Source organism: Uloborus diversus, chromosome 4 (genome assembly GCF_026930045.1).
Source record: "Uloborus diversus isolate 005 chromosome 4, Udiv.v.3.1, whole genome shotgun sequence".
In the NCBI taxonomy this organism is placed as follows: Eukaryota; Metazoa; Arthropoda; class Arachnida; order Araneae; family Uloboridae; genus Uloborus; species Uloborus diversus.
This window is the reverse complement of record NC_072734.1, coordinates 3,859,591-3,981,486: the sequence shown is the minus strand read 5'-3', so window position 1 is coordinate 3,981,486 and position 121,896 is coordinate 3,859,591. Positions and strand designations below refer to the sequence as shown.

The 121,896-nt window shown below is 35.1% G+C and overlaps 2 protein-coding genes across 2 annotated transcripts in view; one reads left to right on the top strand and one right to left on the bottom strand.

Annotated features, from left to right (window-relative positions):
• Nucleotides 1-213: 213 nt before the first annotated feature.
• On the bottom strand, nt 214-84,097 carry LOC129221311 (uncharacterized). Its single transcript, XM_054855772.1, has 6 exons — nt 83,988-84,097; nt 30,642-30,703; nt 10,790-10,948; nt 9,770-9,856; nt 3,663-3,709; nt 214-806 (listed from the first exon to the last, which is right to left on the bottom strand). Exons 1-6 carry the CDS (start codon nt 84,052-84,054, stop codon nt 761-763), a joined length of 468 nt encoding a protein of 155 aa, XP_054711747.1. The 5' UTR covers nt 84,055-84,097; the 3' UTR covers nt 214-760.
• A 35,591-nt stretch (nt 84,098-119,688) lies between these two features.
• Nucleotides 119,689-121,896, top strand: part of LOC129219770 (alanine--tRNA ligase, cytoplasmic-like) — a gene marked incomplete at its 3' end in the record, with an annotated part of 70,439 nt that continues 68,231 nt past the window's right edge. The window contains 3 exon segments of the mRNA XM_054854068.1: nt 119,689-119,856; nt 120,609-120,701; nt 120,703-120,798. Coding sequence (XP_054710043.1) covers nt 119,689-119,856; nt 120,609-120,701; nt 120,703-120,798 — 357 coding nt within the window.

Genomic DNA, 121,896 nt, shown 5'->3' with positions numbered 1-121,896 from the left:
ATTAGGGGGGGGGAGCCTCCACCCCCCTGCAGGAAATTTTTGAATTAGAGAAATAATATATTTGGAAATGTTTTTTGTTGTTTTTCGATCCTTTGTACCCCACCCCCCTCCCAAGAATTTATCGAAAATATCGATATTTGGAGAGCGATATATCGCGGTGTTAAAATTCTGATATCGCCCAGTCCTACTGTTGATGGAAAAGAAAACTTTTCAAATTGAAAATTCCTGCTACAAAACTTCCACTGCCATTTTTGAGATTTGATTGAAATACAGCTTCATCCACATCCGCATGATTGTAACATTCAATTTCTAAACAATCAATTCGTTTGCATTTGTGGATGTGTGGCAGCTACCGTATTATTCCGTCGACTATTTTTATGAAAAAATTAAAATTATTGCCAGATGAAAATTGAAGAGGAAAAATGAATCTCGCCAAACGTCTTCAATCTGAAGGTTTTTCAAAATGAGTAGAGTAAGTTAGGTGATTCCATTCACATCATTGGCAGTCGATTGCGCACTTGGCGATGATTTTTTATTTGGCGAAAAGGGCCAACGGAATATTACGCTAAGTACCGATTGTGAGATGAGGATTTACATTTGAACCGAACATTTTGGAACAGAATGTATTAATTAAATGCAATTCTTGATGAGGATGGAATGAATGACTATATTACACTGCAATTGTCTCACAGGATATCACATTGATAGGTTCCAGCTTTGCATGGAGCTAGTTTTGAACTTTTTTCGGACCAGAAAAGCTTTATTTTTCGTTCTGTTGGAGTGCATTTTCACTTCGGTTCTTTGTACTGAAAGGAAAACAGGGTAAACGTTAGTAATTTGGCAGCAATAACGTATTTTCTGATTTTCTTTTTTTCACTGCTAACAGTAAGGCCGTAACCAAAAGTTCGTTTTTTATTCCTTCAGGGTGTCGAGAGGAAATGTGGGGAGGGGGGGGGGATCATGAGTAAGGTTACCGACTTTCCCTGATTTTCGTTATTAATTATAATGGTTTCTTCTCTTTGCCCTACTTGGAAACAATTGTATGTTTAAATAAAATGCACTATTTAAGATATTTTAAGCTGTTAAGTAAAAATGTATTTTAATGAAGACAAGTAATGAAGTAAAGTTAAAAATTAAAAAAGACCCCGACTGAGTCGCAAGTGTAGAATCAAGAGGGAAAATTGAAAATCCCTTTAAATGCCTTATATTATTAAAAATCAATGTCAAGTATTTTATTTGCTATTAAATAGAAACTGACAACAGATAAAAATTTTAAATCATTGCTTTTAATTTCCTTGTCAGCCAACAATGAATTCGGTTACCAATCGCGTGATTAAAGGCTTAGCCGTTATTAAAATCTTCCTTAAAAAACGTTATAATTTGAATTCTATGAAATAATGAAAGTTCCAAACACATTCGACCAGACGCGGAGAAAAATTCTCTTCATTTTGCTATTTAATTAAAACATTTTTAACTATGTTTCCACTGCAAAAATCGCGAAAAACCTTTTAGAGGTTTTTAATTAATATCTTCGTTAATTAATGTCATCCAAAGATGCAACCAATGCAGCCTAGCTAAAAACACTCTCGATCAACTCTTCTTTCGAACTTTTTTTTTCTTTTTTCAAAATCGGTCCAACCTTTTAGGCACTAGAGTGCCACAGACAGATACATAGACATGTCAAACTTATAACCCCTTCCTTTGTGTGTAGGGGGTTAAAAAGATGCTGCTTTTTTTATTAAAATACTAGTACCCGCACGGCTTTGCCCGTAATAGAAAAATTAAAAGGTCTTTTGGTTCGCCTGTATATTTACAAATAATGTATGGTTAACTTTCTCGCCAATGGGCTTGTGCCCATGTTACTGTTCCACGTTATGATAATTTCGCAATTTACTCGTCCATCTTATGATAATTTTGTTCTTAAAATTGGAATAGAAAACGAACCACATCGAATTTTCGAAAAATTGCTTTGAGGTGCACACCCCCATGATACAAACAAAATTTGTGCTAAATTTCATGAAAATCGGCCGAACGGTATAGGCGCTATGCACGTCACAGAGATCCTGACAGACAGAGAGACTTTCAGCTTTATTATAAGTAAAGATAAAGACTAATTTAAAAGAAGAAAAAACCTATCGCGTGAACAATAAAATAGCATATTAAATTATTTACATGGAAATATTCCCGGAAATTTAAAACAAATCCTCTCTTTTAGCTTCCAATAACCACTTAGCGTAAGGATTCTAAGAAGTTATTTAAATCACTCTTAATGACATGTGTCTAATCATGATAAAGCTAAAAGATTTATAATGAAATAATTTTGAACTAAATTTTCAAGCAGCATAATAATTACTGCAAGAATAATGGAAAGTATTGAAGTAATATAATTATACTGCGTAAATAATAGACATATTTATGTAAAAACAAATTGAACCCTTTTAACATCCATTCATATGGAGCTATTTTCTAATCAAGAACTAAGATTTTAAAGAATGAATACAGTATTTTAACTTTTTTAAAATGTATACTTATGTACTCAAGATAACTCTATTTTAATTGATTTCATTATTTATGGGGTAAAAAATCTTAGATTATGCTGGTAATAAACAACTTTAAAATGGCAAAAACAAAGTTGATTTTGATTTAACATCCAGTGTCAGCAATTAAATTCAAAACATGAGAAAGTAATCATTTTTAAGCTATTATCAAAGTAAAAGTAAAAAATAAAGATTTTTTCTTGAAATCGTAATTATAACATGCTACTTACTTTTATACAATGAGAGGCAAACGTGCCAAGGCAGTAATGACGACTTCTCCTTTGCCTGTAAGGTTGCTTATTTTACGTAGCATAAAACGCGTGAAAGGAACATTTAAGCTATGTAAAATAAACAACCCTACAGACACAGGAGCAGTCTTGAGAAATAGAATCCTAAATTTATAAGTTAGCCAAATACGTTAACATTGAGGAAACAAGATGCACAAATACGCAGTAGCATATAATCCGCACCTCATCAATTATACTTTTTTTTTTTTCAAGCAGATAATAATTAGTGGATAATTCATAGGAAATTACAAAACTTTCTTTTGCAAAGTTTTTTTTTTTTTTTTTCACTTAATCTACTTGCATGAAATTTTTGTGGTTTCTTCGAAATTCCCTGATGTTTCCCTGATCAATAAAATTCTCCGACTTTTCCCTGATTTCCAGGTTCCCCCTGGCCATAGCCTGACTTAAACTGCTGAGGGTTTTTTTTTTTTTTTGTCACTTATGTGAAAAGGGGGGGGGGGGTGTATGTGGCACCATTATTATATATTTTGCGCACTCAACTTAGTTTAGCAAATTAAAGTAGGAAACTTTTTTAATAATTTGTGTGTTACAGTCAACTCACGATAGCTTCAAGCCTTATACAGTAGAACCTCGTTCACTCGGATCAAATTTGTAGCTTTTAAAAAAAATTATGTTCACTTTAATAACGTTGAATTATGCTATAGCAAGAACGTATAAATATGAATACACCTCTAACATTCACTTTTTATTTTGGTTAAATGTGCAGCTTCTGCATAGGTTGCTCGATAAATTTTGAACACGAACCCCTTTCGACCCTCTAAAACCGTCCCTCTTTGATACAAAAGAATTTTTGCTTGCGTTCGTATATAACACTCACCTGCTTTTGTTTAGAGTTGCTGTCGACTGGTAATCCCGGAAACATTTCTAAAAAGAGAAAAAGAAGGTAAGCGCTTTTTTTTCACTATAAGTCTTAACTGTTTCAGAAATTTTTTGCACAAAATTTCTTGAAACTGTTCGTAATTGTGAAGCCTCAAATGCATGATTAAAAAAAAAAAACACTTTAAAATATGTTCTTTGGTTTTGAACTTCTATTCAAATCACGAGAGAAATGCTTTAAAATATCATAATTTAATTTACGGATGGTTTATGGTCAAAAACACACTTTGCAACATCGAACTTTAACTGAAAACAATAATAATAATAATAATAACAATAATAATAATTTACCATCAAATATCCCAAAACACTGATAAAATTTGTATAGAAATGGCTTACTATTTAAGTAGTAGTCAAACTTTATTCGTCATAAAATTAAAAGAAGTAGGTATTTTCAAGCGCACTAAATTTAAAAAAAAAAATGTTCTACATTTGGGAATTCTCAAAAAAAGATATCTATTTTTTCCCCCATCAAATTGGTGCATTACACGTTTAAAATTGATTTAATAGCATCTTCAGTGAGTAATTTCTTGGTTATTGGCATATTGCAACTACCGAGTCTCAGTTTGTTCTTGTAGTATTTTAGAAAACTTAATTGAGTACGTTGCCATGCATTTAAGTGCATAACAACACATGCATTTTATGTAATACTTTTAATATATATAATACATAATTGTACGATGGATTTAAGGGTTAAAGGTAAAAGATAGGAACAGCACTTATAAGAAACTTGAAAAGTGTAACATTGTTTAACATCACCACTAATAGCATTTAACAGTGAGAAATGAAATTTTTGAACTCAAAAGAACAGAGATGGTGGTTTGACGGCATGCGTACGAAATGTCACGAGAAAACCATAAATATAAATAAATAATTAATAAATAATCCAAATGATGTTTAGACGTTTTCATAAAACTCGAGAAATTTGAATTTCTAGACTTTTTATTAATAATTAGTGGAACTCGCACGGCTTTGCCCGTAGTAGAAAATTAAAAGGTCATTTGATTTGCCTGTGTATTTACAAATAATGGATGATGAATTCCTCTCCAATTTGCTATGTTAAATGGCTCGCTCATGTTACGGTTCCACGTTATGATAATTCCGTAATTTACTATTCCACGTTGTGATAATTTGCTCGGTAAATATTTCTTAAAATTGGAATAGAAAAAGAACAAAATCGAATTTTCGAAAAATCGCTTCGAAGTGCACACCCCCATGCTACAAACTAACTTTGTGCCAAATATCATGAAAATTGGCAGAACTGTTTAGGCGCTAGGCGCGTCACAGAGATCCATACAGAAAGACTTTCAGCTTTATTATTAGTGAAGAAAAATTGTAAAAAATATTTTGTTTCAATAATCCTATTCAAGTTTTTTATGTTTGACAGTCTATTCAGCAATTTCATAATGGCTAATTTGAAAGATTCTTTTCAAGGAACAGTAAATAATTTTTTCTTGAAATAAAATAAGCACTTATGAAAATAAATAAAAGTACATTAAAAAACATTTAATGTCCTGTAAAAAAAAAAGGGGTAAAAGAAGCAAATTCAATAAACGTTTAAAAATAAAAAATAACAGATAGGATTATGAGTTAGGAGAAACGTATGTTTGCTTCTTTAACTTTTGAAGGATCATTCATATTTGAGCAAAACTTCGTTCTGTGTTCGAATGAGCTTCACCAGAATACCTCATTATCTCATTGAATTTTTAGACTTGCAAAATTTTGTGGTCAGCTTTTGACAGTTCAAACAAACTTTACATTAGGGCTTACTTTACCCGGAAAGTTTAATCATATGAAAGTTCTGATCTTAAAACAGAGATTTGAATGAATGTTATTGCGAAGATTTCGTTGGGATATGAACAAAATCTAAATTATTTTTATGAGCATTATGGCCAGCTTGGGGCATTCAAACCTTTCGATTCAAGAAACAAAAACACATTTAAAAAAAAAAAAAGAAATTAATTTGAATTTTGACATCTTGAATTCAAATTATGCTTTTCGCAATCACGAGTGTGAGTGTGTAATGTGTATGTAGGCGTGTGTGCTTGTGTGTGGGGGGTATGTGTGTTTGTGTGTATGGGGTATGTGTATGTGTGTAGGCATGTGTGTTTGTGTCTGTGTGCAGGCATGAGTGTGTGGGTAGTTGTGTGTATGAGTGTTTGTGTGCGTGGGGGCGGAGTAGTGTATGTGTGTGTAGGCATTTGTGTCTGTGTGCTGTATGAATGTGTGGGTAGTTGTGTGTAGGTGTGTGTGTGTGTCTTTGTGTGTGTGTAGGTGTCTGTATGTATGCGTGTGTGTATGTGTAGGTGTGTGTACGTGTAGATGTCTGTATATATGCATGTGTGTGTGTGTGTGTGCGTGTGTGTGTGTATGCGCGTGTGTGTAGGATAGAACGCAACCTGGAGACGGTTTTCGCTATAGGAGCAGCATCGTGAGGAGCCGGTCGACGGTGACGCTGCAGAGGGTGCTGACGGAAAAATAAAATGATAGCATATCAAAACAGTCTAGCAATCGTGATTGCTCAAAAAAAAAAAAAAAAAAAATAGTACCAAAAATATTTGAGAAAATTACGAAGATTTTGAATACATTTCGGGTGCTTGATTGATTGATTGAGAAGGATGATTCAGTGTACTTAAAGCACTTGCTTTTTAAAATTAATTTAATTTTGACATTTTCACAAAAATTTCCTTTGCCATATTCGATCTAATATGCTTTAATCAAAGTAAAGGACTTTATTTCGGGCATTTTAAATTTTAATAACAATGTGCTCCTTTTAGTTATTTCTTGTGGTTTTAGAGCAGTAGGTTTTGCGAAATCTTGTGCTCAAGGCCGCCCATATGTGGGTGTGGCAAGTGGGGGCTCAAGCCCCGTTTGAAATTTGAACTTCCTTGCTTTTAGTACTTTTTTCTTTGAAAAGATGTTAAAACATTTAAACTTCCATTGTTTTTTGACTTTCAATCAGGTCAGTCATTTGAAAGATGACTCTCGTGATTAAATTGAAAAACCGACGTAAATAAAGCACAAATTTACACGAAAATACAGCATATAGCTATTTCAAAGCTACAATAATGGAGCCTCTTCATCGGTGTAAAAAACTACGCACATAACCAGAAAGTTGTAGGAGAACTGAACGTCAACCAATTTTGACTTGCGTGTCTCAGGAGGTTAGAGAATTGCCTTCGAAGCGCAATGAGGCAAAGCAAGACCTTCCTCTTTAGCTATACTGGCAATAAATTAAGTCATTGGATATTGATTAACTATAGTTACAAAATTTTTGTTCTTCCTGACTCCAAAAATAGCAGATTAAAACTTTACTAAAAAATAAAAACTAGTACCGAGATATTTTGTGAGATAACTTATAACAAAATAAATTTAAAGCTTCCGTCGAAAAAATTTTAATTGTTCTTTACAAACCTAATTATTCTTAACATTAAAACCATTTAATTATCAGTTCTTGGTAACCAATATGTATTTTATACCGTTCTGAGGAAATTCATGTTCAAGAAACTCGACCCCCCAAACGAAATGCTGAAATGCCGCCCCTGAGTCTGTGTATGTTTGTATTTACGGTTGTTCCATCGTAGCACCTAAACTATTCATCCAATTTTAATAAATAAAGTGTCATTCGTTTCGTAATTGTAACCCGGGTAACATAGGCTACATTGTAGCCCACTTTAGCCTTCGGAAAAGGTCGATGTTACCATAAAAATCCCGATTTTAACCGATTTTATTCCCTTACTCTTTTCGGCACGGGTTTTAAATGAACGTATTAATATTATAACTATAATACGGAAACGAGCTGATATGTGCCTCACATGACTTCCTTTAACTCCAATTTAATGTCATTTTCCCACTATTGGCAATTTTAATGTGATTCAAAAGTTTATTCTCTAAATATCACCAATAGAGGACAAATTAAAACGGATTTTCAAAAAAATCGCCAAATTTGTCGCCAAGTTGGCGAAAAAACTTGGCGACCAAAAGACTGGCGATATATCGGCAAGTGTCCGCCAAATTGTAACAGCACTTGAGTTTACATCGAAATTAAAAATGATTTCACCCCAAAAAAGGGAAAAAGACCCTCTTAGAAACACTCGAATGTCACCAAAAAGGGAGGTGCACAACTACACCCCACTAGGAATCTACGTACCGAATTTCAACTTTCTAGGACATACCGTTCTTGAGTTATGCGACATACATCCGCACATACATACATACGTGCGTACAGACGTCACGAGAAAACTCGTTGTAACTAACTCGGGAATCTTCAAAATGGATATTTCACGTGTCTATACATTCTTAGGCACTGTTCCACGTGTGGTCGATTGGAAAAAAAAAAAAAATTACATTCATTCGGGGTTGAGCAAAATGGAAATTAAGGCCGATTTTTGAGTGAAAATTTTTTCGCGAATACAATACTTCCTCTTTGTAAAAGGAAGTAAAAACACTAGAAGGTAATCAAAAACTTAGATGTTGATTATTATTATTGTCTTATTAATTAAGATCAATCTTTTATAATCTACGTTTTCTACCAGTTTTATATAGTGGCATTATAATTTAATTTACTATTCTTGTCCCGCAAACCGAGATGATTGCTTGGTGCTCACGCTGTTGGTATCACTCGTTTTTTCCTTGTTCCGTCGCAGGTAGAAACGGAAAATAGTTATCTATGAAAACTCAATCCATCGATCCTATCTTAGGTCGCAATGTAGAAGATTTTCGGTAGCGGATTGAGTCTCAACTTAGAGGAAGTTCAATTCAAATGCCGTTGTCGTGAGCGTTCTCGATATCATTTTTTTTTTAAAATCAACTCACGACTACGGTATTTGAATTGAATTACAATGTTATTAATGTGAAAGTGACAGAGAATTTCAATTTAACTATATAAATAGGAATATCTAAACTATCAAGTTACAGGTTTTTACTCAATAGGACGATGATATCAAACAGCATCTACCTTGTTTCTTACCTTTTAGTGTTTTTTGCCATAGTCGGGTTTCAGTTTTTAACCTTTTATTTTTTTTTTGACTATAGAACAAAACTAAAAATGAGCTGATGTGTGTGCATCACATGACTTCCTTTTACTCCAATTTAATATCATTTCTTCATTATTGGCAATTTTAATGTGATTCAAGGTTCAAAAGATCCCCTTTGGAGCATTCGAATGCAACCAAAACGGGAGGTGCACAACTAGACTTCACTAGGTGTCTAGGACATTCCGCTCTTGAGTTATGCGACATACATGTACACACATACGCACATACATACGTACATGCAGACGTCACGAGAAAATTCGTTGTAATTAACTTAGGGGGTCGTCAAAATGGATATTTTGGGTGTCTGTACGTTCCTAGGCATATATCCACGTGTGGTCCGGTCGAAAAAAAAAACTCAACATTCATTCGGGGGTGAGAAAAATGGAAATTAACGCCGTTTTTTGAATGAATTTTTTTTTTTCGCGAATACAATACTTCCTTTTTTGTAAAAGGAAGCAATAACTTTATCACCGGTCGGGAGTTCGGAGATCACCAGTCTCCCGAAATCTTTTCTAGTTACACTGCAGGTGATATCGAGAGTTGAGTACTATATCTAGGTAACTACAAATTCGACAAAATTAAATGTGTCCCCTTTGTTGAACATTTTTGTTCGAAAGGAAACTTTCAAATTACAATTTAAGAATGGAGTTTATTATCGTTTAAATCAAATCGTCACATTCTCCAAAAATTGTGGGGGGGGGGGGGGGGGGGGGGGGGGGGGGAGGGGTAAATGCAATCAGTTGTTGAATTTTCCTCGAAGCAGTGTGAAAAAACTAAACTGTAGTTACCTAATTGTAGTAATTTCTCCACCATGCATCCTAGTATTTAAGAGCACTAGTTTTCATGAATTACCCTGCTGTTTTTCGTAGAATTATGATTGTTTATTATCATTTTGTGAACAAGCATTGTGACGATGTGTCTTCATGAAAATTATTTCTATGAAATAGAGTGCTATTTTTCATGAAATTACACTGATAGATCTTTATGATTTTTAGTTTCCATAACTACTTACTGCGAAAGCTGCTTGCCACATCGGCAATGGCCGTTGTACCTCGCCCAGCACGCAAGCCATTCGGCCCAGAGCTGCCAAACCCATCACCTGTAAAAAAACAAGAGCACATTCTCAGTCATGGTCGCTGAATGGTCACTTACGCTACGGTCATTTAGAGTTACTTAGAGATACAATTTCTGTATTTTAATTTGCCTCACACCTATTTTAAGTGTGTTATTGACATAGATGTAGTTATCCAAATAATTGAAACACTTGGGAAAAAAAATTCGGAATCGCTACTCTGCCGTAAATGTTCTGTTTATAAAGAAGCGCTGCTAACTATAATCACTCACACTGGTGAATCCAGATCGTGATTGAGTTCTGTGGTTATTTTTGCTGCTGTTGTTCACTTTTTAGACACTACAATCCACTTCAACACCCGTCGGTTTCTTTTACTGAGTGTCTCTTTCCTTCCACTGTTTTGCTTTGCCGAGCTTGTCTTACCGCGCTGTGTGCATGCTCTAGCATGACTTTAGATACTGTATCTCTAGAAACGCCAAAAGTTTTGAGATGTTTCAGTTACACGTGCTCCAGCTAGACGCGCTCCAACAAGTTGGCCTCTTTAAAAAATTATGAGGTTCGATATTTCACGCGCTTGAAAAAAATCCAAGACTTCCCGAACTTCCGTTAAACTACCAAATGCTACCATATCATATAGTTGCTATTTATAAAAAAAAAATAGATATCTAGCATTATTCTTTATTACTTACAAAGCCCCCCTCATTGAGATTGACTCGTCTTACATGGATGTTTGCCAATTCCATACAATCCGTGGTTGGAAAGTACAGATATTATAATTACACTTTTGTGTAAAATTTATTCTTGAGACCCTAATCGAGAAAAGAATAGGATACGCGCATAGAAATTTGAGACGGTTTAAGGTAATAGTTATGAAGTCAATTCGAAACAGAGTGCTACCATTTTTTTCTTGAAAACAGCAAGCAAAACTGTAATGAGCTATCGAATTCGTTTATCACTTACTCTGGTCAGCTGGGGAGGCGGGCTGGCGTGCTTAGCCACCCACTCTGGCACGTGGGTCATCTGCTCGCAGAACTCTTTAATGACTGGAGGATTCACCTCCTGATCAGGAGGGATGGTACGACTAGAGTCTAAAAAGCAACGATCCACTATTACCTCTACCTAGAAAAAAGGACAATTGCTTCATTAGCGCATAGATGTTATGAAAATTTTACAACTTTAGGTGCATTAAATAAGCAAAAATTAAGGTTGGAACAAAATAAATAGATTGAAAATGAATGCTGGACTGAAGGGAAGATCAAGTAGTAGGAGATTATTTTTTTGTAAGCTAAATTGGTCCACTAAATTATATATAGTACTAGCTGTACCCGACGCGCGTTGCTACGCCAACAAAAAAATACATCATTATACTGATTTTCATGACAATCGGTTGAACGGGGCAGAAGTTGCTACTCTGCAGTGCCACCTGGTGGCGAGCGGCTTCAATGAGCATATTATGCACCTTCTCCGCGGAAAAATACATATATATAGCAATTTTCATAATAATCGGTCCAGGTATCAAGTGAAGCCGTGACTATACTCAAATTTTGTACTCACGCAGTTTGCAAGATCAATCAATCGCTAAAAATATCAAACAGAAAAAGTTTTAAATCCCCCCGTCGCATGAAAAGCCATAGAACAATAAATAAAGAATTTATTTGTTCAAACTCAAGAAAAATGGCAACAGCTAACTTCTTATCAATGAGATCTTTCACGCGAATTAATTTCTGCAGCCGATCATTTTATTCGTATTTATCCAATGGATTGTGACTTAAATTGGAATAAAAAAGGAACTATCGATCGGATTTTTTTCGAACTGGTCTATAAACATTCCCAGTACCAAAAATAACAAACGGTGAAAGTTTCAGCCAAATCTGCCGGGTAGTTTTTGAGTTCATGGATGACATACAGACAAACATTCATTTATATATATATAGATAGATATATTACTGTAAAACAGCGAAACCTGGTAAATGTATGCATTTGCCGTGAATGTCAATTTTGAAATAGCAAAACATCGGTGAAAAACCGAATGCTTCTGGTTAATCACCGAGATCGGTGAATGTTGACATTTTTCAATTGTGATTTCTTTCACAGAAACAAATATACAGTCAAGCCCGCTTGTTAGAATTTCGGTTAAAAGAATATCTCGCTTAATGTAATACATTTTCAATGTACCAAACCGATGGTGTCTGGCCTCAAAAAGTTAAGATACAACCGGTTTTTTGCGTCTAATTTGCAAATGAATGAATGTAGAAACAAAAAATTTTGGAGGATATACGCATTAAATGGTTTTTTTTATTAAATGCGTCATAGAAATTTGTATAAGTATATTGCAAATACGATTTATAACAAAAAAAAAAAGCAATTTTTGCAGAAAAGTCCATTCTTGAAGAAAACGAACATTACAGCGTTATGTAGTAAAATGTCATAGAAACAATTAAAAAAAGTGAGTTCTAATAAGGAATGTGTCCTCCCTAACTTGAATTCATTGGCGGCATCGATTTTCCATGGTGTTTATTAAGTTTTCGGACACCAGAATAGGAGCGAAGACCAGAGACAGAGTAAGCCTTGTTCCAGCTCATGTAACGATTTTTGAGGAGGATTTAAAGCATCAACCTGTCTGCAAAGATAGTTCCAAAAATGTTCTATCGGATTCAGGTCTGGAGATCGCGCTGGCCATTCCATTCGTTCCAAACTGTGATCCTGAAAATACTCCCAACAGCCGAGTTCGGTGAAGTCGTGCATTATAATCCATTAGAATGAAGTCATTACCAATAGCAACGGTATATTGGCGGATGTATGGATCAAGGATCTCAACACGATATCTCAGCCCAGTCAGAGTTCCTCCATGGAACACATGCAAGTCAGTGTCACCACCGAGCGAGATCTCTGCCCAAACTATGATTCCACCACCTCTATAACTGTGGTCTTTCACCAGTGTTGGGTTGATGGTATCTAGTGAGTTGTTCCCTCCAGATCAGTAGACGCCCTGAATCACTCTCCAATGTGAATCTGGACTCGTCTTTGATCAGCACAGAAGCCCATTGCTGCTGGGTCCATGAAACATGTTCTCTTGCCCAGTATAAGCAAATCCTTCGCTGTGGTCCGTTGATGGGAACACACACATCTGGTCATCTTGCATAGAGAACTGCATTGTGAAGACGATTTTGCACCATAGTAGCAGAGATTCTTTTTCCTGATTCTACAAAGTGGTCTGTAACGGGCTACGGCACAGTATTGCTTCTTCTCTTTCGGACTGAAAGACCTAGAAAAAGGTCTTCTGCAGGTGTTGTAGATTGTGATCGGCATGGAACAGGTCATCTGGGCACAGAATCTTCGGATTGGTATTGATCCCAAAGCCGCTGAACAACAGTTCGAGACACATTGAGACATCTAGCAGCATCAGCCTGCGACAATCCCATTTCCATCCACCCAACTGCCCGCTACCTTAACTAATCGGGTAAACGACGTCTCTGAGACATTATCTAAACTCTAAAGACTATTGTCACCGAAACTGCAACAACAGTTGAAAATCAACGCAACTTACACACAAAAGTACGAAAGCTTGATACTTGCATATTTTTTTCTCACACGTAAAGATATGTTCTTTTCTATAAAATAAAAGTGGTAGCTTATCGTTTTTTTATAAATGGTTTTAAAGTTCGTTATTATCATTCATGCAAACTATGCATTTTATTGTTAATGCCATTTTTTTCATGGTGAGCTTCGAAAAACAAGTTGTACCTTGTCTTTTTGAGGCCAGTGTATTTTAATCTTGTTTAATGGAATATCCCGATTATTAGAATAATGTTTCGTGGAAATTTGGCTATTCCACTAAGCGGGCTCGACTGTGCTTCAAAGTGTGGGAAGCTTCCGAAAAATCAAAACATAAAAATAAGTATTTATTCGCAATTTTCCTGCATGATAGATAAGTGCTATTGAAATTCCAACAATAATGAAAATTGTACCACAACTTTTCAAGAAAAGTTTGATGTTGTAGTACTTTTTTTTAAAAAAAATTTAACACATATTATGAGGCCAAACTACTGGAATTACAATAATCACAAGTCTGTACTTAGTTTTATAATTAGAATGTATACAAATGACAGAAAATAAATTGTATGTACTTTTTCAAATGAGTGCTACTTATACTTAACGCACTGAGAGAATCATTTAATGCATTTGCCAAAATATTTCATAGCATCTTCAGGTTGTGAAACTATTCCAAAGATTCAATAAATGACTTAAGCTGGACGTATTGACGTTTTTTAAACCTCTTATCAGTGTGGAGTCGAACAAAAAGAGCTCTCAAAACTCTCTCAATAGAACATGAAAACAAACAGACAAGAGTTCAAAAATCTTGCATTTTGCTCAGTTTATGCATTTAACTTTAAGGAAATAAAATTGGGTAACATGATCATTTTCTTTGAATCTTTATTCATAGTGAGCTATTCAGGGTTTGTAAGTTTTTTTTTTCTTTTATTTTGAAATTTTACGATGATAAACTCACCAATTTAATTCTACTTATTTTTCTTCCAGGTTTAGTATTTATTTCTGTTAGTATAGTACAGCTTCGTTTATCCGGACTAACTGGGACCAAAGGCAATCCGGATAAACGAAAATCCTGATAATCCGTGTTGCATGGGGGAAAAAAAAAAAAAAAAAAAAAAAAAACAAATTCTAAAGCAAGCCCATGTACCTTTTATTGCCGCAAAAAACAATGCTTTCTAACGAAATTCCTAAAGATCATTGTTTCGTCCAATCCACTCTTTATCATTTATACATTATTCAATCAAACACTTAATCATTTCTAGTTCAACTGCAGTGGATCCAGACTGACGCTCCATGACGTTGGATTTCTATAATTTGATACGCGATTTATGCAGGAGTTGTAAGTTTAAACAAACTTAAAAGCAAATATTTGACTCACTTGTAGTTCAGTCATCATGGTTTAAAATTACTATTTATGTGAAAATGAAACTTTTTTAAACTCTTAAATTTAATCCGGATTAACCGGAGATCCAGATGAACCGGAGCCAGATAAACGAGGTTCTACTGAAAAATCATTTCATACATTTAAGACTTAGCGGGCCTTTTTTTTTTTTTGTAATTTTTCTCAGTGTTTCATATGCTTTTACCAAACAGTTATTTGCTATTGGTCTTCGAAAAGAAAAAGCTGTTTTTTGCGATTCTTTGCAGATAATTTAAATATGTTTCTGCAATATGAATTTACTATTTTTTCGCATAGCTCATTTTCTTGTTCTGTAGAGCAGTGGTACCCAACCTTTTTACCATTGAGGACCCCTTGGTACCCTTCCGAAGCCTAAGCGGACCACTTGGGGTAGAAAAAATATTTCCGCATCAATTATATCAGGTGAAATGAGTTTTCCTAAATTTAATTACAACTATCAAAATGATGTAGATTAAATGTCACTAGCTGTTCGTGGACCACAGGCTTAGAACTACTACTGCAGAGGGATTCCACGTGACATCGAGACACGCGTGATTCACACATTTAAGCGACACCTAAACTCAAACATCATCTAACGTGAAGACAGCGTAATGTGTCTGATTTTGCAGTGCGTGTTTTTTGCATATCAAAAAGGACGCCTTTAGCTACTGCACAAAAAAAAGTATACAGTCGTTTAAGTACTTTTTTAACGCTTCGATGTACCTTAGAAGAGGAAATTGGGTTTCACCACTTTTTTTGGACAAAAGTAAATACTGTTATTGAAAAGTCCATTGCACGCAAAGTGACGTTGTGGGAACAAAAGAGAAATCGCTGTGACATTTCGCAAGTCAAAATTTGATAATATCTATGATCACAAAACTTGTGCCAGCATCCTGTATATTGTATAAAATGTATTAAAAAGTAAGTTGCACGTTTTTTCCGATGAACCTTTTAATAAAAACAATAATAAGGCACAGGAAGATGTCCTTCAAAATGTATCACGTTTATAGTCGAAGCCACTTTCATCATAGTTTTTCCTGCATTTACCTTTCAATTCTTATTACATATTGCATCAATAAATGGCTTATTTTTGTTAAAATTTCTAACTACTAGTAATTATTCAATAAAAGAATTTTTAAAAAGGAAAAGAGAAAGAAGGTTAGTTAAAACTTCCACATCGTTCGTCTCTCTAAAAGCCATTGGAGTTCGCCTCTTTGTTGAGTGCAAAAGATTTACATGCATACCCGTTCAGCGGGTAGTCATTGAAAATTAAACTGTCTAGATTTCGATAACTATTCGATCCCATACTTACAAGCTTCATGGTAAGTCTTTTTTTTTTTTTCAAAATTAGTACATTTATAGCATGCACTAAAAATTTACATTTTATAAGCTCTATTTAAAAAACTGTGCCTTCTTCGGAGGATTTTAAGTGTACTAAATTAAGGTTCGATTTTATAAATACAATTCAAAACTGTATGCTTTGATGCATGGCGTATTGTGTAGTTCACCTATTTGCTATGCTTATTTCAAAAGTATTTTATTTTTCTAACTTTCTTGAAATGAATAAAATACATCTCTATCAAGCTGCATGATTTAAAGCGGAATGCATCAAAACACGTATCCAGATTGAAATTAATTAAACCTCTTATGTCATTTAATTACCAGTAGACCAGTCGCTGGGATGCCGTTATTTTGTGCTGTTTTGTGAAAACCACATAAGGTAGAACGCTGGTATTGGCTTTTAATGAAAATTTTTTTATTGGTTAAGGGTTCCGTTTTACTTACTAGAGCATCTTTTGTACGTTGAAATTTGTATTTTTTTTTAAACCAGTGTGGCAGTGCCGACAACAATCAATTGCTGTTTCGCTGTTCAAATCACTCTTTAATATTCGTGTTTTCAGGGGTTAAACATAACGAATTGTTGTATTGTGAATTCGTGTAATTGTAAACACGAATGTTTCAGGGGTTAAACAGGGGCGGAATTGGAGTCGGGGTGATTTTGGAGCAAAAGAGTCGGAGTTGTTGGTCGAAGGTTTCAAGTTTTAAGAGTCGGAGTCGGTCATTTTCCTTCAAAGTCTGCAATTTAGCCAGTTCCTATGGAGTCGGATTGATTTTGTGGTATCGGGGTCGGAGTCGAAATTTCTAAACTTTCCGGAGTCGGATGGGGAGTCGGTCATTTTCCCTCCGCTTCCACAGTCCTGGTCTTTACGTCCCACAAGAAAGTAAAATAAAATTAATTTGAATTTTGAGATCTGGAATTCAAATTATGGTTTTAGCAAACACGAGTGTGTGTGTGTGTGTATATAGGCATGCGTGTTTGTGTCTGTGTGCAGGCATGAGTGTGTGTATGTGTGTGTGTAGGAGTGTGTGTATATGTGTATGTGTTTGTGTGTGGGTGAGTTTGCAGGTGTGTGTATGTATGCGTGTGTGTGTGGGATATGGACGCAACCTGGAGATGGTTTTCGCTAGAGGAGCAGCATCGTGAGGCCGGTCGACGGTGGTGGTGCAGAGGGAGGCGGGGGAAAATAAAATCAAAGGACGCCAAAAACAGTCAAATGAGAACAATAAGCAATGTGATTGCTCAAAAAAAAAAAAAAAAAAAAACCATGTAAATGAAAGATCTATATAAAACTATGTTAGCTCATTCTGCCATAATATCTTAAAAAGTGTAATTCCATTAGTTAAGAAACTAACCTTTTTTAACCATGCCAGCATAAACTCATATCGTGAAACATTTGTTCTGCTCATCATATAGTAGGAAGCAAATTTTTCCAGATTAGGTAATGAGAAAATAATGTCCAAGCTCACGGAAACGTAAAGCTCACGCAAAAATCAAGTATCCATTAAATAACACATTTAATGCTGGGGATATGAAGTTGGAGAAATAATTACCAGGCAGCGTGTTGTGTTTTGTTGATTGGTGCATGAAGGCTATTGTAAATCACAAGAACGTTTAATACGCATGACGGCGGCGATGATATCCTGGGTACAATATTGATGGGACGATACGTAGACAATTAGTTTTAACATAGAAACTGTCACGCAAGTAGATACATCACTTTCAATTCGATAATGTTCATTTTGGACGAAAATTTGCAGTTTAAAACGCATTTGACATTATTTCATCACTTAAAAACCCCTTCAGACCTGGTTTCCGGTATACCGGACATACAATTTAAACAGCTGCTAATCATTTAATACTTGATTTAATTAGTTGATTTTTTTTCGTAGTTGACTCTTTACATTCTACTTATTATAATCTGTGAAATAATTTTTCGTTTTGGAATTGATAACACTGACATATAAGGATTGAGAGATAGAGAGTGGCTCATTTTTCCAACCATAGATTTTCATCTGGAAAGCGAGTTTTTTTTCCTGATTTTTTTAAAAAATATATCATGTTTAATTAATCGTTTCAAACGCTTATATTATGTTTTATAATTGTTTGTAGAACATTTTATAATGAAGTTTGTTCGGTATGTTATCGTTTTTGTATAAGAAATATTGATTTCAAAAATATAAGTCTGGAATATTGGACGTGCCATAACTCTTTTAATTTTTCTCCTACAAACTCAAAATTTTGTCTATATGATTTCTTTACCATAGTACACTGTGTACCAAATATCAACATTTTTGGTCCAATATTTCATAATTCCAACTGAAGGGGTTAATAAAACATAAAAGTAACTGTATTCCTTAATATTGTTGATTATATTTACTCATTTTTCGCTGATTGAGTAAACTAATTTTGATGTTAAATATAGGTATGAGACTTTTAAACGTTTGAGACTTTAACAGATGAACTAGTGACTACACTATCAAAACTAAAGTTGAGTTAAAGTAAAATATTTAAATATAGCATGAGCGGAGCATTCTCCTACATTTTCTGAGTAAATCACATTAATTGATTAAAATTTAAAAAAAGAAAAGAAAAGAAATCGGCTTAAAGAAAAAAAACAAATAATTTTTATGTCTTTATCATACATTTACATGCACGCACACTCACATTGTAAGACGTGTACTATATGTTGCGACTTAATAAGTGAAAATACTTTTCTTTATTCAAAATGAAGATTATTATTATGTCAATTTAATTCTGGGAATACTTGATCTAAATCAGAAAAAAAAAAAAATATTCCTCTTTCCTCACATAATTTTTCACCTCCCAAAGGTTTACTTTTTGTGTAATATTTAATCAAGTTTTTTATTATAAGAGGTAAATTATTTTAAGGGGTCACAGTACCTCAAAAATGATCAGACGATCAAAAAATATTTCATTCTAATTTCAAAACTACAAATTATTCCAAACGCAGGGAAAAAGTTTCATTGCTTTAGTTCAAATATTTAAAAAGTTATGAGTAGTTTTAGGTCATGCTCGCTATGTGTTCTTATGCAAAAGAACAATTTTAAATCGCTTTTTCTCGGTGATCGTTTTTTTTTTTTTTTTTTGTGTTTTCATGTCATTAGAATCCCTAAGGATTTTTTTTCTATTAAAGATACAGCTTTAAAGTAATACTTTTTGCAGTCAGGATAACATATTTAACAAAACTGTGCATTGGGAAAGCATTTTATAAACTACTCTAATGTTTAGAGCATATTATACCTTTAAAAACAAATTTTTTTAAAAAAAATTACGATTTTTTACATAATTAATCACAGAAAATGTTCCAATACATATATAAACAAATGAATGCACAGATTTTTACAGATGAATATTGTGATTGCTTAACAAAAACCTTTTTTCAAATAAGTGCAAAAACAAAAAAGCCTTAGGGATTTTAAAAAATTAAAATTTTAATGAATTTTTTGAAATTTTAAAAAATGTGGGCAATTTTTTAAGATTTTGAAAGTAAATTATTGGTTGCGAAATGAGTGTGTATGTTATGGTTTCAAGAAAAACACAATATTCATAAATTTAAAAAAAAATTTCAAAAGGTACTGTCACCCCTTAAAAACTGAAAGTTAATAAATATATTATGCTCAAAGTGAAAGCGTTTAAATAAGAATGCAAAACATTCGTAATTGTGTGAATATTTCCAAAAGATGTTCTCTTATTTTAAGGCTGAAAAATGTCAACATGACATTTACAGTTCATTTCTTACGGTTAAGGAATTGGGATCCGAAAAGTAAATCTACGCAATTGTGAAATTATATCCTAAGGGTAAAACTAGATAAATCAATAGAGTATCGCTACTCACCAAAATTGACGGGACCAGCGCGGTAATTAAAACAAATGTAATTGGGGGAACTCATGTTTTTACAAGGTAGATATTATGACTGTCTCATTTTTGGTTGACCAAAAAAGATCACTTTAGTTCATTGAACTCGACTTTTTGACCCACGGCCCGGTAAAATTTTTTCTAAAAAATTTCACTGAAAAGTGTTTTCTTATTTTCCTTTTATCTCTCAAAAAATTTAGAAAAGAAAATTAATTTGATTTTCGATATCTTGAATTCAAATTGTTTTTCGCAATCACGAGTGTGTGTATGTAGGCGTGTGTGTTTGTGTGTGGGGGGTATGTGTGTTTGTGTGTAGGGGGCAATGTATGTGTGTGTAGACATGTGTGTTTGTATCTGTGTGCAGACAGGAGTGTGTGGGTAGTTGTGTGTAGGTGTGTGTATGTATGCGCGCGTGTGTGTATGCTTTTGTGTGTGTGTGTGTGTGTGTGTGTTTAGGTGTATGTATGTGTATGTAGGAGTGTGTGTATGCAGGACATAGACGCCACTGCCTAGGAGGAGGGGATTCCGGTGGACAGTGCTGCTAGTGGAGGCTAGGACCAGAGGAGCAGCTCCGTCCTCCGGTGGACGGCGGTGCAGCAGTGGCCCTGGTCCATTCTGAAAAATGAACCGGACATCAAGGACGGTCAGATGAAAGCAATAAGCAATCGTGATTGCTCAAAAAAAAAAAAAAAAAAAAAACTCTTCAAAATATGAAAGTAATCTCAAAATTAGCGTAAAAATATCGTCGAAAAATGGTTATATTGCGATTTTTGGAGCCAGGAAAGCTTTATGTATGTGTGTGTGTATATGCGTATGTATGTGCGTATGTGTGTATATGTGTATGTGCGTATGTATCTCGCATAACTCAAAAAAGGTATGCCCTAGAAAGTTGAAATTAGGTACTTAGACTCCTAGTGGGGTCTAGTTGTGCACCTTCAATTTTGGTTGCATTCAGATGTACCTAAGGGGGTCTTTTACCCTTTTTTGGGCGGAAATCATTACTAATTTCGATGTAAACTCAAGTGGTGTTATAATTTGTCGGACACTTGGCGATACATCGCCAGTCTTTTGGTCGCCAAGTTTTGTCGCCAATAAAAATTGCCAATAATGAGGAAAATTGGAGTAAATTGGAGTAAAAGGAAGTCATGTGATGCACACATCAGCTCGTTCGTTGAGTAAGAAAAAAGTTTGATTCTAAATGACCATACGTTTTGTAAATGTTTAGACCTCAGCAGATAAACTAACGACTCAGCCATCAAAGTTAACAATGAGTTAAAAGAAGTCACCTGAACATTACCATGTACGAAAGCTCTCTTTTAAAGTGAATTTCATAGAAAAAATAAATCTACATCTATAAAAAAAAAGAATGTATGTGAGTTATGTTCTTCAAATCCACAGTTTGCGCCGGATCTTTGCCAAATTTGGCACAGGTCCTTTGATCCTCAGGAATTCATATGTAAGAAATTTTTCGGGTCCTTGAAACCGAATGTTTATGTTTATCAATAACAATGATTGAACATTTGGAATTTAAAACGAGCTGATGTGTGCATCACATGACTTCCTTTTACTCCAATTTAATGTCATTTCCCCATTATTGGCAATTTTAATGTGATTCAATATTTTACTCTCTAAATATCACCACTAGTGGCCAAATTGAAACCAGATTTAAAAAGAAAAAAAATTAATTTGAATTCTGAAATTTTGAATTCAAATTATGTTTCTCGCAATCACGAACTGAGACAGGACCCTACTCATTGGAGTTATTGTTTCTAGAAACGACTCCTGTCCCCCCAAAGCCTGCCTCTCCTCCTGGGTGGTTACATGTGCATAGTTGTGTGTGTGCGTAGACCTGTGTGTATGCACTTAGGCGTGTGTGAGTGTATGTGTGTGAAGTCGTGTGTGTATGTGTGTGAACGTGAGTGTGTGTAGGACATGGACGCCTCCGACCAGGAGAAGCGGGTAGCTCAAAACCGGAGCAGCCGCGCCGCGCCGCCAGCAGAGGACGGTGGGCGGTGGTGCTGCAACGGCCCCTGATCCAAGTTGAAAAAGGCACGGACACCAAAAACAGTTAAATGAGAACAATAAGCAATCGTGATTGCTCAAAAAAAAAATCGCTAAATTTGTCGCCAAGTTGGCGACAAAACTTGGCGATTAAAAGACTGACGATATATCGCCAAGTGTCCGACAAATTATAACACCACTTGAGTTAACATCGAAATTAGGAATGATTTCCCCCCTAAAAGGAGCAAAATACCCTCTTAGGAACATCCGAGTGCAACCAAAATGGAAGGTGAACAACTAGACCCCACTAGGAGTCCACGTACCAAATTTCAAATTTTTAGGACATACCGTTTTTGAATTATGCGAGATACATACACACATACGCACATACATACGTACATGCAGACGTCACGAGAAAATTAGTTGTAATTAACTCGGGGGTCGTCAAAATGGATATTTCGGATGTCTGTAGGTTCCTAGGCATATATCCACGTGTGGTCGGGTCGAAAAAAAAACTCAACATTTATTCGGAGGTGAGAAAAATGGAAATTAAGGCCGATTTTTTTGAGTGAAAATGTTTTCGCGAATACAAAACTTCCTTTTTTGTAAAAGGAAGTAAAAATCCAAAATGGTCTAAATTTAAATTCTGAGTCATAAAATTACTCTTCTCAACACGTCGGTCGACCGGAAACTTTCCCATATTTATTTTTCTGTTATTCAAGCCTGTTTGTGGAACATGTACCACTTGACACAACTTTTACTGTCGAATTAGACCGTACAACGTCGAGCAACGCAACTAATATACAGATAAACAAATAAGAACAAAATGAAAATGACCCTGAGTTGGGGAAGAGCTGCATTCATCCCTGTTGGCGGATCTACGCAAATTTTCATTCATCCCCGAGTGCTTCTGGACGCGTTCACAAGAACCATCAATTACCACCACAAACTCAATTTAGCGACGTCTCGTGACAGCAACAAGGACTGATTCATACTATCTCCCTGTGTCTGTATCTAAAGGTAATCGCTTGGCTCCCCAGTCCTCCCTCCCACCAAATGAGGATGTGTTTATTAAATGAGTTCTCATCCTGCTTTCACTTTAACTAGGTCTCTGTACATACAGGTCTTTTTTTTTTCTCCTGTAATCACATTTTCGTTGCGCAACATCTTCGATTACACAGGGGAACAAAAAAATATTTTTTCTTTGGTGTCCAGAGTTTGCAAACTGATTCTAGATATGTTTGGGGCTCTCAATCGAAATGTTAAATTAATTTTTCTCTAGCAGCTCTACCTTTTCAGATAAGTACGGCTGTTTTATCCAAAATATGCAGTTTTAACTCCATTTTGCACACTTCTAAAGCTAATATACGCTTCTAAAACAAGGTTTACTTCCAGCATATTTGTCCTATTGTCATTCTGCAGTTCAGTTACGCTCAGGAAAATTCACTACATGAAGTAAATATCTGGCAAGTTAAGTAACAATGCTTTAACGATCTAAGGCCAACTTGTCAGTTCTTGCTTTGCATATATATTCGCTTCGTGTGATGTGTGACGAGTTGGAACTTTGTATGTAGTATTTTCAGGGTTCGATAATTATGGAGGGTAACCCTAATCAAACATTTTTGGGGGGACCTCTGCAGTCAAACCTAAAAAAACAAACAATAATGGAGAATCAAGGGTGGTGGTTTCAGGGATATAGATTTGTCGAACCACTCATTCAAAATAATTGTTGTTGGGGCAGAGCATCATACACTTGTACATATAAAACAATGTAAACAAATCAAGAAGAATAGCTTGATTTTTTTCATTTTCTTAAATAATCGACTATTACAATTTTATTCTTTTTGGGGCCCTTAAAAATCAGGGATCCATGGCCAACAGCCTAATTGGTCTGTTTGGTAATTTAGCTCTGGTTTATTTGTATCATACAATAGGAATAAAAATTCCATGCTTAGTTTTTTATTTGATCTATGGGTGTACCTTAATCCTATGTCACGTATATTTCAAGTTCAATATCTGGGAAATTTGAGCTCCTATGCAAAAACTGACGTGATATTTGAACTCAGTGAACCAAATTCGTACTAAATCAGCTCCAAAGACCCGTGCACCAAAATGACTGTTGCCCTGTGTTATTTGCACTATGGTGCAGTTCGAAAACACGACTAGGACATGGAATCATTTTGAATTTTGTACAACCTTTCTACTTTTAGCTTTTTCTTCAATATCACTTGTAGTAATGTCCCGGTACAGCAGAAAATATAAGCAAAATATGGAATTAATTTTGAATTTTTTTTTGAATTCTTACATTTTGCTTTTCCTACGACATCTTTTGCGGTAAAGTTTCAGACTGCAATCAGAAAATACAATCAGAATATGGAACCATTTAGAATAGTGTCCAATCTTTCTACACTTTGCTTTTATTCCGATACTTTTTAGAGTCCTTGTACATTCAGAAAATACAATTTGAATATGGAATAATTTTGAAGTTTTGTCGAATCTTACTAATTTTTGCTTTTTCTTCGAGATCTCTGACAGTAAAGTCTCAGAGAAGTCAGAAAATACAACTAAAATACGGTATCACGTTAAATTTTATGCAATCTTTTTACATTTTTCTTTTTCTTCGACATATTTCTTAAAGAAATCCCGTTATAGTCAAAAAGTACAGTTAGAATTCAGAATAATTTTGAATTATGTCGAACCTTTTTATAGTTTGAGTTTCCTTTAATATCTTTAGAGTAAAGTCCCAGCTATTTAACGTTAGAAAATGTAACTAACTACGGAATCATATTGAAATTTATAAAAACTTCTTACATTTTACATTTTATTCGTGTTCTTTTATAGTACATATAAATAATAAAATAACAGAACTATCAGAAAATACGACTAGAATATTTGATCATATTGAATTTTACCGAAAGTTTCTATTACATTTTGCTTTTGATTCGACTTCTCTTACAATAAAATACCGGCCATCCTAAAATTAGGAAATATAACTAGAATTTGGAGTCGTTTGGGATTTTATTCAGGTTTCTTCAGTAAAATATTGAAAAGGTATTCAAGAACTGTGACGAATGCAAAAACGTTTGAAAGATAATGACCGTCCAAGAGCGACTGTCGCAAAATTTTCAATGTTTGCAATAACGTATTGTCAAATTATTTTAAAATGTGCAAATTCAAATACAATTTTATTTTCTTAAATTTTAAATGCCAATATATTTTTAGCTCAAATTAACTTCAATTCTCATTTAATCTTAAAAAAAAATGGATCGGGGTTAACCCTGAATTTAAGTTTTAAAAACCCCTCAATCATATTTTAATTGTACTGTTGTATTTGGATCCCTCTGAACCACACAAGAAATGTTACGTAAAATAAATTGTTTTAATAAAAGCAGTATCACTTTGTGACCCAGAAAAAATAATAATAAAAAATTGAAAAGTCCCCATTTTATATCATAGCATAACAGGATTCCTATAATTTATCATATTGCATAGAATTTTACAATGTAGTACGGAGATTTCGACAACTATTCTTCATATCAGCGTTCAAGGGTACACTTACAAAAAATAAAGTAAAAATAATAAAAATAAAAAACACCTGCAGTTCTATTAGACAATCTCTAGGAAACTGTGATTCCATCAACTTTTCTAGTATCCCAGGGTTCATACTCAATTTGGATAAAAAAATTCCATGACTTTTCCAAGACTTTTTCATGACTTCAAAAAAATTTTCATGACCTTATTACACGAAGAGAATAGTACTATTTAATGTCAAACTTGCCTATTTTCGGAAATAGGCTTTAGAAAAACTTTTTAGTGAATGCCACTACCTCATTGGAGCACTTACTTGTGAATGAAAAAAAAAAAATAAGTGCACATAGCAGAAACTAATCAATTATTCTTGTTTGTATTTAGCATATAAATCCAAGTAAAGTAAAAATATAGTGAAATGTAATATACACTGTTTAAGTGTCTAAAACATATTTAATAAACAAGGCAGAGTAGTAATAATGGAAGAAAAATTGAGTGAGTCATTATTACTAAGTTTCCAATAATAAATTCACTTCATAAAAATATTGCCCTTTGGTGTTAATAGTGCACAACTCACCCATGTAACTTGACCGTATATTTGTTCATTAAAGTAAAGCCACGTTTTTCAGTAAATTCATTTCTCTAAACCAGATATTTCAGCTGGCCACACAATAATCAGTTTTGCGAGCTGTATATTGGGCATCACTGTTTTAGAATATTATAATTCCCCTATTTTCATGTCCTATTGCCTGACTAAAGTCTTCAATTTCTAAAGCCTTCAACATATTGAGATAAACTCTGATGAAATTATTAATGAATTTTTACAAGGTGTTGAAATGAACTCGCATGCAATTTAATTGCACTTTTTGAAGGAGCGTGGCAAAATCAAGAACGTGCATTTCTACTACTACAAAATATAAAATATAAGAAGTGCTAAAAATGATGGTGAATTCAAAATTAGTGATGACTCAGTAGTAAAATCACATTATGAAAATAGGCGAGCGGCTGTTACAGAAGCAGATGAAATTGGATTCCAAAAATCGGATTTGTTTTTGAGATCGTTCAATTTACATGCAATATTACTAAATCACTCAATATTTTTAGCGCTTCATTAGCTATTGTTATTTTCTTACTACCCAAGACATTTTTCCATGACTTGAAATAAATTTCCATGACTTTTAATGAAAGTATTAATTTTCCATGACTTTTCCAGGTCTGAAATTCGTTTATTTTTTTTCCATGACTTTCCAGGATTTCCATGACCCGTACGAACCCTGGTATCCGATCCAACTGCCTCTTAATTAACGTTGTAACATTTTTATGAAGAAGCTATTTCAGTAACTAGAAAAGTTTATTCAATACAGTAAAACCTGTAAAGTTGACTACCTTTGTAAATTGACCACCTGTATACGTTGACTGCTTTTGTCAGGAACGGAATTAGTCCTATCATATGTAATGAAGGAAAACTTCTGTAACTTGACCACCTCTTTATCTTGACCACCTGTCTACCTTGACCACAAATATACACCAGCTTTGGTTTGGAGTATTGTAAAAAACCCTTTGTAAGTTGACCACTAGGCAAAAACATTAGAGTGTACTAAAAGTTTCATCAGTTATGCCTCAAATAAGTAACCAGACATTTTAGAAAAACCTATGAATATTTATGTTTCCATCGAAAAACATTGGGCTAATGTTAGGTCCCAGAAAATGAGCCAAACTTCAACAAGGAGTTATTTTGTTGAAAAATAGATTACCATGGTTACAAATGTACAAGAAAAAACCAAATAAAGAATTTGAGTCACTTTTGATTTATGAATTTTTAAGAATTGTTAACATCAAGTAAGTAGTTTTTCATAAGCAATGAGGCATTTTTTATTTTTTTTGGTTGATCAATTCACAGAAATTTTTAATTTGTGTGATACTTTGCGCGTCGTTCTGTTAATGATCTCTAAAAATATTTAAACAACCTTTTTTCTTATTGTTTTAAAGTAATGTTAAATAATGAAAGTGAGTTTAAAGTATTCCAATTAGCTAAAAAAAAAAATGCATGGGACAAGAAATGACAAAAAAAAAAAAAGTTTTCATTACCACCCTCTATAAGTTGACCACCTGTCTAAGTTGACCACCAAAGTAGTGCACCGCAAGTGGTCAACTTACACAGGTTTCAATGTACCAGTTTCTAAGGAATATTCTGGTCGTTACTGAAGTATTCTGCTTTTACGATATATCTTTCAAGCAATGAATTCAGAACCTTTGGACTGTACAATGAGCCGTGTGCAGCTTTGCCAACCTATTTTGAATAGTGAAAAGTTGGAAACTGATATTCTAACCTCGCCCAGGAAGTGTAGCATTGAGTTTTCTATAGTTTCTTTAAAACTCAAACATATTGAAAACGATCTGATGTGTGCCTCACATGACTTCCTTTTACTCCAATTTAATGTCATTTCCCCATTATTGGCAATTTTAATGTGATTCTATTGTTTACTCTCTAAATATCACCAACAGTGGCCAAACTGAAACCAAATTTAAAATTAAAAAAAAATAAAAATCGCCAAATTTATTGCCAAGTTGGCGACAAAACTTGGCGATCAAAAGACTGGCGATACATTGCCAAGTGTCCGACAAATTATTACACCACTTGAGTTTACATCGAAGCTAACAATGATTTCCCCCCAAAATGGTGGCAAAAGATCCTCTTAAGAACATCCGAATGCATCCAAAAGGGAAGGTGCACAACTAGGCCCCACTAGGAGTCTACGTACTAAATTTCAACTTTCTAGGACATATCGTTTTTGAGTTATGCGAGATACATACACACATACGCACATACATACGTAAATACGGGCGTCACAAGATAATTCGTTGTAATTAACTCGGGGGTCGTCAAAATGGATATTTCGGATGTCTGTAGGTTCCTAGGCCACCTACGTGTGGTCGGGTCGGGAAAAAACTCAACATTCATTCGGGGATGAGAAAAATGGAAATTAAGGCCGATTTTTGAGTGAAAATTTTTTCGCCAATACAATACTTCCTTTTTTGTAAAAGGAAGTAAAAACACCTGCAGTTCTATTAGACAATCTCTAGGAAACTGGGATTCCATAAACTTTTCAAGTAACCGATCCAGTTGCTTCTTAATTAATGTTACAGCATTATTTAAGAAAAATCTATATCGGTTATTATAAAAGTTTATTTAATACCAGTTTCAGAAGATATTCTAGTAGCTACCGAAGTCTCCTATTATTACAATACAGCTTTCAAGCAGAGAATTCAGAATCTTTGGACTGTACAATGAGCAATGTACAGCGTTGCCAACTTATTTTGCATAGTGAAAAGTTGAAAACTGATATTCTAACCTTGCCCACTAAGTGTAGCGTTGAGTTGTCTATATTTTCTTTAAAACTCAAACATATTGAACAAAAAAAAATATGAAATGTTACAAAATTAAACCACATGAATTGAAATTACGTTAAATGGCTGCACTAATCATATTTAAATAATTAACTTCTTAGAAACAAGACCCGCGATCCACCTTATGGCTTCTTCCGAACCTTGACTTCAATGTCCGCGTTGTGAAACGGGCATTAGGTCTTCCACCGTCTCGCGTAGGCATTTCATGGCCTCGGCCTTCGAGGATTACTGGAGGTTGCGTGACATGATCTGTGGCAACTGCACAGAGGATTATGTCTCAAAGTCAGACACCGGGTTCGGAGGATACACCTATTACATCTCCCAAATCCGCGAGTCAACCTTCGGATTATCTCGCAACATAACACGTTACTGAAATTAGTTCAAGAACTGGTTATTTTGTCATAATGTTGGATATTTATGGAAACTAGCATTGCTTGAGGTTGGAATTTGATCAATTGTTTTTAGCGTCTTCGCCTCTTTGCATTTTGGGGAGATCCATTAGCATTCATCTTGGAGACATTGCGCAAAGATATATTTTTTGTTTACTTTCAGGCAAAAAAGTAGGTTTTTATTTTCAAAAGAGTAATGCAGTGATATCCCTCCCCATAGGAAGGTTTTCACTATCTAAATCCAGTTTTCGTCGGATCGTTGCCAAATTTGATACAGAGGTTCTTCAACGCTCAGGGATTGTTGTAGGGGGGGGGGGGGTTCGCCTCCCTACTTGGACGGTGCTAAATCTAAACATATTTAACTTGATGCAGGTACGGGACATTTTGATTCAATGTCCTAAATTCTTACTTCATCATAATTTTACTGAATTTAAAGTCGAGAGACAGCACTAGACTTCAACAAAACTATTTATTAAAACAATTTAAAACATGGTTAGTTTAAACTAGCGTGAAGAAAAAGGAAAAAACAAGTCCTGACTACCACAACACCGGCAGTTTTATATATTAGACAACACACTGTTGCCACACCAAAAGTAAAAGTATTAGGAAACTAGAACAAAGTTAATTTGCATAAACATTAATAATTTACAAAGTTAGTAATTAAACATGAACACAAAAGATTGAGAATATTCTATTTAACTTCTCTATTTTCAGTTTCAACAGACGGGGAAAAAACACCCCACTGGGAGATATTCACAAGCAAATCCATAGTTTTAAGTGGGTTTTTGTCATACTTATCACAGAGGTTGGCCCTTTGATGCTCAGCAATTTACATTTTTTTTTCGCCCCAATGGAAGGAGGGGGGGGGGTCTCCCTTTAGGGGATTTTCGCCAGAAAATTTCTCACGCGGAATGTTTATAACAGTGACTGAATTTTTGGAATTTTAAAAACATCCAAAGAGGCAGAAATTTAAATTTTGAGTCATAAAATTGCTTTTTTCTACACAATAAAAGGGGTTTTTATTATTTTTTTTAACTTAAACCTTATTTCTGAACATGCGTCACTTGGCATAACTTTTATTTTCGAGGTAGACCGTGCAACGCTGGGTAATGCAGCTAGTTATATATGAATTTTAAAAGTAGGATTTCTAAAAGTTTCGTAAAAAAAACTGGTCAAGTTAAGGATTTGTTTTCTGTTGATTTGACATGAAACGACCCATTTGAGTTTTATTTTCAAACATTTACATTTAATAAAAACTCAACAAAAAAAGTGGTCTACGAGTTAAGATAAATTTTGCAGAACACAAACATGCTTACCTCTTTTCCCATATGTTCGCTTACGCACGATAAACTTTCATGACGGTGCATTTCATCTGTCGCTGCAAAAGAAAAAGTATAACTTTAAACAGGATAATAATAATATTGAAAAAAAAAAGTATATGGTCAGTAAAAACATCATATAATGAAGAATAATCTCCAGATTTAGCTCTATTGGATTAATCATTAGTTTTTACCCAAACATCACTAAATAATGCAGAGTTCTTTAATAATTTTCACCAGCTGCCAGCTATCGAATAAGAATTCAATGTTTACCATTGACATCTGAAAATATGTGCTCAAAAACTGCTGGTTTTATACACGACTATTCGTAATTCGTTTCGCGGTCTTCGAGTGCTATAGTAAAACGAGCTGATGTGTGCATCACATGACTTCTTTTTACTCCAATTTGATATTATTTCCTTTTTACTGGCAATTTTAATGTGATTCAATAGTTTACTCTCTAAATATCACCTACAGTGGCCAAAATGAAACAGATTAAAAAAGAAAAAAATCGCCAAATTAGTCGCCATGTTGGCGACAAAACTTGACGACCAAAAGACTGGCGATATATTGCCAAGTGTCCGCCAAATTATAACACCACTTAAGTTTACATCGAAATTAACAATGATTTCACCCCAAAAAGGGGCAAAAGCCCCCTTTAGAAGCATCAGAATGCAACCAAAAAGAGAGGTGCACAACTAGACCCCACTAGGAGTCTACGTACCAAATTTCAACTTTCTAGGACTTACCGTTCTTGAGTTATGCAGCATATATACGCACATACGCATATCCGCACATACATACATACGTACATACAGACGTCACGAGAAAATGCGTTGTAATTAATTCGGGAATCGTCATTACGGATATTTCGCTTGTCTATACGTTCTTAGGCACTCATCCACGTGTGGTCAAGTCGAAAAAAAAAACTCAATATTCATTCGGGGGTGAGTAAAATGGAAATTAAGGTCGATTTTTGAGGGCAAATTTTTTCGCGAAAACAATACTTCCTTTTTTGTAAAAAGGAAGTAAAAGTATTCAGTCAAAGGAATGATAGCCAGAAAGAAAATTTGAAACAAACAGAAGTAGTGCAAGTTGGTGTTCTGTATCTGAATCTTTTGGTCTTACAGCCATACATCAATTCGATAGTCCTGTTTCTGCCACACTCTGCTCAACACGGTTCTATAAACGTTACTGGCAATACCTGTAATCCTTGAATCCTTGTGTACTTTTTCTTGTAAGGATATTGTTACAAATCCTGTAAATAGTAATTATTGTAGTAACGTAACCTGTAAATAGTTTCCCGTAATGAATATACAACCCCTTTTCATTCGGCTAAAGTATACGACCCCCTATTTCCTTTTCTTTTCATTGATAAAATTTGATAACGGTCTACGCATTTCGAGAAGCAGCAAGAATGTTGTGGAAACTTCTTCGGTGTTTATAAAAGCGTCCTGCGTGATAAAAAGGAGAGTCGATTGAGAATTTGTACTGAGAGTGTGTATTAGCTCTGTTTATAGCGAGGCATTTCGCTGTGTTGTTTTCATATTTGGAAGTAAATACGTGTGTAACCGTTGAGTTTAAGGTGTTGAGTGATATTTGCTTAATTGCTGATGATTATTTTAGCAGTTGTTAACGATTTCTCCTGTACACAGTGTAAATAAAGCTCCTGTGTTTTTATCAAGAACTGTGTCTTCATTTCAAGAAAGTGGAAGTCGCACCGAATCCGTTACAATTTGGCGCCCAACGTGGGGCTACTTCTGGACTTTCTTGGAGTCAGTGTGACTTTGGACATTTTTTTCATAAAGACTTTTTAAATTTGGACTTTGTTTTTATGGTGATTACTCGCGCAATGGATGAACAATTAAAACAACTTCTTGACGCAATCACCTCTGTAAAAAGTGATTTGACTGCAAATTTTACTGTAAATCAAGAACAATTAAAAAATGACATTGCGGCTAATCAAGAACAATTGAAAAATGAATTAGCGACTAACCAAGAACTGTTAAATAGTGATTTAACTGCTAAAATTACTACAAGTCACGATGAAATGAAAAGTGACCTAACGTCGATGAAAACCATGATGGAGAATCAACTAACCGCCATGGGAGATAAAGTCGATGCTTTGGAAGAAAAATTTGATACTGTGGAAGAGCGCATCGCCAATATGGAAAATAAGTTGGAAGAAGAAGACAAGAAATTGACTTCATTTAAGGAAGAAATAATTAAGGACGTGGAAAGGAGATTGGCGACCGCGGAAAGCAGCTCTGTACAGTTTGGCGCTCCCACATCTGTTGCTCGACCGTCCATTAAACTGGCCACATTTGATGGGAAAAGTTCGTGGCAAGTGTACAAGACCCAATTCATGATAGTGGCGGAAGCGAACGGATGGGACTCTGCTACCAAGGCCTGTCATCTTGCAGCATCCCTGAGAGGTGACGCAGCGGACATTCTCCAGACCCTTCCGGACAGTCAGCGCCTGGATTTCGCCGCCCTCACATCTGCGTTGGAGCTTCGCTTCAGTGAGAAGTGCCAGAAAGATTTCAGCCGACTCCAGTTGAAGTCCCGTTTCCAGAAAACCGGGGAAACCCTGCAAGAGCTTGCGGCGGACATCGAGAGACTGTCTCATCTTGCTTTTTGCGATTGCCCTGCGGATGTTCGAGACAACCTGGCACTCAACTACTACATCGACGGGGTTCGAGATCCGGAAATCCAGAAAGCTCTACGGATGGCGGATGTCAAAGATCTGAGTTCTGCTGTTGTGTATGCGATGAAGTTGGAGGCCGCCCCGCAACAACCCGTGTGGGTCGCCATCCCATCCGAACTCTGGAAGCTGATGAGTCTGATTCCAGGTCGTCCCATCTCGCTGAACTTGAGAGACAACTCGGTGACTTGGCAAGACATCTGAACAGCATAACAGCCCAAAAGAAACAAGAGCAGAAGTGCTGGAAATGCGGTAATGAAGGGCACCTGCGAAGGAGTTGTCCGGCTCGCCAAGCTACGCGAGGGAAGGAAATTACCACCACCAGAGCTCTGCAGATTTCCTCTTCTAGTAGCGGCAGTAATGGACTTTTCATTTACGCACATGTAAAAGGGAACCCCTGCAGACTGATTGTCGACACTGGAGCCAATGTGACAATCGTTAGGACAGTTGTGGCTCGTGAATTTGGATTGAAACTGTTGTGGACATCGCCACGCGTAAGTCTCCAGACTGTGACAGGTGACAAAATTGAGATTGAGGGTAAAGTGGACTTGGAAATAGTGTTTGGGAATGCCACCTACCATCATACGGCATTCGTTGCTGATATCACGGACCCCTTCATTCTCGGATTGGACTTTTTAAAGAAATACGACTTCACCCTTGACTTCAAGACTAATGAACTGCACTCGATGAGAGAAGACATAGCCATCTTCAACGTTGAAAATGATGTAAAATCCGCTCATCAAATAATAGCCCAAACAGATTTATCGATTCCCTCAAGGTCAGAATCAATCATACCTGGCTGCATTGAAGAAAGCAATAGTTTTCGATTTGGACTCATTGAATACCCTAACCTACGCAATAGCCTAAAGGGAGTGTTGGTGGCATCTACGCTTGTGGACCTTTCTAAGGATGTAATTCCTGTGAGAGTCGCCAACGTGAGTGAAAGGCCAAGGAATATCCGAAAAGGTGAAGTGTTGGCAACTTGTACTCCAGTAAACTGCATCATTAGAAGAATCAATTCCCCCGAGACTGTGTCTTCCAAGTCCTTGACATCGAAGTTAATTGGGAGTGCGTCATTATCGAAAGATCAAAGAACTGCTGCGGAACAATTGGTGGACGACTTCAAGCATCTGTTTTCCTCTACATCGGAGGATGTTGGCCGTACGAATTTAACGCAGCATAGGATTTACACTGGAGAACACCCCCCTATTAAACAGCATCCAAGACGACTACCGTTCGCTAAGAAGGAAGAGGTTGAAACCCTCCTGAAAGAGATGAAGGAGAATGATGTAATCGAACCGTCATCCAGTCCTTGGGCCTCTCCCATCGTCTTGGTCCGAAAGAAAGATGGCTCCACCAGATTTTGTGTCGATTACCGACGGCTGAATGAAATCACCAAGAAAGACAGTTACCCTCTTCCACGGATAGACGACACCTTGGACACTCTTTCCGGACACAAGTGGTTTTCGACTTTGGACTTGAAGAGCGGCTACTGGCAGGTTGAGATACACCCTGATGACCGAGAGAAGACAACGTTTACAACTGGACAAGGCTTATGGCAGTTTAAAGTGATGCCCTTCGGCCTCTGCAATGCACCAGCTACGTTCGAGCGTCTTATGGAGACAGTTTTAAGAGGACTTTCCTACGAATCCTGTCTGGTCTACTTAGACGATATCATCATCGTGGGACGCAGTTTCGAAGAACATCTGGCAAATCTTAGGAAGGTGCTGCAAAAGCTTAAGGAAGCCAATCTGAAGTTAAGCCCGTCCAAATGTAATTTGTTCCGCCGGGAAGTGAACTACCTTGGTCACATCATCTCTTCTGAGGGTGTACAAATCGATCCATAAAAGGTATCCGCGGTCAAGAGTTGGAGTCGTCCCAAAAACCTCCATCAGCTGCGAAGTTTCCTGGGGCTCTGCACGTACTACAGGAATTTTTGAAGGGTTTTTCCAACATTGCATGACCTTTGCATAAGCTGATGGAGAGCAAGCAAAAGTTTGAATGGTCCAAAGAATGCGGAGATGCATTTCTACGACTGAAGAAGGCTTTAACATCAACTCTTATTCTCTCATATCCTCAGCCTGGAAAATCCTTCATCCTAGACACTGATGCGAGCCACGATGGCATCGGAGCTGTTTTATCCCAAGAAATTGACGGAAATGAACATGTCATCGCTTACTGGAGCAAATGCTTATCAAAGTCGGAGCGAAATTACTGCGTCACCAGAAAGGAGTTACTGACCATAGTAAAAGCTGTAGAACACTTCCATCATTACCTCTACGGCCGAAAATTTCTGCTTCGGACAGATCATGCCTCGTTAACATGACTTTTGAACTTCAAGAATCCTGAAGGCCAGATAGCCAGGTGGATACAGCGGCTTCAGGAATATGACATGGAGATCAAGCACCGAAAAGGGTTATCTCACGGTAATGCTGACGCTTTATCAAGGAGACCCTGTCCTGAGAACTGCTACTATTGTTCCCGAATCGAGAAACAGTATAGAACGACTAGCCCTACCGCCTATCAGGTGACAGTGACTCCAATATCATCAGAACCTGATCCATGGAGTGACGACCAAGTTCGAAAAGATCAACTTGAAGACCCCGACATAAAACCAATTTTGGAGTTCATGGAAAGTGACAGTCGGCGCCCTAGCTGGCAGGACGTTTCCATCTTCAGTCCTGCAACAAAAAGATACTGGGCTTTATGGAACTCGCTCCATTTACGGAACGGCGTGCTACACCGAAAATGGGAATCTGACGACGGCAAAACATCTAGGTGGCAGTTACTACTTCCCCGATCAAGGATTTCAGATGTTCTGAAAGAAATACATAGTAGTGCGACTGGAGGACATTTTGGTGTCTTGAAAACCCTCAATAAATTTCGGGAGCTCTTCTTCTGGAGAAAGGCGAAGGATGACGTGGAGAAGTGGTGCCATTCTTGTGACGCCTGTGCTGCTCGTAAAGGACCGAAGAAGAGAAGCAGAGGGAAGCTACAACTGTACAACGTTGGAGCTCCTTTCGAACGAATTGGGATCGACATCCTGGGTCCTCTACCAAGAACTGCTGATGGGAACAAATACATTCTTGTTTCCATCGACTACTTCACCAAATGGCCGGAAGCATATCCCATTCCAGATCAAGAGGCTACCACCGTAGCAGAGACTCTAATCCAACATTGGATCTCGAGATACGGAACACCTTTGCAGATTCATTCCGATCAAGGGAGGAATTTCATCTCTGCTGTGTTTAAGGGCCTATGTCAAATTCTCGGAATTGAGAAAACTAGGACAACACCATTACACCCACAATCGGACGGCATGGTGGAGAAATTTAACCGCACAATCCTGAATAAACTCTCACTTATGGTCTCCAGAAATCAACAGGATTGGGACAGGAAGCTACCTTTGTTCCTGCTGGCCTACCGCAGTGCTGTCCACGAGACTACCGGATATGCCCCATCTCAGATGCTCTTCGGACGAGAGCTTCGGCTACCTTGTGATATCGTCTTCGGTCGTCCTACGGATGCGCCTTCATCGCCTGAGGAGTACATCCAGGATCTCCAGGCCCGGTCTGAAGACGTTCATAATTTCGCACGAGAGCGAATCAACATTGCGGCGGAGAAGATGAAGACCCGATACGACACAAGGTCTACTGGACATGAATTCAACGAAGGCGACAAGGTTTGGTTATGGAATCCCATCCGACGGAAAGGTCTTTCACCCAAGTTGCAGTCGCATTGGGATGGACCCTACAAAGTCCTTAACCGACTGAATGACGTCGTAGTGAGGATCCAAAAATCACCTAATGCAAAACTAAGGGTTGTACATTATGATCGGTTAGCCCCATACTATGGCCATAGTTCATGAGTATTACGTAAACAACCATGGTTGATAACATAAAAGTTGTAGATAATTTTTGCTTTTAATGTTTAGTAATATTTCTTGTTATTATTGTGTTTCCTATGCATTATTGGTTATTATTTAATGTGTGTATTTGTGAACATGTGATAGAAGTTTGGCACCCTTTCTGGGGATTGTACTGCCCGGGACGTGCAGTCCTTAGGAAGGGGGCAATGTTACAAATCCTGTAAATAGTAATTATTGTAGTACCGTAACCTGTAAATAGTTTCCCGTAATGAATATACAACCCCTTTTCATTCGGCTAAAGTATACGATCCCCTATTTCCTTTTCTTTTCATTGATAAAATTTGATAACGGTCTACGCATTTCGAGAAGCAGCAAGAATGTTGTGGAAACTTCTTCGATGTTTATAAAAGCGTCCTGCGTGATAAAAAGGAGAGTTTCGATTGAGAATTTGTACTGAGAGTGTGTATTAGCTCTGTTTATAGCGAGGCATTTCGCTGTGTTGTTTTCGTATTTGGAAGTAAATACGTGTGTAACCGTTGAGTTTACGGTGTTGAGTGATATTTGCTTAATTGCTGATGATTATTTTAGCAGTTGTTAACGATTTCTCCTGTACATAGTGTAAATAAAGCTCCTGTTTATTATCAAGAACTGTGTCTTCATTTCAAGAAAGTGGAAGTCGCACCGAATCCGTTACAATATGTAAAAATCCAAGTTCTCGTAACCCTATCACCACGCAATTTAGCTGTGAATGGATTTACGTGCTATCAAAACCTTTCACAGTCCTATGTTGTGCAGAGTGTGGTAGGCACTGGACTATCGCGTTGCTTTGTGCCTTGTCTACCAAAGGTTTAGTTTGGGTAATCAGATTCAGATCATAATGTTATTGTAAAACGGGGAATTGGGAAGGATATGACTTTTTGTACGAGTTTGATCTATGTTTAGTATGCAGATTGTAATTCTTTGCGTAATTGGAACTGGCGAAGTTGAAACAAAACCACTTATTTTATAAAGATGTTGATAGAGAACGTTCCTTCTTCCTTTTAGGATAAATGACTTCAGAAAAGATTAAACACTTTTTCGGAAGCAAGGTCATCAGATAGCTTACGGAGACAAAAATAATTTTTATTTATCTTTTGTGCCGACAATACATTTTCAAAGCTAGTTCTTTTGTTTAAAAATAAAACGTTTTGATCAGACCAACCAGTCATGAATTCTTTTACCTAGGTCAGTATACGGAGAAAGAAACGACTTTAAGTTACAACTTGTCAAATCTTTATCTTTCTTTACTGATAATAAAGCTGAAAGTCTCTCTGTTCGGATGTCCGAAGGATGTCTGGATGTCTGTAGGATGTCTGGATCTCTGTGACGCGTATAGCGCCTAGACCGTTTAGCCGATTTTCATGAAATGTGGTACAAAGTTAATTTGTAGCATGGGGGTGTGCCCCTCGAAGCGATTTTTCGAAAATTCGATTTTATTCCTATTCTATTCCAATTTTAAGAACAAAATTATCATAAGATGGACGAGTAAATTACGAAATTATCATAACGTGGAACTGTAACATGGGTACAAGCCAATTGGCGTGAAAATTCACCATGCACTATTTGTAAATATACTGGCGAACCAAAAGACCTTTTAATTTTTCTATTACGGGCAAAGCCGTGCGGGTACCACTTGTAATATAATAAAAGTATACTATGAAGCATATTTGTTAATGAACATTTTGTTTTGACTCTACAGATTTGGCGATGAAACAGGAATCTCGAATTAAAAAAAATAAAAAATAAATCATGTGCTGCAAAATTTTAAAAAACTTCACACCAGCACACATATTAAACATTTATCAAGTAATTTATTTTAAGTTCAACCCATCATCCCTCTTGGAATAATTGATAATAATAATAATTTCTATCGTTTCGCTTGCCACACCTATCAGACATACGACTACGAAATAACCAGCTGTCAAGTATTAGGATTTCAGTCTTGTCATTGATATCGTGTAGTAAATGGGAGTCCCTCCAATATGAAAAGCTGTCTGTTAAACCACAGATAAACAAGAAAATATATTAGAAACAAGCACGGGAAACTTCACTAACATAACTGTTTGATTAAAAATTAATTGTTACAAAATTCCATAATGCACAAAACTTAAAAGCACAATTAAGAGCAAGTAAAAAAAAATTCAGTGTTAATTAGCGCATTGTTTTAATTGATTCTTACAAAAAAAAAGAACGAGCTGATGTGTGCATCACATGACTTCCTTTTACTCCAATTTAATGTTATTTTTTCATTATTGGCAGTTTTAATATGATTCACTAGTTAACTCTCTAAATATCACCAACAGCGGTCAAATTGAAATGAGATAAAAAAGAAAAAAAAATAAATATAAAAAATCGCCAAATTTGTCGCCAAGTTGGCGACAAAACTTGGTGGCCAAAAGACTGGAGATATATCGGCAAGTGTCCGACATATTATAACACCACTTGAGTTTACATCGAAATTAACAATGATTTCCCCACAAAAAGGGGCAAAAGATCCCCTTTGGAGCATCCGAATGCAACCAAAAAGAGAGGTGCACAACCAAACCCCGCTTGGAGTTTAAGTATCAAATTTCAACATTCTAGGACATTCCGTTCTTGAGTTATGCGACATACATGTACACACATACGCACATACATACGTACATACAGACGTCACGAAAAAAGTCGTTGTAATTAACTCGGGGATCGTCAAAATGGATATTTCGGGTGTCTGTACGGTCCTAGACATTTATCCACGTGTGGTCGGGTTGAAAAATAAACTCAACATTTATTCGGGGGTGAGCAAAATGGAAATTAAGGCCGATTTTTGAGTGAAAATTTTTTTGCGAATACAATACTTCCTTTTTTGTAAAAGGAAGTAAAAAGAAAGAAAACCAATATCTCTATCAAAAATATGAACTTGTATTTTTAAATACCTCTTCACTGAGTTTCCTAGTGACATTTGAAACTTGAGGTGTCTTATATGACTCTCTTTTGGAAATTTTTTCCTTTTAAAAGTTTTTCGTTTTGGTGATTTCTCTTGACCCATGCTGCATAAATGTTTGCTCGTAAAGTATAGATCTGTTGATATAGAAAAACAATTGTTCCATGTTCAATATTTTATGTGATCTTGTGAGTGTAGTCATGAACGACATGTTTGCACACTTCAAGAAATCGCAATTGCAGGCTCTAGAAGTTTTTTTTATTCCTAAAACAAACTCGGGACTCCAACTTCGGCTGCACTTGAAGGACTGAAAACGCCCTAAAAGCACTTAAAACGATTGCAAGAAGTCACTCAAAATCGGAAAAACCGAAATGTTAGACTGTCTGTGTACAGAATAGTTCTTTCGAATTTCGCTTTTCATTGTTTGTAAAAAAAAGGTTACAAAAAGCTATTTTATTCTTCACTAGTGATACCCGCACGGCTTTGCCCGTAATAGAAAATTCAAAAGGTCTTTTGGTTCGCCTATATATTTACAAATAATGTATGGTGAATTTTCTCGCCAGTTGGCTTGTACCCATCTTACGGTTCCACGTTATGATAATTTCGTAATTTACTCGTCCATCTCATGAAATTTTTTTTCTTAAAATTGGAATAAAAAAAGAACCACATCGAATTTTCGAAAAATCGCTTCGAGGTGCACACCCCCATGCTACATACTAACTTTGTGCCAAATTTCCTGAAAATCGGCCGAACGGTTTAGACGCTATGCGCGTCAGACATTCTACAGACATCCTACAGACATCCAGACATCTAGACATCTTCCAGACAGAGAGATTTTCAGCTTTATTATTAATAAAGATAAAGTACGAAAAATCGGGTAACCTGTGGATTTTTCTCGAGTCGCACAATTTTTTGCGCAGGCTAGAAGTGAGCATACTAATTTTTGTACGTATTATTTCCAAAAATGTTAAGAATGCAAGAATACAATGGCCATTGTTTTTTTTTTTTTTTTTTTTTTTTTTTTTTTCAGACGTAAAACTTTTACTTACGTAAATAAAAATTTGAATGACTTGGATGATTTTATGCATACAAGGCTCACATTTCCCAGATAACTAGATAAGTTAGATTTAAAATTTCCAACATCGTAAACGAATACGTACCATCGTAAACGTACCATATTTAGAGTAGATTATCACTAAAAAACTAGATTACGTTATTAACAACTTTTATTCTTCATAATTTTCATTTTATGCATTCACTTTTGTGTTCTTAATTCGCAATAAACAATAGGGGGCGCTGCAGCCACTGTCTAATGGCGGATGAAAAAGGTAAAACAAACAAATACCGTAACTTATAACTTGCTTTCACACTTAGTGAATGAAATTAATATTTCATAGTGTTCGTGGGACGCTTTCTTTTCTATTCTTATGAAATTACATTACACCATAAACTGTCTGAAGCCTGTAATTTACCCCAAAGAAAAACGTGGAATGGAATGTTTTACCTTTTTCGGTAGTATTGTTAAACACCACAAGGTAGCGTATTCGAGCTCTGGAGTTGCGAATTACAATTCCAAACAATACTCTTCCAATCTTTCATAATTTTTAAAGACTATTTCTTAGCTTATACTATCTGTCAAACTCCTGCGTTTAGTTTCAATTTTGACTTGTTGCAAGAAACAATGAAAAATAGTAGTAATTAAAAATTTTTAAGTGTTGCCATAAACAATTCACAACTCCAGAGCTCAAATACGCTACCTTTCAGTGATTAGTAATACTAAAGAATCCATTCCACGTGTTTTCTTTGGGGTAAATTACAAGCTTCAGACAGTTTATCTATATATATATATATATAAATGAATGTTTGTCTGTATGTCATCCATGAACTCAAAAACTACCCGGCAGATTTGGCTGAAACTTTCACCGTTTGTTATTTTTGGTACTGGGAATGTTTATAGACCAGTTCGAAAAAAATCCGATCGATAGTTCCTTTTTATTCCAATTTAAGTCACAATCCATTGGATAAATACGAATAAAATGATCGGCTGCAGAAATTAACTCGCGTGAAAGATCTCATTGATAAGAAGTTAGCTGTTGCCATTTTTCTTGAGTATGAACAAATAAATTCTTTCTTTATTGTCTTCATGCAACGGGGGGATTAAAACCTTTTTCTATTTGATATTTTTAGCGATTGATTGATCTTGCAAACTGCGTGAGTACAAAATTTGAGTATAGTCACGGCTTCACTTGATACCTGGACCGATTATTGTGAAAATTGCTATATATATGTATTTTTCCACGGAAAAGGTGCATAATATGCTCATTGAAGCCACTCGCCACCAGGTGGAACTGCAGAGTAGCAACTTTTGCCCCGTTCAACCGATTGTCATGAAAATCAGTATAATGATGTATTTTTTTGTTGGCGTAGCAACGCGCGTCGGGTACAGCTACTGAGGTAATATAATATCAGAAGAACAGAAAAGAAAGCTTCCCACAAACACAATGAAAAATTACTGTCATTCACTAAGCGTCAAAGCAAGTTATAAGTTACGGCATTTGTTTGTTTTACCTTTTTCATCCACCATTAGACAGTGACTGCAGCTCCCCCCGCCCCCCCCCCCCCCACAGTTTATTAGAGTTGCGAATAAAAAATTGAATTGTCAATTAATTTAACAAATCAGTTTCAAGGCTAAACTTAAGCAATCCTGTATGAGTATACTCGTATGTGGGCGCTTTTCAAAGCTTTCTTTTTTACACTTTGCTTGAACAAAATTGCTTTTAAATTCGAGCATACAAACCAGCAATACTGAAAGAAGACATCGTTTTTTTATACGCAACAAATTTATATTAAAATTGAAGACCCTACCGTTTTTTTTTTTCCTGAAAAGGATAGGTGACAAGAAAATATGCTTAACTTTCAAAACCTTTCACCTCAAATAAATTTTAAAACCAAAAAACCTAAAAATAAATATAAAAAATACATTTTCTTAATTCTAAAGGCTATTTTTATACACTTAGTTCGTGCTAAAAAGTATGGGAAAAAAGTGTATAATTCACTTTAAAAATGCAGTAGATCTTAATATCTTTACATTTAGGGTCATCCTAAAGCAGCCAATAAAATTTAAATTAAAAATTGGGGGAAAAAGAAATAGGTGATATACAGCTTTTACTGTACCGCCTCTATTCCTTCTTCTTCTCAATTTTAATTTAAATTTTATTCGCTGCTTTACAATTGTCATAAATATGAAAATACTAAGATCAACTGCGTTGTTTAAGTGTTTTAATAAAGAAATTGCATACTTATTTTATTTCGTACTTTTTAGCGCGAACTAAGCGTATAAGCGTTAGAATAAAAAACATTTTTTTACTGAGCAATCACGATTGCTTATTGCTTTCATTTGACTGTTTTGGCGTCCTATCATTTTATTTTCCCACCAGCACCCTCTGCTGCACCACCGTCGACCGGCCTTACGATGCTGCTCCTCTAGCGAAAACCGTCTCCAGGTTGCGCCCATATCCTACACTTACACGCATACATACACGCACCTACACAGACACACACACACATGTACATATGTACACTTACACACACAATCACATACATACACCTACACACATACACAAACACACACACACCTACACAATCACATACACACAACTACCCACACACTCATGCCTGCACACAGACACAAACACATATGCCTACACACATACACATCCCCCCCCACACACCTACACACATACACACAACTACCCACACATGCCTGCACACAGATACAAACACACATGCCTACGCACACATACCCCTACACATAAACACACATACCCCCCCCACACACACACACAAACACACACGCCTACATACACACACACTCGTGATTGCGAAAAACATAATTTGAATTCAAGATGACAAAATTCAAAAAATTTTTTTTATTTTTTTTTTATTGTTCGCTTTCGGAATCATAATAATTTCTGCGAAAAGTCTTGCATCATATTCAACAAATTCCGGTGAAGACTACTTGCATAAAAACATGATAACCTTCGTAAAAAAAACATTGCAAAATATTTATTCGGATAGCTAAAAATTACCACTTCCGAGGGAATATCTAGTACGAGGAAAACTTATGCCCCATATGCAGTTCATTTACTTGGTGACCTGAAAAAAGATAGCTTGTCATTTACAGGACGATGAATCATTTTTTTTACGTCGAAGCTTTTCCGCTCCGACACATTGAGGAAATAATTTCATAATACATGAAAATCTGTATGCACTCTGGAAGCCTTTTTTAAAATTCTGAATTCACTTCGACGAACCATTGGCAGAGATTCGGAATATTTTTGAGCAATCACGATTGCTTATTGTTCTCACTTGACTGTTTTTGGCATCCTATCATTTTATTTTCCCACCGCCACCCTCCGCACCATCACCGCCGACCGGGTCCTCACGATGCTGCTCCTCTAGCGAAAACCGTCTCCAGGTTGCGTCCATGTCCTACACACGCGCATACATACACGCACACTCACACACATTCACACACATACACACACACACCTACACACACATACACCTACACACATACACAAACACATACACACACGCATACATACAGACACCTACACATACACACACAAAAACATACACACAACTACCCACACATTCATGCCTGCACACAGACACAAACACATATGCCTTCACACACATACACAAAACTCCCCCCCACACACATTCATACTCACAACTACCCACACACTTATGCCAGCACACAGATACAAACACACATGCCTACACACACATACTCATGCCCCGTACACACACACACAAACACACACGCCTACATACACACACTCGTGATTGCGAAAAACATAATTTGAATTCAAGATGTCAACATTCAAATTAATTTTTTGATTTTTATTCACTTTTATTTGATTACTAGTTGCACCCGCACGGCTTTGCCCATAATAGAAAAATTAAAAGGTCTTTTGGTTCGCATGTATATTTACAAATAATGTATGGTGAATTTTCTCGCCAATTGGCTTGTACCCACGTTACGGTTCCACGTTATGATAATTTCGTATCTCGCCAATTGGCTTGTACCCATGTTACGGTTCCACGTTATGATAATTTCGTAATTTACTCGTCCATCTTATGATAGTTTTGTTCTTAAAATTTGAATAGAAAAAGAGCCACATCGAATTTTCAAAAAATCGCTTCGAGGTGCACACCCCTATGCTATAAACTAACTTTGTGCCAAATTTCATGAAAATCGGCCGAACGGTCTAGGCGCTATGCGCGTCACAGAGATCCTACGGACATCCAGACATCCTCCGGACATCGAGACAGAGAGACTTTCAGCTTTATTATTAGTAAAGATCAACATATATTTTTGCTTCTATTATTAAAGATAAACATATATTTTTGCTTCTTTCAAAGCTTGGAGTTATGTACAGTCTGACCACCAATTAGATGGAAAGACAAACTCCACGTTTACAGGCAGAAATAGGCGTCTCTGGTAGTTTTCCGAGATGTCAGCTTTTGCAGATGTACTCCGTAATAAATTCAGCAGAGTCATTCAAATGAGCGGAACACGCGCATCAATTTTTTTACTTTTCTCTCTCATTCTGATAGACTCGTCTTTATATACAAAGCATAATAAGAAAGAAATTTACTGAACAAAAATCGGAAACTGAAGACGATATTCCATATATAAAAATCTTTACTAATAATAAAGCTCTAAGTCTCTCTGTCTGGATGTCTGTGACGCGCATAGCGCCTAGACCGTTCGGCCGATTTTCATGAATTTCGGCACAAAGTTAAATTGTAGCATGGGAGTGTGCACCTCGAAGCGATTTTTCGGAAATTCGATGTGGTTCTCTTTCTATTCCAATTTTAAGAACAAAATTATCATAAGATGGACGAGTAAATTACGAAATTATCACAACGTGGAACCGTAACATGGGCACAAGCCAATTGACGCGATGCGAAATCATCATAACGTGGAACCGTAACGTGGGTACAAACCAATTGGCGAGAAAATTCACCATACTGTCCAACCACGGATTGTATATAATTTTCAAATGTCCAGATAAGACGAATCTATCTGAATGAAGGAGAAAAGTAAAAATTTGATGCCGTTATTCGGCTTATTTGAATGAGACTCTGCTTCTACAAAAGCTGGCATCGCCAAAAAATAAAATATTCGGTCATTTCCGGCTGTAAAACGGATGTTTGTCTTTCCATACAATCCGTGGTCAGACAGTACATTATTTGTAAATATACAGGCGAACCAAAAGACCTTTTAATTTTTCTATTATGGGCAAAGCCGTGCGGGTACCACTAGTGATAAATAAAACTAGACATGTCTTTCATGGTTTTCATATTCGGAAATATTCTTATTTTAGAGTGTTTATAATAATAATTTGAAGATGAAATATCTCTGCTGCGTAAAAAACGTGCATATGGCGGTTGAGTGGAAAACGAACATTTTACGGTTCAGTGAACAAGCATAAGCAATCAGTTTAGCAGCTGAAAGGGAAACTAAACAGAAATTGAATTATGCTCGTGAGTAAGGGAAGCGTGAGAACGTTTTATTCACCCTTGAATTTGGTAAAATTGTTGCGCTCGGTATAGTTGAAACGTTCAGGTTAGGCATGAAGGAGCATAGAAAAAATTTAGAATGTGTGCCTGGAATGAAACTGAAAAGTTTGACTTGATGAAAATCTGCAAGTAATCGTGACGACAAAAAAAAAAAAAAAATCTTAGAAAAAATTAATTTGAATTTTTGTTATCTTGAATTCAAATTATGTTTTTCGCAATCACGAGCGTTGTGTGTGTATGAATGCGCGTGTGTGTAGACGTTCGTGTGTGTGCAGTGGCGTAGCTAGACCCGACTTTCGGGGGGGGGGGGGTTACTTCTTTTATATATATATATATATATATATATATATATATATATATATATATATATATATATATATATATATATATATATATATATGTATAATCGCTTGGAATTTTTTCCTTTTCTTCTTTTTTTTTTTTCTTTCACTTCTCTCTTTTTTTCTCTTTTTTTTTGAGACTAACTTTTCGGGGGGGGGGGGGGGTTTGTCCCCGAAACCCCCCCCCCCTTAGCTACGCCCCTGTGTGTGTGCGTGTGTGCATGTAGGCATATGTGTTTGGTTCTGTGTGCAGGCATGAGTGTGTGTATGTGTGTGTGTAGGAGTGTGTGTTTGTGTCTGTGCGCAGGCATGAGTGTGGTATGTGTGTATATGCGTGTGTGTGTAGGATATGGACGCAACCTGGAAACGGTTTTCGCAAGAGGAGCAGCATCGTGACGCCGGTCGACGCGACGATGGTGTGGCAGAGGGTGCTGGCGGGAAAATAAAATCATAGGAATTTAAAACAGTCAAATGAGAACAATAAGTAATCGTGATTGCTCAAAGAAAAAAAAAAAAAAGGAAGCGCGAAACTTTTTTTCCTAGGATTTAAATTTTGTGAATTGCTTTGTTGACACTTTTGCAGTAACTTCAAAGGTGGGGGGGGGGGGGGGGGAGGGGGAGGAGACGCAAATTTATGATGATGAGAAGGACGCGGGAAAAAAAGTAGCTGTGACAAACAGTAGAAAAAAATGAAAAAGAATATACAGCAAGCGAAATTTTGCATTTCGAAAAATATCCACTATTTCTTATATCGTCCAAAAAAAAAAAAAAAAACTCAAACTACAGAAAGCAACGTATTTTGTATGCAATAGTAGTGAGTAACAAATGCAAAAACAGATTGAAAAAACCTATGTTTAAAATATTCTCAAAAAGAGTATATGGTATTTATGCGTGACAATATATTATAATCAAATTATAATATGTTATTCATATTATAACCAAAATGTGTGCGTTAATTTTCTAAAACTCCTGTTTTCTAAATGAATTTTTGACAAGAGGCTTTATTTATTTTTCGTTTTTGTCAATGAAGAGCACAGTGCTGTAAACCTGTGGCTTTCAAATTACCTGCGCGATGAATAAGGATGTGAAAAGTAAAGTCTGTTTGCAAAGAGCAATATTGTTGAAAAATAAAAATTAAAACTCATTAAGAAAAAATCAAAATAGACTTATTCAATAGCTATATATTTTTAATTTCTGGTCTGTATATATTAAATTTAATTATATGTTGTAAACATGGTTTGGCAATTTGCTAAAGCTGATATTACTGTTTTTGAGAATATTAGAGATAAAGATTGTGATGGGGGGGGGGGACTTAGTGAAGGTTTCCTCTCCGTTTTGAGGTCATATAAGGAATTAGTGCTAAGGAATTCGAGTTTTTATATTGTGTGCCGTTTTAGTAAAGTTGTGTTTTATTAATTAATTTATTTTTTATTTTATACTAGTGGTACCCGCATGGCTTTGCCCGTAATAGAAAAATTAAAAGGTCTTTTGGTTCGCCTGTATATTTACAAATAATATATGGTGAATTTTCTCGCCAGTTGGCTTGTACCCATGTTACGGTTCCACGTTATGATAATTTTGTATCTCACCAATTGGCTTGTACCCATGTTACGGTTCCACGTTATGATAATTTCGTAATTTACTCGTCCATCTTATGACATTTTTGTTCTTAAAATTGGAATAGAAAAGGAACCACATCGAATTTTCGAAAAATCGGTTCGAGGTGCGCACCCCCATGCTACAAACTAACTTTGTGCCAAATTTCATGACAATCGGCCGAATGGTCTAGGCGCTATGCGCGTCACAGAGATCCAGACATCCAGACATCCTCCGGACAGAGAGACTCTCAGCTTTATTATTTTATTTTATAAAATTCAGTTTCTTCTTGAGAGTTGTTACGAGACATTAACAGAGTTTTTGATTAATGCTTAAAGAAATGTTCTAATAACGACATCAGAAAACTTCCGACAAATAAATGAAAAAAGTGGAAGTGTAATGAAATGAAATCGTTTCCTGCGAAGCTACGAATCGATGCGGAAAAGACAGTTTTACAGAGAACGTCAAGAGGAATTTCGACACTAGTTTTAAATGCAGTTCTACGGAAATCTCGCCAAATATTGCCAATAACTAACACTATTTCAAATCTTATTTTTCGGTATTAATTTACTACTAAATTGTCACCAAATGTTGTAAGTGTGTTGATCGCCTGTTTATGACGTCATTTCCTCTTGCATTCCGCTTCCTCGCTTCCCTTTTAATTTAACCATATCGAAATAAGTGTTAAGTTCAAAAAAAAAAAAAACATATGTTCAAACAGTACGCATGCTTTTAATCTCAATATAAATTGTGAAAGACGCACCCTTTTAACGATTAACAATTAAATTGTTTTGAATAGTACAATAAAAAGGAAATTCTCATTTCCTACTTGGCTGTGATAGTCAGATTGGCACCAAAATCGTGTCTTTATTTTCAAATAAAAAGGAATAGTTTCCACACTGATGTTCGTAGCGTATTAGCGTATTATTTTGCGTAAATCCAAACTTTCAAGGTCACATGTCAATGCGAAATGAAAAAAAAAAGAAAAACATTCCTAAATAAAGTCGTATCTAAATCGAGTAAAAAGATGTAAAATTAAGTCATAATTTCTTATTTTGAACTCATCTACAGATCTGAGCTTAGTACGGCAGTAATAGTGACCCCAGTAGCTAAATTTTTATAGCAGTCCGCGACACAAAAAAACTGAAAAATTGCCTACATAGTAAATCAGCATTAGAACAGTCGTAACGAAGGCTGTGGAGTCGGACGGATTTTAGGGTAAAGGAGTCGAAGTCGTTGGGAAACATTCCGATTCCGGGCTTCTTTTTTTCTCAATTTTTCACTCACTCTCCTAACATTAATGAGAAAAAAAAAAAAAAAAAAAAAAAACGAGCTGATGTGTGCATCACATGACTTCCTTTTGTTCCAATTTAAAGTCATTTTCTCATTATTGGCAATATAATGTGATTCAATACTTTACTCTCTAAATATCACCAACAATGGCCAAATTAAAACCAGATTTTAAAAAAAAAATCACAAAATTTGTCGCCAAGTCGGCGACAAAACTTGGCGACCAAAAGACTGGTTATATATCGCCAAGTGTCCGACAAATTATAACACCACTTGAGTTTACATCGACATTAACGATAATTTCGCCCCAAAACGGGGCAAAAGACCCCCTTATTACCATCCGAATGCTACCTAACTAAAAGGGAAGGTGCACAACTGGACCCCACTAGGAGTCTAAGTACTAAATTTCAACTTTCTAGGACATTCCGTTCTTGAGTTATGCGACATACATACACACATACTCACATACATACGTATATACAGACGTCATGAGAAAACTCGTTGTATCTTCAAAATGGATATATTGTGTGTCTGTATGTTCCTAGGCAAATATCCACATTTGGTCGGGTTGAAAAATAAACTCAACATCCATTCGGGGGTAAGCAAAATAGAAATTAAGGCCGATTTCTGAGTGAAAAGCTTTTCGCGAATACAATACTTCCTTTTTTTGTAAAAGGAAGTAAAAAGGATGTATATGAGCATGGTTTTGTTGCTGGTCTCCTCCGCTTTGTGCAACCTGCCGTTTGACAAGACTCCTCTCAAAAACTTTGCAATTCTAATCGACAAAAATGGGGAAAATCGACCTATCACGACCTTCTTTTTTCAGTTCGGGAGTACAATCGTACCAATCAAGGATACCCTAAAACCAAGACATTTAGTGTAATTAATTTTTAAGCCATGTTTAAATGATAATACTAACGTGTAAATACAGTTTCACCCTTTTGAGAGCATAGTTTTCTTTCTTTTGTTCAGATCTCCCTTATTCTAATGGAAAGTATTTTTTGTAGAAGGAAGTAAAAACGACAACAAACTGGTTCGATTTATATATAAAAACCTACTAATAAGAAAATAACTACCATTGGCAACTAGCAGTCTTCTTTATTTATCGAACTTTCACTTTCTGTAACAGCTACCTCCACCGTCTCGTTTGTTTGTTTTTATAACTTCCTTCAACTACTATTAACAACTGCCAGCAAAGGTTTTGCTCCATTATATTTTTCAAGTAGAAGCAGTTTTTGAATCGGAAGTAATCACTTTCAAATAATAATAACAATATTTTTTACTTTGATCTCAGATATTAAAAAGTAAAAGAAATGTATCCCTGGGGCAAATTACCGCTGAAAAGAATGGAGCGTCAATGCAAAATATGTACAACGTACGAATTTGTGGTATCAAAACAATGGCTCACAAAACACAGTTCGTTTACAAATATTTAATGAAAATGAAAGAAAAGTTTTTAAACGATTCAAGGCAAACGATTTATGCAGACAAAGTATGATCTGAAAATAAATTAACAGTCCCTCAATGGAATGGTTAATTACAATGAGATAAACTGCATCGTAGACTGTGAGTAAATTAATCGCACAAAACTTTCAAGATTGTAATAATAATATTTTCAGGCACGATGTAAAGTGGAATCAATACCAAAAACACTTCGTTTTTAACGATCTCGTCACCCTGAATTTCATGAGTAGCTCCTGTTACAAATAAGGATATTGAGGCTTCAAAATATCCGCGAAATTATTATTATTATTATTATTATTATTATTATTATTATTTTAAGGAACATTTTTATAATAATTATTATTTTTTTATTATCATTATCTTTATTATTGTTATTACTATTATTTTTAATATTTTATTGTTATTATTATCATTACTTAATTATTTTTCATTATTACTTTATTACTATTTTAAATATTTTTATTTACATTATTATAAGGAACATTATTATAATAATAATAATTATTATTATTATTATCATTATTATTACTATTATTTTTAATATTTTATTAGTATCATTGAGCAATCACGATTGCTTATTGTTCTCATTTGACTGTTTTGATGTCCTATCTTTTTATTTTCCTATCGCCACCCTCCGCACTCACGATGCTGCTCCTATAGCGAAAGCCGTCTCCAGGTTGCATCCATATCCTACACACACGCGCATACATACGCAGCTACACACACACACGCACGCACACACACATACACACAACTACCCACACATTCATGCCTGCACACTGACACAAATACATATGCCTACACACACATAAACATACCCCCCCCCACACATACACACATTCATATACACAACTACCCACACACTTATGCCAGCACACAGACAAACACACATGCCTACACACACATACACATACCCCTACACACGAACACACAAACCCCCACACACAAACACACACGCCTACACACACACACTTGTGATTGCGAAAAACATAATTTGAATTCAAGATGTCAAAATTCAAAACAATTTTTTTTCTTTTTACTTATTTTATTTATTTTTATTTATTTATTTATTTCAGGCCTTAAAATGCCACAAAAATCATTCTTAAACGCTGCATCGTATTGACAACCCATTATTTCTAAATGATGAGGCCTTATTTTAAAACTAAATAAAGGGATTTTTATTTCATTGCTAAAAAACTATTCTGCCTTCCACTTCTGAAATGTGTTTTCTTTTGTCTGTCCCAGGAACGAGGAAACTGATAATTCTCTCACCACAACGCTGTCATGTTTAATTACAAGGCTGTTTCACAAGCTATGAAGCAAGGTAGTCGATTCATCTTAGCGATTACTTCCTTTTTCCGTTCCAAAAATAACTGTTTCCGAAATAATCATCAGGTGGAAGTTTCCGAATCACATTCCAAATGGAAGTTCCACTTTTTGTTTGGAACACAGTTATTTACAGATCTGAAAAATAGTTAAGAAAATCACTGCTATTAGGTTGCACAGTTTATTGTATTTACGCGCACATGCGAGTAAATACAATAAACTGTGATTGCTATAGGAACCATTATATATTCGTAATTATGATTGCTATAGGAGCCATTATATATTTGTAATCATGATTGCTATAGGAGCCATTATATATTCGTAATTATGTTGCTATAGGAGCCATTATATATTCGTAATTATGATTGATATAGGAGCCATTATATATTCGTAATTATTGATATAGGAGCCATTATATATTCGTAATTATGATTGCTATAGGAGCCATTTAAAAGAGCAACATAGAAGCAAGGAACCCGAACAGTAGGGTCCTATTGAAATTCGTAATTGCAAAAAACGTAATTTGAACTCTAGACATAAAAACTCAAATTAATGTCAGGGGCGGGATGCTAGATGTTGTGTGTTAGATTTTGTTTTTAAATTAAACATGTCCAATAAAAATGTTTTTTATATCATGTGGACTAAATGCGATAGTTTTTAAAGATATTATAAATTTCTGAAAATGAAAATGTGCATTTATTAGTTAGACTACTCTCTCTTTTTATATTGCTTCTGGTTGCTACGTATTATTGCTATGACGTATAATTCTGAATCTCTTCTTTTTTTGAGCAATCACGATTGCTTATTGCTTTCATTTGACTGTTTTTGGCGTTCCTATGACTTTATTTTCCCGCCTGCATCTTCTGCAGCATCACCGTCGACCGGCTCCTCACGATGCTGCACCTCTAGCGAAAGCTGTCTCCAGGTTCCGTCCATATCCTACACACACACGCACATATATACATACATACACCTACACACACACAAACACATACACACACACGCATACATACAGACACCTACACATACACACACAAACACATGCATGCAGACACACAACCACATACACACACCCACAGATACCCCCCCCACACACACAAACGTACATACACACAACTGCCCATACACTCATGCCTGGACACAAACACACATGCCTACATACACACACACACACACTCCTGATTGCGAAAAACATAATTTGAATTCAAGATGTCAAAATTCAAATTAATACTTTTTTTTTTCATGGTTTTCCAGATCTTTTCATTTATTCACTTAAAGAATATAATACCAACAAAACCTTATCATTTGCGTATAATCCCTCCCAGAGGCTACGCAGCAATCAGGGAGCTTATGTCACCTGCTGAGGTTGAGAGGCGTGCTCACCAAACTCAATTGTTACCTAATGAAACATTAAATTTTTGCTCCATGATTTCAGGCAGTGTCATGCCTTGTTGACCTAGCGAATCACTGCCTACTTAATGTCCTATTTATGAACCTTTTCTCTTTTTTTTTTCCTGCAATGGAAGTCTTTCTGTTGAAATCGTCTTACTTTGCTTCGGAGTTGGAAGCTGCCTGGAGGCAAGCGTTGAAATGATACCCGAGATTAAAGAATCTTGGGCATTTTTTTTCTCCACGCGGTAAGCTCAAATTGGGTTGAATGGAGGCAAAAGTAAACGGCCGTGAACTTTCAGATGGAGAAAGGAGAGGAATTTCTTCTTATTTGAATTTTTCGGCTTGTTTCTTTATGAAGTGTTGCAGTTCTTTGTTTTGGTGCTTTCTGAAAAATGCAATAGCTGCGGTTTTTCTTTCGCGCGGAAGACGGCATTTCCTCACGAGTGAAACTAAGATGTTTTAGGACTCAGTAGGTCAAAGAATGCTTTTTAAGAGATTCTCTGTTAGACCGTTCCACGGTCACGTGCGTGGCAATCAGATCCTATAATTCACCAAAATTTTGTAAAAGATCGTGATATTTCAATTAAACAAGAGTAAACACATTTTTAAAATCTTTACAATTGATCTTTACTAATAATAAAACAGAAAGTCTCACTGTCTGTCAGGATTTCTGTCCGGATCTCTGTCTGTCAGGATCTCTGTGACGCGCATAGCGCCTCGACCGTTCGGCCGATTTTCATGAAATTTGGCAGAAAGTTATTTTGTAGCATGGGGGTGTGCACCTTGAAGCGATTTTTCGAAAATTAGATTTTGTTCTTTTTCTATACCAATTTTAAGAAAAAATTCTGAGCAAATTATCACAAAGTGGAATAGTAAATTACGAAATCATCATAACGTGGAATCGTAACATGGGCGATCCATTTAACATAGCCAATTGGCGAGAACTTCATCATCCATCATTTTTTGATATACGAGAGAACCAAATGACCTTTTAATTTTCTACTACGGGCAAAGCCGTGCGGGTGCCACTAGTACAGAAATAAATCCTGACACAGTTAGTCTTTTTTGTTTAATAATCCTGTTGGTTAAAATTTAATTTACTTGCATGTGTCACGTGCGAGTCATCTGAAGTCAACCTCTTGTTTGCTTTATGAATTAGTTAAGTCTGGCAAGAAGTAGCCCGATCGGTAGAGTGTTGGATTCCGGGCCGGAGGGTCCTGAGTTCGAACCTCGATGGTCGAAGATCCACCGTCGTCTTTAAAGGGGACTGGGCTGCGTTAAATATGCTCGTGGTCTCAATGTCCTCCAAGTGAAACGATACCTCTGGGGGTGGTAGCTATTAGCTCCTGGTCTAGTTCTAAATTCTTATTAACTGTTCGATCCGGTGATGGTGCTGCCATCTATCGGTATAAAAAATAATGGAGGCAGGGCACTTATTAGTATGCAGTCCTCGACATAAATACAGTTGTAGTCAGTTGTAACTCGGAATCGAAAGTCTGGCAAGAAGAGCCGAGATGTTGGGGAATGTGGGACAAAATGAAATAGCTAAGATGACTGTGCTTTTTCAAAATGAACAAATTGGAAATTTGTTTTGAAAATTACATTACATAAAGACAGAACATTGTCATTTTTTATAAAACTTGCATTGAAATAGTATTTTCATTTTTGGCAGTAAATTTGAGTCTCCAAAACAAAAAAGGGAAATTTTCACTTTTTTTTTCATGGGACAAAGTGAAAAATAAAATATTTTTCGAATGAAATAGTTTCTCTTTGCTTGTAAAAAGTATTTTTGATCAAATGAATCAATAAAAAAAGTTTTTTTTTTTTTTTGAATAAATGAAAAGATACTGAAACAATAAATCGACAATTTAATTAAGTAATTAATTAATCTATGATGAAATATTAAGAAGTGAGTAAAAGAGTGAATGAATAAGAAAATAAATGCATGAATGAATAAATATATATATGAATGAATTATATATATACTAAATGAAGGAATGTACATGAATTAATTAATAAATGAATACGTAAGTGTGGCGATATATCGCTAGTCTTTTGGTCGCCAAGTTTGGGCTCCAACTTGGCGACAAATTTGGCGATTTAAAAAAGAAATAAATCTGGTTTCAATTTGGCCATTGTTGTTGATATTTAGAGAGTAAACTATTGAATCACATTAAAACTGCCAATAATGAGAAAATGACATTAAATTGGAGTAAAATGAAGTCATGTGATGCACACATCAGCTCGTTTCCTGACTAGAACAGACTACATCTGCTACTGTATAGTTAAAATGTTACCAGATAGGTGATGCTTAAGGTAGAGTAAATATTTCACCATTTCACTTCGCCCCGCTATTTCAATTTGCCCCACATTCCCCTTTATGTGTCAATTAGTCAACATTCCTTAGAGCTCATGGTTTTAGCACATATAAACAGTTAATGTGATAGCTCATATACAGGTAAAAACTTTTATGAACAGCCCCCTCCTCCCTAAAAATAAGATAAATTCTGGCTGTGATAATCGCTCGCTGTATTACGTTTTTTAAATTCAAACAGCTTCGACAGAAACTACTACAAGAAAATTTTCGGATTTTCAAAGAACATTTCAATGTATAATTAGAAAATGACAAGTGCACTAAGTTAGGATACTGAATAGGGAAGGAACTTCGAAATAATATTAAAACAAAGTGAAGAAAAAACAAAAGTAAAGAATGGTGATTTTTCAGAACGGTAGATGATCTGGTTTGATAACTTAAGTTCTTCATTAATATTTGGTGCAAAAGTACGTCGCAGAAGTTGAAGTGCAATGATCCTGTTTCAAATAATATTGTTCTACGCGGCAAAAATTTTATCAACTTTTGTAAATAAACATGTAAAAATTTCCGTTTCTTCAAAATACCAAATTTTTTGTTTATTCTAGACAAGTATTACAAACATAGGTTTTTTTTTTTTTTACAAACAAGTAAAAAAAATACAACACAGAGCTCACGAAGTTCAGAGTAACCCTAAGTGACAGGATAAACTTTGAACCGGCTTCATAATTAATTTAAAATATTTTACAATTATCTGAACACCCTCGGCAAAATTAAATCCTTAGAGCAGTTTCGCACCGAAGAGAGACCACTGGATGCTATATCGTGGAATCGCAAGTGGTCTGTAAAAGGCCAAAGCATTTAACGCAGCCCCATTTAAAAAAATGCATATTTTTATTTTTGGATAGTTTTACGATACTTCAGGAGTTTTCGTTTAGGTTTGTGCCAATACATGCAACTACACTATTAAGATACAAGTGACACATTAGAGTGTGTCTTATAATGCACTTTTTAAAAAAGTTTTGAATTTCTTATGGGGCACCCCTTTAATTGTTTCCTTTTGATGAAAAAATACACACATAAAAGTTTCATAGAATTTGATCATAATTTAGGGGGTGCTACCAGTGATTAAAATTACATTCATTGTGAAAAAAATGGTGTAAAAATCAACTCCCCAATACATCTGGTCACATTTTTAATCAACATGAAATTAGGTTAGTTGGGTTTAACATAACACAAATACCTTTTTCTGATATATACAAGAAAATAATAAGCATTTCATGGTTGTCATTTTATGTAATAATGTCAAAAAAGCATTTGAAAGTTCGGTAATGCCATTTATATCACAGGTTTACACTTTCGGTCTTTTACATTCAGCAATATTATAATTTTTCTCTTTGTGACAATACAAACTTTTCACTGATTGCTACTTATTATCCAGACTAAATAAATAAATTTAAAAAAAAAATAAAAAAGAGAGAGATTTGACAAATTTTGCAGCAGTGGTAGCACCTTCTAAATATTATTCAATTTTTATTTTTCAGATATGAGAATTTTTTTTCATCCAAAGGAACAAAATGAGAGGGTGCTTCATGAAAAAATAACACCTTTAAAAATAAGACGCACCCTAGGACACATTAATAAATAGAGAAACTGTAGATCAAAGTTACCCCGGAATGGTTGTAATATTTGTAGACTGAGTTAATACGGAAAAGATGCGAGCGATTATTTTATCTGCAATGTTTTAACGCTAGTCTTTCATGATTCAGCATTTCTTCTGTCCCTTATATTTGCGTGCAAATAAGCACGAAACAAATAAAGAGTGACGCTCGAGGACGCAATTTCTAACACACAGTCAATATTCTTACATCATCTACGATGAGTTGCTGAATGCTGTGTAAAAGCAGCTGTGGCTTTTTTTTTTAACTTAGCATTCTTTTCATATATTTTTAAAATACGGATTTTTTTTGGTTTAAATAAACTCTTAAATTCAATTTTCAAGGTAGTTTTGTTTTTGTTGTTTCCATGAAGGAAAAATGTGTCAGACATATGCAAACACGTGGAGTTCTTGCATTCAAATTCTTGGAACTTCTCAAAGAGTTCTTAACGTTACTTAACCAAACGGAATTAATTAAAAATCGTGTCTTGCAGTATTGCGTCTTTCTATTGGGCAAACCGTTGAATCCAGTCCGTGCAGGGAATGAACACTTCCCTGTATGGACAAAATTTCATTTTCAAAAAGCAAAATTTCATTCTCAAAAATTCATTTCATATCACATCGATGTCGACATCTATTACACGTCGAAGCATCGAAGCGTCGATGCTTCTATCAAAACATGTTTTTAACATCGATGTTACAAAACCATCGACCTTTAGGAGTACATTAAACTTTAACAAAATTCAATCGCATCGAAAACGATCAGCTACCAACGGCGCAGCCAGAAATTTCCTTTGGTCAGAAGGAAATTTCTTGCTACGCTACCTGTAGATAGAATCTCATCAAAAACAACCCTGTTGTAAAACTTTCCCCGCCAAGAAAACCTTTAACTTTTCCGCACAAAAAAGAAGGCCTTCAGCCTAAACCCCAAAACTCTCAGCCTTAAAAATTTATGATATCTAATTTTCCCGCCAAGTATCTGCCAAACTATCACCCTCCCTGTTCTCCTCTTTCATCACATCTATACTTCCGTTAGAACCTCCTCCTACCTTCAACTCTTCAGAAATATGGATAAATCCTTTAAATTGTTTATCCTGTTTGGCGAAAAGCTTTTCAAAGTGAAGTGTGCTTGGTGAGCAAACAGCTTCCCGCCAAATAGGAATTGTTGAGAGTAAGTACACAAGAATTTAGGGGAAATTAGTGATTTTCAAACTTTAATTACTCCGGCCCATGATGTCCCTGGGGGTTGAATTTTTGTATGTGTACTCAATGGCCCTCCAAGAATATGTATGCCAAAAATCATTACCATAGCCCCCCGGGGGGGCTGTGACAGTACCCCGGGAAGGTACAATTTGGGGGGTAAAAACGAGGGGTTAGGGGGAGGGGGTCAAATGGCACAAAAGGCACATCAGTAGGGCACAAGGAATGTGTGCGCGAAATTTCAGCTTGATTCCTTTTTGTGTCTGGGCTGTAGCCCTGTCAAAGGAAGCGAAAACTTTTTTGAGCAGCGATTTGCTAACTTGAATTTCTCCTCCCCCTGATTGTCCTGGAGTTGTAGTTTGGTTTATGTCGTCAGGGGCCACTGGAGATTGAGTACATCAAAAATCAACTCCGGGGGTCTTCGTGGGGCTGAGATACAGAGGCGTGAAAAACCCAGAAAAACCCCAACTTGTTCTGTCGTGTAAACTGTTCCTTAGTCGCTTTCTTCTTTCGTCTTTCTTAGCGGTAATGGATACAGGTAACATTATTTTAAGGAGGCTAGTGTATTTAAAAAGCAAATACAGCAATTTGAAACAGCGGATGAAAAGGTAAAACAAACAAATGCCGTAACTTATGACTTGCTTTGACGCTTAGAGAAAGACAGTAATTTTTCATCGTGTTTGTGGGAAGATTTATTTTCTGTTCTTCTGATATTATATTACCTCATTAGCTGTACCCGACGCGCGTTGCTACGCCAACAAAAAAATACATCATTATACTGATTTTCATGACAATCGGTTGAACGGGGCAGAAGTTGCTACTCTGCAGTGCCACCTGGTGGCGAGTGGCTTCAATGAGCATATTATGCACCTTCTCCGTGGAAAAATACATATATATAGCAATTTTCATAATAATTTGTCCAGTTATCAAGTGAAGCCGTGACTATACTCAAATTTTGTACTCACGCAGTTTGCAAGATCAATCAATCGCTAAAAATATCAAATAGAAAAAGTTTTAAATCCCCCCGTTGCATGAAAAGCCATAAAACAATAAAGAAAGAATTTGTTTGTTCAAAGTCAAGAAAAATGGCAACAGCTAACTTCTTATCAATGAGATCTTTCACGCGAATTAATTTCTGCAGCCGATCATTTTATTCGTATTTGGGGCATTCCAAGGTATTTTTGACATTTATGTAGAGTCCGTAACATGACCTTTTTTGCCATAACTTTTTAATTTACTGTTTGATTAGCATATTATTTTATTTTGATCTTTACCAACCAACCTACCAGCTCAAATTAAAATAATTTGCAAATCAAACGGTAAATTAAAAAGTTATGGCAAAAAAAGGTCACGTTACGGACTCTACATAATGTCAAAAATACCTTGGAATGCCCCATTTATCCAATGGATTGTGACTTAAATTGGAATAAAAAAGGAACTATCGATCGGATTTTTTTCGAACTGGTCTATAAACATTCCCAGTACCAAAAATAACAAACGGTGAAAGTTTCAGCCAAATCTGCCGGGTAGTTTTTGAGTTCATGGATGAAATACAAACATTCATTTATATATATATATATATATAGATTTGTGAGATATTATGTTGTTTTTTATGATGTTAGTATGCAAATCCTAATGAACAAGTTCGCTCAAATGTAAGAAATATGCAATATTTTTTATTGAAATATTGTTTAATTAAAAATAGTTTCCTCCATTCAAATATTACTACATTTAGACACTGATTCTAGCTGGGACTGGTAGTTTCTCGATATGCGACGCCAGGGATATCTGATAGCAATCGGGAAGTAGCAATTGAGTCAGTTTCATTGTCATTAGGGAGCACATTAGAGCCTAATGTCTGAGAAACTCCGGAGGTACTAACGTTGCAATAAAATGCCTTCACATGCAATGAAATGAAAAATAACCTAGAGATTTGGGAATGTATTTCAGAAAGGTTAAACGCAAAAATATAAAATAATAGTTTAAAAAACTAAAAAAACACGCTTTCGTAGCAAAATGAACTAAAAAGTGAAAAATAATCTTTGGATGATAGTAGTTGACCAATCACTTAATTTTAATGTAATACAAAACAGCGTGGGGTGCAATCTATTTACATTTTTGCTTGGACAACAAATGGAAGAAATTCAAGACAACTGATAAGAAGCCCCCCACGCTTTTTTGTATTACATTAAAATTAAGTGATTGGTCAACTACCAGCATCCAAAGATTATTTTTCACTTTTTAGTTCATTTTGCTACGAAAGCGTGTTTTTTTAGTTTTTTAAACTATTATTTTATTTTTATGTTTTCTAGTCGTATGTTGCAGAATTATCAGGCAAAGTATTTTTTTTTTTTTTGTGCGGTATATGAAAATTTGAATCAGATTGGGACTTAATTGACGAAATTATTTATAAAAAGAGTGAGAGGTAATATCTTGAAGTTAAGACAAGGGCACCCCGATGGGAAGCTACTGTGAGTCATCGATGTATGTTTGCGGAAATCATATTTTATCTTATACATATAAAATCTGAGTATCTATCTATCTATCTATCTATCTATCTATGTCCAAGCTTCTTCTCCCGAACGACAGTGAACTGACCATCGAACCAGGTATCGATGGATTCGTAATCTTCCCGTCTTCATGTTTGGCTATTTAACATAATCCTCTGATAATAATTAGCGGAGATATCAATTAAAAACTATTAATTATGACTCTTAGATTTCAAAATCAAATCCATATTTTTCGAAGGCTTTCCTCCATTCAAATTATTATTCAGTGCTTCATCTCAACTTTCCGCAACAACGCTTTTATTAAAATGTATAGCGGTGAAGAAAATCATTGAGGTGAAAGATCTGTTGCCATTTTTTTTTTCTCGAATAAGAACAGGTAAAACTCTTGTTTTTGTTTTGAGGCTTTTCCTGTAATCACAGGGGGTTTAAAATGTTTACTTTTTGGGAGTTTTCCGCAATCTGCCGCAAAATTTCGCTGGCCTTTTTTTTTTTTTGGTTCAAGTCTGAGTATTGAACTCGCGTCACTTGACATAACTTATATTTTCGAGGTGGACCGTGCACGTCGTAAAGTAAATGAGTGATTTACAAGTTATTTGAGTTCTTTGAGGGTTTGTACCTGGAAAACGGATTGATGTAATTCTTGTACGACCATGTGGATAGAATCCATCCAAATATTTATCTGAGTGGTATGTTGCATTAATAAACACCCGGGCAACGCCGGGTAGTAGACTATTTTATGTAAAAAGCGGATTGTTATTGTGCATAAATATTTCCGATATAGTCTATCAGATGTAATTCAGTTTAACGTGAGTAAAGATTATAGTTGATAATGCATATATTTTCCCCTTTTGTGCTGACTGAAAATGTACTCATAACTTGTATCATTGATAACGATTATTAACGTTGATGAGGTGTTTTGGCAAAAATATGTTTTACTGGTGTTTTGCAAACCTTGCTTTACGCGCATTTATTTATTCCTTAACGCGTTAGAAACTAGTGTCAGTGTACTACAAAAGCATCAACTGGACTGCTCTTACATTTTTTAGGTAGCCCGTGCAACGCCGGGCACGCAGCTAGTATTACTTTGAAAATGTGACATGCATTTGAATAAATATTTGTTTTGTTCAAGAATGGTCTGATCAGCAATGAATTTCCAATTGAAGGCTCACCTAAATTTTGGCATGAAATTAGTTAAAAACAATTATATTTCATCTTCTAATTACCTTGGAACATTGGAACAAATTTTCTCTGATGCAGAAAAATTAAAGGTTTTTGTAGATATTTTTAAATAATTTTTGCGAGCATTTTTTAATGTATTTTTTAATTTTTTTCCTTTTTCACATTGTTGGATTTATGACAATATATTGATTAAAATTGGAGGAAACTGACAATTAAAAGAGTTAATTAATTAATTTGATTATAGAATATTGCATTGTCATCGGGTCTGCGGTCGCGTGCCAAATTTCAAAAGAATCCGATCGCAGGAAGTGGGCGAAATTTGAGCTGCAAGATTCCGTTACAAGATACATACATACATACATACAGGTAAAGCTAATAAAAGCGTGTTAAAAAAAATGCAAGCATTTAAGTGACTACACAAAATCACTTTTAAACAAAATCACTTTTAGCACTCAACGGACGAGCCAAATCTAATTTTGGCTAACGACAAGGAAAAAAAAAATGTTTTGCAGCAAAGAATTGTTTAAAAATGTCTATATAATTATTCGCATAATTTCTCAACAAAGCATGGAGACACGCTGTCTGGTTCGAACACGTGTGTCATTTCGATAAAGCAAATTCAGTCAAGCTTTATCAGTATAGTTCAGCTGCAGTAGTGTTTATTGAATTACTACAATTTATAGTACAGTCTATGCAGAAGTTATACATTTAACTAGCTGCGTCGCTCGGCTTTGCACGGCGCATCTCGAAAATAATAGTTATGTATAGTGACGCGTGTTCAAATATCAGGCTTGAACAAAAAAAAAAAAAAAAAAAAAAAAAAAGAAAAAAAAAACAGTAAAATTTTGCGGCAGATTGCGGGAAAATAACCAAAAAGTAAACATTTTAAATCCCCTGATTGCAGGAAATGCTTCGAAACCAAAATCAAAATTTTATTTGTTTATATTCGAGAAAAAAAATTGCAACAGATCTTTCATTTAACGATTTTTTTCACGCTACAACTGCATAGAGTAAAGAAATTACATAGAGAGGCCCCGCTATACTAAGAAATTGAAGCCGGAAGTTGCACCGCTGTATCCCAAGATCCTTAGCTTCTTGAGATACAACTTGATTCAAAACACTCCATTACTGAATCTCAATTGGTTGTTAATTTAATCTTAGATATCGCTGCAAGTTTATGAAGCACGTTTTCGAAATTGCATTAAAACATGAACTAAAATGCAAACCAATCCGCCAGCTACTTTATACGGTCCTTTTGCGAGATTGGTAAAAACTATTCTCGCGAAGCGATCATGTTATCATAACCCCGCTCATCATTGCACCGCTGTATCCCATAATTCCGGCTTTAATTTCATCTCCTTTTTACCGTAGACGGGGCCTCTCTATGTATATTTATTTACTCTATGTACAACTATAAATTTCAATAACAGCATTGTTATGGAAAGTTGAGATGGAGCACTGAATTATGATTTGAATGAAGGAAAACCTTCGAAAAATGGGGATTTTATTTTGAAATCTAAGAGTCATAATTGATAGTTTTTAATCGATATCTTCGCTAATTATTATCGCAGGATTATGTTAAATAGCCAAACATGAAGACGGGAAGATGACGAATTTATCGATACCTGGCTCGATGGTCAGTTCACTGTCGTTCAGGAGAAGAAGCTTGGACATACATACATAGATGCCTACGCTCAGTTTTTAATTATATAAGATGGAAATAAAAAAGTAATGTTTTGTGCTTTGGAGGCATGCAAATTCAAAATTATCTAGGTGAGTAATTAACTACTGTTTGACCACGGATTGTATGTAATCTGGCAATCTGCCAAGTAAAGACGATTCCATCTGATTAAATCTAGCAGGGAAGGTGGGAAAATAGCGATGGGATATTGATACACGCGTTTTGTAATGTCACTAGTGCCTTATTCATTTATTGCATTCTCAGAAATAAAGTAAGGGGAAACAAAGATAGTTACTATGGAAACAACAAAAAGAAAGTAAAATGTTTTCATTTCGTTCAGGAACGTAAAAGCAAAATGGTAAGCTCAAAACTTTGTTGGGAATAAATAAATCAAGTAGTTTTTGCTGTGAGAATATAGATCGAATATACTTTAGATTACAAAAATGTTGCTGATTGCAGATTTTCATTTTTACAAAACTAAGGCTAAATAATAGAGAGGCAAAAGTGCACATCTGGAACAAACCAATTAACACCCCTATAAACTAATAGATACGTCCATTTCCGCCTATAAACCGGATATTAGCCTTTCCACGTAATCGATGGTCAAACTGTAAACGTTAAATCCCGGTTATCACAAATTTGCCACTTCAACTGCGCTTGCGCGCGGACTTCACTTTTTGGGCATTAATGAATACGATTAGAATTTTTTCACAGCGATTTCGTGATATATTATTTGAAACTACGGGTAAGAATAACTGATAATCTTTATAATGTAAAGAGAAAAATAACACTTCAATATTTATTGGTTTGGAAATATTTATTTAACATAAACGTAAAACACGTTATGTACTTCAAAAATGATTGGAATATGAGTGCAGATATCCGTCTTATGCTGATAATTTACGTTAGGCGTAAACAGCTTAGCATTATACATTTTTATTTAGGTGGATGGTTCGGCTTTGTGTTAGAAGTGATGCTGCAATTCGAGTACGCTCTTCTGAGGTTAAAAATTTGGCCCTGAAAAGGGTCTTTGTTTGATAGAAAAATCAGACTCCGAATCCATTAATAATTAAGACTCAAAACTGAATCTTTACAGAGGCCTAAAAACTAAATCAGAGAAAGCTTTGCGATTTCTGATTTTTATCTGTTGCCATGTCATATTTATTAACAAATTTAAAATGTTTGTAATTAATTTTAGTAAGATTTTTGAAATCAGTCAAGTCCACGCGCAAGCGCAGTAAAATGGCAAATTTGTGATAACCGGGATTTAACGTCGAGTGAATAATTACTTTAGCTACAAATTTAATCCGGATAAATGAGGTTCTACTGCATATGCATAAAAATATCTCATTTGTGCAAAAGATTGAGCAACATTTCAAACGGAAAAGAGCAGGAAGAAGATTCAGATCATTTCCATTTCTCTCTAAATCAAAAACACCTGCATCACTCAAGAAACGCCATGTTTGTCTGAAATTCATCGCCTTTTACAAAATCTCTTTTTCAAATTTATTTCGCGAAAACATTGCCCACTCGCCTGTCTCATTTTCATTGTGCATTGTATTTGAGGGAAATCGCGGCGATTTCTTTGGGCGATAACCCAGTTTGCTTTCCTGTCGGGGTTTCTGACCCCGAGAAGAAGAAAACACAGATGAAGGGGTTTTTCAATGCGCAGAAGGAAAGTTGAAATGCGAGGGAAAATCTGTATCATGCCAAAAGTAGGCAATCACATGTTGAAGTTTCAACGAAATCGTGACCGGTGTCGCTCAAGGCTCAATACCTTTGAAATACTTAGGCGAGAACCACACATATAGTGTAATAATGAAAAAAGTTGAAATAGGGGGGGGGGGGTACTGTTTGACCATCGATTACATGGAAAGGCTAATATCCGGTTTATAGGCGGAAATGGACGTATCTATTGGTTAATAGAGATGTTAGTTGGTTTGTTACAGATGTGCACTTTTGCATCTCTATTATTTAGCCTTAGTTTTGTAAAAATGAAAATTTGTTCACGGCAACATTTTTTAAATCTAAAGTATATTCGATCTATATTCTCACGGCAAATATTAATTGATTTATTTATTTACAACAAAATTTTGAGCTTACCATTTTGATTTTACGTTCCTGAACGAAATGAAAATATTGTATTTTCTTTTTGTTGTTTCCATAGTAACTATTTTTGTTTCCCCCTTTTTTTTTTTTTGAGAATGCAATAAAAATGAATAAGGCACTAGTGACATTATAAAACGCGTGCATTAAAATCCCATCGTTATTTTTCCTTCTCCCCTGCTAGATTCATTCAGATGGAATCGTCTTTACTTGGCAAATTGCCAAATTACATACAATCCGTGGTCAAACAGTAATCGAAAGATCATGTTGAGACACATTTTTGATTCAAAAATTATTTGCAATTATCCTCCCGTTATCTAGATATAAGGTTCTAAAGTCTCCAGAAATTTTTTAAAAAGTGCCAAATTTAAAGATTTGGCGGGAACTTGATCACACAATTTCACCGCATGTATCCATCTACAAATCGTGGGAAAAAATGTCTTCCTTTACTCACCAAAACTGGCTAAATATGGCGACTTATCTTAAAATTTTGGCAGAATTCAAAACCTTATATTTCGATAACGGAGACACGAGGGCACATAATTTCTGCGCCCATAAACGTGTTTTACAACGCTCTTTCAATTGCTATTTGTTTTTGTTTTTTTTTAGTTATTATACTATAGTATGGTCTCAAGGTTAGAAGAGGGCTTAGTTTGCATGGTAGTTCTCGGGGGTTGAGCTGCTGCGCTTCCTTTTAATTTTACAAGAAAGTTTTTCAAATTTTACGGAGTTCAGGCTTTATTTTATTTCATTTATTTTTATTATATTTATTTATTTTTATTATATTTATTTATTTATTATTATTTATTTATTTATTTTTGAAAATAAGTTTTGAGTGCTGTTATAGGTAGGGTTACCTTTATTTGCGCAGGCCAATTCCAGGCACGAACGTAATCAGAGAGGGGAAAAGAGAAGTGTGAGAAAATTTCGCGTGTCGACATTTGATCGCATTGAGCTAAAAAAACATTTAACCTTTCTTAAATGTTATTAAGCTTTAGAAAATTTTTCAAGTTTCATTTGGGTTTTTCTGAGAATAACATTTTAAAAAACCGAAAACTGGAAATAAATATACGTGCAACTAAAATTTGAAATAAAGCTCTAGTAAAAGCTCTGTAATATGACTGTTTAAGTATTCGTTCCCTTTGTGCGGAAACAAAATTCTTAGAGAAATACGTGTTTATAACCCCGAAGCACATGTGTTTTGCAATATTGTTTACTCTCTTCTAGTTTATAATTATTTTGTTAAAACATTGTTGATGGAGGTTAGCTTAAGTAACCATAGACGTGGTAAGTAAAATAAAATTTATTGACTAAAAGCTTTAAAACTGGAAATTGAAATTATATCGAAGTGGTATGAAAGAAAAAAAAATCCATGCAACGTTTATCCGCAATGCTACGCTGTTTCCAGAGATAAAGCTAGAGTTTTTGGTTTTCTTACAAAGCATAAAAGTATTCCGTGACATTTTTAGAGGAGATAAATTAATTTTGGAGAAATGAAATACTATATATGAAAATATAGCAAAATTACATTTTTTTTTTTTGGTCTAAAAAAAATGAACTGAACTTTGGAGTTGATAAATTACAATTTTTTTTAAGCGCAGTGGAACCTCTCTATAAGGGACACTTAGTGGACCGGACAACGTGTCCCTTAAAAAGAGGTGTCTCTTCTTCGGAGGTTAGATGAATTCATGCATGCTGTGTAAGCTCAGTATAGTTTTATAATAAACGCAAATTAATAACATTTAAGATTAATTATTGAAAATGTTTCATCTATGTATACTTAACAAAATTCAGAACTATTCAAGCAGGATAAACAATTTAAATATTAAAATTCTATAAAATATTTTGTAGTATCAGTTTTGTAACTGATTTTCATTAATTATAATATTGAACTAATGTGCTACATGGATTTGTTGAATGTCATTGAATTTACAATGCAAAAACAGTGCAACAGTGTTATCATATTTCAAGTTTTCCATACAAAACTTGCCATGGGTGCCCAATATCTTCGGGGTGAGCCCATAAGAAAAAAGTATGAATGAGGGAGTAAAGCATGAATGTAGGTCTCAGCAAGTATTTTAGGATACTTATTTGTCTTTTTTGCATGTTAATGTCAAGACCATTGAGAAGGAATAAATGGAGAGAGTGCAACCCTACTATCCCGATACGGCAACCATACCATGTGACCTGGGAAGCAATTTCTAGTTGACCGTAACCGCTGAAGAAGTTTTCATTAGCTGAAGCCATGAATGATAAAAACATTTAACTGTAGAATTGAAAAATTAGATTTATAGCAATAGTGCAGTATTGTAGCATTATAAACTGTGAAGAAAAAGTCATACCAGGAAATCCAGTAACTTTTCTTAGGCATGTACAAATGTTTTTTACTTCAAAATAAAGAAAAAATAACATATATATGCATTCAACGAGTACATTTCCCACAGTTGCCTATAATTTTTAAATTTTTGTACTGATTTTACCTATAAATGTAATAAAACATTGTATATCATGAGTGCAAATAACATTTTAGTTCCATAAAAACACTTTTTACTTAACTAGTAATTATTTTAACGGCTCTCAAGTAATTTGTGTACGTTTGCTTTGTTGGCGAGTAGCTTCTCGCCAAGCTCCTGTGAACAGCAGATGCGTTTAGAACAAGTTTTAGATTTGAAAATAAATATTTGTTACTTTTATGCTTTAATTTAAATACTAGTGTGCCTGCGTATGAAATAATTTCAAAACATTGATTACAAGACACAAGAATCCATAAATTTTCAGTCAATGAGAGAACTCTTAAAACATATATTTGTACATGACCGTCATTACAAGGAATAAACATCAAAATACATGAAAAATGCAGTTACATCATATTTTAAAATCCGGGAAGAAGTGGGGAAGGGGAGTTAGAATGACAGACCTGTATTTGTATCCGTTATTTATTTAAAATTGGCAAAAGGTTCGCAGCTTTGCCTTTGCTAGTAACAATAATCAGTAACGATACCTTTTAGAACTGCTAATCTTTCAACATTACTCAAAACTCTGTTAATCTTCTAACAATTCTAGAGAAAGTTTCAATACTATTTTTCGAAAAGCACACACAGGTCCTCAATTTAACTACACCGATGCACAAAAAACTCATCACAATAATTCAGGCTGAAAACTTTCGCTTACTCACAACACACTAGGTCGATCTTATATTCTCAGAAAAAATAACAACTCTTAATTGTTTCCAAAATAATAAAAATAAATTTACGCAGACGATAAATTAAAAAATAGGGCGGTTGAATTATTCTACTTTGTTTTCTTCTTACTTGGCTTGGCTTTAATCTTCTGTTTTAATAATATTGTTGTTTGAAAGCAGACGATATTTTTTTAGAATACATATTCATTTGAATTGAACAGAGATGGGCAGACTCTGCAGCTCTGATTTGTAGCCCCGACTTCATAATTAGTGCCGTCGTCTGAAAAATATTTAGTGCCAAAAGAGCGATTGCGTGCCAAAACGCGACAACTTCCCAGCCAAACTAGTCACCTGACCTGGGAGAAATGTTTTTGAAGCTTATCTGACTGAGACATTTGCTGTCGCTCCCTCCATTAGTATTCCTTCTCAATGGTCAAGACAAACTTTTTTTGTTAATTTTTGAGCAAAAAAGGGACCTTAAATTCCAATATATTGGATGATTCTAATGAAATTATGCATATTTTTTTTTTGGAATTCTTCTCTGTGACTTCCCTTAAATAGAGTGTCCCTTAATGAGAGGCAAATACATGGAGGTACCTATTCAAAGGGACTGGGATCTGAAAAAATGTCCCTTAATTAGAGGTGTCCCTTATTCAGTGGTGTCCCTTAAAGGAAGTACTACTGTATCAGACAAAAGCGCAAAAACTAGCATTCTTGCTTTTTAGAGGTTTAAAGCAATTCTAACTTGATGGCAAAAGGACGAAAAATTACGAAATAATATCTTTTTAGCATCAAACTATAAGAGCCAGTGCTTTTGTGTGCATAAATGAGACAATTTTGGCAAACATATTCTTCAAGGAGTTGCTCTTAAACACCTGAAAAACATCGAATTCTGCGTATGACATTGTGACGCAAGTTTTCCAAACATTAATCATTACATAAAATATTACTGTCCACCAACAACGGGCAAGAAAAACAAAGACTCACATTCCATCGAACCATTTCAACTATTCTACCTAATTTCTTTTGTCGTTCGCCATTAGAAAAAACAATAGATAGCACCATAGACTAATAATAAGAGTAGACCGAGCTTTCCCAGATTTGCTGATGAAAAAATTGGTTCATGGATACATCATGTGACTGGTGGAAGGCTTGGCGAAAACTTTGACGGCGTGGTTGCTAGATGGCAACATTATCTATAGTTTGGCACTCGACATGTATTTTAAGTAATGTGTTTTCATTATAAATTTTTTTCCAGGTGCAGAGATTGAACTGTTTTTCTTTTAGTTATGAATTATTTTGACATTAGTAATTAGTTTTTGATCACAGTTTTCAGTAACTTTTATTTCATTTGGAACTGCTACGTCAGCGTTGGCGTGAACGTAATGGAGGAAACGTTTTGCGTTAACGCAAATATGTACTAATCGGAATCTTAAATTGAAATTGTAGGTAAAAATCTTACCGTTTGCCGATTCTATTTGGGCGCTTGCATCTTTAATTGCTTAGAGAGTTATTGAAATTGACTAAAGAAAATGCACAATACTATCTAAACAAAAAACTCACTATATTAACAAAATATTTACAACTTCGAATAACAAATTTACAAATCGGACTCCATAAATATTCCGCGTTCCATCAATTCTATTTATTTTATTTCTCGCGGTCGTTGATCGTCTGCTACGATCAACGCCCGCTGTTGCTAGGATATCCACTAGTCACATGGTTTGGTTCATGAGCAGCAAAGGGTTGCCGTAGCTCGGTCTATTCTTATTATTAGTCTATGGATAGCTCAGACGAAAATTAAACTAAATAATGCAAAAAAATATAAAACTACAGACGATAATAAATTGATAAATATTGAATGGAAAACACAACAGACGATAAATTTACAAGAAGGAACAACCTCTTTTTAGCAGCAAATGAAACGAAGAAAGGTGTAGTTGCGTATCTAGAAGAGACAATTTCGAGAAACATATTTTTCAAGGAAGTGGACTAAAACACCTGCAAAGCATCGAATTCTGCGTGTGAAATTATGAAGAAAGTTTTCCAAACATTAATCCTGATTAAATGTGAAAGTTGTGAAGAAATCGACCCTATTTTATCGACAGAGAGGGGAGAAAACTCATAAATTCGCGAATCCCACCGTCATCTTGTGCTCTAAAACATCACTGGACCTTGTCAGGGGTTAGGAGAAAACGCCAGGGATGAGAAAAATATTTTTTGATGCGTTAATCTGTTTTTTTTCCTCCTATGAACAGCGTACAATGACTTGGTTATTATTGAAGTGCCTGGTGCTGATCGAAATCCGAAAGTGATTGTCATAGCTGTTAAGTTGCTGAGTTTGAGAACACAGCCATAGTGCGGTAAACCTTGTGGAAAGGGATGATTTCGTATGTGTTACGCATTAGCGAACACAGATAGCGTTTGTATGATTGCCATTAAGGGGTTACAGTACCTCAAAAATGAGAAAACGATCAAAAAAAAAAAAAAAATCGCTTATTTCAAAACTAAAAACTATTCTGAACACAGGGGAGAAGTTTCATTGCTTTAGTTCAAATATTTAAAAAGTTATGCGTGGTTTTTAGTCCATGCTCGCTATGTGTTCTTATGCAAAAGGAAAACTTCAAACTGCGTTTTCTCGATGATGTTTTTTTTTTTGCGTTTTCATATCATTAGAATCCCTAAAGATTTTTTTCTATTAAAGATACAGCTTTAAAGTAATACTTTTTGCAATTGGGATAACATATTTGACAAAACTGTGCATTGGATAAGCATTTTATAAATTACTCAAATGTTTAGAGCATGTTGAACTTTTAAAACTCATTTTTTTTAAATTTGATTTTTTACATAATTAAACACAGAAAATTTTCTAATAAACTCATAGGCAAATGAATGCACATATTTTTAGAGATGATTATAGTGATCGTTTAGCAAAAAACTTCTTTTTAATTAGTGCAAAAATAAAAAAACCTTAGAGATTTTAAAAATTTGAAATTTTCCTCAATTTTTTGAATTTTTAAAAAAAGTAGGCAATATTTTTAAATTTTGAAAATGAAATATTGATTAAGAAATAAGTATGCATGTTATGTTTTCAAAGAAATATAAAATTTACTTAATTAAAAAAAAAATTTTTGAAAGGTACTGTGACTCCTTAAAAAGCTGATAGAGCTGTTTTCTGATGTTAGGCTATTTTCCAGATTTTACTTCGGAAAGGCTATTGACTATGATTTCTATAACTATGACTATCATTTCAGCGCAAGGAAATGTGGGACAAAGTGAGAGGGTGAAATATTTACTCTGCTTTTAGCACCACCTATCTAGTAATATTTTACACGTGCAGTCTATTCCAGTCAAGAAAAAAATTCCTTTGAAAAACATAGAACATAATAATACAAATAATGTTCAAAAATTTATACTCATCAATATAAATAGAACAGAGAATATATGTGTATATATATGTGTGTTTGTTCATATGTTCCTTATAAAGGGTGTCCCAAAATTAACGCAAGATTTGAATTTGCCACAATTTTTGCTGTGAATTGTTGGCAGCCACGGAAAAAGAACAATTTGACAGCTGGGAGTTTAGGGTTAGTAAAAATGGAGTGTTATGCTATTATACAGCCAGCGAAACAATTCAATCACTGCATAAGGAATTTCCTGTTCGTGTACTCTCTCGTTTCGGTGATATGAATTGTACCCTATATCGTGTGATTTTACATCATTAGACTTCTCCCTATGGGGTTATTTGAAGTCAAACGTCTATGTCAGCAATCCCACAACCACCCGCGCATTACCTAATTGCGATATCGAGCGCCAATAACAGTAAACCGCTTGACCCGCCTAAACTTTCATTATTTTTCAAATAATTGTTCGATAATGAAAACGCATTATAGAATCGAAAACGCTCCATTTGTAATAACCCTAGACCCTCAGCTGCCACATTGTTCTTTTTTCAAGATTGCCCACAATTTATTGCAAAAATGGCGGCAAATTCAAATCTTGCGATAATCTTGGGATACCCTTTACAAATCCACAGTTTACGTCGGATCTCGACAAAATTTGGCAGGGTGGTACTTGGGCACCCGAGAAGATACGTGTTTTTTTTTTTTCGAATGCTAAAAAAGTACCGAACCGTTCAAATTTTGATTATAGGGTCTGAAAATGAGAGAAGATTTAAGTAGATGAATTGTGGTGATGTGATAGGATTTGTGTATAACATTTTTAGATGAAAGAATATGTGTAGAAGGTTTTTGTATGGATAAGATAATTTGTATAAAGGATAATTGTGTAGACGAAGACGTTTGTGGGGGAGATTAGTGCAGATAAGAAGATTTGCATAGAAAATTTGTGTAGACGAGAGAGGATTTGGGTAGATGGAAGAATCTGCGTAAATAACGTTTGTGTAGATGACAGACTTGTGTGAATGGAATTATTTGTGTATGTGGGAGCTTTATGCAGATGAGAGTTTTATCTGGAAGATTATCTGTATTTTTTGTTCCCGAGAGATTTGTGTAGATGCAAAAAAAAAAAAGTGTAGAAGGTATAAATAAGAGGATTTGTGTATAAAATGTGAAAGTGAAAAGATTTGAGTAGAAGATTTGTGTAGATTTATGTAAGTTGCCTCTTTGAAATTAACGTAAGTGGTCTTGAGAAATAACGACTCAAAGTGGATTCACTGTCAGCAATTGAAATTTGTGAATTAGAAAAATAAAATAAATTAAAAAGCGAACGTATTTTCTATGAAAGTGCCTATTATTAAAATAAAAGAATATAGTGAGCTTTAAAATTGGCATTAAATTTATATCGTACTGATGAAAAGATACGTGCTTGTTCTAATTTTCTAAAGAGAATGTAATATTTAAGAAGAGAAAACACATATTCTGAAGTTATTATTCTGTTTGATAATGTTGAAATTTGTCTGTAAATATTATTGTCACGTTTGAAAATCACTTGACATACCTTGCGTATAGAAATAAATATGAAAATTTATCATTATAATTACTATGCTATTTAACGATGCATAATTTACGATTACTCTAACTTCGGTTCATCTTGCAAAATAGTTTTTTTTTTTTTTAATCTGCGTCGCAGACTGCTGAAAGAAATTATTTTACTGCTGGGTTATCGAGTATTTATAATATTGCCATTAAAAAAATAATGTTTATTTATATTTCTGAACTTGATTCCAGAACAATCGAAGATACGAGGAATAAATTTCTTTTATCGTTACCCTTGACATTCCTCTGCAGAAGAATTTCTCGGAATTTTCCGATGCGCTGACAGCCGTTAGTCTCAATATTTATTTTGTAATTCTACGGGACATTTCTTGCTCCTAAAACGTCACGACCAGAGTTCGTGTGCACTCAAGATTTACAACCGATTAAATTCTAAATATATTTCTTCAGATGAAACGATGAAAGACGAACTGTTAATAATGCATGTGCGCATTTATTTATAAGAGAGTAAGATACAGGAAATAGTTTCACGACGATTCTGACAAACGTAAATGATTATTTTTCTGAAACAATCTGGTGTGGACTCCACACTACTTTTTACGTAAATTAAGTTATCATGTTTTTTTTTTTTTAATTCAAAAGAATGGGGTGTGTGTACATATATATACGTGCTTTAGAAGCAATCTATATATATATAAATGAATGTTTGTCTGTATGTCATCCATGAACTCAAAAACTACCCGACAGATTTGGCTGAAACTTTCACCGTTTGTTATTTTTGGTACTGGGAATGTTTATAGACCCGTTCGAAAAAAATCTGATCGATAGTTCCTTTTTTATTCCAATTTAAGTCACAATCCATTGGATAAATACGAATAAAATTATCGGCTGCAGAAATTAATTCGCGTGAAAGATCTCATTGATAAGAAGTTGTCATTTTTCTTGAGTTTGAACAAATAAATTCTTTCTTTATTGTTTTATGGCTTTTCATGCAACGGGGGGATTTAAAACTTTTTCTATTTGATATTTTTAGCGATTGATTGATCTTGCAAACTGCGTGAGTACAAAGTTTGAGTATAGTCACGGCTTCACTTGATACCTGGACCGATTATTATGAAAATTGCTATTTATATGTATTTTTCCACGGAGAAGGTGCATAATATGCTCATTGAAGCCACTCGCCACCAGGTGGCACTGCAGAGTAGCAACTTCAGCCCCGTTCGACCGATTGTCATGAAAATCAGTATAATGATGTTTTTTTTTTTTTTTTTTTTTTTTTTTTTTTTTTTTTTTTTTTTTTTTTTTTTGTTGGCGTAGCAACGCGCATTGGGTACAGCTAGTACTTAAATAAATATCTTTTTGGACATTTTCCTAGACATATAAAAAATATCGTAAACGAAGAGAGTTGTACTTTCAAATGCAAAGAAATGTGATGTTTTTACTAGCGTCTGTAATCAAAAAATTGCATAACAACTCTGTAGAGTGTGTATAAAAAAACAATAGAAGTGTCTTAGAGTAAGCAAGAAAACCCTTTAAATAATTACGGCCCTAGTTTGTCGCGAACCGATTGAAAAGGAGGGTTTTACAGATATTCATTTTTTAAATAATCGACAATTTTAACTTTCTTGAATGGATATTTAGCTCAACCTCGCCATATCCATAATCCCATTCTCGCTAATCCATAATTTACTGTACATCTAACCAGGAGCTGTACATTGAATCAAAATAAAAAGTGAATACTCGGTGTTCTTGTATTTAGATACGTTCTTGCTCTCATAGCTTAAAATTATCTACTTGAACACATATCTTTTTTTAAACAAAGCTACGAATTTGATCCGGAGAAACGGAAAAACGAGGGCCGAATAAACAAGGTTCAACTGTACTTTTTTAAAAAATACGTGCGGAAAATTTGCAGACTCCTGCAAAATTTGAAGTTACCTGCAGAAAATCTACAGAATTACGCAATTATTGAAACTTTTGCTTAGGCTTAGACAACCATATATCGTCGAGCTTACAATGTTTTTATTTACATTTTTAAATTTAAACTTCATTGGAAACTCGAAGAGAGTAGGTCATCCTAAGTTGGAATTTAGTTTATGATATTTCATCCTGTTCAGTAGAGAGCAGCATTGTGTATTCTACACCTTCTTCTAAAGTCAAATGTGCAACAAAATGTAAAGTGGTGTAGAGTTAATCGACATGGTCCAAAATTGCCTCACATAATTTAATATAAATCGCGTCGAGTGATTTCTGATTTTTTTTTTTTTTTCGATTACGTTTTTCACCTGATCAACACTGACAATTAGGTTAAAAGTTACGCAAGCAAATCATCATAAAGGTTATTTTTATAATTTATCGAATGAAAAATTTGATTATTTGTGATTAATCAAATATAACATAATTTCACTTAACCAAAATCTATTTATTTTTATTGATGGCACTGAAAGTAAAATTAGTGAGCTTGAAATCATCTGAGAGTAATTTTTCGAATTGAAACTGCGACAACAATCATTATTTCAGTATTGATTTAGCAATTTTATCGGAAGAGGAATAATTCCGGTTTTGATTTGTTGTGAGCTTTTACAAAGTTTTGGAATTCCAGCGTCATTTTTAACAACGATGCGGAGACTAAAATAGAGTCAGAAACAAAATTATAAGTGTATCACTTTTAGCAGTGATGCGCATTCTCACTTCTGACATCAAAATAATCACAGAAACAAACCTTATAGGTGACATGTTTCGCAGTGATGCACAGTCTAAAATCGAACGAATCGTATAGAAACAAACTTAAAAGCACTATTTTTAGTAGCAATGCGCACGCAGTTTAAAGTCAGAAGAATCATATAAAAATAAACTTTTTCGGTTCGTCATTTTTAGCAGTGGTGCGCCGTAGGGATGCACCGATCAATCGACCATAATCAGCCACTGTACCGATTATTTATAATCGGACAAACTTTGCCGATTAATCGACGGAAAAAATATTTTTAAAAAATATTTTTTTTTAAGTATACCTTCAACAAGAAGCAATGTTGAGTACATTAATTAACATTAAATAAATGTAATCTTCTGCTAACACTGCTGTAACATGTTGTATGAAGGTGGAAACAGTAAAAACAAAACAAATAGTTTAGAAAGTGCGTAAAACTGAATGAAATAAAGAATAACTCTCACAGCTAATATTCACTAGACACTACTAAGAATAACTAAATTCCAGGACTTTTAAACTAGAATACGAAAAACATGAGTAAGAAAATCCCCTTACCCCTCTCCATTCACATATTTTCAATAACAAAAAGAATTTTCAATCCACATCTCTATCAAGTCAATATTTATCCCATCCAATCACCTCCCCCCTTCCCCCACTCTTTTCGCATTACCTGCCTTGCAGTTACTTTTTATTTTTATGTTATTAGCTAGTGGTACCCGCACGGCTTTGCCTGTAATGGAAAAATAAAAGGTCTTTTGGTTCGCCTGTATATTTACAAATAATGTATAGTGAATTTTCTCGCCAATTGGCTTGTGCCCATGTTTCGGTTTCACGTTATGATAATTTTGTAATTTACTCGTCCATCTTGTGATAATTTTGCTCGAGAAAATGTTCTTAAAATTGGAATACAAAAAGAATCACATCTTATTTTCGTAAAATCGTTTGGAAGTACACACCCCCATGCTACAAACTAAGTTTGTGCCAAATTTCATGAAAATCGGCCGAACGGTCTAGGCGCAATGCGCGTCAAAGAGATCCTGACAGACAGAGAGAGAGAGAGAGATCCGGACAGAGACTTTCAGCTTTATTATTAGTAAAGATGATAGTTCTATTTATCTTTTAAAGGACAGAAATGTAACAGAAATAAGCAAATGTGTATATGACCCCCACTGCAACCTTCCCTTAAAACTCTCTCAAACGAAAAAAAAAATACTAATGCTTATATTTTATTTCTTCAAAAAAGTCAGAATTATTTTATAAGTTTATGTTATGATACCTTCACCCCAGCTTTTGATGACACATTTTTTAGTGTTTTTGTTCTTTGTAACTATACATATAACTATATCAGGCATTTTAGAACTATTTACATTATTAATTTTTGATTCAACAAAAAACTAATTGTTATTATATATCAGTCAATAAAAAAATCGATACATAATTCGTTATCATAAATTTTTTAACAAACTGATTGTTGAAGTAATGTCATTATTTATTTATTTTTTCTATTTTGAATAAATATCCACATGAAAAGAGTTGCAACATTTTTCATGCATCGATACTTTTCTTCTTTACCATAGTGCTTTTATAACCTAATAAATTTTGTGAAAAATAAAAATCTTGGATTAATGGCTGCAAACTAAAAAAGTACATTTCAATTACAAGTGTTCCTAAATTTGCCTGCTGACCACAGGCTACCCACTAATACTCTTTAAGGTTCATGTTTAGTTAACATAGTGTAATTTTTCAACAATGATATGGAAATTGGCTCAAAGAAATTGGATGAAGTTTTGAAATTATTTTTGGAAAATTAGAAAAAGGGAGAAAAAAAAAACTATTAACTATTTCCGAAATCAAAAAAAAAAAAAAAAAAAAAGAGGAATTTAGTAAATTAGTACTAAAAATAATCATTATAATAATTAATTGGCCGAATATGAATACACGATTAATCGGTAATCGGCCAATTTGCTTATCGGTGCATCTCTAGTGCGCAGTCTGAAGTCAAAAGAATCAAATAGATACAAACTTAAATGCGCCTCTTTTAGCAGTGATATGCAGAACAAAGTCAGTGAAATCAATCAAATAGAACCAAAATTATAGGCGCTATTTTTAGCAGTGATACGCAGTCAAAAGACTCTAGTAGAAACAAACTTATACATTTTATTCATAGCATTGATTTGCAGTATTAAGCCAGAAAAGTTTAACATAAACAAACTTATAGGAACAGAAACAGAAACAAACTTATTTTTGCTGTAAAGCAGTCTGAAGTCCGAAGAATCAAATTGAAAAAATGTCTAATCACAATGCCAAAAAATAAAAAGGCAACAAAAAAAAAAACAACTTTTTTTTATTTCAAAAAATGAAAAAAAAATTTTTTTTTTAGGAAAATCGTCCTAATGACTTAAAGTTAAGAACAAAAGTTGATACTCAAAAAATGATCAAGTTGATCCAAAAGTTGATACTCAAAAATGATACAGTTGATACAAAAGTTGATACTCAAAAAATGATAAAGTTGATACTCAAAAAATGATGATGGAATCAAAAAACTTTTCATCGCAAATGCAGTAAAAATTATGTCACTTTAATAACTAAATAACGTTATGCAAATTGTCTTCACGTGCATAGAAAATGGCGTTAAATTACACTTTTACTGACTAAGGAAGAGTGAACACGACAAGTGTATCTACAACAGAACAAAGCGTGTCACGAAGAAGCAACTGAAACACGAAACATTTTCGTTTACATTGTGTTTTATTCAATGCCTTTTGTTTTATTGAATGTTCAAAATAATTACCTCAGTTTTATCTATTCGTGCTAAACTTATTTCATTTGTCAAACCATCCACTCAAAAAATTATCGAAAAGTACTGCAGCCGTGAATTATGTAAATCAGTGGAAAATAGCGAATAGTACACAAAAATGCATTATAGTTTTGAGTCTTGAAAATAAAAAGAAAAAATTATTTTTGTTTTGAAGGTTATTATTTTTGTTTATTGAGTAGATTTAGAGAACGTTTATTTTGTTTTTCTCCTTGAGGAAATAAGAAGTAATTAACTCATAAGTTCAATGAACGAGCTTTCGAAGATACAGGGGTAAAAGAAACTATTTAATAACTATTGATTGAGTTTACTGAGCTTAGTTACGTAAAACCATGGTATAGTTATCTTCTTTTCTTTACTAATAATAAAGCTGAAAGTCTCTCTGTCCGGATCTCTGTCTGTCAGGATCTCTCTCTGTCCAGATCTCTGTCTGTCAGTATCTCTGTGACGCGCATTGCGCCTAGACCGTTCAGCCGATTTTTATAAAATTTGGCACAAAGTTAGTTTGTAGCATGGGATGTGCACCTCGAAGCGATTTTTCGAAAATTCAATGTGGTTCTTTTTCTATTCCAATTTTAAGAACAAAACTATCATAAGATGGACGAGTAAATTACGAAATTATCATAACGTGGAACCGTAACATGGGCACAAGTCAATTGGCGAGAAAATTCACCATTCATTATTTGTAAATATATAGGCGAACCAAAAGACTTTTCAATTTTCTATTACGGGCAAAGCCGTGCGGGTACCAATAGGTTAATATAAAGTGTGCGGACGAATTTAGTCCTCAATAAAATACTAAATTAAATTCAACTGATGGCAGAAGCAAGATTGTGAGACATGGGGAACCTGATGCAGTCTAACTTAATTTAACAGATGAAACAGTAGTGCTAAAACAGCAATGTTGTTATTGCACAATAAATAAATAAGTAAATAAAGATTTTTTTAAATAAAAAGAGGTTTCTCTGACAAAATAATATTTTTGCAGTCAAGTACTGTAACCAGGAAACCAGGTTTTAAAACATCACTCTTTACTTATTTATTTGTATTGGAAAGTTATTTTTTTTTCTTTTGAAATTTCAATGCTCTAATGTTGATTTCTCCGTGCTTCTATAAGCTATACGCTTTACGTATATTTCAGTCTATCTTTTAACATATTTATTCATAGTAAATGTAGTAGAAAAAGAAGTACATAATACCATAGTGCATAAAGCAATCATCGAAGTAAAATGTATATATATAAATCTATTCACAATCGTAAAGTTAAAAATTTGAATATACTGAAAAATGGAATCACAAAGTCCTCTAAGTTCCAATTCCAAATCAGTACTTATTCGGGTACTGGATCAGAAGTTGTTCGACTCCTGGTCTGGATCAAAAAACAGAGCTGTCTTCAGAGCCACATCCCACCGCTTAAACCAATCGCAGTGGTAGGTGCTCTTGGGCGTAATGTAATGTTTCATCATGTTTTACGAAAGATGCTAAAATCTCGTAGAATTGAGCGGCTCAAAACTGAATGAAAATTTAATCAAATAAAAAAACTGAAACGTTTGCCAAATGTATCCTGGCATAGAATGATCTTTGGAACAAACAAGGTTTATCTCGAATTTTACAATTGTCTCAAAACCGCATTAAGGTAATCAGAAAAACAAAAATAATTCTTTATTTGATGAGCCTGCTTTTGATTATTTGTGTAAATTTTCATCGACACTACCGACAAAAGCAAAAATTAAATCAAAATCTAAGCACAGAAAAGGAAAAAATAATAGGGAAAAGATAACATGTTTCAGAACATGTCTGCGATCCTTGATTGTGAAAACTCTAATTTTTTCAGAAATACATTCATGTTTTTCTTTCTTTCTCAAAATTCAATTAGTAAGAATCTGCTTCAGAATTGCATCAAAAATTGCTGCGAAGATCCTCCGTGTTCGTTAATGATCTCTGGGGCACGTCAAATATGTCGTGGCTACAAAGTCCTCCAAGTGAATCAATACCTCTGAGGGTGCTGGATCAGGTATTGCTCGGCTTCCGAGCTTCCGATCTGGATCCAAAAAAAAAAAAAACAGCGCTGTCTTCAGGGTCCCATCCAACAGGGGTGCCCACAGGGGAGATCTTGGCGCAAGTTGCGCCATCTAAATTTGGGGGGGGGGATTTTTTTAAATAGTTTTATTTATTTATTCAAATTGATTTATTGATTTATTTTTAATTTAAATTATTTATTTTAATTTATTTCAGTTCATTCTGTTTGTATTTTATTTCAGTTTATTCTGTTTGTATTTAATTTCCTTTATTTATTTAGTTTGTGTGTGTGTCATTGGCGTAGCACAGAACTTTTCAATTAAAATATCAATAATAACAACAATTAAAAATAAATAAATAATATTTTTAAAAATGTATAAAAATATTTAACAAAGAAAATATTTACAAAAATAAAAAAGAGAGCTGAAAATAAAAAGGGGGGGGGATATTTTTAAGGGGAGATTTGCGCCATTGAACTTGGGGGGGGGATGGGCACCCCTGCCCATCCAACTAGTAAAACCACAAATAGTGGCGGATACGGGAACGCCCTGGGTTGTAATATGTGATTTATAGTCACCACGACTTACTTTTATACATAAATTATCTGCATGTTACCTAAAATATTAAAATCCGCGTGCAATTGAAAAGAAGTGCAGGGACTCGGCTCCCGTGAGCTCCAATTCAAATCAATCCTTGAAGGCGTGACACATTAATTTCAAATAATGATAATAATAATAGTAATCTTTATCTTTACTAATAATAAAGCTGAAAGTCCCTCTGTCTGTCAGGATCTCTGTCCGGATTTCTGTCTGTCAGGATCTCTGTGACGCGCATAGTGCCTAAACCGTTCGGCCGATTTTCATAAACTTTAGCACAAAAGTAGTTTGTAGCATGGGGGTGTGCACCTCGAAGCGATTTTTCGAAAATTTGATGCGGTTCTTTTTCTATTCCAGTTTTAAGAACAAAAATTATCATAAGATGGACGAGTAAATTACGAAATTATCATAACGTGGAACCGTAACATGGGCACTAACCAATTGGCGAAAAAATTCACCATACATTATTTGTAAATATACAGGCAAACCAAAAGACCTTTTAATTTTCTATTACGGGCAAAGCCGTGCGGGTACCACTAGTGTAGTAATAAATGTAGTCTATTTCTGTCAGGAAACCAGCGGTTACCACTAGTAGATATATAAATTAACTCAGCTTTTTAAGCTGTTTTCAAACAAACCTCAAGTATATCTTTTGTTCAAAACTTGCGGTTGCGGAATTTGAAAGTTAAAACTGATATATTTGATCACAGAGACTATTTCTTTTCAGTTGGTCAGATATTGAATTTATTCACAATTCCTTTTGAAAATCATAATTCCTAACATCACTATTCCTTTTGAATAACATCACTAATAACATCACTATTCCTTTTGAAAATCATAATTAATTTTAATAAAGAAAAGTAGAGGTAATTTCTACAAAACTACTTACAACACACTTGGTACACTAATTGTAGAACATCATAAACTGTTGGCACTTTCCCTGCGAAGGTGCCCATGCTTGCCAGGAAGACAGACGACAATATCCACGCTTGAAGGAGAGCCCCAGACATATCCGGCACAGAAATTGGATTTAAAAAAATTAATATATAAATAGGGCACAAAACAATAAAATGGAAATTTGACTCTTCGCGCAGCACGAGCTCGATTCGCGGTATGATTTCAAACAGCCGGCAACTCACGTTTTTATTCGAAAGGGAAACTAGCTGTCAAAAAACGTTTATGGCGAGAGAAGACAAGTTATCGCCCTTTTTGGCGACTTCCTTTGCGAATCTGTTTTTTTCCATTTGCCAGGTCGGTCAATGTTTTTTGAGTGATCAAGAATTGCTAATTGTTTTCAATTGATTGTGGAATGACGCCATTTTCTTTCTTTCTTTCTTTTTTTTTTTGAGCAATCACGATTGCTTATTGCTTTCATTTGACTGTTTTGATGTGCTGTCATTTTATTTTCCCGCCAGCACCTTCTGCAGCATCACCGTCGACCGGATCCTCACGATGCTGCTCCTATAGCGAAAACTGCCTCCAGGTTGCATCCATATGCTACACACGCGCGCATACATACACAACTACACATACACGCACACGCACGAACACACACGCACATACACCTACACACACATACACAAACACATACTTACACAAACACATACACGCATACATACAGACACCTACACATACACTCACACAAACACACACACACATAGACACAACTACCCACACATTCATGCCTGCGCACAGACAGAAACAGATATGCCTACACACACATACACATACCCCGCCCCACGCACACAAACACTCATACACACAACTACCAACACTCATGCCTGCACACAGACACAAACACACATGCCTACACACATACATACCCCCTACACACAAACACACACGCCTACATACACACACACACTCGTGATTGCAAAAAAAAACATAATTTGAATTCCAGATGACAAAATTCAAATTAATTTATTTTATTTTATTTTATTTTTTTGAACCGGGTCCTCTGCGAGCATCCTCGTCTACCGGTTCTCTACGAGCAGCACTTTTCACCATAATCCGCTCCTCCTGGGTGGTAGCGGCCTTATCCTGCACTTACATGTGATTGCGAAAATCATAATTTGAATTTAAGATGGCAAGAGTTCAAATTTTATATGTATTTTAAGAAGGCGTTTTGACGTACAGATTATAGCAGTGGTTCCCAAACTTTTTGAACCCATTGCACCAGTGTTGCCAGATTGGAGGAAATTTCCCCACTTTGGGGAAATCTGGTGCTCTTTGGGGAAATTTTGGGGAAATGGGTTTTGAGGGGAAATCTATGGGGAAACATTTTTTTCTTGGAAAACTTCTGGGGGAAAAAAATCGGGAAAAGAGATTTTTCTTTTTTTCCGTATTTAAATTTGCGAAAAGAAGTAGTAGTTACATTTCTTGTATCAAACAGCGTTGGTTTAGCTTTGCTCAACTTTATAGAATTCGCATTATGTGGAATATTATGCTACGGAATTCGCATTAATGTTCTGCGTGAGTAACTAGTTGATACGCGAAAAAGGTAAAAATAAGTGTGATGAAGAAGGTTCTTGGATAGATGTATCTAAAAATCATAGTTTAAATGTACATACAGAAGCAGAGTAGTAAATGCGAGCAGAAAAGAAATATTTGGTTATTTCTTATATCTCGGTCAGGCGCTTGTATTTATGACTTGTGGCACCCACACGGCTTTGCCCGTAGTAGAAAATTAAAAGGTCTTTTGGTTCCCTTGTATATTTACAAATAATGCATGATGAATTTCTCGCTAATTGGCTTGCCCACGTGACGGTTCCACGTTCTAAAAACTTGATAATTTACTCGTCCATCTCATAATAATTTTGCACGGGAAAATGTTCTTGAAATTGGAATAGAAAAAGAACAAAATCGAATTTTCGAAAAATTGCTTAAAGGTGCAACCCCCCATGCTACAAACTAATTATTTGCCAAATTTCATGAAAATCGGCCGAACGGTCTAGGCGCTGTGCACGTCACAGAGATCCTGACGATATCCAGACAGAGAGACTTTCAGCTTTATTATTAGTAAAGATAATGAAAGATAAAGAAGACAAAAAAAAAAAAAAAAAAAAGCGAAAATGGGAAGAAAAAAAAATTGGGGAATTTTATAAGAAAATTTGGCTCTTTGGGGGAAAAAAAAATTCAAGAAACAAAAATATTAGAGGGAGTAGATTCATTTTATGAAAATATTAGTGGCAAAATAATTTTTGAATTTGGGGAATTTTGATAGAAAACATCGCTTTTTGGGGAAAAGTTGAAAGGGAATTGGGAAAATCTGGATTTAACCATCTGGCAACACTGCATTGCACCTCTATATAGATTGATTGATATCCATGCCCCCCCCCCCCCTCCATTCATTGAAAAAATCACAAGTTTGAGTTTGCGAATGTCAATAAAATATAAATGTTTTACCTTAATTTGAAGTAACATTTGTGCAAACAATTTTATCCAATCTGTCTTAAACTTAAAAAAAAAAAAAAAACTGATAATAAAAGTATCTCTTTTTACTTTTTACACCTTTTCGTTTCCAAAACGAACTAAGATCAACACTTTTCAGAAACAGGAGGACATCTTTTGGAAAATTATTTTCTTTTTTAAATTTAAACCTGGGAGGATGAAAAACACTGAGCACAAAAACTTAAAAAATAAATGAAATGCAAAAATTTGAAAATTTATAAACTTGGCGATGAATGAAAAAATTGAAAAAATACTAACCGAGGTGGGAGGAGAAAGCTTCTGAAATTGAACTTGTTTCTTTTTATTATTTTTTTTAATTTGTGAGCTTTTTTTTTTTTTTTTTGAATTCTGAACAATTAGTTTTATGTAGTAAGTTTTAAATTATGATACTGACGGCCGTTTTATTATTAATAGCATTTTTTCTTTTAAATACTCATCGCCCCCTACCGTCTTTCAAGAATTTATCGCCCCCCCCCCCCTGAAGAGCCAAATTATCCCAGGTTGAAAAACATTGGATTATAGTCAGTCATGGTAACTTTGATCTCTTTTACTTAGGGGTTATCCACAAATGATGTCACACTTTGTGAGAGGAAGGGGTTTCGTGAAATTATGACAACGGGGACGGATGGGGTAACCAGAAGTGTGACAGCACGCATACTTAAAAATAAATTGTTTATGAAAAATTGCGTGACATGGAATGAAGGGGCTGGGAGAGGTTGAACTAATAAGGGACACTCTGTGACAAGGGGGGGGGGAGCGGGTATAAAATGTTGGAAAAAAAGTGTGGCATCATGGATGTGCAGCCCTTTACCTCTTATTATGGATCTGATTTGCGCATGCTCCTGGGGAGGATGGGAGGAGGGGTGCACATCATTTTTGTTTAAAGAAACTAAAATGTAGAGATTTAGCCAAAGAGGGGAAGGCAGTAGCAAGGTCCCTGAACCTATTTGTTTCTTAGTCGGTTGCCAATGGTTTTCTAAAACTGCGTTTTTGGAACTTCAATTTCGTCCGGGAAAATGTTCCTAAACCAATTCCTATTGGGAATTCCAAATGATATTATGAATTCTTTATGTTTATTTTAATATATTTGGCTTTAATTAAATCCCGGATTTCATTCATTGTGCAATGTCACAAATGCTAAATTCAATTATTGTAACATATTTCCCGGATCTTAGACACGTGCGTGCCTTACGTCATGAAATGACGAAGTTCCTTTTTCGTTTGATTGGCCACCGTTCTAACATCGGGAAATGCGCATCTGAAATGCATATCTAAAAATCCATGCAAATGACTCTAGCTGACTATATACAGTAAAACCCCTCCTAACGGACACACCTCAAATACGGACACCCCTCTTAAATTTTTAATTCCCCGATAAGGCAAATAACATTATTAAACCCCTGTCCAGCGGACACCCCCTCTTTTGCAGACAAAAAAAATGTGTTCCGTTATTGTCCGCATTAGAGTGATTTTACTGTATGTTGTTTCGGTAGCTCAGAAGCTCTCTCTTTTTTAAGGAGTCGAATTTTTAGTTTCTTGGTCAGCCGAGTCGGCTGATTGTTGTCATGCTCTCTATTAAGCAATTTAAAAATGTAAACTGAGTCAGCAAACCTTAAGTTTAATTTAATGGAACCTCGATTATGGTTTTGCATGTTTACTAAATTATCTATGCTTCGAGAGAATTTATTTTCCAGTTTCATATTTCATATGTAAATAGCTCCCCAAGGATATCATTATATTATATCACCATGGGGGAAATAAAAAAAAAATAATTTCACCCACACATATTGTTTTCTGCAAAAGACTCCAATTACACTATGCAACTCAAAAAGTCACTAACTAAATTAGTCATCGGTGAGATAACTTCATTTGATCTAATCTCATTGCACAATAGTTCCCCCTAATACAATCTTAGGTCGTCTAAAATCAAGCGTATAAATTGTGGCATTTGACAATTGCTATTCTAATTCCTTTGAGACTTTCCTTCGATTGATACTGTCCTTTAAGTGAGGCTTCCCCATGACTGAAAATTGCTTCTACATTCGAATTAAGTCATTGCCTGTTTAGTGATATTTTGTAGTTGAAATGGTAACCCTAACTGCAGTGTATTAACCCTTAACTCCAGTCGATAGAGTTCATTTTGTTGACCATTCTTTCGTTTCTTCATTTCCCTGAAATGAGTTTTACCAGTAAAACTGTTAAGTTACCGGATCAAGTTCAGCCTCGTAACAATAAAGCCTTTCCGTGGATGTTAAACATTACCTAAACATAGTATTCGCAACTCCAGAGCTCGAATACGCTACCTTGCAGTGATTAACAATACTAAAGAAAAAGGTAAAACATTCCGTTCCACGTGTTTTCTTTGGAGAAAATTACAGGCTTCAGAGAGTTCATGATGTAATGTAATTTCAGAGGAATAGAAAAGAAAGTTTCCCACAAACACGATGAAATATTACTGTCATTTATTAAGCTTCAAAACAAGTTATAAGTTACGACATGCGTTTGTTTTACCTTTTTCATCCGCCATTAGACATTGGCTGAAGCGCCCCCTATAGTTTATTGGAGTTGCGAATTGAATTATCATGCAGTGGCGCTGGTTTCATTGTTGAAACACGCGGGTTACTCGATCATTGGCTATTATTTATATGAGGATTATAATGAGAATAAATACTTAGCCTAAGAAAAAATATATACTTCAAACTATGCACGACAAACTGTGGTTTCCTCCCTGAAAACAAAATGGAATTATCCTGCATAGAACGCCACTGCTCCCTGGTATACAAATTGTATTATGCATGCGATTTGTCTTTTGGGTAACTCAATGAATCGGAAAAGAATTTCATGTCAAAGGTAAAATTCTCTCCCCCCCCCCCCCTTTTATTTTGAGAATAAGGATTTTTCCCCTCTAGCTCTGTTTCTTGCGAGTTTTTTTTTTTTTTTTTTTAATGATTTCTAGAAACATTTTTCTACATTTCTGACCAATTGTTAAAAAAATTTCAAGGAAAGAAAAAAAAAATCCTTTTTTTTGAGCAATCACGATTGCTTATTGCTTTCACTTGACTGTTTTGATGTGCTATCATTTTATTTTCCCGCCAGCACCCTCTGCAGTATCACCGTCGACCGGCTCCTCACCATGCTGCTCCCATAGCGAAAACCGTCTCCAAGTTGCATCCATGCCCTACACACACGCGCATACATACACAACTACACACACATACACACACACGCACACATACGCACACACACTAACACATACACACACATACACCTACACACAAGTACCCACACATCACATTCCAGGTTGCGTCAATATCCTACACTTACACGCATACATACACGCACGTACACACACACATACATACGCCTACACACACATACACAAACTCATACGCACACACAAACACATACACACACAAACACATACACACACACAAACACATACACACACACAAACACACACTCAAACACATACACACACACGCATACATACAGACACCTACACATACACACACACCTGCACACAACTATCCTAACACATATGCCTAGACACATACACATTCTCCCCCCCCCCCCGCACACAAACTCATACATACAACTACTCACACACTCATACCTGCACACAAACATAAACACACATGCCTACATACACATACACATGTCCCCTATACACAAAACACATACCCCCTCTCCCCCCCCCCACACGCCTACATACACACACACACTCGTGATTGCGAAAAACATAATTTGAATTCAAGAGGTCAAAATTCAAATTATTTTTTTTTCTTTTTAATTAATCGAAATGCCGCCCCCTTATTGCTGCGTCCGTGGCGAGAACCACTCCTGCCAACCCCTTGGTACGCTACTGAGCAACAATAAGGAATGAAATAAACGATTCAATTTTTATCACCACATCTGGATGTACGCAGTGAACATTGGCGAAATTCAAAAACTAGTTGTCGCCAAACTCTTTTCTCTGATGCATCACCAACCCCCTTTTTACATATAAGGGGCAAAATTTGATGGGTTACTATCCGTTCTATGAGTTTCAGAATGCGCCTACAATAAACTATTTTGATGATCTAGTTTACGAAAAAATTTAGTTCTTTGCAATTCATCACTGAAATCGGCGTTCGTCGAAACATGTAGATCGTAGATATTCTCATTCGATGAATGAAACGATGATAGTGGAGTTATTGAGCGAAGGGAAAGAAAAAATGACTCTTTTTCTGTCCAATAAATCTTTTCGCTTAAAGAATTGCAACCACGTTTTGAAACGTGGTTTTTCAATTCTCTGAAAAATAACCTTTTTTTCCCCTCGATTGTCTACTATACATATGATTACTCCGTGTACCTATATTTGTGTTATGTTTTTGTATCATATTTTTTCAAACATGTCAGTCGATATTGTTCAGATTACAGTCGGACGACCTCCATATATCGAAGTAGCAAATTGCCGGAAAAAAATTCGATATATAGAAATTTCGATATATAGAAACAATCTTATTTTATTCTAAAAATCCCCTAACACATTAAAATTATAGTTAATTTTCGTGTATGAAACCCGATTTCTAATTTATACGAGCATCGGATAAAATGAAAATTAATAATTTAAAAAAACAGATATTGCATTTTTGCGCCTTTATTCATCTTCATTCTTCAGCAATTGAACTTGATCTGCATCATTAGGGGACTTTCTTTTTCACAATGTAATCGAGAGAAGAAAAAAAAAATTAATCTACTTGAATCATTTTTATTGCAGCTAAAAAGACTAGGAATGATAATCAACAGACAAAAGGGATATCTTGAAACTAATTTTACAATGTTACTGGTTATCAGATTTGAAACAAACTTGAGAGAATTTAAAGAGAATTAAACGAAAGAGAAAATCAGAACGAAACAACGACCTAACTACACATCCCTCAACCTTAGAATCCTTATGAATTTAGTAGCAAATTTTAGTGAACATAATTTTTCTCCCCTAACCTTAATTTTTCACGAAAAAAATAGTCTAAAGTGGAAAAAAATTTACGAATGTCTCGAAAAAAAAATTGATGTATAGAGATTTTTTCGATATATAGAAACAATTTTTCTATGTAATGAACGTAGAAACTTGCTGGGATTTCGATATATAGAAAATTTCGATATGTGGAAGTTCGATATATGGAGGTTCGACTGCATTTTATTAAAACTAGACATCGAACAAAAAAGACATCAATAAATCGTAATATTTAAAAAACATTTCATTTGACATGAAGCAATCAATCAATACACTTAAAAATGGGGGAAGAAATATGCGTTCACAAGGCATAGAAGGCCACATAGACTAAATCATCAATTTGTTTTACATAACATTAAAAACTAAAGTCTTGTGGCCCATATCATGACCCATTTATTATGAAGGAAGCATTGGAACGAAACAGTCCTGGAAGATTTAAATGCAACGAGAAATGAAAATGCTCTGTATAAAACGGAAACTTGGGGTGAAATTCAAGGTTTTTTTTTACTTATAATTAACCGTAAGAAAATATTGAACACATACACTCATGTAAGAAAAAGAAGTTATAATTCTCGACAGTTATTTGATGTTATGAATTTGCAAATTCGATTAAACTTCAGCTAAGGCGAGAAGCTAGTTTAAACCTTTAATGGAGTTGTGTAAGCAATGCACAACACTGATGAAGTAGAATTTTCAAATACATAATAGCAATTTTTCATTGAATCGAGAGGTTTAATTTTATTTTTCCAAAAACATAAATTGATTGCAAAAGAATGTCGGGTAAAGTGAAGTGACAGATTGTTTTCACCAGTTTGCAGCGCTATCTATCTGTCAATGTTTAAACTATGTTATTAAACAGGTAATTGATTCCAGTTAGAAAATAGTTACTTCTAAGGATCTGGTTTGTGATAAAGCAATCCATTTTAAAAATTTGATATTCTCGTTGTTGTGTTTTGTGGTAGATCAAAAAAGATTTTTTAATTATAAAATGACAAAATTCCTGTTATTAACATTCAAATTAATTGAAACCTTTCGATGTTCCGTTCAATATTTATTTATTTGATATTAGGAAAGATTAATTTTAAGTGTTAAGTATACGATGTGTCAGGTGCATGCGAGGAAAGTGAATAGGTCGAAGGGAAACAGTTTATATCAATTATTTATTCATTTATTTATTAAATCAATTGCTTAATCACTCAATAATTAACTCATTCACACACTCAATCATTTGTTCATTAATTATTTCAACTATTGTCTTATTCATTCACCCATTTATCAATTTATAAATTTGTTCATTCACTCATTAACTTATTTTGGTGTCCCCTACTTTTCACCTACTCGAAATTTCCTTGTTACTTGTTTTTCCCTTTTGGGATTTTTAGGTATTTTATGTCGGCGAAATGACGGGAATTGGGAAAATTTGGAAAATGAAACTTTGCGTCGGCAAAATGGACAAAAATATTTTCTTCTATTCTAAGTCATATGTGTCTTTCACTTTAATTTTATTTTCTTTCCTTTTAACGGCTAAAAATATCATATTTTCATACAGACCACAGTGAACCTTCAGTAAGTCGAACATTGATGAGCCGAAAACTTCAACAAGCCAAACTGAATCGTTATTTCCGGCTGAATGAATGGTGAATTAATGTCATTTATTTTCGATAAGCCGAATTTCGTTCAGTCGAAATATTTGATAAACCGAATTTTATTTCGTGATCGTCGTTTATGATATTCCTTGCTAACGTAACTCCATAATTCGTAGTCGTTTTTAACCCTCAAATATTATAAACAAAAAATGGCATCAAAAAGCGTCTGGATGAAGCGTCTGGATGAAAAGCGTCTGGATGAAAAGCGTCTGGTTTAACATAAATTTACAAATAGTGAAGCTTTTCTACAAAAGAAAATGAATATTCAATCAAACACGGATTTTATGGAATTTGTTGCAGTTGAAAACGGAATTTAAGTAAAGTGAGTACCTAACAGCTGAAGACATTTTATCGCGCATGAGGGAAAATAGCGGAAACGTTTCTGATGTCACCGACTTCTCGTTTATATATATATATATTTTTTTTTTTTTACAAAATAGCTTTTTTTTATTGAGCAATCATGATTGCTTATTGTCCTCACTTGACCTCCTTGATGCTGTGGTTCCTTTTTCAGCTTGGACCAGGGGCCTCTGCAGCACCACCGCCCACCGTCCTCTGCAGGCGGCGCAGCTGCTCCGGTCCCGAGCTATCCGCTTCTCCTGGTCGGAAGCGTCCATGTCCTACACTCACGCACGCTCACACACTCACACACATACACACACATACACTCACATACGCCTACGTGCATACACACAGGTCTACGCATAAACACAAGCCTACACACTTACACACACAACTATGCACACGTAACCGCCCAGTAGGAGAGGCAGGCTTGGGGGGGGGGGGGGACAGGAGCCGTTTCCAGAAACAATAACTCCAAAGAGTCTCCACGAGTCCTGTCGCAACTCGTGATTGCGAAAAACATAATTTGAATTCAAAATTTCAGAATTCAAATTAATTTTCTTTCTTTTTTTTTTTTTTTTTTTTGAAAGTAAAAACTTATGTTCCAGCTCAAAAATTCAATTTATTTTCCAACTTTTACAAAATCATGAACTTGTATAGTAATTATATTACATGTTAATTGTGTCAAGTAGATATATAATCTCCTTGACACAATTAACAGTATATTATTCTATGAATTTTCGCTCATATTATAAATTTAACGAGTTTCAGTGGTATTATTTAATTTTCTTTTATAATTTTGTTTTCGTTTTCAATGAGCCGAATTTTCGATAGCTCGATTTGTTTTCTCTTTCCCTGCTACTTCGACTTATCAAAGTTTCCCTATATGCACCTTTAATTGCCCTTTTAGTATTACGGGGCATTGATAAGAATTCGGTGCAGGGGACGCCAGATTTTGAAGCAGAAAAATACTAAATTTAATCTGAGTCAATGGTACCAAGCGTACATGATATTGCAAGCACTCGCTAAATGCTGCAAAATACTGTGCCGTCTAAGTGGGACCTAATTGAGTTAAAGATATCAGTACCCTGGCAAGTTATTAACGATTCATTTTCGTATTTACATTATATATGACTGTAAAATCATCAAATCCTCGTACACATAATACGGAATATCACTGATCGAGTAACGCTCTGTCGTCATCAACAATGAAACTCGCGCCACGGCTTGAAAATTTGATAATATTTTTTGGTAATGTTTGACATCCAGGGAAAGGCTTCATTTTGACAGCGCTGAACGGATCCGGTCACTTAACTGTAAACTGTTACTGGTAAGACTTATTTTAGGAGAATGGAGAAACGTAAAAAGAAAACACCCCCGAGTTGTTATCAGTCCCAGAGAAGCAGCAGTGAAGCGGCATGGCGCAACCAGACTTAAAATTAAAATAATGATACTTATTTTTGTTTTTAATGAAGTTTTGTAACTTGTGATTAGTCGAAGACCAGCTTTTTTCTTTTTATTGTCAATGCTATTAACTTACTCTGACACTATCCACTTATAAACTACGATGGTTATTCTGTTTTTTTTTTTTTTAATTATTAATTTAAGGTTATAATTATTGAAGTAAAAAACGTGCCTTTGGGCAAAGCGGGTACAGGATTTAATCATATATTTATTTCAAACTAGCCGCCTGCGGCGACCAGCTGGTTCGTCTTCTTACGCCATTCACCTTTCTATGCAAGCAGCCACCTAAGGCGGCTGTTTGGCTAACTTGTAATTTACCTTTTTACTTCAAGTTTGACGCCTTCGGCGACTGTTTAAATAAATTTGGCAGCAGTATTAATCAATCCATTTCTATCTTTTTTTGTGCCATTCCCGTTTTGACGCCGAGATTGCCGCCTCCGGCGGCTATCTACCTTCACGATCTATCTCTAAATTTTCTTATCCATCTCTATTTATTTCAACATCCCCGCTCATTTTGTAATAAAAACAAAGATCACTCAAAAAAACCAGTTTTTTTTATTTAAGTAGAGCAAAAAAAAAGTTGTCTCCAAAATTCCCCATAGTGTGCAAAAAGTAACAAAGTAAAGCAAGTGACAAAGAAAAAAAAATCTCGCTGTTTTTATTGAATTAAAAGCACACAAATATGTAATGTAACGTAATATAGATACAGCAAAACTTCCAGCTTGGGGGGGGGAAAGAAATAAATGTAATCATTAAATAAAACAAAAAAAGTGAAGAAAAAAAGCAAGCGCTGCCGGAAAAACACGTAATCATCACGTTATAAAATGCAGAAGTAAGCTATACAGTAAAAAAAAAAAAAGATTAACATTCTTTGCGATTAAGATTCCGTCGTAAATATCGAATCGAAATCCAAGAAGTGACGTCAGAGGTATAAAAGATTGAAGAACGCTTTTTTCGACCGATGCGTGGAAAGAAATGATGTGTTCAGCATTAAAAAAATTGTAAAAAAAAAACTATTGTGTATTTTTAAGAACTTTTTTCTTCTGAAGAGGGCGAAATGTTTTTACTATTACCAACTTAAATTTTAGAAATGAGGCTTTGATACTTCTCGCAGGATGATATTAGAAAAATATAAAACCCAGGAAAAAATGCAAATTGAAGGTTTTTTCAAAAATTCATAAAAAATACAAAAATTGCTCAATCTTCAAAATTGTTTCATTCATCATATTTAAAATTAAATTTTCAACACTACAGTACAAAACATATTTGTGTGGTGCAATTGGTTCGGGGTCTGTGAGGTAAAAAGTACTAAAAAGTGCAAAAAAAACACATAAAACATTAAATAACTTTTTTTCTAATTCAAAATTCAAAAATCGAAGCCCGAGGTGCACATCGTCGGCAGAAACTGTACCTGTATACCAAATTTCATCTTTCTAGGCCTTACCGTTTTCCCGGGAAGCGCGCCACACACACACACACAAACATCTTATTTTATTATATGTATAGATTTCTTGATTCGAGTGCTGACTTAGATTTTCTCTTTCAATAGGATACGTACAACTTTAAAAAGTTATTTCTTAGAATGGCACAATTAATTAGTCTATTAATTAACTCTGTTATTTCTTTATGCTTTATAAACAAATGTACTGACTTGAAATTGGATAAGTACAACTGTTTTATATTTTTTTTATCTAATGGCAGGTAGTTAGTAAACTATTTTAATCATTTATAACTTCATATTTGATTGGCAAATGTACCAAACCACAATTAGTTAAGCTTACCCGCTTTGGGCTCAATGGTAGGGCAAAGCGGGTTTTTCACATGTTTTTTAGTTTGATAATAAATAAATATTGGGTTTGAAATAAAAAAATCACTTTTTATTTTGAAGTTCAAGAGGACCCTGCTAGGAAATTAAACCGAAATTGTTACGATTAAAATCCAAAAACTACAATTTTCGAGCGTTCTTCGAAAACCTCCAAGCTTTGGGCCACCCTCCCCTATATAGTAATTCATTTTTCATTTTCGGAAAAATAGTTGCAGTTTTCCCTGTTTCAAAGAATTTCTCCAGTGAGAGGGGGAACGAAATTTTAGTGCCGGTGAAAGGAGAATAAACCAACATTTATTTATTGACTTATTGATTCATTTATTGTTTCATTTACTTCTTCGGCAGAAAAACTTCGTTTATTGCACGTTTTGAAATTAAGTATAAAGCTTCCGGATACAGGACAAAATGTCTGCCTTTCCCATGGAATATCTTGTTATAGCACTCATTTACATCACAACTGAATTACTTTATTTTATTACATTTAACCAGCATTGTCAACGCTTAAGCAATATCGGGTAATCAGGAGCACTAATTTGGGGTACAAAAGAACTTCGATTACGTAATGTCTTGTGCAGCATGATATTCATTGAAAATAAGATTACATCATTTAGTCTTTTCTAATTCAAAAACTAGTTTTGCTTACAAAAGAAAAAGTTGAAACTCAATACTAACCACTCGTAAGCCTATAATTGGTACAGTTTGATAGAAGACGACTTGCACTTATTCCTAACTTATATTTTTGTCTTCAAATAAATTGCTGAACGAAACTTAAAATAATTATAATAATAATAATAATATTGAAGTTACGTTATTGCATTGACCTTGGGACCATAAAATCTGTTCAATGAAACATCATCGCACTGTCTCGTTTTAGAGTTTTAAGGAATTGAAATTTTGTTTATTTTAACTTTTCAGCTTCAGAGTGTATTGGAGATGCAACGTCGGTGTTTCAAGTTATCGATGTTAAAAGTTTAACCATCGATGTTATCAATACACCAGCAAAAAAATATCGATGTTCTAAAATATTTATTTTGTTTAAATACATTTTGATACAAAGTAAATTCACATCCGGTACTTATTAATTAAAAGCTAAGTTTTTGTACTAAATTTACCCATTTGCAGACGTGATGAATATAATCTTTTTGTACAATTTCTACTTAGAATTATGCTATTATTTTTAGCCATAATAATGCGCAAAATGGCAAACTATTTATGTATATATTTTATTTCGTTTTAACTATTCCACAAAAAAAAAAAAAAATGAAAATAAAAAATCACAAATTGGGTCGTCTCCCTTGAAGTTCCCTTATCATTATTTTGAAAGTCGTTTACGCTCTTTTGTTGTTTATTCAAATATTATAGTGCAGTTGGATAGAGTCATTTAGGTATATTTTTATTATTTCTCTAGTGGTTCTTTTTTTTTTTTTTCTGTTTCTTTGAAAGTATGAATTCTTGACTGCGAAAAGTGTGAGTTGAATTTCTCAGAAACAAATTCAAATTAACGTTTTTTCACTGCTTCATTTTGTCTTCAAGAATATTGACTATTTTGAAGGATATTCTTTTTGAATCATGAAAATTGACGCAAGGAAGAAAACTATTTCGTTGAACATTTGATCTCCTGAAAGAAATAATATCTCTCAGTCACTCTTAACTTAAATTACAAAAAATATCTTCCTTCTTTTTGTAGAAACAAGAAAATAAACGGCGTTTCGTGTTGTGTCATTGTTTACTAAAAGGAAAAAAATCACTCTACACGTGAGACCCTCACGTGCAGCTCATCACGTGCAAGCGAAAATTTCGCAAAATCCGAGAAACACGTGTTGACAGGGTCTCGTGACTTTGAGGTCCCGATCGAAGATATTTATCGCCAAACTTTGAGCCAAATTTATCACTACCAAAAGACGTATGCCTCCAAGTTTCTGGAATGATATTTCAAAAACAATGTGATAACCAAATGCAGAAACAAAGTCATACAAAAAAGAGAAAAAAAAAGTTAAGCTTGCTTTTGGATCGGTCAATGTTGTTATGATATTAATGACCCTAAAGACCACCGTGAAGATATTACAGCATCAAATCAAACTTCGGATGAAACGAAAAAATAACATGCTTTTATAAATATTTTCAAACTTTTACTTTTTATTTAAGATATGTATCAGGCTCAATACACGCAATCGAGTCGTGCTCGATGACGACAATGAATTTGTTTAGTTCTTTTGCAAGATATCGACTCCCAAAATACGAATGAAACCTTATTAGTCCTTATTAGTTCTTATTGAATTAACCTTCTAGTCCAGTCATATTAGACATTAAAATCGCAAAACACGATGTAGTTCTGATTTTTTAATATGTTGTTTGGGTCGTTTAGGGTAGTGTAAATCTAAGTTTGCAATATTCCAAATCTGTGCGCGCTGCGTAATTCGCAAAAAACTGCGAAAATTTCGGACTTTTTTTAGTTTCTCCTTTTTAACTCCTAAAGTATGCAACTTTTGACTCTAAATGTCAATACCCGTTTTAAAGTGCACTAAATTTTGAACAATTTAAGTTGAAATGGTGCTCTGTACGACCAATAGTTTAGGAGATATCTTACTTCAAAAACTGGTCATTTTTTGCAAAAGAAAAAATGGAAAAATTATGCTTCGATCATATTTCAGGTCACTCATTGACATAAATTCCTACTGTACAAGAAACAATCTGGAAATGCTGTTTCAGTAAATTTAATTATCTTTCATTTAAGCTCAAAACAAGGTCTGTAGATTCAATAGTTCTTTTACAATCGCAAAACAAACAAATAATTAGAAAATTGATTTTTAAAAGAATGAGACAAAACACTTCTCAAGATAATATGGAAGACCATTCTAAGAAAGAGGGCGAAGAATTAATTAATTAGCTTTCATTTATGCCCAAAACTAAGTCTGTAGATTCAATAGTTCTTTTACAATCTCAAAACAATTAAATAATCGGAAAAATCGATTTTTTAAGAAATAACACAAACCCCTTCCCAAGATAGTATAGAAGACCTTATTCCGGAAAAGGGTTCAAAGAATGATATAATAAGACTCTAATGTGTGTTTATTTAAGTTTTTTGTGTTGGAAAAACACGCCGATTATTGAAAAGAAAAATAGGCCAGTAGTTGTCAGCCCTCTGCAGGTAACGCAAACATTCCTTCCCCTGCGTATCTATACCTTTCAAATTGATGAATTTTCAGCCGTATTCCGTTTTTCGACTTGAAAGGTACCTAGTTTTATTTCAAATAGGGGATATATTGGAACAAAAGACTTTCAAAACAAAATACTTTCCATTAGAATAAGGGAGATCTGAACAAAAGAAAGAAAACTATGCTCTCAAAAGGGTGATACAGTATTTACATTTTAGTTTTATCATTCAAACATGGCTTAAAAATTAATTACACTAAATGTCTTGGTTTTTAGGGCATCCTTGATTGGTACGATTGTACTCCCGAACTGAAAAAAGAAGGTCGTGATAGGTCGATTTTCCCCATTTTTGTCGATTAGAATTGCAAAGTTTTTGTGAGGAGTCTTTTCAAACGGCAGATTGCACAAAGCTAAGGAGCTTAGATCAGCTCTGCAACAAAAGCATACTCATATACATCCTCTTTTGCACTAAAATGAGAGACATCTGAAAAGGATGTGTGAGGCTGGTTCTTTTAATGTTGTTGATTCTCGACCAACTCCTCTTCGATTTCGATTCCGAGTCACAACTGACTACAACTGTATTTATGTCGAGGACTGCATACTAAGTGCCTTCCTCCATTATTTTTTATACCGATAGATGGCAGCACCATCACCGGATCGAACAGTTAATGAGAATTTAAAACCAGTCCAGGAGCTAATAGCTACCTGGTGCTAGCACCCCCAGAGGTATCGTTTCACTTGGAGGACATTGAGACCACGAGCATATTTAACGTCGCTCAGTCCCCTTTAATGACGACGGTGGATCTTCGACCATCGAGGTTCGAACTCAGGACCCTCCGACCCCGAATCCGACACTCTACCGATCGGGCTACCACGGCCCGACCAACTCCTCTCTGAGGCTGTTGTAAATCAAAGTAATGACAGTATAGAGGGCACTGACTGCTCCTGATCTCTGATGTGCGTAGTTACGATTGTAGAATAGAACTTTGTGTTGTTAAGTGTAGATGTGTTGTTATTGTTGTCTGAAAATAAATATGTGGTTCTAGAAATGTGTAAATATCCACTTAAAAGGTAACGAGGCAATTTCGTAGTGGATTAAACAAGAACTGGTATGAACAGTCCAAATTAATAGAGGCATGCTTCTCCTCTGCCAACTATTTTTTTTTACTTGGTGATATCTGCGATACGAATAGAATGAAGCTACTCTTTTGGTTGAACACTAACAAAGACGGTTTACATTTGCATTACATGCTGTTTTGTTGAAAAGGTGGAACTGAATACTGTCGCAGCGTATCGGTGGATGCCTCAGCCTCATTTCCATACATAGGAATTAGAGATGACTTCGGGCTCATTTTTGAGAGGCAGGGCCGCATATAAACAACCTTTACTCAGCTAGAGACCTTGTAATAGATTGGGTACTCCTGATTGGCTATTCGGAGTAGATGCGTCGGCCGTGTTTTTATCCCATCCAACACATGTGAACAAATTTTGCTCCTCAGAGTTCTGAATTCTCGTTTAGGTGTTTTTACGCCCCCCCCCCCCTTTGAATAATGCCTATAAGATAGTGTGTCGAAATTAAACAATAATTAGGACATGCAAAACAAGGTATGAAAAAATTGATGACTTTTTTACCTGCTAGCCAATCAGCAGTATTCAAACTTTCTTATGGTCTCTAGCAAAGTAAAGGTTGTTTAGATGCGCCCGGGCAGGTCCGAGTCCGAAGGAAATTTTCATGTATCAAAAACTGAGCCATTTACAGTCTGACATGGTCTCTCTGTTTATGAAATATGTTATGTCAAATGTTCTTCATTAACAGAAGTTTCTAAATTTTCGCAAATTGCTCCACTTCAAATGCATTACTGTATGACATATTGCAATAGGAATCGCAAAAAAAAAACATAGTATAATTAAACGTTATTTTCTGTTTTTTTTTGGGGGGGGGGGAGGGAATTTTCACATTGATTGAATTGATTTAAATGTTCCTTTCATTTTCTCATAGTAGGAAAATGTTTATTTGCTTTGAATTTGTTTGGAGATTGACGATTGAATATCTTAGCTTGAGTCCGAGCCCGCCCGAGCCCGAAACCCATTTTTGGTTCTAGAGCCCGAGCCCACTTAGGGCCCGGGCTCGGGTTCGGGCTGTCGGGCCCGGGCTGAGCCCATCTCATCTCTAATAACAATAAGCTTTATCTCTACAGCTTCGGCTAGGGCTTCGTGACTCACTTGTGGAAGGAAAGCTATGGTGACCAGATCAACCCAACACCGATTCGTTTGAAAAACACTGCACAAACAAGGGAAATTTGTGTGAACTAAATGTGTGAAGAAAGAGTACAAATCAATGAGTTGTTCCATTTTTCCCCCATTGAAAAAACATTTTTAAGCTAAATACAAATTAACTAGACTTTAGCGCTTTTCTGAAGGAAATATTTTGAATGTTTGAGAGAGAAACAGTAAGAAAGAACAAGTAGATCCACATTCTCTCAATGTCAATATATATCATGATTTGTTGAGACGTACTTTTTTCGATGGTGGTTCGGATTATATTTCAATCTTTTTCTCTTGTCGTTTTTCTTTTTTTTTTCCAATGCCCTCAAGTCCAAACGTAGGGTGCGATTCGTTATTGAGGTGTCTTTTATTGCATGCTTTGGGTAACCGTTTCTTCTCAGGCACTCTGATGTTGAGACAGGGGTGCCCATAGGTGGGGGGGGGGGGGGGGTATTATGGCGCAAGTTGCGCCATCAGAATTTTTGGGGGGATTTTTCAATTTTTTAAATTTTTCTACTTAAATTTATTTATTGATTTATTTTTGATTCAAATTATTTATTTATTTTATTTTATTCTGTTTATATTTCATTTATTTATTTAGTTTGTATGTGTGTGTGTGTTTGTCAATGGCGTATCACAGAACTTTTCTAATAAAATAATGATGATAATAATGATTAAAAATAAATAAATAAACAAATAAAAAAAAATGTTAAAAAAATTAATTATTTTTAAAAAATAAAAATAAAAAAGAGAGCTAGAAAATAAAAAAGGGGGGAAGAGGGTTAAGAAAAATGTGGGGGGGGGATTTGCGCCATTGAACTTGGGGGGGGGATGAGCACCCCTGTGTTGAGAAGTTAAATATGACCATATTGCTTTAGCACGTAGTCGTTCTGGTGTATCCAAAGAAAGTACAAATGTTCCTGAATCATTCCAGTTCTCCAATAACGTTTAACATGAACGTTATTCATTAAAATCACCGGAAAAGCGCACAAGTTGAATTGTTTGATATGTTACAAGTACGGATTAGTTCTTTCAGGCTCTCCATGAGTTTCATTAGAACCTGTTCACTATACAAGTACTCTTACAAATTAGGCAAAAATTTATTGATTTGAAAAAACCGTGAAGTTTGTTTCTGTGTACATAAAATATTCTTTGAATTCATTCCTTTTCTCAGATCTCTTGTAAATATAGGCGAGCATTTTTTTTGCGTTGAAAACGAGGCCTGTTAAGTGAACAAATGAAAGCTTTTTGGTTAATGTTTCCAGTTTCCTGGTGTATCCCTGTTTTCCATTCTTTCTGCCTGAAAATGCTTTTTCAATAAATAGTCATTCGATAATACTGCACCCAAAGTGTACAGGGAGGCCCTTTTCATTCTCGATTTCCCACTGAAGCTTTACTTTTGATATTATGAACCTGGATCGTTTCGGATTCGATGTGCAAAAATGTGTCAGAAGTAATGAATTATTATGAATTTTTCATCCGCTAACATTCACAATGAAATGAAAATGAAACTAAATGAACAGTTAGTTTCATTTTCCTTCATTTAAGCGAGCTGAACTGTTACGCAATAGTTAAGATATAGCCATAATTACTGCCTTTTGAACGTTTTAGAGAATTCCAAATAAATAGTTATTTATTTAGAACTTCACAAAACTTCAAAGTTACAGCTAATCCATAATTTCAAAATTTTTTGTACTTTTGCAGAAATGTGCAATACTGCTTGTGTTCCTAACCAAGCTGGAATAGCTCGACATTGAAGTGAAAATATCTATCAAAATTTCGCTCGAAAATTCAAGTTTTTTCCTCGTTGACCAAATCATGCGATCATTTTATTAAAATACTCTTTTGTACTCCAGTTCTATCAGATATCCTTGCGCATATAAAAATTTAAACGCTTTCAAATGGGCAATGAGTTTTTTTCAATCCAACTCATTTCCACTGCGGTAATGTTGAACTGGAAAATGTTGAGGTGCAACGAAGGTTTAAAAAAGAAAAGCGCAAAATGCTTTCCGAAGGTTTCAATTTAAAAAAATGGCAGTAAAAATTAAACTTACCCATCCTAGTAGCAAAATCGGTTGGAAGATAGTTGGTCAACGGTGTAGTTTATGAAAAATAAATACCTTTGTGCTGAACAGTAAAGTAAGACAAAACAACGTAAGCAGAAGCACAAATTTGTAAATTACAGCAGACACGTGTTTCGGCGTTACAGGGAACGCCTTTTTCAATGCAAAAAATATTGATCTTATGGATGAAAAAACAAAAACGCGTTCCCTGTAACGCCGAAACACGTGTCTGCTGTAATTTACAAATTTGTGCTTCTGCTTACGTTATTTTGTCTTACTTTATTGGTGTAGTTTATGCCTTCCATACAACCATTTGCCAACGATCTGCTACACTTCTAGTTTAAAGAAAAACTGTTCATAGCATTAAGGTGAAAGTTGAAAGAAAATCATTCATAAACTTGCTTTTAAAGCTCGTTCATGAGATCACGCCTTTTTTTTTTTTGAAATATTAAAAACCGATCATTTAATAAACGTAAAAGGAAGAAGTTTTGGGGCTGCGCCAGATGTTTTCTTCTTCCTTTTACTTTTACAAGAAAATAGGCTAAAAATTGCACCGTGCGCTTTGATACCTTTGTTTATTATGCAAATAAATGACACCATACAAAATTTACAATCACAATAGAAAAGAGAAAACAGAATATTTTATTTATGTTCCAGTTGTTATCTTGCAAAATGCACTTAAGAGTAAGATTTTTTGTCAATTAAACAAAGAAAAACAAAAATATTGCCTGGGCGGAAGCCTCTCAGCCGCTGTCGATTGAACAATCGACAGCGTTGCCCAGGGAGTACCACGTGGAGGTGGGCTTCCGCAAGCTTTTTTCTGAACTTGGCACCACTAGGTACAATGGAACTGGAATCAAGAAATGTGATTTGTAGCGAGAAGTTCAAGACGCTGTCATTTTGTATGTGAAAAAGGGTATAAATTAATATTGTAACTTGTTATTGTGTGACAATCTCGAAAATGTTAAGCAGAATAAAATAGTCTTCTAAAGTCGATTTTCAATCTTGTTAAAGCTATTGTTTAGAAGGACAAACTGATTCTGTTTTATGATATTTTTTCCGCCTACGGCCTCCTGTGTGTCGGAGGTCGCATCAAATTTTATCATTAATTTCCCTGTAAGAGCTTTATTTATTTGTTAATCAGTGTGGCTTTTGAGGTGCTATATGGCTGCTTTACATTTAGGTCAGTCAAAAAGTCACAAACTAATTTTTGAAATATAAGAGAAAAATTTAAACAAAAATCTACATTATGTGTTAAATACATTATTCTTTAAAATGCTGTGCAAATAAATAAATTTTTTTCTACAGGATATGGTAATTTAGACAGTAGAGCGTTAAATAAAGAATAAGTAAAATTCAGCGTTACGACTTGTATTGTTTGTTAATGCGTTTCGCAATTAGTATTAAAATTATGAATTTTCAATTTCAGGTGTTTATTCAGTACCACTTAATGTTCTGTATGTGAAAATGGTGAATGGCATGAGCATGTGAGCACGCCTTTTTTTTCCCTCCAATTCCGTTGAGACATCGTTCCAGTTAGCATTGTAGCTCAGTGTCGAAATCATTAGTCATTCAAAACTGATACCATTTTATCGTCAGCAGCCACCCAATAAATTAAGATATAAATTAATTTAAATTTTACTGACGACAAAATGATATCTTTTTGCAAACATATTCTTGCCGATCACGTTCAGAAGAAAGCTATAATACTGCCGTGCTAATCACAAAAGTCATATCTGCACTTTTTTAAGAAATAAAAATTCAGTTGAGTTCAGCTACAGACACCACTTTTGTGCTTAGCGAGGTAGAACTCCCCTTGTGGGGCCGCCCCAGCACCCCCTTTGCGGCAGCGGCCCCCAAGCTGATCATCCTAGATCTTATATGATCATGGGGGGTACATATGATCAGCTCTTTTTAGACGTTCTAAGAATTTAGCCATCGTGAGATTATTTTCTACAGGGTAGTCATCTATTTGGATTTTTTAACAGCAGCAAACAATCTGGAATGAAACAAAGACAATTATAAGTAATTTCTTTTAAATGTGATTAAAAGAGCAAAAAAATGTTAAGTGCAGTAATGTTTTAAGAGCATAATATTTTTCTGTGTGAATATTTTAAGGGTGATTAATAGTTAACAGATCTAGTACTTTTCATAGCCAATGCTGACTTTAATTTGCAAGGTTATAAATCTACCCGGTTTCTGCTTTCTATTTCACATAAAGATATAATGATATTAATATCATATTTGATATTAGTAAGTACTATTTATTTAATGTTAATAGATACCATGAGAGCATTTGTTTTATTGAAATACATTTGAAAGCACATATATCTATAGCGAAGCATTAATTTACGCGTGAGAAAAGTGTAAGTCAAGGGTTCTCAAAGCGGGTGCCGCAGTGTTAACAAGGACCCCCCGATGGGAGATCACTGTAAACTCCCAAAAAATTCTTTATTCGGCAATTTCAGTTTAAAGATTGAGCAAAATCATCATCATTCGACACAATTATCATCATTCAGCAAAATTTGGAGTTCTAGTCGGCAAATTGAGAATTTCCTTCCTCCCAAACATTTAAGTTCGGGGCACCCCTGGTGGGAGCAGAGGAGTACCGCGAAGTACCCACGATATCAATATGTGTAAAACAATAATTATATACAGGTAGTTATCAAAATAATGGAAACATTTGTCGATAAAAGTGACATTTTTGAATGCACTTCGTAAGTTATAAAGAATAAAACTAGCTATCTTTTTTTCGTAAATAGCAATGTACATATTCTGGTAGTATATGGTGGCTCAATTGAAGTTCTGGAAGTCTTGGAGTTTTTTTGAAAGCGCATAAAATGTCGGACCTCTCAAATTTTAAAAGAGGACAAATTGTCGGAGCGCGTCTAGTTGGAGCAAGTGCAACTGAAACAACTCAACATTTTAGCGTTTTAGAGGTAAAGTATCTAAAGTCATAACAGCATACACACAGCGCGAAAAGACAAGCTTGGCAAAGAAAAATAGTGGAATGAAAGAGAGGCTTAGTGAAAGAAACCGACGGGTGTTAAAGCGGATTGTAATGTCTACAAATCGAACAATAGCAGCAAAAGTGACCACAGAACTCAACCACCATCTGGATTCACCACGGTGAGTGATTACAGTCAGAAGACACCTTTATTAACAGAACATTTACTGCTGAGTAGCGATTCCCAACACACTTATCACAGAGTATTTCCATTATTTTGATAACTACCTGTACTTGGATGCTGTGAGAATATGCTAATTCTTCAAAGGGTGCCCTGAATGGGAAAAGTTAGGGAACCCCTGGTGTAAGAAACAATACTGCATCAGTTCTACTGTCACATCAAAACAATTTTGCAACTGTGATTTAATTTAAAGAAAGAAATCAAACTTACCTTCTAAATGTTGCTGCAACTTTGGACGGTTTGCGTTTTGATTTTTTAGTAGTTTTATGGGTTGAGCCGGGATTGTTGATATTTATGGAGTTTAATTCATCCATTCTTGTAGCGAATTGGGTTTCTAAATCCGCAAATTTAACAAGATCTTTTAAGAGAAGTTGAACATCATCCGTAATGATATTTTTTGTTTTGTTTTCCGTGATTTTGAGAATGAGTTTTGGTTTTTTGGTTTCCTGGCGGAATTCCGTGAGAGCAAAGGCGATGTTGAGTTGGTTGAGGTTGTTGTAGTTGATTTGTGTAATAATGTCCCCTTCAGCAAGATAGTCTGCAGCAGGAGATCCAGGAATAAGTTTTGTAACTTTTAATCCATTGAAGCTATAAAAAAAAGATAGAAAAGAGAAAGATTTAAACCCAAGTATGAGTTAAAATACACAATTTCAATTTTTTGAAACTTAGAAAATTTATTTGTGTCTTAGAATTTTTATGCTCTTATCACGTAGTGTTTCTAGTTTCCGTATCACAGTGGTTTTCTTTTTTGAAAAGAGACTACGATTAATATATCTGATGAGTAAGAACTTGAAAGCGTGATTTCCGCTTTTCGAAATTAATCATAATTAACCAATTGAAGGGTATGCTGCAAAAATGGAGCAGCACCGTTTTCAAAGTTTTTGAAAGGTTTCATTTAGAGCTGTAAAGACCAATCCACTTTTTACTTCCTTTTACAAAAAAGGAAGTATTGTATTCGCGAAGAAAAATTTCACTCAAAAATCGACCTTAATTTCCATTTTGCTCACCCCCGAATGAATGTTGAGTTTTTTTTTTTCGACTCGACCATACGTGGATAAGTGCCTAAGAACGTATAGACACGCGAAATATCCATTTTGACGATTCCCGAGTTAGTTACAACGAGTTTTCTCGTAACGTGTGTACACTGTAAAAAAAATCCGGAAACGTTTCTGAGTATATCGTGCAGCTGCGGTTCATGAAATTTTCAAAAACGTGTCTGAGTATTTCGGAATCCTCTTTCAATGTGTCTGAGTATTTTGGAATATTTTTTCTGTAATTTTCAGAAACGTTTCTGAGTATTTCGGAATCCTCTTTCCGTAATTTCCAGAAATGTTTCTGAGTATTCTGTGCAGCTGTGGTTCATGAAAGTTTCGAAAACGTTTCCGAGAATTTCAGAATCCTTTTTCCGTGATTTTTTCTAAAATATAATTCTTTACTATAGTATTGCATACCATATCAGTTTCAGTTCTTTCATATCTAACAGCAATGAAACAAGCAATTTTAGAATCATTCGTGGATTTTTTTTTCTTCTGAATTTCTAATGACAAATAGCATGGTTAACAGCATAACCCCTTAACACATAAAAAGAAGTCATGTGAAGCACACATCAGCTCGTTTCTTTATGAGATCTTAATACACTCACTCGCCAATAAATTAGAAACCCAAGATCAATATTTTATTGAACCATCTTTTGCACGGATAACTGCTCTGATTCGTTTGGGCATCGAGTCTACAAGCTTCTGGAGTGCATTTACATCCAAAGAATACATGCATTGGCTATGCAGCTTTTTAGACCTTGAAAATAAGGGGCCATTCATTAATTACGTAAGGATGATTTCGGCAATTTTTGACCCCTCCCCCCATGTAAGCGTAAGCAAGATTTTTCAAACCCCTTCCACCCCCCTATCTTAAGTAACATTCCATTTCGTCTTTCAAAATATAATAAAATAACGAATCTTAAATCACTGGAATCGTTAGTAAATTCACTATTTTATTTTTATTTTTTAAAAGTCTTTTTGTGTAAAAAAAATATTTACTAAAAAGAATCGAGACTGAATGTTTCCTCGAAAAATATTTTTCCTATATGATTCGACAATAATTAAAAATTAGACATGCCATGCACAGTGCGATTCGTTTATTATATTTTACACTATTCATTCTTTGAAAAACAAGTAAAAAACGGCTCATCCTAAAACGTTCTTTTATTTTCTAGAAGCAAATGAAATATGATCCCTGCCAAACCACTTGACCGCGCAATTTCTAATATAAAATATCGACTTGGAAAATATGACGTAAGAATGGGTCTGACATCTCCCGCCCCCCAAGTAAAAGTATGTAGAAATTTTTCCGACCCCCTCCCCCTCGGGACCCTTACGTAATTAATGAATGGCCCCTTAGATGGAAGAGGAGATTGCTATCGCTGATAAATCTTTCCCCCATATCCCACACATTTTCTATGGGGTAAAGATCCGGGCTATGCGGTGGCTAGGAAATTTGTTGGAAGTCAGGCTGATGCTCAGCGAACCATTCAACAGTTCTGACACGATGTATAGTTGCATTATCGTCCATGAGAAGCATCCGTCGCTATCAGGATAAAAATGCTACATTGCAGGGTGCACTTGACCTGCCAGTATATCTAAGTCAGGCTGATGCTCAGCGTACCAATTTTCAACAGTTCTGGCACGATGTATAGTTGCATTACCGTCCATGAGAAGCATCCATTGCTATCAGGATAAAAATGCTATATGCAGTGTGCACTTGCCCTGCTAGCATATCTATGTATCGCATGACTGTTTTGTTTATCCGCGAGGAACACCTGGGCACCACTTCCATGCCTGCAGAACATGCTCCATATCATGATACTCCCTCAGACCCTTGCACAGTGCGAGAAAGGCAAGAAGTTCTTCTCAAAGGTTTCTAATTGATTGGCCAGAAAGGGAAGCTCTCCGTATATGCTCCCAAGTACAGGAGAAGTTATGAAAAAAAAATTGATGCGTTACTTAAACTTTAATTTGGATTTTTTTTAATTAAAAATTGGAGCGACTTCTTTTTTTTTTTAGTAAAGCTTTCAATTGCCAAAATGTAACGATGTTTCTGTTAAATTTTAGTTTCTTTCCCAAATGAGTTTCGGAGTTTTTTTTTTTTTTTCCTATGAAACTAATTTTTTCACCTAAATACAATAAAATTTACGAAACCATAAATATCGAAAAGATTATGTGTTATATTATTCCAAACTCGAGTTTCAAACTGGATAGAATATTCGTTGAACGGTATGAAATAACTAAACGGAATAATGAATGGTATAGTGTTTACGGATTCTCAGTCATTTACAATCAGAAGCCAAACGGAACTACAGTTGCTATAATGAGGCTATCATAATTTGAACAGAGCTCTAATGAATGCAGAGATTCCATTTTTATTAAAGTAATTGTGAGCGAAGCTAGTTTGCTTTGCCTACAACAGTTGTTGAGCGTTATGTAATATTGATATTCATCCTGTTTCAAACCTTTCAGAAATAAAGTCGTCCAAGACTCTTGTTATAGCTTGACCACGAAAGAAGGCGGATGATCTTGAAGCAAAAACATAATTTCTATCATTTGTGACAGGTTTTTTGGTATTATTTAGAAATAGATAGGATTAACGAGACCGTACCTATTACTATTCGGTACTTTCTGGCAGATTCTACCCTATTACGAATGATACAAATGATATTTTGCTTTAAGGTCGTCCTCCATCTATCCGTGGTCAAGCTTTATCAGAGTAATGCTAAAGTGGACATGCAGTATTTACCATAGTTTTAAATGATTTTATTTTTGACTTACCTGCGATTTTCGTCGAAAGAAGGTTTCACGGTCATCCCGTAGATGCCCGATGGAGATTTACGAATGAAGATCATTTTCCTGTAAAAGACAAAATCCGTATGAGTCATTTATTTTTAACCCGTCAACAGACATAAGAAATGTGAAGAGCTGCAGGGTTAGAGCAGGGTCAGCTTTAGTAGTTCTGCTGCCTTAGGTGATATTGCCAAGTGCCGCCCACCCCCCATTGAATAATAACAATACAAATGTAAAATAATGGTATTTTTAATAAAATAAAAATAATAGTAACATTTTTAGAATTAAAGGGTGATTTTAGTTACATTTCAAACTGGGTTTTACATATCCAAGCACCGGTACACACTATAAATTATATTTTTATTAACGTTAAAGTACTGCATCTTATGGCACATATATAAATATTTTCAAATGATTTTTAAACCGAGCAATTTGCCGCCTCTAAATGTAAATTGAATTTCTAGTTTAATTCCAAACTATGTTTTGCATTTCCGAGCACTGGTACACACTCTAAATTATTATTATTGTCATTATTATTATTTAGCATTGAATGATTGAATCTTAACACGCTGAAACAGATATTCATACTTTAAAAAAAAATTAATTTCGAAATTTCCCGCCCCTAAAATATGCCGCCTAGGTAGCTACCCCAAGAGCCGGGCCTGGCTAGAGTGTAGACAAGGGGTACTTTGGGAAGATAATGTATTTGTATTGTAAACTAAGGATATATCATTTGGCGACATTCTGTAACTGTATTGCTGCCGTAATATTTTTTGCAATGGGTAGTTTTCCGTTAGCCGGGCGCAAGCGAAAATCGCCCAACGCCAAGCGATAATTCGCCAAATGATTCGCCAAGCGAATACGCCCAATAAGAGTTGTAAGAAAATTAGCGGATTTCTACATCAATTTGGCAAATAATCGCTTGGCGTTGGGCGTAATTATTTGGCTTGTGCCCGGCTAACGAAAAAGTACCTTGCCGTGTTAATGGCTGTGACACACATTTTTATTTTGTCCCTTTCAGCTACTTTTAAATAAAAAGAGTCGAAAGACACACACAAAGACTTTTTCCTAAACAGGATCACAACAAATAATGTAGTTGCTCAGAGAGGATTTGACTTTTTGTTTGCAAACACCAGTAAAATTAATATTTGTCTACAATGATAGAAGCGATAAAAGACTCGCGGGCTTTAGTTTAGTTAGTTACTCGCGCGACGGAGTTAGAGTTTTGTCTGCCAGGGGGCGGGGGGGGGGGGCTAATCCACTACTTTTAAAAAATGCCATCAAAATTAAAATATGAAAAGAATACACAAATACACCTGATTGTGTGTTGTGGCAAGTTTGATATGAAGATCGAAGATTAAAACCATTTGATGTTGGTAACAGCCATCTTCGACTTTTCTAAAGTGGGTCGAAGACTTTGAAACTAAACCCATTCATCTTCAAATTTTTACATAAAGTTTTTTTTAAGTATTAGAGACAGAAACTGAAATAGTCGTACTTTTTGCATTATATCAAGCTTAAAACACTTCAAACCATAGTCGCTCATATGCAAAATTTTAAGGGGAGGAGGCTCAGATATTTCCCCTATGTTCAGTAAATTACCGCCCAATAGCCAGGGCTAAAGCAGAAATACGTGAAATACACCGCCAGCTCAGTCATTTCCAACCGAGGACTGCAGTTTCGTGCTTATTAGCACTCATCAGCCCGGCATAGGAAAGTGACTGAGCTGGAGATGGAAAAACTCTTAAGGAAGCCAAGAGTGCGAAACAAACTGGTAGCTAATATAGATTTAGCAGACCAGACGAGTGACCGAAGCAATGGTTCGGTTCAACTCGAAGATTGAACGCGAGGCAAGGTATATTCAGTAAATTACCGCCCAATAGCCAGGGCTAAAGCAGAAATACGTGAAATACACCGCCAGCTAATAAGCACGAAACTGCAGTCCTCGGCTGGAAATCACTGAGCTGGCGGTGTATTTCACGTATTTCCCCTATGGTTTAGCAGGATATTTTCCCCATAGAAACCGATTTCAGTACAGATTGCAGTTATTAAAATTTGACATTTTCAATAGCTTATTCATTGATTGCTGGCGACGAAATGTTTTTACATTTTCTCAAAGAAAAAAGTACTGAAACCAAGGAAGTTCTACTTTCTAGGGGAGGAGGCACTTTCACCGCCCCCCCCCCCGTATGGCCGCCAAACGGGGCATTCAAACCAGCGCATTCAAAAGCATAACTAGTTTTCATTACCACAAAATTTAATTTGACGCATTTGAAAAATATTCTTCTCACTGTAAACAGTACTATTGACAGATAACTACTATTGACAGATTTACAGGGAATAAAATTTTAATTATTTCATTACAGTATACTGATTTCTACTGACGGCAGGTCTCATTCATGTGGATCTGAAATTCCTAGACCCGGAAAACGTCAATTCAAAATAAATGTTTTAATAAATGCTAAAATTAAAACTAGAACAGTCTTGCATCATTGCGTAGAACAAAAAAAAAAGCTTATACTCACAATTTTTCGCAGATTTTCCACAAAAAGTTGAAATTTTAATCGCGTGAGTTGGAATTCAAACAGCAAGTTATCACATCCACTCAAAAGTGACGAGTTGAAATTTTTTTCTCTCTGTTGTAGAAATCAAGCATTGTTGCAACAAACAAGCAACAGTTAAACCGATTTTTGAATTGTTGTGGTAAGTGTCAACAATCGTGCATTGTTGGTCTAGTTTCATGTATAACGACGATTGTTGATATATTTTTGTGATTTTCTGGCTTATTTTTGAAATGAAAGATGCAGAGATGAACCGATAGGCGGGAGGGTATTCGAATCATTTTCCCAGGGCCCTCTAACTAGAAAGGAGCCTCTAAATTACATATTACAGTCACTTAGTACAAATGTCTTGTTTCCCCGTAATTTTAATCACACTTGTCCACAAATCTGTCAATTTTATTTTAATACTAGTGGTACCCGCACGGCTTTGCCCGTAATAGAAAAATTAAAAGATCTTTTGGTTCGCCTGTATATTTACAAATAATGCATGGTGAATTTTCTCGCCAATTGGCTTGTACCCATGATACGGTTCCACGTTATGATAATTTCGTAATTTATTCGTCCATTTTATGATATTTCTGTTCTTAAAATTGGAATAGAAAAAGAACCACATCGAATTTTCGAAAAATCGCTATGAGGTGCACACCCCCATGCTACAAACTAACTTTGTGCCAAATTTTATGAAAATCGGTCGAACGGTCTAGGCGCTTTGCGCGTCACAGACATTCATCCTCCTGACAGAGAGACTTTCAGCTTTATTATTAATAAAGATTACTTTTCTCTTAGTTTCAGCTAAATTAAATTATAGGGGAAAGTTTGCCGAAAACCAGTGCTGGATCTAAGGGGGAGCAAGCAGGGGCCTTGGCCCGAGCGGAAATTTCTGGGGAAAGGGAAAACCACCCTAATTCTGAGTTTTTGTCGCTGAAGCTAATTATAAAACTTTGAAAGCAGCAGGCATTGAAGCAGCCACGGGAGAGATTTAGGGTTAAATCCCCTCCCAGAAGTCCAGTACATTAATTTTCCACCTACAGATCAAAGAAGGAAAAACAGTATTTAAACTTTTCCAAGCTGATTAGGTTTCAACAAACACCTTACTGCTTTTAGGAAGTATTTACAAAATACATTCAAATTCTAAAACATTTAAATAATATTTCGTGATCGGGACGCTTACTTTTAGCTCTAAGAGGGCTAGAATGGACTTTTTTAGTGAAAAGGGAATCATGGTTTAGTCAGCACTTCCAACGCTGCACAAATCTTTATTGGGAAACCTAGAGAGAACAATCCTGCCTCTCTTGGCTCCCTCCGAATTCTCACAGAAAGATCGAAACAGTCACTAGCTAGCATTTGACATTCTTAAAAACATATTCATGTATATGAAGAGGAGGTTTTAAATTATCTCACGAAAAATGAATGCAATATTAAAATAAAAGTTTTGAGAAATATATTGTGCTTTTTCACCATTCCTTGCCTTAATGTATACATTTTCTAGAGTATTTTTGGGACATAATTCAAATATGAAGGAAATTTTTAGAAGGATTTTATACAATTTACTTTTCAACCTGCATTAGTTTAAGAACTGCGATTTGCAACTGCATTTTCAAGAGCCTAAAAACTACGGTAACAACTCCAGTAATTGGCACTTTAAGAGTTTCTTGTTAAACTTACCTCTGTTTTCATTTCTTAAAAAAGAAATATTTACTTGTAAATATTTTTGTATCAAAGAATGAACATCTGTGCATCTATTCAGTTCGCTAAAAGCAAAAATACTTGAATGGATATTTTTATAAAAATATGTGTATAAAAAGTTATCAAAATCACCAGTAATTGGCACTTAATACCATAGTGTATGACACCTTGTGATCCAGTAATTGGCACATGTTAATAAAAACTGGAAAATCACTTTATTTTTCACTTTTAGATTACATACAAATTTCATCATCATAAGAAACATAATTAATGTTAATATGAAGCAGGTAATTTTACATAAATTAATGTTAAATGGCACATCTTGACGTTAAAAACATATTTTAAAGAAGAAAAAAGTTATTGCTGTTTCATCAGTCGGCACGCAGTTTTGATTTTAAGAGTAATAGCTGTTTTCACATAAAAAGGAACATTAAACCGATGATTAAAAGGGACCACAAAAAATGGAACAGTTCTCTACAGTCGCAATATCTGACTGTGATGGCCAAACATATTTGTTTTTTATTTTTTTCATTTAACAGTAGATTCTGTAGAATTCAAATCAATTTGAGTTCGTAACTTCCAGGGAAGAGACTTCTTGGCACTGATGCAAGTGTCGAAGTGCTGTCAACATTTATAGGGCATGGGTCCTCTTGGTTCTGGACTGGGATTGGCTGGTGAACGTCTGTCTTCATCGCTTCCTGATTGGAGCTTAGGCTCTCATTTTCCTGCTCGGGGATTGGCTGCTGGGGATTCAGCTGAAGGTCCGTCCTTGTTTCTGATTGGCTGGAGGTTCTTGTTGTTTTGATCCTTTTCAGTATGGGATGCCAGAGCTTGTTTAGCGATCAGTATGTGTAGGTTTGCGATAAACACGATGGCCTAGGGATCCGTCATCTCTGCGACTGACCAAGACATCCAGGAAAGGCAACTTCCCGTCGTTTTCGGTTTCCATCGTAAATTGGATATTCTCATGTTGGCTGTTTATGTGAGTCAAAAATCGGTGAAGTTTGTCTTTTCCATGGCTCCATATAGACTACTACGCTATCTACACAAGGACTCTACTCACCATCCTCGACAGAAGAGAGGTGTAATGAAAACTTTATTCGTGAGAGCCAACAGAATCTGCGAACCGACTGCTATCGAGCATGAAATTTCCCACCTCACAAATGTTTTCCAAGCCAACGGTTTTTCAAAGCAGGAGATCAAAAGAGCCTTCCACAGCCACTTAAGAAGATCCGATCAAGTCCACAGCCTACCTCCCCTACGTTGAGGACGTCACTGATAGAATCGAAAGACTTCTGCGACGCCACAAGATCAAGACTGTTTTCAAACCCACCCACCGAACCAGCGACTTATTACGATCTGTGAAAGATGCAAGAGATCCCTTGTCCGCCGCAGGTGTTTACAAGATTCCCTGGATTCTACCTATTTTGGAACTACTAAGAGAAGCGTCAACACTAGAATCAAAGAACATCAAAGAAATTGCCGACTAGGCCACACTCAGAAGTCAGCAGTCGCAGAACACACTTTTAGTGAGGGGAACCATGACATCAAATTCAAAGAGACAAAAATACTTTCAAGGACTTGCCATTATTATGCGAGATTGAACAGAGAAGCCATCGAGATATTCAAACATCCAAATAACTTCAACAAAAAAGAAGAAGGAATAAAGATAAACAAGCTCTGGCATCCCATACTGAAAAGGATCAAAACAACAAGAACCTCCAGCCAATCAGAAACAAGGACGGACCTTCAGCTGAATCCCCAGCAGCCAATCCCCGAGCAGGAAAAGGAGAGCCTAAGCTCCAATCAGGAAGCGATGAAGACGGACGTTCACCAGCCAATCCCAGTCCAGAACCAAGAGGACCCATGCCCTATAAATGTTGACAGCACTTCGACACTTGCATCAGTTGCCAAGAAGTCTCTTCCCTGGAAGTTACGAACTCGGAACCACTGAGGATGGCTGCCGCAGATGCAGCCGAAACGTTTGGAGAATATACACTCAGACCACGGCACAACAGCCCGGAATCCTTTCATAATATTGACACCGGCCGTGAAAGCCTTCACTCTTACATAAGTTGTGAAATCTTTTTTGAACGTAAATAACTACTTAAACACGCACGTTCCGCGCTAGCGCAGCCAGAAATTCCTTCCGGAAGGGATTTTTTGCTCGCAACAGTCCTTACACGTGTATTAAAACTACTGTTTTAGGATTGGCAACAATGTCAAGATCTCAGGGTATCTATATCAGTCGTCCGGTCCTTGCCGGCGGTTCTGGATAGCTCGCCTGAGTTTTTTTTTTAGCGTTGCGCAATATCTATCGCAGTTGATTGTTGGGGAAGTTAAAGGAACACTTAAGTGGCTAACGCTTCCGTAGTGCCGTAGTGACGATGAAGTCAAAGAAGAGGTTAAACGCTTCCTCAATGGTCTGGCGGCGGAGTTCAATGATATTGGGATACAGAAATTGGAGCACCGTCTACAAAAATGTGTAGAAAAAGACGGCGATTGTGTAGAAAAATAGAGGAAAGTTTCACCTTTCCAACGATGTAAATTTCTTTGAAAATAAAATTTTTGTCTATTTGTAAAACTGATGCCAGCCTTATTTCTGTGTCAACCCTCGTAATAGGGGAGAGGTTTTTTCCAATTAAAAACGGTTGGCAAAGGAAGTCTTAAAACTGAAGTATTCGCAACTCCAACCAACTATAGGAAGCGCCGCAGCCACTGTCTAATGGCGGATGAAAAAGGTAAAACAAACAAATGCCGTAGTTTATGACTTGCTTTGACGCTTAGTGAATGGCAGTAATTTTTCATCGTGTTTGTTTGTGGAAAGCTTTCTTTTCCATTCTTCTGAAATTACATTACGCCACAAACTTTCTGAAGCCTGTAATTTAACCCAAAAGAAAACATGTGGAATGGAATGTTTTATCTTTTTCTTTAATATTGTTAATCACCGCAAGTTAACGTATTCGAGCTCTGGAGTTGCGAATACTAACATAACATATATATAAACATCCTCGTTCAAGAAAACATTTTATTTCTGCACGCATTCAGTGACTGTGACACAACGTCTGCGTTGTTTAGAAAAAAAAGGAAGGGGGGGGGGGAGAATATCCTGAGAACACTAGAGAAACTTTCCAATTTGGATCAACTAGAACAAATCGTAGATACACCTATGGATGTGTTCAATAAATGTATCCCATTCATTATTGTATTGTGCCTGTTTGAACTTCCTCGCTGCTAACATTTTCCTTTGACCAGCCCCTGATCTAGAACTTTGGTTTTAGGACGAATCCTCAATAGAATCTGAAATGTTCAAAAAACACACTTCGAAGAAGTTACGTATGAAATGCTCCATGTAAATCGAGATTTATTGCAGAAAACGTCTTATAATAAGATTACATGGGGCCGTGGTAGCCCGATCCGTAGAGTGTCGATTCGGGGCCGGAGGGTCCTGAGTTCGAACCTCGATGGTCGAAGACCCACCGTCGTCATTAAAGGGGACTGGGCGACGTTAAATATGCTCCTGGTCTCAATGTCCTCCAAGTGAAACGATACCTCTGGGGGTGTTAGCACCAGGTAGCTATTAGCTCCTGCACTAGTTCTAAATTCTCATAAACTGTTCGATCCGGAGATGGTGCTGCCATCTATCGGTAGATAAAATAATGGAGGCAAGGCACTTAGTATGCAGTCCTCGACATAAATACAGTTGTAGTCAGTTGTGACTTTGAATAGGAATAGGAATAAGATCACATTTTGTAGGCGAGCCTCATCCTTTCGGAGCGTTACCTCCAGAAGAAGAAGCAAAGGAAAGACGGAGTAAAATAACGCTTAACTGCAACTGCGTTACGTAACTTTGTTTTGTTTACAAAATTTTCGCGAACACGAGTTTATGAATATTGTAATTTAACAATGTGTAACACAATTTGGGAAATTAAAAATAATGATTTTTGGCTTCAATTTTTATAGGGTTATCTTTTTCAGTAAAATGAACTTGGTAATGTTAGTTGGAGTGAGTTTAAGTTAGCTGGAAGATGAAAAGTTTATTTTCGAGAGATGTTTTGCCGCTATGTCTTATTTCGAATATATTGGCGAAACGTTATTTTTACTTTCAAACCCGTAACATGAGCTATGCGAAAACCATTAGCAATGTTAAATTTCCTTCTAAACATGTGCGAAAGCTTTTCCTGGACTATTTCATTAATGAAAAAAGTCACACCTTCATCCCTTCTAGTCCTGTATTTTTAAAAAACGACCCTTCTTTATTATACGTAAATGCTGGTATGAATCAGGTAACTATATTTGTTTGATTTTGTTTTCTTTCTCACGAAAATTTTCTGCTTAAATATTCAAGAATGTTTTTTCCCCCCTCAGTTTTTCTTTCATTTTGATAAACATTGTAATTTTGTACTTGTTGAAAAACCTTGCCCGTGGTGCTCAAACAAGATGATTTACATTTATCTTTTAAGGAAGTTTTTTTGCTACATTGTCCTCAAGGGTGCCTGGTTAGGAGGTTCCAATAACCTTTCAAAAGTCTTATTCAGCAATTTTTTTGAAATTTGCCATATTTTGATAAAAAATTTCATTATCAAGATTATTTTTTCTTTTATAAAATTATTTTTAATGTGTGTAGTTCTTTCTTATCTGGGCACTTTTCCGTAAAAAGTATGTCATTTTTACTTTCTACCTTGCAACAACGGAAAAATTACTCTAAGTGATTGGCAATATCTGCTTGTATATGGATACTAGTTTATAAATTGACGTTTTTTAATGGCCGCAACTGCAAAATTTTTAATCTGCAATAGAGGTAAGTATATTAAAACCGCCCAAAATGAAAAATGAGCCAAGTGCACCTTTAACGAAAAAGTACCTATGTGTGATATGTGTGCATGCGCATATTTTATCATTCAGTAAAATTCAGAATTTCAATCAGTAAGTTGAGAATTTTGTTCTTTCCATAAAGTTTTGTTTGGATTGCCCCAATTTGTCCTATTATGTGTTGTATATATATTTTTCTGTTAAAGTATTCCTACTTCTACATTAGTTTAGATCTGTGTTACTTAACAAGACTCATCCAAAGCATCCTTTTTATAATCTGAAAAGAGCTGCTAATAGCCAAAAGTGTATCAGGCTAAGCGGGGAAACATAATGACTTGGAGGATGTTGGGCAAGATCTGCATCATCACACATTTTTTGAAATGCTTGGAAACTGGTCGTTTGGTGATTATTCAAAGGTAACATTGATAATTACTTATAATGTTATTTCTATATTGTAAAATATGTCTTATTTGAACTAAAAAATGTGATATTAATTTATTATTTTTGTTAACTCAAGTATGGCCTTGATTACAACAATGAATAAAATGTGAAATTTGAGATGATTCAATAAGTAAACCAATTTTAGCATGCACTTGACTAATTGTACAAAACATTTGAGATAAAAATAAATAAATTAATAATTAATATTGTACAAGAAAAAATAAATCTGAGTAAAATAGTGAACGAATAAGAAAATAAGGGACTACTATTATATATGCGAAAGTTTGTCTGTATGGATGTATGGATGTATATGGATGTTTGTTACTCTTTCACGCAAAAACTACTGAACGGATTTTGATGAAACTTTACAATAATATAGCTTATGCATCAGAATAACACATAGGGTAGTTTTCGTCCCGTTATGGGGGGCAAAACCCCCTTATTGGAGCAATAAAATACAATTTTCGTATAAATTCTCTAATATAGGGATGAAAAAATGCTTGCACATATTTACATTATATGTCCATCGAAAGCTCTGATTTTTCTGCTGAAGATGGCACCTATTCGAAATTTCTAAGTAGAATAAAAAACGAGTTATGAGCTTTTTAGTTCCATGTTCGAAGGCTTTCCTAAACTCAATACAGTATTTAGTGTATCATCTCAACTCCCTGTCGATAGCGACAATTGTTGTATTGGTGACTATCTTTGCTTTTCATCTGACTGTTCAAGGCTTTTCTCAAGTCAAATCTTGAAGTAAGATTTTTGCACAAGATTGGCAAATAATATATAATTTGGCTGATCATTTTCCATCTAAACGGAACTTTAATGCAATTAATGTTTTTTATTATTATTTATGCTGATTGAACACTTACTCATTATCCAATCAACCAGCAGATCGGCAAAATTTTTGCAGAAAGATTTCTAGCTGATGCATTTGGCAGTTTTTTTCAACGTCACTGTTTTTGAAGCCGAAGACTACGTCATAATGTTTCTCAGCTTTCACCATGTAAACAAAATATCGCCAATCAAAGAATCTTTAAAAAACTTTTTTTACTGTGTAAAATAATCCAGCA

Coding starts and splice junctions, on each gene's coding strand:
- LOC129221311 (XM_054855772.1), bottom strand. CDS start 84,054: ATGGGCACCTTCGCAGGGAAAGTGCCAACAGTTTATGATGTTCTACAA. Junction 30,704..83,987: donor ATTAGTGTACCAAGTGTGTT/GTAAGTAGTTTT, acceptor TTTCTTTTGCAG/CGACAGATGAAATGCACCGT. Junction 10,949..30,641: donor GCGAACATATGGGAAAAGAG/GTAAGCATGTTT, acceptor CCTTTTTTCTAG/GTAGAGGTAATAGTGGATCG.